Source organism: Platichthys flesus, chromosome 11 (assembly GCF_949316205.1).
Source record: "Platichthys flesus chromosome 11, fPlaFle2.1, whole genome shotgun sequence".
Classification (NCBI taxonomy): domain Eukaryota; kingdom Metazoa; phylum Chordata; class Actinopteri; order Pleuronectiformes; family Pleuronectidae; genus Platichthys; species Platichthys flesus.
The window spans coordinates 14358379-14464342 of record NC_084955.1 but is presented as its reverse complement, the minus strand read 5'-3'; the positions used below and the strand labels follow the sequence as shown (position 1 = coordinate 14464342).

Below are 105964 nucleotides of genomic sequence, written 5' to 3'. Positions count from 1 at the left end.
ACATAACTGAATTTTTCAAAGCAAACTCCAAGGACCAGGAAGACAAACACTGAGCAAACTCTGTACTCGAGCAAGTGGACTCAAGAAGGGAAAACAATGCAAATGCCTCCAAAGAGCACAGATACTGTAGAGGAGAAAAATCATTACCTTCACTCTGAAAACAAATACAAACACATGCACGCACACACACACACACACACGGACAAGCCAACACACTACTGCATGCACATTCACTCACACATGGATACACAGCCACACAGCAATGCCACCATGCTGTGCTTGGGAGTGGCTGCAGCGTTCCTGACCTCTTGTCTTTCATCTCGGCTCCAGTAACCAAACAGATTTTTCAGCCCAGCCTCCTCAATAACACAGCGACTAACAAGCTCTGGCTTCCTCGTTTTACAAAACATGCAAGAAATCACCAGCACAGAAACAAACACTGTTACTGCTATGCAACCTCCTCAAAGCTGTCAGTTTTTCTTTTTCCTTTACCGATGCTACAAGCAAACCCCTTGTGTGAAAAATCCAAAGATGAAATGGAGTTGACGTGGAAGCTTCCCTCTGAACAAAAAATGGAGATTCCTACCTTCAAATGAGGAAAATAATAAGAGAGCGAAAGAAAAGAGCTCCAGGCGTCATCTTTTTTTGTTTTCGGTCCCCTCTCTCATAAAATATGCAATTCAGTGATGTTATACTTCTTACACCCAAAAGTCAAGAGTAAAGCCTCCTTTTCCAGATGACTGACATGTTCTGCTCTAAAGAGAACAGAGAACGTGATGTAGCTTTCAAGTGTCCCTTTTTGGAAAAACCTTAAATGTTGTCAGCAGCTTGGCTGATATAAAGCCACTAAAAGCTGAGGGAGAATTTAGATTAGGCTCCGAGGTTGTCACCTCAAAGGGGGTCAAATATTCTGTTTTTGGAAACAGATGGGCTGGTAAACCTTTCACACCTTTATAGCCACAAAGACCTTTACGAGGGCTCCGCTCTTAGATATCCCGCCGGTGTGTCCAATCTCTGTGTAATTCTTGGATCCGTTTGTTCTGCACATTTCACGCCAACTGGGGAGGGGTTGCGGCCATGACCTCCTGCAGCCCCATAACTCACAGGATGGACTGACAGAGGTGGCAGATACGCCCAGATGAAAGGTAACAACAAAGAGATGTTTAGCATGACGCACGGCAGCGCAGTCCCGGGCCCCAGAGGATAATGGGATGGCAAGGAGTGACAACCAATGGGCCTCTGAAGTTTGTCTGTTTCTGCCATCAGGGGGAAACGGCCCCACCTCCTCCACAGTTAAGTGACAATCTGCCCGTCAGACCTGGGCATACCAAGACCTCTGAAGCACAGCTCGTTTATCACCTTCACTGATCACACCATGCAGATTTGACAGGCCAGGCGGGGAGGGCAGGGGCGCTCTCCATGACGCTGGTCAGTGGGCGTACTGACAGACAGATCAGCAGATGGACAGAAGTAAATATGCAAGAAAACAACATTTTTTGAAAAATAAAATGGAAGGCATGAATCTTGCTTTAGCGAAAACACAAAATAGTGGTACACTGACAAAAAGCATAGAACACTAATCTATCTTAAATACTCCAGGCAAGAACTTTAACTCTTCCCATTTTTCATCCACACAAGAGGCCTCTCAGAGACGTGAATGATTCATCTCTCCAACTCCATTTGGACAGGAAGTGAAAACAAATGGAAGCAGCCCCCTCGCCGCCCCCAGAGAGCCCGGGTCTACACTGGGGCTGGATGAACAACACCGAGAACACCAGGCTGAACCGACCGAGCTCAGCTGCAACAGGAGCCTGATTCTCCCTCTGGGCCACTGCCCTCCTCCCACTATCTATACAGAGAGAAAACATTTCCTCACACACACACACACACACACACACACACACACCACTACCTACTCCTCTTTTCAGCAACAGCACCAACTCTGCAGCAACACCTCTGACTTTCCAACCGGCAGATGTTTGGAGTTAAAAATAGGATGCATTGTATGCGATGCATCATCGGTGTGGTTGAAGGTCTGATTAAAGAGTTTTTCTGTGCACGCAATCCAGTTGGACTGAATAGAATTGATGTTAATGCCTCACAACGCCAAGAAATAAACAGAAACAGAAACAACAAACACTGAGGGTGTGAGAGAGGAAAAACTTAGGTCTGTAAGAGAACAGGGTTCTGGCACCTGGTTGTCGCTGACATTGTCTGCAGAACGTCTACAGCCCCTCTACCACATAGGGCAGCAACAGCCAGAAACAGGAAAAATAAATAAAGGTGTGAACACGACTTTCCATTTCTTTATTTTGTGACACCACACTGAGATAAAGGCCAGGACTGAGCTCCACATGCTTCTGTTTAACCTCAAAACATGTAAAGCATACGCAGAGGAGCATAATCAAAAACAGAACTCAGGGGCAAAACAAATGATGAAGTTATATTACATCACCTGATGCAGATTGGCGTCATCGGTCCGCAGCTGCTTAGCGATGACTCCAAGACAAATGAAGTGATCTTCCCTGGCTGACAACACCTGTGAACATGTTGTGCCCCTGCCAGATCCATGAGTCCCCCCCAGGGATGTTCACTATAGACACCAAGCTACTGTTAGATCGGAATTTGTCAAAACCTGTTATTGTCACTTTCAAATGTGTTATTTTTTACGGTTGCTAACGCTATATTTTGAAACACATATTCTTACAGCGGAGGAAAATGATGCATGTACAAAGTTTTATCCTGTGACAGTTCCTGGCGACCTGTGCAGAATACAGCAATGTTTACCTGACAGCCTTTTACGTAAACGCCTGGGCTTCATTTCAACACATGTAAATTGCCAGATTCGTCATTTAAGCTCCCTGCACTGTGAATATGAAGAGAACAAAACAACGCGAAACAGAGACCAGCAACTTCCTCTGAGCATCAACAACAGCCCTCCTCCCACCCAAAAAAAACTCACTGACCCAAACCCATTTTTTTCCAGTCTAAGAGAAACGTCCAGTCCAGACCTAGAACTTGTGTCTTTGAAGGAAACATAGCCTCCAAATATAGCCCGCTGGCCTCCATGCCGCCTGACATACATCAGGCTCTACGGGTTCTGCTAACAGTGGTCGATTTTGGCCGAACGCCATGCAGTCACTTACTATTAAACATCATAACTGTACAAAGAAAAATGATAACCAAGCAGTGGAGTGTACACTGTTGCCTGGTAACCTAATGCCATGTCGGGAATCCATCTTGCTATGGAACAGAGAACACTTAGAGCCAGAGCCAATAATAGATCCTAGACCTCACAAAAAATAGTTTCAGGGTGTCAACAAGCACGGCCAACACACACGGAGCTGAGAAACAGATCATGAGATGCATGTTGAAGAATCAAATCTCACTCCTCTGTGCGCCTCTACACACATTTTTGTAAGTGTTGCTGTATTTGCAGCCACTTGTGAAATTATATAACTATTATTCATCTGTCATTTTTGCAAGTGAAATGATGGATAGAATGAGGGCTTGTTTCCCAGTGTTTAATTCAACTAAAGATCACATTATGTCGGCAGGCAGTGGATGCTGGGAACTAATCACCAAAACTATTTCTTTTCAATGTTTTGGATCATTAGGAAATACACAGATAGCTCCTTCCCAAGAAATATATGCATCTTGACAAAATCTAATTATATATACAATTTTACCAATCACAGCATGGAGTACAATGCTGCATGCTCATGGATGGTTTGCTCTAAATGGCTGTATGAAGTGCTTTACAGTACAGGTTTTCACGCAATGCATCTATGAGCAGCACTTGCTTTAATATGTTTTGGGGCAATTTAGTAACTGTATCTTACCCAAAGAATCAAACACAGAATGGGAGAGACTGGGATGGATATTCCAACCTTCTGTCAGACCCGCTCTACCCCCTGAGCCACAGCCACCATAGCCTTTGTGCTTCCAACAAAAGAAGCTAGACATCATCACTGTATCAGAAACTGCCACTTTCTATAATGCATTAGTTATAATTAATATAGTTACTCTGCACATTCACTATATTTTCAACCCACTGTGCATGTGGTCCTATAGAATGTACTGCACAACTGCTTTAAGTTCCGCTCATCCACTCATTAAATTATAAGCAGTATCAGACAATCAGTTATAAAAAGGGTCATGTCATCAAACTTCCAGCGTTCACTGTGAATTGTAAAGGTTGGTACAACATAATATCAACATAATAATGATTACAACATTATTGAACCTCTGTTTAATACGTCACTCGTAAAAAAAAAACATAACCTGGTCACAGTGAGCTCATAAATGTAGTTTGTATCTCTGCTGTGCGTTTATGTGCTTTGCGTGTGGTATACTCAAATATAGAAGCTTCAAGTGTTAAAGCAGCCTGTCCATGTCAGAGTCATTACACAATATTAATGTGCCATGACATTCCTTGTCATAAATGTCAAATAAAATTGAAGGCAGTTTTATTTTGGCACAGCATCAGATCGGCTGTGGAGGCTCCTTAATGAGCGCTCAATTCATTTACAAGTCATATTCAGAATAATGAAAAACCAGCTGTCGCCCATCCAAGTACCGCAGGTGTGCTACAATGACATAACTGTGCACAAACTCCCACATATCGTACAACTCCACACACGCATGCATACACAGGCTTACAATTGTGTTTGCTCGACAATAGCCCGATTGAGGCTTAAGATTGGCTCAGTCATTTCGGCGCGTCATACTTTTCCATCATCCGCCACAGCGTTCTCTTTCTCTGCTGTTTCATGTCATGAAGGCAGCCATCACACTGTCACAGTCAGTGGAGGACGGCGCACAAACACAGGATATAAATCCACAGTGACAAAGACTAATTCATCACTTCAGCTGTGAACTAAAGAAAAAAGAAAAGCCATTGTATACTCTCCTCTTTGATTAACAAGCTCACTCTCTCTTCTTATGTCATCTCTGCTGGTCGCTGACTGGAGACTCGGTGGTGTCTTTACAGCCTTTTCACTATTACAAATCTGCCACACACCAACTTTAGGACAATGAAAAGTCACCACTCATTGCACAGCATGGATGAGCCCCTCTGCTTCTGCGAATGCTGCATGCCAGTTCCATAGCTGAATATGCTAACTTATCAGATCCAGTGAATAATTCACAGATGCCTGCCAAGATTTGTTCTGTCGAAAAAACATTTTGTCTCATTAACACATTCCCTGGTACTATGAAATTATGTGTGAGGCTAAGTGTAGGGTGCTGTTGAAATGACTTTCTCTCCATGACACAGCTCAGATGGTACCTGCCCCCTCATGCCATCTGAGCAGTGCAGACATCTGTGAGCAGCAACCTGCCAAGAACAAGTCTAATGTAAAAATATGATAAATATTCAGAAATGGAAAGACGGCTGAAGGGTCATTTGGAGTGGCTGTGAGAGGCTTTCGTGTCAAGTACGAGCAGTGTTTTTCTTGTGTCTAAGTGAAAATGTCATGTATACACTGGAGGGTTTGTGGTTCTTGTGTTTTCCTATTACCTTGCTCAAAGAAGATTGAAATGCCCTCATGGTGTGACAACTGTGGAAAGCTAACCAGCCACTGAGACATCTGCTACATGTTTTTGCTGGAGTGACAGGGCGTTCGGCAAAACAACCGAGGACCAAACTGACATTATGATAAATCCCTCAACTACAACAGTGGAAAAAAAAACAGACTCTTACTTTTGACTGTTCCTCGACACATCCACGTCTTTGTGTGTTTGTGGTGACAGCACCGGTTCTACATTGTCTGTAAAAGATTATAAATGTAGAAAAGAAGATGAATATTACAAGTTGTCTTTATCACACACTGTACATTAGAGACCAACTGCTATTATGGGGGGCAGAGTCTGATACCACCATCAGGGAGTAAAACTATTCAGATACAACCCATGTGCCAATATATATATTTAAAAAAATAACTTGGCCATGGTCCCTAAGCTGTCATTATCAAACCCTTATGAACAAGACATATATAAGAGAGACTGTTTTTACAGTTTAACCATAAACGTAGAAAAAATAACTAGACATGAAGAGAAAACACAAATACAAGCAATTATGTAGAGCTTGACTTAGATAACAATCTTTTTTCAGAGTAAATTGTAAACATAAATGAACATCATTATTCGCAATGTTTATTCTGTACATAAAACGTTTTCATATCAGCACATATCGTCAAACATATACACAGACACCGATATGCCTGTTATGATAAGTCTCATATTGGCTTAATTCTTATCGGCCAACTAATAAAAAAGAAGTCGGGTTAGACTGTGTTTAAATGTACACGATACAGTCTGCAGTAAAATGCTTCTCTTCACAGATTGTGGATATGTAAGTACATACAAAAGATATATAAACCTTGGAAAAACCAATTGAAAAACATTAAGGAGTAAAATGGGAAGTAACACGTCCATAAGAATGTACTGTACTTACTATGTGGACAGGGAACATGGGCTGTAAATATTCATCAATACAGGATACAGCAAAGCAGAACAAACCATGATTGTAAAGGATAGAAAAATAGCTACGTTTGACAACAGAGTATATTTACTGTTACGGGTTGGTTTATAGCCTACAATTTGTGATGGTGTATTGACAGTATATTGTGCAGAACATGCTTCAGTAAATGATGTGACTACTTCTTCCACCACTAGATATAAAGTGATGTAGAGCCGCTCTGAGGATTATGTAAGTCAGTGGGTAGTAGTGGGGATGCACATCACACAGCTCACAATCCCAGGAGACCGTTATGTCCTGTTCAGTTCATTATTTAACAGCTATTTTCAAATATTAATCAACTCAAGTCATGGGTGTAGCGACAGGATGCGATGAGGCTGATTAACTGACGGGTTTTTGAATGAGGACTTTTTACACATCATCCCGGTTTGGTGAGATCATTATAAACAAGTGTATTTATAGAAAGCGGTTTACACTATAACACCCTACATCTCAAACACAATAACAGTAAATACGGGTTATACACTACCGTTCTGGGATCTACTTTTAGAAATCGATTATAAAATTACCACCTGTGTATTAATGCATTCAATGACGCATTCAAAACCGTTGTAAAATCTTTTTTTAACTTTAAGCTAAATATAATTGACCACTGTTTCGCCCATAACCATGTGGTTTTATAAAAAATAACCATGTTACTTAAAATAATGAATTCTAAGCGTGAACAGTAAAACCTTTCTCTGAAACATACAATAAATTAACAAACACATCACATCCAATTTGAGCTACAGTGGAAACCTTCGGTGTAGCTACCTTGAGGACTGGGCTGAGGGTATTGGCGGCTGTGCAACTCGACTGGGAGGACGTGCTGGACCTGACGGCACAGCGACTGAACGAGCTATAAATACTCTTGTTTTGTCGAGAGGGGGGACGATGTACAATCCGAGCCGAGGCACTGACAGCCTGAGCGACCTGTCTGCCCCATTCTCCTGTGATAATCTCTGTGATGGAGAGACGAGGTCAGCTTCGGCCGCCGTCTGTCCTCAGCATGTGAACCAGACTGACCAGCAAATTCATCAATCACATCCCTGGTGATAAATGCAATATCCTGTTCATGTTATAGAGGCTTGCATGTAAATAATAAGTGCAGTGTACTCAAACCATACAGTGTTTTATTCATTTTATTTTAAACTGCTGTACTGTTTATCTCCCCCTCACATAACAATAATAATAATGTATGCACCAGGAATTGTGATAATAGGGTTATGAGAGCTCACTGCGTGTAAAGAGGTTGTTATTTGCTTGTTATTGCATAACATAAAAATCCTAAATGTGAATGCTATGACAGCTGCATCCACAGATTACAGTCTGCAATGGTGCACCTCCTAAAAATAGTACCTGTGGCTCCACAGGCCCAAGGAAATATCATCAAAATGGAAACAGTGTCATCTACTGGTCATACTACATATAGTCATGAGCTTGGACTATCCTGGGAACTTTGGGAAAACATGTTTGGCCTTGTGGCATCAGTTGCTGTTGTGCAAACTGCAATAATATTTATGAATTACAAATTGATTGGTTAATTCCATCCTATATGTTGCTCAGTGGTTGATCAGACAGCTTTGTAGATTCATCATTTTTGAACTTGAGAGGTAGCAATGAGCTGCGAAGATGCCACCTGAGAACGTTCCCACTCTTCAGGTTATAGAAATACCAACTGGTGGGAACTTTTGTTCCCGACCAAAAAGCAAGGCCTGACTGAGTGTGTGATTAGCAGAGATTATATGCAGATTTGTCATCGTCATAAATCTACCGCTGTCCACGGTCTCACATTTTTATTTGTCACTTCAAAGCATTCTTAAACCGCTCTCCTTCGTTTACTGTTTAGCCCAGTAGACAAATGTCTTCCCGCTAGAAGAGGAACAAAGCACCGCTCTTTTTGCTCTGTTCACCTGTTTCCCACATCACTGCCCATCACATGTCACAATAGAGTTTGGATGTTTGGATACAGCGTCATGATTATTTGCCTTGAAATATTCTGTTCTTGCCTTATTATACATTTAGACCTTTAACAAGCATGAACAAATCACATGAATTGTGATTTATCTGCTGATTAGGAGGTCTCTGGCTCTACGGGAACACTCCAGCAGCGGTGGTGGGAAAATTAAATTCTCTCTCTCCTCATCTTGCCACTGTCCTACAGCAGCTGGGACGGACCCAGTGGGTGCACCACTCTCATTCCAGGACCCCGACGGCCCAGCTGTTTGCTATCCCTCATCCTGACGGCTGGTCATACAGGGGCACAGGCGAACATCAGCAAATCTGACGTGTGATCCTGCATGCCTGTCACTGGGGCTGACTCATTGCCATGCAGGACCTCACAGCTGGCACCTACACGCTAAGGACCATGTCATTTCTGAGCAGCAGATGAGACTGTCACGATAAATCCTCACAAATATATAACCATCATATCGCCGAGATATTAAATTGTAAATTTGCAGTAACCGTGGCAACATAAAGCAACTTTATCAAGTGATAAAGTAAACCTGTTGTCCCCCAAAAACGTTCTGTATGATGTTTTCATCAGTGTTACTTCTCTGTGGTTAGGTTGTCTGATGACACTCACCTTTTATTTAAACCTCTATACTGGGAGAACTGGAAGGACATCTTCCATTGGCTAACTGTGAAAAAGAGAGAGATGCCGATGAGGAATTGTCTCACTTCTGCTGTGATACACTGACGAGCAACCATTAAGAGAAAGCAGGTGTAGTTTAGGAAACATGGTGACGACAAGAAATCAATTGTCGGAGTTGTAGTTTCATTGTATTGCTAGTTTGGCCCAGTTGTACCTCAATTATTACTTTCAGGAGATCTCCAGGAAGTTTTTTGCGAGAGATCCTTTTATAGCCTAAAAAGGCATTTATGAAATGTCTGCATGGTTTGTTAAGCACTTTAAATGAATACTGACTACTGCTCAGTCAACACAGGTCCTGCACTATCTTGTCCACTCTTTTCCCTTTCTTTCCTTTTCTCAGCACCCACTTGATCTATCTGCTGCACAACAGCGCCGACTAGCTGCAAATCTGATAAAAGCATATCAGGTGAAATATATGAAAATAGAATCTTAAATTAAGTTGACCATATCAACAGAATATCACCATTTCTTTTAACACTAAATAAGTGTAAACAAGATGATGAATGTCAATACAGTGAAAAAAATATATACTAAATATACTAAACTAATGTCTGAACAATTACGATGTGTTAACCCACAATTATATTCCCCTATCACAATGTCATTCCTACACATTAAAAGTCTGGTGGTGCTAATTAAATGCACTCCCTCACTTGCACAGTGAAATATGACTAATTATATAAAAAATATATTATTTCAACACAAAAACATTAATGACCATCCACCTTGTCACGTTCATAAAGAGCACTCAACCTGGTAATTACTTTTCATTTTTTTCTAATGATTTTAAGTGAATCCAATTAGTTGATATAACCTTTCTTTCTTTCTCTGTAACTTTCTCCCTCTCTCACACACACACACACTCATAAAGAGGGCTTTGTAAACATGGAGGGTGTAAACACAGGGGGTCAGAGTGCAGATTTAAAGAGGGGCAGAGATTGGGGAGGTATGTGCATAAGCATCTGTTTTCTTCATTTATGCATTTACTCCTTTGTCTGTAGCTTCTCTTTGGTTTAATTTGGTTCGTGGGAAGCGCTCTCCCAAAATTGGCCTCCCCAGTAAGAAACTATTCCTGGGGTTACTGTGGCCTTCAGGGGGCTTAGGGACAGATCCCGAAGGATTACCCCCAGCAAAGGCAACTAACATGCACCCAAAATGATCAGCAGAGCTGCAACAACAGTTTCCCTCTCCCCTTTCTTTGTTTCCAGTCCCTTGAAATGTGAGACTACCCTGAAAAGTTGCCTGGTGAGCCAAATTTACATTCTTACACACGGACCCCTACCTCCTTCACTCTCAGTCACTACACTACTTTTTCTTTACTGCTTTACTTAATCTTTACCTCTTCTCCCTGCATTACAGCCTGAAATAGATATGTGGTAGAACTATAAAAGCTGAATAAAATATGCAGGGATGCAAACATTTAATAACATGCCACAATATGAGGTGACTGTACAGTACTTTATATACTCTCTTCCACTGGTAATACAGAGGAGCATTAGTGCTCTATAAACTTCTTATTTGAAATGTTCTGTGACAGAACCACTGGAACACAAACAAATTGTACTCTAAACAGAGTGTTTTGTGTCCAAGCCTTTTTGCACTCATACAAAATCTCATCACTGCCAGTTCTGTCTGTGGTCTTTATACAGTACACAGGACATGTCTGACCCACATCATCTGCTGCTGTAACATTACTTAACTGATTTTAACATTGAACTGCAGACACCCTTATATTCAAAATGATTTCTGCACAACTTGCTCATCAGATATAAAATGTTGTCTCGATCTACAACCACTAACACTGCATATTTTTTTCCCCTATATTGTTTAAGTTATCGCATGTTTTATAAATGTTGCAAATGCAAACACGCAAAAAAAAGATAGTCTAAGGTCTACAATGTACACAAATGTAGCTGAATGTATTAATTTAAAAACAAAAATAAGCACCTACACTCTGAGCTCACAAGTTGACATATATTTGTGTCTTTTGAGCTTGATGCCCATTATCTACTTTGGAAGCCTGCATGTAGTAGGAGGGGATTTTCACTAGAGGGTGATGTTTCACTACATATTGATGTCAGGTCACAGGAGCTGAAACACACTCAGCATTTGATTTTAAATCACCTCCATGAAAGTTACAGTATATAGATCAAAGTTTGTCCTGATTTCATGAAGGGTCACATACTTCTCCATTAGACTCATTTACACTTTACAGTGAAGCAACAAGACATGTGTGTGTTTATCAATCATATATACACTTGTGTTTAAAAGTATATAGTTTATATGTGTTGCACAGGATAATTATTTTGTGTGGAAATGATGAGATGCGTGTGCATTGAAATCTTCTTCAACAGCAGCTCTTTTTAAAGTGAAAATGGAAGAAAACGTGTGATTATAACAACTAGTGCATTTAGTACTGGGACTATACAAAGATGTATGTGTGTCTAGGCCAGGAGGCAAAACTCGTGGAGAGGAAAGTTACATATATATATGTGTGTGTGTGTACTGCAGGAAATATATCCTGAATGTACAGGCTACTGACTCACTGTGTACTGTGTGTACTGGTTATTAACTGAACAATAAATCAGCTATTTAAAGATATTGCCTTTTTCTCTTAATTCATTAAGTTGACAGAGGCTTGGAAGAGTGTGACAGGTGTTTTTAAGGAAAGGCCTACGTCTGCTGAATCTTGTCATATTAGCACAACATGACAGGTCTGCTTCATCAGCCTCCATGGGGCCCATTAATCATGCAGGCTGGTTTTTGTGTCAGCAGCGTGGCTACCTCCGGGAAGATAAGTCAGGGGCCTGGTGGTGGTGGTTTTCTGTCCGGTGAAGCCTCCTCTTCCTGGGGGAACAGAGTTGCCTCCTCTGCGGCGTTGCTCTCGGGTTTTAGTGCAACTTCCAGATGAGTCACACTGTGTAAATAGAACAATACGCAGCTGTAGCTTAGCCACATAGCTCCGTGCGAGTATCGAAATGTCGCAGTAAGCGTGTTCTGTAACATAAGTTCACTTCACGTCTTTTAAATTTACCAACACTGTCACTCACAGATATTTATTCTGACGCGAACGTTGTCAGCGACGCGACATCCAGCACGAGCGCGTCTGTCACAGAGCGCTGTTTGGCAACGGCCAATCAGGAGCCTGGTTACTGGCTCGTCCGGCGCGTTTGACCAACGGGATCGCGTCTCTTTGCCGGGTGAAGTATGGTGGCGGCAATGTTGTGGAGTTTCCGCTACTCGTCTGCTGTTCATGCCATAGGTTAGAGAGCTAGCACAAGTAAGCTAGGTTAGCGTCGCGCCAGGCCTCCAGCGAAACAGCGGGAGAGCGACCGAGATCAGACCCAGCTATTCGGGAAGGAGACGACCACCCCATTTATGTGTCTGCATGAGAACAGTTAAAATCCCAGAAATATGGTGGTTCTCAAAATTCGAGACCAGGTAAGCGGTTGTTGTCGCAGGCGGACTGAAGTTTCAGCTAATGCTGGCCGGCTAACGTTTAGCTAGCTGGCCCCCCGATTTCAACACTCGCCAGCGGAATGTAATTGGAGTCTGTCGGGCTATTGACCGAAACGGAAGCGTTTCCTCAAGCGCTAAATAATAAATAGTGACTCGTGAGGTGAAAGGTAGACATTGGGCTTCGGGCTAAATCATACATGGAGTCATGTTCTTGGTCGATGATTGGTGGCATCACATTTACACCGAGACACATGCTCAAGCGGTGACTGAGTTGTAGCCAGCTAATGGTCCCATGTTTTATCACCAGCAATTAGCCGGAGCCGGTGCTAGATGTGAAAACAAAAATAACAACGCCAAACTGGGCTTGAGCTGTTGCTTCCAAGTGATTCAGTGTTTTAACAATAGCCACCATCATGTTGTATGAGGTGACTACCCTGACAACCAAAGCGATCTGTTGATTGTATAAAAATATATATGTTTCTTAGTTGAGTTTACATCAATTAAATAATATCTTCGATCACAAGAATATCATATATATCCCCTTATTAATATGTTAAACAACTCAGCCAGATATTGCAGCAGTCTAAGTTGAAGCTCTTGACCAAAATGCATGTATATCTACTGTGTAAGTAGTATGCATGCAGGTAAACTGCTGTGTAATGGTTATAAACGCGTGAGGAGACTGGTACTGTCACAGTTTATCAGACGTGTGTCCCCTAACGACATTAACCACTTGTCACCTACGTGTGAAAACGAGAATAGCTGCGTGTTGTCATTCGGAGACCTGTTTTGTACATGCCTGCTTTTCTTGTAGCCTATGTACGTGCATGGGTCTTTCATTGTGTGTGTGTGCTTGAATGATCGTGTGCCTGCCTGGGCTCCTGTGAGCCAGTGGAGTTGCCAAAGAGCTGTCTCCATGGTGATGGTATTAACTAGGCTGGCCTGTACTAGGAGAGGAGGTGCACACTGCACAGTCGTGCAGCCAAGGAAGCATAGGAAATCTCCTACACCAGTCGTGCAGGACTGAAGCGCTGAAAACAACAAAATGCAGATTTGTCCCTGTCACTATGGGGGGGATATTACAGAGATCGTCAAAATGGAACTGAGTACGAAGCACAAGTGGCTGCTTGTTTCTCTGAATTCATCCCCAGTCACTCTTAACCTTTTATTGCACCCGGCAAATATTAATGGGCATTATAATAAGTGAATGAAAGGATTGTCTTATGTTTAAAGTGAGTGTAAGCTACTTACTCCCTTGGATGGTAATGGTGGTCTTTGTCTTCTTAATTCGTAATACTTACTGAGCATCGGTCTGCTGAAATTAATCATGTGGCTCAATTAGTACCAGTGCAAAACATATTGTGTCATATTAGTGCCAACACAATTCTGTCAAGAAAATTATCCTTCCTATTTCACGTATATATAAACCTAGAATGGCTGCTTGAAATAAATTATTCACATTTTCTTACATTTGTGTAAAGCCAAAGACCAAAGGCTGCAAAATAGTTGAATTTACAACATGCAGAGCAGACAGTACATATAACAGTAGTAAAGTATTGCTCTCAGCCGAAGGGGAAAGGGTTTGACTTGAGTACCATGTGAATGGCCCTGGATATTAATGTGGTTGTGAGCCGCTGAAACACATTGAGAAGCAGCTCAGACAAAATGAATTGCATCCAAACATAATTGGTTTTACTTCATGGCATTTGCCAAGCATGTGGCTTGAACTGTGCTATATGAACTAGATGTCTTCTGCACATGAGGTATTATAAACTATACTGCTGCACATTAGCTAATTAGCTTGCCGGGCAGCTTTGTGGGTTAAATGAGATATGAGATCTTGATGGCCAAATGTACTCTGCAGCTCTTTCAAACAAAGGTGTAGTATAGACTTTCACTAAAAGGCAATACAAGTTTTCATTCTAGCTGAATATTGCAGCAGGTGATTTTAGACCCTGCTGACTTTTGGCACTTGGTAACTGGAACCTCCTGCTTGGTTAGCTCACGTTTTATTTTGGATACTTGGGTGCAAATTGCTCATTCTGAGCTTGTAATTGCTCCCATGTAATTGAAGTGCTGGATAATGGCTCATCTGACACACGACATTTAAGTAACACCTAAATTCACAGCTGTTACTTCTGCAGCTTTAAACTTATCGTGATAGCTTAATTCGTTTTTTGTAATAGACATTTAACTATAGTCAGGAAAGGGTTAAGTTTTTGTGCGAGCCGGGAATGTTCCATCTGGGTCTTTCATGGGTTACCAGTTGCAGACTCTGGAAGGGATCCCCTGCCCTCACTGTTCTCCCCATCCATGCCAGCCTCCTCCCACAGGGAGTGGAAAACTGCCTGGTCGTACACTCTGCTGGTGTTATAGTGGATCTGATAGGGGAGCACAACAATAAGCACAAACATAATCGAAACACAAACTGTTTTACTGTTGATAAGGGCATTGATTTCAGCATTATTTTGAAATACTAGATAAGTAAGAGATGTAACATTGTTTAATGAGGGGGGAATGCTAGAAGCTCCTAAGTAGTGATAATCTGATCTGCAGCCAGTTTGGTGTTCTATGAAGGACCAGGGCGTCCAGAATTGATGATAATCATGCTGAATTGTCTCTGGGGCCCCAGACCATTTGTTTATGATTGATGTGCCAAAATGATTCTTTACCAACAGGTTAATAACAAAACTATGCTCTCTCTGTCTGTGGGTTCTCGGTTCCAATTCAGTCTTAAGGGACCTTGCGGTTGTTGAGAGAGAGCCTCCTCTTACAGGAAGTCTTGGCAAAAGGCTGCAACACTGTCACAATGAATCACTTAAGTTACCCACACATGGATAAATATTGCTTTAAATGTTTATGGTTATTATTACATGTCTCAAAAATCACAGTTAATCTTGGCAGTCTTATTTTTAGTTTTTAATTAAACACACAAGAATGTTTTTTGCGAAATCAAAATGAGTAAAATGATCAAAATATATAAAGATACAAAGCAGCATTTTCCCTATGTACACTCCCTAAGAAAGGTGGAGCCAGCGAAAGCACTTTGTAAGAAGCCAGAGCAGGAACGGCATGGTCCTTCGTCAGACTTCACAAAGAGAACAACTTTCTCCTCTACCTCAGATTGGTTTCGAAGCCTTGTTTGACTTTCATCATTTTTGCCACTTGTTGAAATGGGGAAGAGGATCAGCTGTGGATAGTTTTTCCCCAGAGGCCGGTCATGTCAAAGTCAGTCATATGGAGCACATGGTTTCTGGACCTACATTCTGAAGATCGTTTTACTTCTCTCTGTGCTGCGGTGTGGATGTGGTTTTCTCGCCGGCCGACCACGCAGTACAGAATTAGAAAGTGTCTGCTCAGCGTTTTGTCAGAATCGATCCTGACAGTCGGCCTCCATCGTCGTCTGATTCGTGGAGTCATCGTTTTATTGAAAGACCTCAGTCTCTGCCCCTTTATCAGGGTTTTAAAACACAAATATTAAGGGACTTATTTAACAGCCTACACATGATTGTGTAATCTCGGAGCAAATGAGTCGTGTGTGTATTGTGGTGCTTGATGACGAGGATCCAGGAGTCTCTTTACGGTCTAAGGTCTCCGAGGTCTGACTAATGGTTATTGTTTTCTCAAATTTTAGACTGTTGGAGTTTTAGGTCTGACTCAGTTTCTTTCCTTTACAGCCTGCTTTGCTGAAAGCTATTTTCAATGTGGACCCAGATGAAGTACGCTCACTCATATTCAAAAAAGAGGATGTGAATGCACAGGTAATCCCAACAGTCTCTACTCTACATCCGTTTCCTCTTATTATTGTTATACGTTTAAAACATCCTAACAACACTGATTTTTAAACCTCTCATGCATCATGCAGCTCTTTAAATTAATAGCCACAGGGTACTTTCTGCTCATTTTATTGCATTCCTTCAAAGTTACTGTTTGGTAAGACCAGATGTTTGTTTCAAAGTATGGCTGGTTTGTACTTGTTTTACTGGAAGTCTATTCTAGTTACTGAATTTATTTTTCACACTTTTTTTTATGACGAAGTTCAACTGTTGACAGTAAATTCCAATTTCTCCTCAATAGCATTGTTATGTTACCAACCGCAAAGAAAAGGTGCGGTCATGTTCCAAAAGATCCGGACCGTGTTCCCTTGTATAAAGTAGAGAAAGACTTTAAAGTTAAGATGTAATTGCAAGCTGTTTTCACACTTTAATCACAGTCTCTTCTGTTCACATTCCTACAGGACAATGAGAAGCGAACTCCACTGCATGCTGCTGCCTATCTCGGAGATGCAGAAATTATAGAGCTGCTGATTCTTTCAGGTATGGGGTTTGAAACAGAGGCTTTGAGTTAGAATTAAATTCTATTACATTATTGAAATGGTGTATTTGGTTTCTCACATTGAGCTTGTCTAAATATCCGTTTATAAATACCAGACAGATGTGACTAAATCATACCAATTTTAGAAGTGTGGTTCTTCGTGATATTTTGCCCACTTAAACATTAGAGAACATCTTAGAGCAATGTCCTGATCACCTGTTATACTCAGTACCATGCACAGAGGCCCTGACATACTTGTTTTTCTTTTCTCAACTTGTCTTAGAGCATGAATGCATATTTCGATGTGGCAATCAGCAGAATATTGTTGTGGCCAGATGGTGCATCTGTATTCAATATAGTGTAATATCTCTATGCGTACCCTGTGTAGTCTGCTCTCTCTTACAGGTGGAGATGTTACAAAAACAGTCAAAAGGCTTTAATCATTGTTGAAATATAGCTCTAGATGTAGTTTAACTTTATGACCTTCAAACAGTCTCACAACCAATGTCCTGTGACTTGTAGGTGCCAGAGTAAATGCCAAAGATAACAAGTGGCTCACTCCTCTGCATCGGGCTGTGGCCTCCTGCAGTGAGGTATGTGAAATGCCTCTCTTATTCTCTTATCACATCCACGTGTTACACAATCAAACAGCGCACACCTAAATGTGTTGACTTCCTGCAGGAGGCTGTCCAGGTTTTGCTGAAACACTCGGCCGACGTAAACGCCAGAGACAAGAACTGGCAGACGCCGCTTCACATCGCCGCGGCCAATAAGGCTGTACGCTGCGCCGAGGCCCTCGTCCCGCTGCTCAGCAATGTGAATGTGTCGGACAGAGCAGGCCGGACTGCGCTGCACCATGCAGCCTTCAGCGGCCATCTGGAGGTAACTTTAAGCCCTAAAGCAGGCGTCTTCAACTCATATTCTGTGAAAAAATCTCCTTAAGCAGTAGTCCCGTACATTGATTCACAAAGAGGGATCGACTGCAGGAATTATTAATAATAAATTACTCTAATGATGAATAAGTGCTACTTAAAAACATTTATATACATTGCAGCATAGCTTTTTCACGATATAAAATGAAAAGTGTGGCTTGATTATCCCGTCCGGTTCCCATCTTCTTCTTTGAACAGCTTTAAATCCTTTCCCCATTTAAATCCCACTCACCCCCCCCCCCCCTTCCCTCTAGGATCTTACTCACTGCCCCTTATCTCGGTCTATGTATTAGTGACCTCACTCTTGTCGGATTCATTTCTGGGCTGTACTCTAAGAGGTGCTTAAATACCTTTTTAGTATGTATTTATTTTAATCTTAATGGATACAAAAGTTACATTGATTACCTTCAGAGACAAAAGCTGCACAGTCAGCACTATAAGGACCGTTGCTGACAGCGTCCTTTATCGTGTTTAAAAGCTTAAGTCATTTCAGTGTTCATATCGACGGATGAAGTATTATCCTTCCCTCTTGAGAACATGTACCACTTACATTATTGTCGAACCATCACAACAGGCTTGACGTTGAGTGTGTTACCTTGCTTTCTGACAGGAAGTGTTTCTGTGTGCCTTACGAATGTGTAAACACAGTGGGCATTGTACCGTGCAGGACAAATGAACAATGGCTTCATGTTTGCTCATTTAACATTGGTGAGATGAAACAACCGACTTCCCCATATAGCTCTTCCTCTGTTACTCATCACACACAGAGCGGTTAGTTTTAGAAGCATGAAGTTAGCTGTTCCTTTCCCTGTACCAATGATAGGCTTTCTTTTTTATGTTTAAGTTCTCTAGTTTTACGTTCCATGTCAAGAGAGCAATTTTAACAGCCAATAAAGCTATTTGTACCCACAGTATCTGCTGTCCGCTGTGTGGTCTTACTGGTTTTACATTCCGTTTTCACAAAATATCTGAGCTTTAGCCTCTGCTGCATTAGTGTATAGTTAAACCTTGATTAGGTCCGGTGACAATAATAATCCCATTTGATCCGTGAGTCCTTAGCACAAATCCAAAACCAGGTCAAACTGGAGAAAACACAACTCAACAAGCGGTGTACCCGCTCCAATGAACCAGTCAGAATTTGTTTAGAAAATAACAAATTTGCAGATAATAGCTTTTCCCCACATGGTTGCAAACTGATACTTCAGGCAGTCAAGACATAGTCGAGGACACTATGTTCACAAACAGCGCTTGCCCAATCACGTGCCTGCATGCAAATAAATCATTGCCTTCATATACTTGCAGGCAAAGTATTTGTCTTGAGGGTTTAAATGTCTTGTCTGATCATATGTTAATGCAAATCAGTGCATAAAAAAGTTCACAGAGTTTATTTTGTTTTAAATACAAATACGGAGATGAGGACATGCAGCTGTAACCTGAGTTCAGTGGCATAACATATGCTGAAACATTAGTACCCTGTGGAAATGTATTGCTTAATCTCTTGTGGATTCCTGTGTATTCAGTATATTCAAGTTTATTGACCAACATTTGCTCTGCTATTTAAAAAAGAAATTAAACCCATGTGGAAGCTCATCTTATTCATCAGATCAGACTGCACTGAAGGTAGCTGTACTCTTGTATGTGGTGTAGACCAGAGGATCAATCTGTTTACTCCAGTATTTAGTATTTAGGTATTTAGGCATTAAACACCATATCTACACAGTGATAGAAAACGCATCTGGTAATGTTCAGGTTGTAACCTTCCATGACATGTTTCCTGATTCTTCCCTTTTTATTCTAATTGCTGCTTTTAGATGGTGAGGCTGTTGCTCTCCAGAGGAGCAAACATCAATGCCTTTGACAAGAAGGATCGGCGGGCAATCCACTGGGCAGCCTACATGGGTAATAAATGCTGTTTTTTTTTTTTTTACTTTGCACTCTTTATTTTCTATAGGAGCTCATCTCATCTTTTATTCAATAAAAGTGTCCACAATGTAATCAGTGAAGGAATTGTTTCTACGTTCCCCCCCTACAATTTCACTTGGAAATCTTAAGTTATATACCTTGTTTATATACATATAATTATTCTGTTTTTAGATCTGATTCATTGAACACATATCAGAACACATTCTTTTTAATGGTTGCATCAATGTCGGCATTTAGAAAAAACATTTAACACTTGAAACTGTCATTGTGTTTATTTGTCTGTACAGTAAAAATCCAGTCTTCAGCAAGAACGTTGCCCGGCGCAGTCGAATATGACTGGATGAAATACATAATAAACTCTTGATTACATGTTCATGTAACTAAAATCCTTCTCTCTTCTTCTTCAGGGCACATAGAAGTGGTGAAGCTGCTGGCATCTCACGGAGCCGAGGTGGCCTGCAAAGATAAGAAATCGTACACCCCCCTACATGCTGCAGCCTCCAGTGGAATGATTAGTGTTGTCAAATACCTCCTGGACTTGGGGGTGGATGTAAGTTCCACCCACATGCTCGCTGTCATTACACTGCGGACACCGCAGGATCTTATGATCTGATCAGGAGGGATGTGCTCTGAATAGCACCTCAAACGTTTTCTGTATTATGTGCTATAAGAGTCAATTTCAGTGCTCTAACTCTCCGTTAATCTTGCCGTCTAGATCAATGAGCCCAATGCATACGGCAACACGCCGCTCCACGTGGCCTGCTACAACGGGCAGGATGTGGTGGTGAACGAGCTCATTGAAAGTGGAGCCAACGTCAACCAGGTGAACGAGAAGGGCTTTGCACCTCTGCATTTCACCGCCGCCTCGCGCCACGGGGCACTTTGTCTTGAACTGCTCGTCTGCAACGGGGCTGACGTCAACATCAAGGTGAGTGAAAACCAGAAAGTCTCCTCATGATAACTGGCAGAGGGCCTCATTGTGGTCTAGGAAAGTTAACCGAATTTTCATTTAGTATTTATTTATAATCAAGAAGCAGTGATTAAACATTCACATGTTGCTTGTGTGTGATTTTAAGTTTTTGTCTGTGTCTTAAAGTTAATGGGGTAAAATGTAACTGTACCTTTTTCTATTGTTCAATAATATGTTCTACATTTAAAAGCCGTAGTATTGACCAACGCTGTGACACCACCCTGTTTTTCTTTGACTCTAGAGTAAAGACGGCAAGACTCCCCTCCACATGACAGCCATCCACGGGAGGTTTTCTAGATCCCAAGCAATCATTGAGAATGGTGAGCTCCTCGACAAATTCGTCCTCGCTGGACAATGAACCTAAAACTACTTCTTGCTAAGTGCTTTGTTTGTTTCCTCCTGAAGGTGCTGAGATTGACTGTGAAGATAAAAACGGAAACACACCACTGCACATTGCAGCCCGCTACGGACACGAGCTCCTCATAAACACCCTCATCACCAACAGAGCTGACACGGCTAGGTAAGTGAGCCCGGGCCTGCACCATTTTCAGCAACGGCTTCAACATTGTGAAAGAGCTGCACGTTTAAATCTCTCCAAAGCTGACAGGCATCGACCGTTATGTAACTGACACACCAGATTCTGTACGATCTATAGAAAGTTCCGGCCTTGAGTTTAACACCAGGGCTATTTTAGTGATACTGGCTAAATCGACATGATTGTGCATTCTTTTTATTTAGACGAGGGGTTCACGGTATGTTCCCACTGCATTTGGCTGCTCTCAGTGGATTCTCTGACTGCTGCCGAAAGCTCCTGTCTTCAGGTGAGCAAATCTTTACTGTATATCACAGACAGTTAACAGTGGATGTAGAGTCTTGTTCCTAATATTTCACCCTGCGCAGGCTTTGATATTGATACTCCCGATGACTTTGGAAGGACCTGTTTACATGCTGCAGCTGCTGGAGGGTTAGTACACCCGACAAGTAGGTTTAATATTAACTGTAAGTGTTAAGATAAAGTTTATAATATCATTGTGTACATCTCTTACCCCCTGTAGAAACTTGGAATGTCTCAATCTCCTCCTCAACACGGGTGCAGACTTTAATAGGAAGGACAGCTTCGGCAGGTTCGTACTATTTCTCAGTCAAGAGTCTGTTTCAGTCTCTCAGTGAAATTTGAACAGTGAACTGAGCCATGTTTGCTTTTCCAGGACCCCGCTGCACTACGCCGCTGCCAACTGTAACTACCAGTGCCTGTTTGCACTGGTGGGCTCAGGGGCCAGCGTCAATGACCTCGACGAACGTGGCTGCACTCCCCTCCACTACGCCGCCGCCTCGGACACAGATGGAAAGTCAGTATACTTATTAAACTCTGTGTATTAGGGGGGTGTTGGCTGAGTGGGAGGCGGGTTAGGTTTGAAGGTTTGATGGATGAAAGCTGCACTTTGCATCATTGGTTATGCTAAGTAACAGTTCAAAGATGATCTTGTTTCCTTGACAACAGCCTCTTTGTTGTGCGTGCAGGTGCCTGGAGTACTTACTGCGGAATGATGCAAATCCAGGGATCCGGGACAATCAGGGCTACAACGCTGTGCACTACGCCTCGGCGTACGGACATCGCCTCTGTCTGGAGCTGGTGAGAACTTCACTCCACAGTTCATGACATAAAAACAATCAGCATCACAATATGTGTCTTTTCATCCCTGCTTCTCCCACTCTTTTACAGATTGCAAGTGAAACACCTCTAGATGTGGTGAGTAGAATTTGTACTTTTTGGGGATGAAAACTACCAGAGGGCCAAGTTGTGATCATGTTCTTCCAATACTAGGATTCTGTAACCCTATCACTCAATTACTGCCACGGCTCAATTACTGCAGGTCACTTTAGAAGTTCCGGAAAAATAGCTGCAACCAGAAGCCAAACAAACACCTCATGCCAACAGTCAGGTTTAGAAAGAGCACTGCATTAGTATCTATTAATCTGAAGAAAAAGATAATCAATTAAGAAATTTTGTGCAACTGAGTCTCGAAAAGCATAATTTCATAATGGTAAAAATGTTAACACAGACACTAAATGCAAGTTATATCAATGTCTTTAGTGCATTTCTCTTCGTCCATTACATGTATCAAATATCATTTATTTCAGAAGCTATTGACCCTCACCCACAGCTGGATCAGTATAAAGTCTGAATGAGAAACTCCTGACCTCTCCACCTGTCGCACAATAGTCTAAATGTCTATGCAGCAGATTCCACAGTAAATATATTTGACGCAGGTTGTAACTTGTGTCATTGTTCAGCTAATGGAAACCTCAGGGACAGACATCCTGAATGAATCTGATGTCAGAGCTCCTGTCAGCCCCTTGCACCTTGCTGTGAGTATGAAGTATTGTCATTGTATCGGCATTATCCTCACTCTCAGTTCCCTTGTGTTAACTTATTCATTAAAATGAATCTGTCAGGCGTACCATGGTCACCACCAAGCTATGGAGGTGTTGGTGCAGTCTCTGCTGGATCTTGATGTAAGAAACATCCAGGGACGTACACCCTTAGACCTGGCTGCTTTCAAGGGTCACGTCGAGTGTGTGGATGTTCTAATCAATCAAGGAGCCTCCATCCTCGTCAAAGACTTCACCCTGAAGCGAACCCCCATCCATGCTGCAGGTGGGGACTTCATCAATTTGTCTACGTCAGACTATTCACATCTGAACACAGTACGATAAGAGATGCTAACGGGCTCTTTTTCTTTGCAGCTACCAACGGTCATTCAGAATGTTTGCGTTTGCTGATTGGAAATTCTGATCTTCAAAGTGCAGTAGATATTCAAGATGGGAACGGACAGTAAGTGAAGTTTGTTTGTGATTCAGTTTTTTCTCTTTATCTTCTAAATTAATTGTTAACGTAACTTTCTCCTGTTTTTGTTCAGAACACCTCTGATGCTGTCGGTCCTGAGTGGACACACAGATTGTGTTTATTCTCTGTTGAATAAGGGAGCGAGTGTAGAAGCCAAAGACAAGTGGGGGCGGACGGCCCTGCATAGAGGAGTAAGGACATGTCCCTATTCCTACATACTATACATAGAATTTGCTATTGTGGTAGTTCTTAACGTTAAAACTTTGCAATGCTTTCAAATTTTTAGCTGGGTCCAAAGCACAAACTTCCTTTCTATTTCTTTAGGAATAACTAACAAAAATATGTTCACCTCTCCTCTTTCACTCAAATCATCATTCAGTGTTTAACATCAATCGTGAGTAAACTCTGCCTCCTGTCCCCAGGCCGTGACCGGTCACGAGGAATGTGTGGAGGCCTTGCTTCAGCACAGCGCCAACTTCCTGGTGCGAGACTGCAAAGGGCGCACACCGGTCCACCTGGCAGCAGCCTGTGGACACACTGGGGTACTAGGAGGACTGCTGCATGCTGCCCAAACAGTGGAAACTCTCCCCGTCTTAACAGACAACCATGGCTACACCCCACTGCACTGGGCCTGCTACAATGGTACACAGATGAGGCTTAGAAGACCTCTAAAGATCAGTTTAGATATGGGCCTGTTAAGCACTTATATACAGAGATACTGTTGTTAAGTGACTATTTAAATTTGAGCACTAATTTTTGTTGCTATTTCTCAATGCACCCATTTTTCAAGGCTTTATGAAGCACCTGGAGATAAAGGCCAATGCATTGAGTGCTTTCTGTTTATTTTCCTGCAGGTCACGATACATGTGTGGAGGTTTTGTTGGAGCAAGAAGTTTTTCACAAGGCCGACGGGAATTCTTTCAGCCCCCTCCACTGTTCTGTGTAAGATCCTCTTCGGACCTCGGTTTCCATCAACCTACGTGAGGAAAGAATCTTAAACAGACTAAATAAATGTCTCTTATCTCTTCTTTAGGATCCACGATAACGAAGGTGCAGCTGAGATGCTGATAGACACTCTGGGCCCTGCCATTGTCAATGCCAAAGACAGTAAAAACAGGTATATGTGGTCATTTATGGCAAAGTATTTGTATATTTGCAGCCATAAGGTATTTGTGACACCGGATTGTTTGATTTAATATGAGCCTTGTTCTTGTGTTCTTTGTGCAGAACACCCCTGCATGCAGCAGCCTTCACTGACCATGTGGAGTGTCTCCAGCTGCTGCTGAGCCACAACGCTCAGGTCAACAGTATCGACACCACAGGGAAGACGTCACTCATGATGGCTGCTGAGAATGGCCAGACCAATGCTGTCGGTAAGAAAGCTTTTCACCTTTAACCAGCACCCTGGGGAAATCTCACTGCGGGATGTAATAGTTGGTGCAGTAATGAATAGGTAAACACTGCTGCAGTGAATAACTTTTACTTTGCTGGGCTTTTCCTGTGTTGTTGCTGTTAGAACTTCTGGTAAGCAGTGCGAAAGCAGATCTCACTCTGCAGGATGCTGTGAAGAACACTGCACTTCACCTGGCCTGCAGTAAGGTGTGTATGGCCACATGGTGGCACCGTACTCACATTCTACAGCAGTAAACTCATCTGAGTATTTTCTGAGCTACTGTTTATGGTTGTTTTAACATGTATTGCTCTGTACCTGTTTTCTACAGGGACATGAAACCAGTGCCTTGTTGATATTGGAAAAGATTTCAGACAGAAACCTCATAAATGCCACTAATGCCGCCTTACAGACGTATGTATCACCTGTATTACATCAGTGTCTTGTCTTGTGCTGCATCTGAGTGGTGTGTGATGGAGTTAAAGTGTTATTCAATAATGTAAAGATTTGAATTATTGATACAAACATAATAACCAAATGGAAAAATATTGACTTGACTTCTTTTTTTAAGGCCTCTACATGTGGCTGCAAGAAACGGTCTGACTGTGGTGGTGCAAGAGCTGCTTGCAAAAGGAGCCAGTGTACTTGCAGTGGATGAAAACGGTAAATTCAATAGTTTATATAATATATATGATATACTATATAACCTACATATGCTACACAACAGTGAGAAGTGAGCACAACAGAACGTTTTATCCTGTTAACCAGACAGTTGCTACTTTATCATTTAAGAGAAGTAGTAACACTGTTGGAAACTGAAGCTGTGTGTGACCGTAATAAAATGTGCAACGTCATTGTTTCAGGTTACACACCCGCCTTGGCTTGTGCCCCCAACAAAGATGTTGCAGACTGCCTCGCCCTCATCCTGGCCACCATGATGCCTGTGTCCCCCTGCGCCCCGGCACCCACCCTCCCTTTCAGTGCCATTAACCACTACACCACCAGCCCCTCCAAGAGCGTCACCTTCGACAGTCTGCCCGTGCTGCGCGGCGAGCACAGCTCCTACTGCAGCTTCAACAACGTCAGCCATCACGAGGGCTTCTACAAGGACGAGGAGCTCAACGACTCGGATTCAGAGACGTACTGAGGGACAGGAGGAGGAGATAGAAACATAAACACACACACACACACTGTGTCTTAATAAATCACCCACCGCCAGCTTTGGAGGGCAGAAGAAGAGAAAAGCCCCCACAGGAGCCTTAAAGAGTCCCCCCCCCCCCCCCCCACCACCCCACTTAGAAAAGAGAGGAAGCGAGGGAGGAGGTGCAGCAGGCTGGCCCACACTCATCCCGACCTCATCCAGCACCAGGTGTCCTTCCAGCTGATACAGGACCTTAGTAACCGCTGCTTTACCGACACTGACTTGCTGAGTGCTTGTTGGGCAGACAGCGACATTTGTACGGCAATAACATGCTGAAGAGGGATGGTAGCACTTCACCGAGAGCTAGACTGACAGGGACCAGAAGACGTGGATGCATTTTAACCCAGTTTTAATTGTGTACATGAGATTAAGAAGTTAATGGGTATATCGGTTCGTCTGGGAAGAGAGATTTCCTTTTTGAAATTTTGTTGGGGAGGAGGTTAAATACCGCACACTACGTTTGAATGCGCTTGTATTTCAAATCTGTAAGTCATACAGGGGGAAAGTCATTTATTTTTTGAGATCCAAATTTTAATATTCCCATGTTCATGTCTTAAACTCCTTATCCTCTAGGGAAAAAAAATCTGAATTTCTGACCTGAGTAATTTAAAAACATTTGATATGTGCAACAGGTTATTTTTAAGTTGATCGACCGTACCTTTGTGTATTGACTTGTCCACTGCGGTTTAGTCTTTCAAGAATAAATTATTTGTGTACGTTTGGTTCCTATTTATGTGTTTATTTTGTGCCTTCATTAGTTACTGAGAGCAGATGGGTGTGTAGAGGCAGCTGTGATGCTCACTAGGTAAGTAATGAAACGACTGTAAGAAGCACTGATCCAACACTGAGCTACCTAACGCTCGGCTTTGTGAGGAGAAACACTGTAAACCAATGACAGGGCAGCGTTTGATTTTCTTCTGTTTGAATGAATTTTTCTTTTGCTCCTATATTAGTCAATGTTTGTTGACAGGTTTTGCTTGCTTTAAATTCAGAAAAAAGAAACCACTCGATTCTACCGTGATTCAAAAATCCCGTTTCTGTCTGTTGAGAAATAATTTTAACTGGAAATATGTACAATACATTTGCTAGCTTCATTTGAATGGAAAAGATATTTGTTTCTTTTCCTGGCTTTTTCTTGAAGAAGGATGAAACTAGCATGTATATAGAAATTGTGACTGTGAATTCAAAGCTCCAGTGAATTCTTTCATTACTGAGATTGCTGTATATTTTATGAGTAATAAAGAAATGAGTTATTTAATAATGACCATGAGTCTTTATGGGGTATTGGCTTTACCTGTATTAGGTTTATTTCACATGTGAAGCAGCTCAAGTCTTTTCCCAATTGACATTTTTATCACAGGTGTGAAGGTAATCAATGACGGGTGAATTCAATTCAACCACCTCCAGTGTTGTGCAAGTTCACACCTCTCATGAACTAGTTCAAAGTTCAGTTCATACATAAACATGAATAGTTCACGTTCATAGTTCATATAAATTCTGAACTAGTTCATAGTTTTAAGGTGGAATGTGAGAATGAAAGACTTAACCTGTTAAAGAAAACCTTTATAGATATATAAAGGCTTTGTATATATCTATGTCAGTACTCCTTGCCTTTACTGTCGGGAGTCTTTATCAGACAGTATGTAAAAATCCCTTTCTCTTGCTGTCTGTTATATGAGACCGAGAGGTGTTGTGTTGCAGGTATGGCCTGCCCCTTTAAGGAAAGTTTGTAGTGTGTGACGTAGTGCACCTGGGTATTGTGGGAAAAAACGCGTGAAAAAAGTGTGTGTATAACGAGAAGTGACGGAGCACCTACAGGTGACGCGACTGTTGCTCCTGCTGTATATCCGAGAAATAGAGCGGCCGCATTCCAAGTAAAGAAACATCTCCTCCTCCTTATTCACGGAGCGGTCCGGACGGCTGGTTACCGACCAGACAGCGAGCCAAGATAACCAGTGACAGGGGCGGCTCCTGGTACAGGCGACATAAGAGACGGATTTATCATGACGTGACACATGCAATGTAAACCAATACATTAAGTCAAACCATCATTCTCTTAACCCCGGGGACGCACCGGAGGTAGAAGCGCTGCGAAAAGCGGTCCGCCTCCTTTCCTCGCTCATGTTGAATACTTGGGCTGTTCGCACCGGCAGCGTAGTGTCGGGAAGAACCGGGAAGCTCCGGTCACACACACACACACACACATAATCTCCTGTGAAGAAGCATCATTTACCCCTGAACCAGCACGGAGAAAAGATGATGATGAAAAATTCAATATAAAAAAATTAAATATAAAATTAAATATAAAAATGTAATTAAATTAAATTAAAAAAAAATTTTTAAAAAAACTGCGCGCGCACATGCTGCGCAGAAGCCCACTGCGCACATGCTGCGCAGAAGCCCAATGCGCACATCTGCGCAGAAGCCCACTGCGCACATCTGCGCAGAAGCTGATTGCGCAGAAGTTGCACGCGCAGTTTTGTTTTGTTTTTTTCAATGAAATTTTTACCCTTTTTTTAAATATTTATATATAACTTTATATTTATATTTTGCAATTAATAAGTGAAATCTCACCAATTTTAAGACATCAATATATTTCCAACTTAAAGAAGGGGAGTGGGATTCAACCCAGGCCTTAGTATAGGAAAACGGATACCCTACCAACTACGCCACACCACTTGATGACTGTTGGGAGGAACTAAGCACAATAACAAGATGGACATATTATTATGCGCGTGTGTCCGTGTCATTTTATGCTGCTTTTGATAAACACTTCAGAGAAAATATTTTGTACTTTACTACATACGACAGCCTTGCTTAAAAGTTACTTTTATATTTTTGCCTTTTAGATACTGGATGATTGTTAGAGAATAACCCAGTACGTTTTCCAACCTTGTCTTTGAACCTCTTACATGAATCGCAGTCTGCTGTGATGTCCTGAGGCTGCCCCCTGCTGGCTGCTGGGTTATTCTGCTAATCTCGCTTGGTTTGTGCAGCTTGTGATTGACTAAAGTTGTCAATAAAAGAAAATCTTTAATATCCTTCAAGGGCAATTTGATGTACAACCAGCAATCAGTGCACGACAAAAATATAATATATATAATAAATATATAATTTCCTGTTGTGTTTCTAATAATTATTAATGTTGGTGACATTTCCTTGATAAATGGGTGGAGGTTTTATTACCTCTGCTAAGGAGGTTATGTTTTCATCTCTGATTTGCCAGTCAACAGGTTTATGTAATAAACTACTGGACCAATAACCACACAACTTGGTAGAAGGAAGCTGCATGGATCAGAGATGTAAATGCACAACACTTCCACCTCAGGCTCCTGGTCGTGTCTGTAGTGATTCACTGTCACATTGTGAAAACAAGACACCTGGGCCTAGGAAGCCAAGTCTGACTATCTACTGCTTTACAGGCCGATCAATACAATGTCGGCCTGGTTGTACTGCTCACTATCAGGTGTCAATATTAGGTTTTCTTTTTTTATGTATAGTTTCAATTCAGGGCAAGCCTGAAAAGGAGATTTTTGTTATACTAGTTATCACTATTAATTACCATTAAGACAGTAGTGGAATTTATGACAACCCGACTCTTAGGATTCAGTTTGTCGTTATTGTAACTCATGTTGAAGAAATGTGATGATTTGGCAAAAACTATAAACTTCCTGGCCGAGGGAATAATTCATGGATCTTAATGGATATAATTTGGCCTATTTGACTGAGTATGACATTGTGCATGGCTTGACTGAATTTCAAAGTGCCTTGGCAAATGTATGAACTCCAATGAGTCACTGGCTTGTTTGTATTAGTTAATTTAATATTTCCTGTATTTGGGGACACAATTAATTAATAGGAATCAATTGATTAATGGATTTCCATAAAGATAATCAAAACATTTTGATAATTGTCAAAAAATACTGAAAGATTATGTGGTGTACAGCTAATTCCCACGGAAGAATATAGATCTCTTGAGCCTCTTTAAATATTAAAGTTATTCTTCTCATTTCTCAAAGTAAACTGAATATTTAGCAAATAATTCACTGTTATGAACAATCTTCATTAGTAATTTAACAGATTATATAACCGATTAATTATAATAAACAAACTGGGAGATAGACAATATAAAATAAGCAGTAGTATTTGTTATTACTATGCGTAAAGGTCGCTTTTTGACGCTACACGCCGTCGCTCCTTGATTGGTTGGGAAGTAGGAAGTGAAAGAAAGGGGGCGGACTCAGAGGTTGTGATTGAGTTGGTGTTTCTGTGAGTTCTGGGAAAGTTGCAGCCACAGATCCAGCTTGTGAGGAGTCATGGAGAACGTGACAGGAGCTCAGCTGGTGGCGGAGTCTCTGAAAGCTCAGGTAAGAGAACCCATTAAACATCGCAGAAGAAACAACCCACACGTGACGAATCATCTGTTGTGAAAAGTGTGTCAAAGTTCACGTGCCGCGCTGTCGAGTATAATAAACCATGAGATACAGACGAGTTCTTGTTAGAACCACACATCCTCCTCATGAAAGTGTTCTATCTGAGTCAGACGATGTTCTGTGTCCCTGCAGAAGGTGGAGTTCATGTTCGGGATCGTCGGGGTTCCGATCATCGAAGTGGCCATGGCGGCTCAGGCTGCAGGCATCAGATATGTGGGGATGCGCAACGAACAAGCGGTAAAAACACGTGTCATTATCTTACGCTGCTGTTCACCTGCAGCTACTAACTGGTTACTAAAGCCTGAAACATGCTTCTGCGACTGCGTCTGCGTCTTTTCACGCCGCTGTGGCGCAAGACTCGTTTTCATTCATGCTTCCCCAACCGTTGCGCGTCTTACAAAGCAATTCCGCGCCAGAACACTAGGCGGAGTAATGCTTTTTGTCGAGACGACCTTAGAGACGCCTTCTTTCTTCTTCGTCGATTGTTTATTTACATAGCCACTGCGGCTCCTCGTAGCCTTTTTCTGGCGGACAAATCCGCCAGTCAGTGACAGGTTATACAAGTGATCATACTATCGGATATCTTCTGCCAAGTGCTCTTCTATTTGGTCCATATTCGTTCTTCTAAATCTTCCGTGATTTCTGCCGGTATTATGGGGCATGAAACCGGAAATGCAGCTCCAGAAGGGATGTAGCGCAGACCAATCACAGCCTTGCGGGCTGAGTGAGCTTGCGGAGCTTTGCCGTAAATTTTAGAAAAGGGGGTCGACACCCGTCAGCACGTAAGGAGGGATACATAAGCACGTAAGGGACCCGGAAGGGCTCTTGCGCTTACGGGCCCGTGAAAACGCCTGAAACATGCTTCTGCGACTGCGTCTGCGTCTTTTCACGCCGCTGTGGCGCAAGACTCGTTTTCATTCATGCTTCCCCAACCGTTGCGCGTCTTACAAAGCAATTCCGCGCCAGAACACTAGGCGGAGTAATGCTTTTTGTCGAGACGACCTTAGAGACGCCTTCTTTCTTCTTCGTCGATTGTTTATTTACATAGCCACTGCGGCTCCTCGTAGCCTTTTACTGGCGGACAAATCCGCCAGTCAGTGACAGGTTATACAAGTGATCATACTATCGGATATCTTCTGCCAAGTGCTCTTCTATATGGTCCATATTCGTTCTTCTAAATCTTCCGTGATTTCTGCCGGTATTATGGGGCATGAAACCGGAAATGCAGCTCCAGAAGGGATGTAGAGCAGACCAATCACAGCCTTGTGGGCTGAGTGAGCTTGCGGAGCTTTGCCGTAAATTTTAGAAAAGGGGGTCGACACCCGTCAGCACGTAAGGAGGGATACATAAGCACGTAAGGGACCCGGAAGGGCTCTTGCGCTTACGGGCCCGTGAAAACATGTTTCAGGTTTCAGGCTTTAGTCACATGTCTGTCTGTCCGTCCCACCACAGGCGTGCTACGCTGCCTCCGCCATTGGCTACCTGACGGGCAGGTGAGGGTCAGAGCAGCAGGACGATCAGAGCAGAGATCTGTGTGTCTGTGTTTATCTGACACGTTGTTGTTCTGTCGCTTTCTGTTCCCAGACCTGGGGCCTGCTTGGTGGTGTCTGGACCTGGACTCATCCATGCACTGGGTGGAATGGCCAATGCCAACGTGAACTGCTGGTGTGGCTCCATAAACAGTCACGTCAATCATAATAACCATTAATATCCCATAAGCATGTCTTTCAAGGTCAAAGACTGAGTGAAGGCTTTAGGTTTTAAACTCTTCTATGGGCAGAGTATGAGAAACACACAAACAAAGTGGTTACACAATGCATAAGCATTATATCGATAGAAATTGGTGTTTTGTTGTATATATTTTTATCAGGGTATCTCAGTTACCCAGCCCCAACATAAAAATCGCATGTTTATTTATGTATATTAAACATTGCGTCTGTGTGCTCTGGATAAAAAGACTAGATAAGATAACTTCACTGACCCCATGTCTCCTGCTGTGCACAGGCCTGTGGTTGTCATTGGAGGCTCCTCAGACAGAGGCCAGGAGACAGCAGGAGCCTTTCAGGAGTTCCCTCAGGTAGAACACAGCTTCATGTGGATTTGAGCCTGTTGACTCTTCATCGAGTTGACGCCGGTTTTGTCATTGGTCATTAGGTGGAGGCCTGTCGCCTCTATAGCAAGTTCTCTGCCAGACCCAGCACTCTGGAAGCCATCCCCTCAGTGATAGAGAAGGTAACGTCTCAAACGGATGTTACACCATCTTGATTCAATACATCTCAGTTATGTAGTCCACATAAGGAGACATTTTGTGTATTTCCATTGTTCTTCTGTAGGCAGTCCGCACGAGCATGTACGGGCGTCCAGGGGCTTGTTACGTGGACATTGCGGGGGATATGGTCAATGCTCAAGTGGAAAGGAGCAAAGTCAGGTATGTTTCATAAATACATTTTAAACATTTCATCCTTGTGATGAGTGTGAAGACACTGAGAGAGCTGTGTTCCTCCTGCAGAGTGGTGTCCTGTTGCCCTCCTCCCCCGGTGAGTTTGGCTGACCACGGTGCGATCGCTGAGGCCGTTTCTGTCCTGAAAGCAGCTAAAAGACCCTTAGTCATCATCGGCAAAGGTAACATCTAAACAAGGCGTTTTCTTACTGCTATAAGCTATAATCACAATCTAGACTCCACCACTGGTATCAGAGTACCATTAAATAAGTCTTGATATGATTGGAGTATTGTTGTGCCAAACAGGAGCAGCTTACGGTCGAGCAGAACTTGCTCTGAAGGAGTTTGTGGAGACGAGCAGGTTGCCGTTCCTGCCCACCCCCATGGGGAAGGGAGTGCTGCCCGATGATCACCCCAACTGTGTGGCTGCTGCCCGCTCAAGGTGAGACGCCCTTTCACTACCAGAATGTGCAGGATTCTGTATTTTCCATTATTTAGGCTGATACTTTTGTTCAAAGTAACTAATAATAATTATGTCCGACTGTCCATCTGTAATGATTTCCTTTCTGGAGCAGAACATTTTGGAGTTTTTCCACAAAACTGAACAATTATGTTGCTCAAGATGTCAAGTGGGGCTTTTTGATATTTATGGTTTGCTGAGGATAGGCCATCTCCAAATGCAGTGAATACACAAATATATAAATCTACAATACTTTACTAATTACATTGAGTGTATTTACTGCATGTGGAGATGGCCTATCACCAGCAAACCATAAATATCAAAAAGTAACTCAATGTATAAGATATTTTATACTTATAACTGTGAGTACAATACAACATATACATCCTTGTTTACACGGTCTTCACTCGATCATTTCCTCCTGTTTCATCCACAAAGAGCTCTCCTCCAGGCGGATGTTGTTCTCCTGCTCGGAGCCAGACTCAACTGGATGCTCCATTTTGGTCTTCCACCCAGATTTGACCCCAACGTCAAAGTCATCCAGGTCTGTAAACACCTCCCCAGAGAAAGCGAATGGTGTTGACTCAGGATTTGTGCAAATACTGTGAATATCGTCATGATCTCCTTCGTTGTTTCTCTGCAGGAGAAAAAGTCGTTAGATAATAGTATAACATTGTGGTGCTGTGTCTTCAGGTTGACCTGTGTGCGGAGGAGATGGGGAACAACGTGAGTCCGGCTGTTGCTCTCCTGGGAGACGTCAACGCTATCGTCACTCAGGTACATTCCCTACAACCAGGCTGTCACTCAAACATCTGACTATCCTCAACTAAGACACAGACATGTTTGAAAGATGTTTATAAGAAAACAGAAAGGTCTTTGATTCATGTTTTTCTCCCCTCAGCTCCTGACGTGTGTCCGTAGTGATGTTTGGAAGTATCCCTCCGACACAGAGTGGTGGGGCACTCTGAAGGAGAAAATTGCTGCTAATGCAAAAATCTCCAAGGTGGGTTTAGAGCTGATGACATCGATGTAGCAGGATTATGAACCTCATGTTTTCTTTTGAGATGTAGTTTATTGTATTGTTATTATTTATATGCGGTTTGAAAATATGTTTGCCCTCTCTCTCTGTCTAGGCTCTTGCTCTGACATCCACATTACCCATGAACTACTACACAGTGTTTCACCACGTCTCCCAGCTGCTGCCGCACGACTGCGTCATTGTCAGCGAGGGTGCGAACACCATGGACATAGGACGCACCATGTTGAACAACTACCTCCCTCGACACAGGTAACAGGGTCAGACACAGGGAAGCTCTGGAGCAACAAATGATTGAGTGTCTCTTTAACGACCAAATTGGCACATTTCAACTAAAGCCCAAGTGATTAAAACCTGCTGATGTAATCCTCTCACAGGCCAAATCTGCCAAAATGACTCTTATTTGACAGAACAAGCAATACAGAAGAGCTGCATTTATGTTAACATTTTACATGTAAATATAATTGGTTGTATTTACAGTTTTTTGTAGTCATGTTTATAGTGAAACTGTAAAATATCAAGCCCCAATGACATTTCTTATATATTGTTATCAGAATTTGTTTAGCCCCTAATCACCGTCGACCCCCGAAAATCCTCATTGGTCAGGTTCTGACTCCTTCTAACTCCTGTGGTTGACTCGTCCTGATGCTGTGCAGGTTGGACGCAGGCACATTCGGGACGATGGGGGTGGGCCTTGGTTTCGCGATAGCCGCAGCTGCTTTGGAGCGGAGCGAGGGCAAAGGCAAAAGGGTCGTGTGTGTGGAAGGAGACAGTGCCTTTGGATTTTCCGGCATGGAGGTTGAAACCATGTGCAGGTAGGTTTGTGTCCTTCCTTTCTTTGCTGTATATTTGGATTAACTTCCTATCAAAGCTCGATTTCACAACTTAATTCCACCATCTTTTTGTTTTTTAATAGGTACAACCTACCTGTGGTCATTATTGTGGTAAACAATAATGGAATATACAGCGGCGTGGATCCGGAGACGTGGAAAGAAATGGCAAAAATGGGAGATCTGACTTCTATGTGAGCCAAGTGATCATAATAGAGTACATTTCCTACAGGTGTTCTCCTGTGATGTACTGAAATCCCATGTGGTGTGGTGTACTTGTCAGAGCCCCTCCTGTGACCCTCCTGCCCGAGGCGCGCTACGATGAGATCATGACGGCGTTTGGAGGTCGAGGCTTCCTGGTGAGGACGGTGGAGGAGCTGCGCGCCGCCTTGGAGCTGAGCTTGAGTGACTGGGAGAGGCCGAGTCTCCTCAACGTGCTGATCGACCCCTCCTCTGACAGGAAGCAGCAGGTAACCGTCCCCTCAAGGGAATGGGTTCAGTGTTCAGTCTCGAGGTCGAAAATCAAGGAATCATCAGGAGTTTTGTTGTGAAGCAAAATTTAGATTTTTCAATGTAAATAGCATGGATCCTGTAGAATTGTCACTCCCCCTGGTGGTTGAGGATGTAATTGATGCTGAATGCCACTCTCACCTGCTAATAACTCTGTTTTAACGTCCTCATTCTCTTTAAACCAAAATGACTTAATAACTTCACAATTCCACCATCCCCTCTACACCACCCCCCTCCCCTATAAGAGAGAGAGAGCTGCATGTGCAGATGGAGAATCGGTGTGTGCACGTGAGCATCCTACATTTAGTGCTGTTAAACTAAATCGTGAGATCCTTATTTTATTTTAAAATGCTATTGAAAAGAACAGGAGGATAGCGCTCGTTGCTTTTCAAATGCTATTGAAAAGAACAGGAGGATAGCGCTCCTTGCTTTTCAAATGCTATTGAAAAGAACAGGAGGATAGCGCTCCTTGCTTCGCTCTCCTTCATGTATGAGTGGTCGGACTCCACCCATGAAGTTTTTACTGTCTTTGAAAAGGCAGGGTTAACATCAGCAGTCATCTGTAGACTTCTCATCACAATTGGCAAAATATGAATATGAGATATAACTTAAACTGACTATTTAATGGTTAGTCCTCTTTCTAGTTGGCCCAATGTACATTGTGTAGGAGTTGATATGGTAATCATTTCATTTAATTTAATTTGGAACACAGCCTGCTGCACAATATTGAAAGATTTATTTATAATTTTGATACACATAATAAAATAAAAACAGTACATTTAGATGGGAGAGAAGGACGATCGCTGGATAAAAATAATTGATTATTTCGAACTCATTCATTTAAGAAATTAAATGAATGATGGTACACAAATCAGCAAACGCCTTCAGGAAGAGACGTGTGGTGACTTGAGTGACAAAGACAGTCGCAGCGGTAACAGTGAGTGTACTTGTTTACTTGTCTCTTGCCGTGTCCTCGCAGGCCTACGTGACTGACATGTCTTACTGAGCCGTAATCCAGACCCTCCAGGTGGTCCGCAGAACTGTTGTACTCCGCTCACAATCCCACACTTGCGTGACCTTTCTATTTCGGGGTCCCCATAATTAGAAAGCGCGGCCCTCTGTGTTTATGTTGAATGTATCCACGCAACCCCTTCGCCGACATGTTTGAAGGTTGTATTCGGGACTGTAGCCATGGTGCTGAACTCCGTGGCCGTGCTCTTTGAGGCCGTCGGAAAAAGACTTTTGAGTTTAGCTGCCATCATTGTCTCTCTCCTGAATGTCTGGATTAGAGCTGAGTCTTTGATAACGGGCGAAGACAAACTATTCTCTGTTCCCTGCACAGCCACATTTCTGAGTGTGAAGGTCAAATGGGCTTCAGCATCCATGAAGGACACAAAAGGCCCTTTAAATAAAATGTCCTGATCGTGTCTGGAGGTCTAATGTCTGTGTTGTCTGTACTTGCAGGATTTTCCATGGCTCACACGCTCAAACTTATAGACTTGAAGAGAGATCTCCCTCCTCCTCCTTCATCCAGAGCTTCAGAACAGCAGTGATCATTTCCAGAGACAAAGTTGGAAAATATATGGCTGTTCTTGTTTTTTGTAATTGTTTCCATGAAATGACTATTTAATATTCTAACACAGTTGTGTTAAATTTTACTAAATAATTCCAGAATAAAAAATGTACACAATACACAATGGACTTATTTATTTATAGCAAAATATGTTATTTTTCCCCCGCCTACATTCAGCTGCAACGAGTATTCACTCTGATGATAATTTCTCGATTTGTTTTTTTTCCAATACAATTTTTTTTTTTTTTACTTTTCAAAACTTCCTAAAGCCCAATTTGAAAAATTAAATAGTTTGTGTTATCTGACAAAATGTCTATAACCCAAAATATTTAGTTTTTTCAAGGTTATAAAGGAAAATCATTACATCTGAGACCTTAAAATCACAGTGTGTTTGGCAATAAATCAATTTTTTAAATAGTTGTTAGTTGATGCAATTTATGCGGATACACTTATTGATTAATCAATAATTCTCTTCTCTATGCTCTCACATTGGCTTATTGATTCATCCAAAAGGATCGAGGGCAAACATTGCAAATTCTGGGAAAATATAATTTTATGGTCCATTTGATTCTGAGGTCCTTTTCCTGCAGGGACATTGCTTATTAGCCTACTTTTTATATCAGTGCAGTGGAATCTGATCTCAATCATTGAATACATGTTTGTGTCTGAGTTTATTTCAACTATTAATCAAGTTGAAGGACTTTCTCATTCTTTCAGTCTTTTGCGAACCTAAAGTATAGAGTTTCTCCATTTTTGCTTGTGCGGTGTAATTAAAAACAGAGACTGATATTTGACTGATATGATTAAAACAGAAGTGCTTGTCCAGAATTCACATCCCCCAAGAGTGTCCTTGGAAAATGCAGACACTCCCACTTACTAACTGTCCTTCACTAAATTGATTCCATGATGCACAGTGGGATGCACTGACTGAGCACTGCATGAAATAAATGCTTAAGTGCATCTGTGTGTGTGTGTCTGTCTGCATAGATTTGTGCAAGTTGTCCCAAACATCTACATTAAAAATCACCTTTTATACCTCAATAGAACCCCCCCCCCCCCCCCCCCTCCCCCACCACCACCACCACCCCCAATGCAAACAACAAAGGCCCCCCCCGCGGTTGTACAGCTCAGATGTTGGCACACGAAGCAGCTGGCGGGCAGTCTCCTGTAATTTTAGCGCACCCTGATGCCGAGGAAGGATTTAATGGGCATTGGTCAGCGCACCTTCTCGTGAGGGCGTAGAGGAGCCCGGGCGGAGGGAAGGAGAGAGGGAGGGCAGCAGAGGGGAGCGAGGAGCGAGGGAGAGCGGAAGGCAGCGTGCGCGTGAGGGCTGCTGCTGTGGTCTCACAAGTCAAAGTCTGGCAACTGGACCTGGAGCAGCATGACTCCCCTAACACTGGGATTGTACCTTCCGCTGTGGTTCTGCTGTGGCCTGACCCAGTCCTCCTTCCTGGAGGGCATTGTTTCATTCCCAGCAGGTAAGAGAATTGTTTGTGTTTGTGTTTGTTTGTGTTTGTGTACTGTACACACAGTTCCGTGCATGCACAGGTGACCAGGTGGTGGAGCTGTGAACGCATGGACCCTACACGTCTTATCTCTGGGACTAGGTTTGAGCTCTTTACGTTTGAGGGATACACTTGTTTTTATTTCTTCTTGTCATGCATGAGCTCGCTTGGAAATGCCTCTATAAATAGCAAGAGCAGCCCCGGCCCTTCAGCGAGAGCCCCCTTCATATCCGTGTCCAGCTTTAGGAACTCCGCTGACGGGCTGTCATGATAGTTTGCACCTGTCCGCCTGTCCCTGCTGCTGCCCCTGCATGTCCTAACCTCCAAAATGTGTCCCGGTGCTTCTCCTGCATGTGGGGGATATGTGTCCGTGCACAGTGGTCACCCGTGCACGTCCATGCGTACAGGGGAGGGGGGGGGGGGGGGGGGGTTCAGGATTCCCGCTCGGGTTGTACCGTTTCACGTGTTGCGTCGGTGCAACTTCTGACTGCATGCACCACCTTGCACAGCTCTCAGGTCCCAGGAGCAGCAGCAGAAGAGATTCAGCCCATGCTGTTTGCTGAGTCCACCTCCACCCCCACTCTTCCCTCCACCCCCTTCACATTGGCGCCGACACGCTCATGTGAGTCCAAAAGTCATGTGACTTGCTATTGTGGAATATCTGACTGTTGATATGTCCTTGGGTGAAATCCAGATCGACCCACTGATGTAGGGCTTCCATCAGAAAGCTCAGCAGGTGGGACATGTTTGCAGGAAGCGAATGGGTTAATAATGACGATGAGGATGTGATTCTAATATTTAGCTTTTTAGGTAAACCTCCCATCGTCCAAGAGTTATTCTACTGACTTGCCTCTGTCCACTTAGCATGTTGTCAAAGCTTTAAAAGAAATTTTTATTTATATTTTCTATTTCACAGAAGGAAGGCATGCCAAACAATGGCCCTCAGAATGAGCCGAGCAACCAGGGCAAAGGTTCTGCCTGCCTCCGAGGTCTCCCAGGGCCTGCTGGTCCTCCAGGGCCCCAGGTAGGACCCAGACTCTTCCCGATCCTCGTGATCTGAGAATCAAATATGTGCTGTCAAACAATACCAATAGACAGTTCAAATACACCTCACACAAAAACACAAACACACAAACCAAGGACTTCACCTGCACCTTCATCAGTTTGGCGAATCCCGACTGTCTCTCTTTCACGTTTGGGGTCCGCCTATAGATTAAAGGTGTCAAGACTCAGCACTGCAGCAAAGTATTGCCCCTCATCTCCCCTCCAGCTTGAGAGTCCCTGTCAGGGAATGGGGGGATTTCTCTGGCCCAGGAAAAACAGCAGCCCATTAACGCTCTACATTTAGCCGAGACACAAATAGCCTTTTTCCACAGCCTGCCAGTGCGCCACGCATCATTCTCAGAAACTGTCCGAAGTGCCGTCTGCCTGGAAAGGCATACTGTGTCGCGTAAATTCCAGGGATTACCACCACAAGCATGTGTCCGTGTGTTTGTGTACTCTAGTGATGAGAGATACGGACATTTTGGTTCAATAGACCTCGTCCGCTGTTAGCCCAGCGTTTCATTAGTGAAGAGCCGATTTGCCAGATGATTGGTAAAGCTTTTGCCGTGTTCACTGCTCTCAGGCTGCTCCAGCGTTTCAGTATATCAAGAGAGACCCACAAGGCACTTTTTAAATCAATAGTGGCCACTCAGCCTTAAGTTAATTGAAACTGCAGCCCTGGGCCTGCAGAAGCAGTCAGGCCTTTGTGGTGGGACATTGTGGACAATAAAACTAATGTAGATGGCTATCTCTGGGATTTATGGGTAAATGCTGTGTATTTATTTAATTTATGCTCATTAGGGTCCCGCCGGATTACCTGGGATAGAAGGACCTAAGGGAGAAAGGGTAAGTAGGTTTACTTCCCCTTGTTCCTGTTGCATGTTGTAAAAATTTCACAAGCTATTCATTATATTCTGATCTGAAGTGGAGCTGCTGCGCATGTCTGAAAGATGCTTGCTGGAAATGTATTAAATGGCCAATGTCCTTGTCCCCTCCTCTACATCCTGTTGTCAGGGAGAAATTGGAAGACCTGGGCAAAAGGTGAGAGTCCCCATTAATCACTTCATATTCTCCGCTAAGTGGATTTACTGAAAAATGAGAGAGTGCCTCCGCCTGCTCGCCTGCTCGCTGTAAATGGGGACGCTGCCTGAGCCTGGTTACAAGTACAACTCTGACAGGAGACAGAACAGACACGTTGACAGGATCCCAGGGACTCGGGGCTGCTGAGATGGGCTGTTTTGAGAGCAGAGGGAGTTGACACGCTGTCGGCCTCCTCTCACGGGGGGGGGGGGGGGGGGGGGGGGGGGCAACGACAACACACATCGCCTCCCAATCGACCCCTCAAAGACATCCAGCCTTGCGCCTCCCTGTCAGACAGCCCTATCTGTCTCAGCGACAGGATGAGCCCACGCAGCTTTATTGAAACAGAGTTTGATCACCGCAGGCGGGGGGGGAGCAGCGGCCTGCTCGATGATCGCTCGCTGTGGTCGGGCGGTCGAGGTGGCCCAGTGGGAGAGCTTCACCGTCTGGTGGCCTGACAGAGCGGCTTTGCGGCACTGCGGCGCAATTTGGCTTAGTGCTTTAGCCAGGTCATAAATCATTTTATTCTCCTGTTCTCCTGACTCCTGTTCTATATACAGCCCATCATTTAATTAAACAGAGCAATGTGACAGGGCTTGTTAAGTCATTTCCCCCCTGCATGTGCAGCGCTGTCCGATAAATACTACAGCAAGCAGGCTGTCAGTTTACACAGTGAAAGTTGCACTTAGATTTCTTCTTACCTCTGAGGCAGACAGGTGTAAGTGGCTGTGATTTCGTTAACAACTTGTTCAGCTGTGGCAGCAGTAGTTTTATTCGTCTCTTGTAAGGAATGTCTCCGTCAAATCAGATGCTAAAGTCGATTTGTCTTGTGTTAGGGTCGGACAGGTACTCAAGGACTCCCTGGGAAGCAGGGTTCAGCTGGATGGCCAGGACCAAGTGGGCCCAAAGTGAGTAAGTCAGACCTCCTAACATAGATGACACAGTATATGACCTATATACGAGTCATGTATGACCAGGTCAGTAAATGACTTCAGACCACTAAGTGACAATACCTACACTACACAGAAGGATGGTGGTTCGATTCCCAGCATTCTGAAGTTTCCTTGTGCAAGCTACTGAACCCAACACAAACCCAATACAACAAATTCCTTACTACACCGTAAATCCCTTTTTATGTGGGCGATAAGACTAGCAAATCGATAAATACAGTCCCTTTACATAGTATTGTAAATATTATACACACAATACTCTACATAACGTCCTTATAGATGCTTGGTTGAAATAGTCCCAGTCTTCACTCATTACGTCGTCTTTGGGTTTGGGTAATATTTTGACATGACTCTTTGATAAATGATGCCAATCCACTTTTGTCTTATTCCTTGTGTTGTCCTCTGTGACAGGGTGAGAAAGGTGACTCAGGGCTGATGGGATTGCCTGGAGCCAGAGGACCAATCGGGCCAAGGGTAAGATCTACATACAACCTAACATGAAGACACACATGATGATGATCTCCTTCTTCTTTCTTTCACACTGGATATCTTCTATATTATACCTTATATGTATGTTTGATCTTTCCTCTAGGGTTTAGCAGGGTATAAAGGAGAGAAGGTGTGTGACCATGTCATTAAATATCATTCTCACAGAATTTTATGGAACATGTTTCCTTTTTAATTGAATCTATAAATATTTTATAACACTGTATTCTGCTCCATCAGGGCTCTCGAGGGGATCGTGGTACGGGTGGAGTGAAAGGTGACAAGGTGGGCAGAGTTTATCATTAGAGTCCATCTACATACTGTGTGTGCATATACAATATCTACAATGCTATTATCATTTACTTCTCTGTATCCACAGGGTGGAATGGGTTTCCCAGGAATGCTTGGACAGAAAGTGAGTGACACTTAGAAAAGTTCATTATTTTTTACCTTGAACTTCTAGAAATTCATACATTTGACCGAACTGGTTGTTGAGATGGGATGTGGTTTGTCACACAGGGTGAACTGGGTCCAAAAGGAGAACCTGGAACCTCAGGAAACAGAGGACCCACTGGTCGACCAGGGAAAAGAGGCAAGCAGGTGAAGTGCTTGTGGGCATGTGACATTATGGTTGCACTTTTTTATTGAAGGAACACAGTATATTGAGTTATAATGTATCTGTGCCTCCATTCTAGAAAGTGAACAGAGCTACTGAGAGAGACACCGAGCAAATGTCCAATTATTTGGGACTGCATTTGACATTTTGATCTCTGAAATATTCTGTGAAGAAACGTTTTAAATCTGACCGGCTTGTGTTTCAGGGAGGGAAAGGAGACACAGGCAGCGTTGGTCCTATGGGACCTGCAGGCCCACATGGACCTCAGGGCCACCCTGGCCCTCCTGGTTCTCCTGCCACAGGTGAGCTCCTTCTGGAGGAAGTTGGTTTGTGGGTGGCTCAGCACCTTCTCTGTTCTTTGAGAGCCTGTGAAGAGCTGTGCGAAGACAAAAAACACCCGTATCAGCAAAAGGAAGCAGACTCTAGACCAGTGTGCGAGGTAACGCCAGTAGTCTTATTTAGCACCGGAGAAACATAATCTCCTGAGGTGAAACCGGACGCTCCCGTCATGACATCATGCAGCTAAAACGGATCCGCAGATGACGAGCCGCCCCACGGTTCTACATCTACAATGTCACCACATAATTAAAGTGACATTTGTTATCTTCATCAGGTTTCTGCTTGAATTCAGTGGATTGTGTTTGCCTCTTGATAGATGAATCAAAGATATTTCACACGCTGCTTCATGACACCAGCTCGGTATCCATGTACTCTCCCCACTTTGCCTACAGCTCACTGAGCCGGCAGCAGTCTGTCAACTGGCAGTAAACATGTGGTCTCTTTTTTGTTTGTTGTCAATGATGATTTTTCTCTCCGCGAGTGTTTAGGTGTGTACATGGTTGCAACAAAGGGAGCACGGGGTCTGCCCGGGCCTCCTGGGAAGTGTAGCTGCGGCTCCATCAGCGGGATTGATGATTCTTCTACCAAAGGAAACTATCCCAAAGTGCCAGCGGTGAGAATGAATGGTCTTGAATGTAAAAAGCCATGTGAAGTATATTGTCAGGTTAATTAAAGGTTCTACACAAATCTAATATTCCTCTCGTCGATGTTATTTTCTCGTAAATCTTTAGAAACGTTTGGGTTATTTCTTTTCATTTTGTGTTTTTCAAATTTTATTTCAATTTCTTGACTTGACAGTAATTCTTTCTCTCTTCACCTTTTATTCAGATCTTCGTCGTAAGCAACGAGGAAGAACTGGAGCGCCTTCAGGTCGATAATGCTCTCGCATTCCGCAAAGATCAGAGATCTCTCTATTTCAAAGACGTTGATGGCTGGCTGCCCATCCAGGTAGCACAGCAAGCAGCTGAGCTTGGCTTTCTTCTTTGTTGCTGTATGTGCACCCTCAGTTTTCTCATGACTAACCAGGTTTTTTAACCTCTGTAAAATACTTTTCCATTCCAGCTGACACCGTTCCAATCCATGGAGAACGCACCTGATGATGAAGGTTACTGTGGAGACGGGGTAGTGCAGATTTCCAGCGGGGAGGAGTGCGACGACAGAAATCGAGTCGTCACTGACGGCTGCGTCAGTAAGTCATGCGTCCATGATAAGTTCTTGGTTGTACTTTGCTGTGCACATACAATGTGACCCCTCCACCTCTGTCGTCTCCCCTTACCACAGAATGTAAACACGCCTACTGTGGAGACGGGTATCGCTATGAGGGGGCCGAGGAGTGTGATGGAAAAGACTTCGGATACCAGACATGTAACTCATATCTTCCAGGGTGAGCACAGTGTACAACTGTATGCTACAATAAAAAGGCCAAGTGTTTTGTTGACATGTCAAACTGAGCACAGGGCGTCTCTCCTCTGGATTTCAGGTCGTATGGTCAGCTCAAGTGCACACCACATTGTGTCATTGACTCCACAAATTGCAAGTACTTCACTTGAGGAGGAAGCTGGACGGCGCAGCGGGATCCTCGGTGTGATGTTTCCTTCACACACACACAACAGGAAATATTTACACGCAAAACAAAAAAAAGAACAAGTATCGCTCCAAGCAAGAGACTCTGAAGACAGAGGAAGCCAACGATTCTACGACAAAAGAAAAACAAACATATACGTATATACATGTTTAACTCCTCTGTACTGCTGCTGAGATGCCACGTAGCTCCCTGGAGTTATAGAGCCGGTCAGGGGAGGAGGAAGCCTTCACTTACACATCTGAACCGCACAGGACGACTGCAATCTGCCGTAACAGGCAGGATTTAAGACTGGCCTCCTCCTCACCACGCCTGATTGAACCGGACTCGGCCTCTGGATGGGACAGTTGTGCGACAGCCATGCAGAGACCTAACTAAGTGCCAGGTGGAGATGTTGCAGATGAGCAGTAACGGGGCCTGAGTCGTGTTACTCTTGACCCAGTTGCTGTTGAGAAAGAGAGGCAGTAGAACATCCAGGGCCACGGCCCCAGGTTTTCTACTGCAGCGTGAGTGACGGTGCACAGCATTTGCGGCTGTCACTATCCAAGCATGTAACCTATCAGTTTGTTCTTAATTACCACATCAAGGTTCAATCTGTGTACTGTCAGTATCACATCACCCATTTCAGTCATCAAGGTAAAAGCAGGCATATGCTAAGATCAATACTTTTAGTTAGACATGGAGATCCATGTGATTAAAGTGCATGAAGTACGTACTTGTAATATTTCAGACTGTTACACCAGGAGGCTGCACATTACAACCTTGTGATGCTACTGTACTTTACACAGACACGGTTTCATAAATTCAAAAGTAACCTCTCAGGAACCAACAGGTAATGTAGCTCCACATGGCACCGCTCACAGGCGTCCTCCTCCACTCTCTTTGTAAATCCAAAAAGGCAGTGACTGTACGCCGAGGCACACGGGTCGATCGACAAGCGCTCCGACCGATAGGCAGCGCGCGGGCCGGAGGATACAATCAAGCTCCTTCCCCCGTGCTGCGACGAGAAGCGAAATATATTGTATGTGAAGGCTTGAAACTGTTATGTTCTTAATAATCACTCACTGCACAGGGAAGGCTGGAATAGTCTGTAGCTGCTACAAGGGGGGAGGAACTTCAATTCCCCTCTCTTCTATGGTCATTACTGTATTTACTCTATTACCTCTTTATCCAGTCTTTCTGTCTTATGGTATATGCATCAACAGAGAAGCTCGATGGTAAACTTAACCATGGAGATTATGTAGTCTTGCTGTGTGCTGGGCACCAATAGTGAAAAATGACTTTGCCGATATAAGCTGACATTGTTCCATGAGCTACTGTCTCAGTCACAGTGCCAAGGGAGAGCTCTTGTTTCTCAGCCATACTCTGATGTAGTCCGGTGTTACAAAGTGAATCCGCTGTAAAAACAAAAGTAAAAGATTAAGACTGTTACTGTTATTGTGTCTGCATGCTTGTGATGCCATTCTAATCATCGCCACTCATTGTTCTGTCAATCGCCCTTATTCATCAGCATAGCAGGTGTCTTAAGAAGTGTCAGTTGTGCTCCAGCCAGAGTGTAGTGTCAGTACTGTATGTGTGAGGCACCTCTATATGATAGTTATGCACAAAGTACTGTTTGGACATTGTGTTGAATGTTGTGCCTGTGGCCCGTGCTGCTGTATCTGTGTATATGCACAGCACTGTTGAAACATAACATGCATGTGGTAAAGTACTGTATAAGGCTTTATGAAATATATTATTCCTGGTGACTGGGTTAGTGATCAAGTTCATTTTTGTTTCATTATTGTGATATGATTTATACAGTAGCTGTTTAAAAAGAAGTGAAAATAAAAAGGGGTCATTTAAGTCCTTTGCTCATTGTCACACGTGCATCTTGAATTGTTGTTCATCAGGCTGTGCAAACACAACAGAGATGGAGGGGCAGTCGATGTTCCCTCACAGGAAAAAAACAAACTGATGTTTATCAAGTGCAAAGAAAAAGGATGTTGTCAGCGGCTCCTTGCAAAGTGCTGCGATAGACTAAATGCTAAACAGACCACAGTGAAGTCAGGAGGTTTCTCAGCTTTCTGTTCTGCCCTGATGAAACCCCTCAGAGCCTGAGTCTGGAGAGGAGCTGAGACGGGTCTGAGGACGGGCAGCCAGCCAGTGGTGCAGCAGAGATGTTTGAGGCTGGCTGCAGCCGTGTAACCCTATTAGCATGCTGCATTTATTTCCCAAATCACATCAAGACAATTTGTCTGCTGAGACATCTGAGTAAAAGCTTACCTCTGTGTATTTATCCCATGGTGTGCATTCCCTTAATGAATCACTTCTTATAATCCGGTAATATAACATTCATTATTGTGAAATAGGCCATTATCCGCAATGAGCTAATTCAATTTTTGGTTCTCAAGGTTTATTTTTTTTCTTAAACTTTACTGAAGTAGAATTTTGAATACATGAGTACTTTCATGTTGTGGTGCTGCTACAGGACATTTTCAGGAAAATTCTGACTGTAGTTTAAAGCTCAGGAAGAAGACAGTAATTGGACCTTGAGTTAAGACTGGATGAAAAATATAGATACCTAAATACAATATTAGAGAATTGTGAAAATGAAAAATGAAATAATGAACAAATGAATTGATTTTCTCTTCCAGTTTACTATTATAACAGTAGTGGAGATGTTGTCTTCACCAGCTTGAGCAGAGGATTCAGCCGAGGCATTCTCATCTGTTTATGTCTTGGCCTTGTCCTTGCTGGGGTCCATGTTTGCCTGCTCTGCTGTGGTGACAGGAGGTGGGGCCACACACACTGACAGAATGCTGGGCACCAGACAAAGACCCTCATTCCCCAGGACCACCGCAGGCTCAGCCGGGGCAGTCACAGGAGCTGGTGGAGGCAATGCCTCGGCAGTCTGGTCATGTGATGGGCGCCATGAGTGGGGGTCCGTCAGGAGAGGTTACATTCTTTGCAATAAGCTTTCCCCTCCTTTAAGACCCTGTTCACAAAGTTTAAAGTTGTGGGGATCAAGCTCTATTTTCAGCTCTCGCAGGCGTTTCGATAATGAAGTGAAATCAAACACTTTTTCCAACTCTGGGGTTATTTTAGTGCAGGTTGGCAGGTGTCGCTTTATGTGGCACATGGGCTGTTGACAAAGGAGGGCACAGGGACAGGAAGCAGTCAGAGCCCTAGCTCTTGACCTATAGGCAGGAATTATCAGCATGCAGGGTGTTGTGGTCTAGGCAGAGGACACACTACTGCTGCACATGCTAAACACTAAATGTACACACACAGCAGAGGAGATCTGAGGCTCAACGCCAACGCAGATTAACTCTGTGTTGCTTACTCTTGGTTCACAAGTACAAGGTTGAGTGGTTGATAAATGGAAATATAGTTATTCTACCAGTGTATGAGACGATATAAGACATAATTTTGACTGCAACAGGACAAACACTAAGACAATGTAACCATTTATTAAGTAAAAATTCAAATAGCATCTTATATACATTCATAGAAAAACAAAACAAATGTAATATTAAAATTACAATAGCATATTTTCAGCATTAACTTTGGATCTCATCTGCAAAGAAAATTGGCCCATTGCACATCTGCAAAGTAAACCTGCTGCAAATGACTTATTAGTTCAACAATAGTGTCATTGTATGCATTCCTGAAAATCAAACAAACAAACAAAGGTTAAGTAAAATACTATGTGGTATGTCTCAGTAAAAAAGCCCTGGGAGGATGTTCCTACTTTGTTCCAAGAGCTCAGTAAATCTACTGCCATGCTTTAACCCAGCCCCCCCCCCCCTTTTAATTTGTTTTAGTTTTGATGTGACATCATAAAGTATTATTTACAGCTGGTGACGACACTGAAGTGCAGGTAGAGCTGTGTGTGTGTGGATGAGAAGGTGGAAATATTAAGAGCAAACCTCTAGATGGTTATTGTTCATTATTGATAAAGAAATTCAGAAGCTATATATTCTAACGCTCACAATCTATCCCCTTTCGATTATTATTACAAATTTACTTGGTTACCTCAAGACCATGGCCTATATTCAGTTTCCATTGGCACGTAGGTTCTTTAATAAATAAAACCATGCAATCAATAAACATGCCTCCTGGATACATTCACAGAAAAGCCAGACTGAAACCATCTCCATGACTTCAATGTGAACTTATAACTTAACACACAATAAATAGACGCTGTGGAAATGCATAGGTTTGTGCAGAGGATGTCCACATAAATACTCAGCAGTTATCAGTACTTCAACAGATGCCACTGTATCATTTCATCTGTGTGTTTGTGTGTGTGTGTTTGTGTTGTGGAACTGTAGGCAGCAGAGGCTAAAGCCATTCAGATGACAGCTCCTTATTGGTCCCATGGAAAGTCTCTGAAGCAAATGGAATTATACGTTACTAAATATGAGGATTTGAGTTAAAATAGTGGGAAAGAAACTACATAAACATTGATTATAATCTCCACTTAACATCAACGGTCAGTGCAGGGAAAGTTCACAATACACTAAAAGTTAGCCTAGTATGTGAGTTCATCACATACATAAGGCAAATATGGGCATTGTAACAATCTGACATTGTTTCTGTCAGAATGGAGCTTCATGATTGTAGCGAGTGTCACCTTGTTTCATGATGGTTAAGAATTTCTTTTCATTTTCATCTGTTCAGTACCAAATACATTGTGGTCATGTACCTTAAAACATGGTACAGTACAAAATCAGCCACGAAACATCGACAAAATGTGCACCAGAAACAAATGTCACCATGAATAATTATGGTTGGAGTCTGCATAACGTGGCCATACGTCCCTTCAATGGTCTTTTGAACAAGACCTGGAATCTACATTTTGTCAAGCCCAATGCTTTTTCCCTTGTGGACTCCTACAAACATTAATACCATCGTCAACTCTAGCCGCTCTGCTGTCGTAGAGCTCAAGAACCACCGGAGACGCCTCACACTGACACACAGGACATGCTCACATTATTTTGTACACAAGATACACTTGGCACCTTCCTTCGGCAGTTAAAACACTACTCTGCCCCTCTGTTCTGTCAGGATCTGTCCTGCTGTGCTTCACACAACCTCGTCAGACTCCAGGTTGTATTCTTCATACAGGGCATCCAGGAGGCCCAGCTGCTTCTGCATGGCCGGCAGGTACACACCCAGGTCCCTGTCCATGCCAGTGGTGAAGCCGCTCTTCAGCTCGTCGCCCTCTCTTGACACTAAGGCAGCGGTGAAACTTGGATAACTCGGGGCAGCTCTCAGGGCCAACTAGGAAAGAAATAAAAACCATTAGGCTGTAGTTCAACTCTGAACAAAAAGGAGATGAAAAAAAGAAACCGTGAAAACAATGGTGCAAGTAAGGAAAACCTACAGCAAACACCCCCCGCACAACCCATCCATGGTGCTGTCGGAGGGTCTTTCCATACGCGTTATCTGGGGGAAAGCAGAGCAAGACAATGAGACTCAACAGGGAACAAGCATTCGATTTCACGTGTTTGTGTCCGACTGGGCTCACTTAGCGCTCCGTGGATGTCTCGTTCTCCTGCATTGACCTCCGACAGGAACTCTTTGAGGAACTTCAGGCCTCGTCGGAGCCACAGCAGAGCCTCGGTGGCCGAGTTCCGCACCTGGGACACGTTCGTCTGGATTTCCTGCAGCACGATGGACTGTAGTGTAGGGAAGCTCTCAGGGTCCGACATCCACTTCTGGTTTATTTTCTACAGGGCGACGAGACAGGGTTATAAAGTGACACAAATAGAATACCACGTGTTTCTTATTCAGATTTTGATAATGTAAATGTATACATATATAAATATGATTTATTCCATGCAAATTGACTTAGAAAGAGTTATGTCATCCTTTTAAAGAGCTTACAGGGTTCTGATGCAGTTTGTCATGCACATTATCTAGAGCAACTTTCACAAGGTTGACCTTATAATTATTCATTTTATTAATCTTATCAAAACTGTGAACTTACCTTGATATTTCCAACAAAATCCATTTTAACTGGTGCAAAGACTGTGGACCCCAGTTTGTCTGAGAAGAGAGAGTCTATGATCATTTCTTTGTTTTGCTTTCAGTCCTGTTTTGAAAGAACGTGTGATGATGCGAGTCAGAGATGAAAACCTAGAGTTTCTCAGGTTATTTAAGCAACAGTAAAAAAAAAAAAAAAAGCAGCCAAACCCAGTGCAGAAGGGAAAGGAGAGAATGGTCTTTTACAGAGGATTTTAAGTCACAGGTATGAGAAGTTGAAGACCTAAGATCCTTAGTAAATCCATTGATAAGCTCAATATTCCATATCGAGGTAAGCAAGGCTTATCCAAGAGACATGGCCGGTCTCTGGATCCATGTCAGGATTTGATGGGAGAGATAATGTCGATGTAGGGCTGTGAATACACTCCGGAGGTGAAAGGGTTGCATTTTTTAAGAAGAGTGTAAACATAACTTTACAGTCATTAACAGAGGTTTACAATGTTTTATAGAGAGGACTGTTGTTGTTAATAAGACACCTTGCTCAAACCATTCAACCTTTTGATAAAGTACTTCACATCTCAGCTCACTCTCTGAGGTTGGTTAATATGAAACAGGCGATCATTACCCAAGCCATATTGAGTTTGTGAAAAGTGAAAGATAAGTCTTGATGATCTCAACCCTTCTGCTCCCAACTCTCCTCGAAAATATTGAGCCATGTCCAAAAGGTTGATAGGAGGTCTATCTGAGCTCCTATCAACCTTTTCCTGACAGTTATTACTAATATTAGCAAAACACAGGCATTCAAAGCCTGCACTTCTTTATTTGGTACTGCTACTGTGAGTGACCACATTTACCTAGAAAGACAAACAGCCACCAGCGACACATATGAGCAAATGAACATTGTAAACCTTGTCATGCAATACATTGTCAAATTATAATATTTAAATAAAAACCACTGATAGACATTCAGGTGCAGAAGAAATGAGGAGGGCATGAGAGAAAATTAAAATAAAGTCACCGCCGCATCGATGTGAATGACATGCAGCGACGACAGGACAAGAAGAAGTTGTGGGGTTTTCTTAGTAAGTGCAAAAATAAGCACATGTAAAAGAGCATCATGAGAAAGAGAAGCGCAGCAGAATGAGATGGAGGAGAGACTGAAAGTGACGGGCCTACCTAATACAGGCACTATTGCATAGCATGAGTCCAAAAACTCTTGTGTAGGGATACCATTGTCGTCGTCCAGTCTTATATCACTAAATCTAAAAAAACAAAAGTAGAACAGATTCAAACAGGAGAAAACATTAGAGGTAAATAAGCAATTTCAATTTTTATTTGATCAAGTCAAACAGAAAGAGAAAAGGGTACAAACGTCAAAACCAAGCCAGAGAAATGATTCACACAGTGTCATGCAATCCTAGGCCTGACGATACCTGAGACTACTCGGCTACCTTGTCTACAACTTCACAGAGTTGTTTCTCTTTGTTGTTACCATCGAAAAACTGTCTCATTAACTTGAATAACCAACTTCAAAGTGCATATACTGTAGTTAGTAGTTGAACACTGGATGAATGTGACAATGATTTCCATCACTATATGCAATGTTTGCCTCAGAACTTAATATGACAGAAAGGACAGATCACACTGAGCAGCTGTTCAGTAACACTCTTCCAAGTCTTAAAGAAAAAAGAAAGCCAAATATGTCGGAATTGAAATACAGCGTGAAATGTTAACAAAAGATTTTACAAACCCAAATATCAGATGAGGGCCTCTCTGTGTCATGTGATCAAGAGAGAACACACTAATATAAAACACTTATCGTCACATCTTGACCTTCCATTATTAATTCATTCTGTCAAACACAGGAATACAATCAATATATATACACCAGGTGTGCAGTGCCTCAATGACAAACTACAGATAGCTTAATTGGTTTATCCTAATACTGTAAAAGTGAAATATCACAGACAGTTATACAGTAACTAGTGTGTCTCAGAGGATGTGACCTTGCTGAGTAGCATGTTCATACCTGTGACTCATTGTGCTGAAGAAAGTTTCCACCTGCTCTGTGTCTTCAGGCTCTTGTGCATCTCCGGAAGGCTCGTCCTCCTTTAGAGGCTCCTCTTGCTCGACGGCTTCATGTTGCTGCTGCTGCTCTTGGACGGCGGTTGCTTCCGTGTTGTTGTTGTCGTACTCTTGACTTTGGTCCACTTTGTGGTTCTGCTCCCCTTCCGTCTCCTGTTGATCATCGGCTTCGTGTTCCTCGTCTCCCTCCGGGGGCTCCTCGTAGTGTTCGATCTCAGAGGTATTCTGGATGGTGTGTGCAGTAGGATCGACTTGCTCCTCGTGAACTGAGCTGTTGTTGCTTTCATCAATATCTGTGCAATGCAGCAAAGCAACAAACACGTAATATTGTACGTTAGCAGAAGGGGTGGAAAACCAAGACTCATATATAGTATGGTAACAGGGAAATATCACAAGTTTAGAGGCCGGTTTTCATCAGACTGAGGGTGGCAGTGATGAGAGTTTGCGAACGATGAAGTTATTTTCATTAGCTCTTAAATAAACACAAAGGTAGATGTTCCTTTTATGATTGTGCTAAAATTCTGTTGCCCACCTTGCCACACCACTCGTTGACACATTAACATTGAAAACACAAAATTTTTGTCACTGAGAAAGTCAAGCGGGAGCAGAGACGTCTTCCCCCTCATTAATTTCATTAATATGGCAACATCTTGTGCTATGGTTTGTCTAAGAGAACGGCTCTGGGAAAAGAGCGGAGCCATAAGATCCGGATTCTTTCATAGAGCTGAAATCCCATCACTAGGGTGTTGCAAGTTGTGAAAACAGCACTTAGGTTACTTAAACAATCATTCTCTTTAACCACTGACAGGCTACACTGAACAACCCTAACATTCATCATCTTTAAAAGTGTTGTAGTGAAATTGTGTGACAAACGCCGAGAGCAGATCCATACTAAAGTACAGAGCATAGATTTTGCATCACTGAGCCCTATGGGCTGAGAGGTTCAAGCATGATACCTACCAAACATCAGTCAGGGTGTGGCAACATGCTACTGGTATCAGTTGTGGTAACACCCTGCATTGATTTTTTATATTTACTGTGAGTATAGGTATTACAGACAACCCCAAAATAATACATTTGAAAACTCAGGTCTTATTTTCCCATCACCCTCAGTGGAGGGGAAGCCTTTGTTACTGCTCAGGGAAATGCAATAAAGCACCTTGGCATCCATCACTGTCTGCTCACTAAGAGGCAATAATCTATCCACATCAACTCTGATGTAATACACACAGCAACCACGCTCCGTTTGTGCTGGGTTTTACTCTCTTAATGGAATGCAGTGGTTTCCAGTCGAGGAAACTCCACAGCGAGTTCAGCGAGTGACTTACCTGATGAGGGAAGATGATGTTCTGGTCGACCTGGTTCATCTGGTCCCTCTGCTACAGAGTCAAGGCTCTGGTTGTCATGTGCAATTGCTTCTCCTGAGGTTTCACCCAAATCTATCCATCTGGAATTCATTTGAGAGCACTTCGTTATTTTTGTCTAATATCTAATCAGCAATTGTACCAAGTGCCACAGAAATGCAAGACGTATTATCTCATCATCATCCTGGCAAAATCTGAAAGTGTATTTAATGCACGTTAATAGAAAAATAACCTACTTTTCTCCATGGTTCTGATTTAAATGGTTGATAGGTTTAATCTGTTGAGTAAAAAAAAAAACACAAGGGAGTTACACACACAAATCTTTTGAGAACAATCCATGACTTGTTACATTACATTGTTATTGACTGGTCACAATGGTAATAAAACTGTACCTTCTGGGGTTTGATGGCTGCTACTGGAGGAGATCCTGGGGGACTCTGTAATGGCGCATCTGAACTAAAAGTGTGATTTGCTATCTGCATGCATTCCTCTAGAGTCTTAAGGAAAGTGGTGCATGTAGACTTTACCATGTTTCCAGTGTCTATGCCCGTCTGAAAAATAAAAACACAACAATATACACATTAACCAAAACTGTCCTGAGAGGTGAGTATATTGTTTGGTAATAACAACCCAACAAAATATTATGAGATCTATGAAACAAAAGGTCGAAACTGACTTCTCTGGTAAATAAGTAAACATAAGCACACAGCAGGTGGATGTGTTGCTAGTGACAAATGGGAGCAAAGCCACAAAACAACTACAGCTTCTCTTATTTCACTGAACCATCACCGTACCTCCTCCAAGTCTCCGAGCTCATCATTGTCCTTGATCTTTTTTACTTGTTGGAGAAGGAGGTCACAGTACAATCTGAGTTCTGACATCTTAGTTTTCAATGCCTCCGAGTTCTCCTGAAGCTCTGAAACAGTAAAGGGCGTTTACAATACATTTACATAACAGCGCAAGTAATTATTCCAGCGCGACCAGTAGTGTGTCAGATCTGGGTGTGGAGGCATTCTAAATACCCTTTTCTCTCTTTGTTCGGTTGTCTGTAAGGCAGGCTTTGGAGGTTCCCAACGCCACCAGCCATTTCTGCCTCTCTGCTGCGTTGATGGCTCTGAGGTAAAAGTACTGCTCTCCCGGTATGGTCAGGTCCACTCGGGTGGAGTCAGAGGAATGGACTGTAACACAGCAGCAAACAGGGAGACATGCTTGTTCAATCATCATCAATAAAATTATATTTGTATAGCCCATATTCACAACTCACAATTTGTCTCACATGGCTTTATCAAGGTGTGACATCCTCTGTCCTTAACCCTCAACAAGAGTAAGGAAAAACTACAACAACATCACAAACTTTAAACAGGGGAAAAGCCCTACATCCAAAGAGGTAGTAAAAGTTATTTTAAAACACACCAGACACTGACAGACAGGAAATAAGTCATACTGACCTTGGATCTCACAGACTGAGATTTTGATGCTGCCCTTACATCCTTTCCATGCATCCTCCTGGGAGTCATAGTAGGACAAAGTTCCTCCATCGAGCACAAACCAGCGAGGCTGCCAACCTGCAACAAAGATGCATCTCACATTCAAAATCAATACTGTTTAATAACACGTGTATAAAGTTTTCAACCCGGGACGTCTCCTCGCCACAGCAGAACTATTTCACCTTCCTAAACTTGGACAGAGTTCGCTGTGACGCTGCGTTAGCAACTAATCAGTTAAGTCAGATTACAATGACAGATGGTGGAACCTGCGAAGTGAGCTAACTCTCCCTGTTCGTAAACAATGCTAACTTCTCCGTCGTTTAGCAGCCAACAACCCCTGCGAGGTAAACAAGGTAAAAACAGTTCATTCATAAGCTGTCGGAGGCTGCTCGCTAACACCAGCGGCTCCCAGTGCTCCCACACTCAAGTCCAGTCGGCTAGGACGTTGTCATGCTAGCTAGCTGCGTTGAAACCAGCTCTACCAGCACAAAGCCAACTCACCACTTATATAATTGGTCCACTTGTAAAGCATCCCCTCCATTGTTCAATGTCTGGTTCTCGCCGTTCATTACTTGTTTATCGTAACGAGAAACGACGCGCAGCTGATTGCACCGACTCCATCGGGGGCCCTGTGGGCTTTTTTTTTTGCGGAGTGACCACCTCGGCTTTACATTGCAGCTACGCAGAGAATGAGGCGTAAACTCTTTCATGAATGCGGCTTACGTCCCTTCCTACCGGTATACGTCATAGGGATTTTAGTGTTGGGGGCGGGGATGTGAGCGTCTGACGCACGCACAAGCCAATCAAAGAAGAGGATGCAGATATAGGGCGGGGATATGGAGTGATTTCATCCAATCGTGGAGGAGGGAGGGGTTAACAGCTGAAGTTGGCTGCCACGTATTTAACATTCTTGCCATGCATCTATCTTAAGACCAGTGTTTATTTTGTTTTTTTAGAAACGCTGCGAGTCGCTTTTTTGTTGCATTTATGAGTCAATAAGTTGTACAGTATGAAAATGATTCTCCTCTCCATGTTGTCCACGCTGACCTCACTGTGGGTGTGTGTCTGTGGAGGGAAGCTGCCCGAGCCAGAGGTCAAAACTGAAGTTGTGCACAAACCGTTAATGTGCTACCGCAAGACGAAGTATGGAGACATGCTCCTGGTTCACTACGAGGGATTCCTGGAGAGTAACGGCACCATGTTCCATTCCAGGTGAGATAAGATAAGATCAGATAAGAGACAAGACAAGTTAAGAAAAGATACAAAAAGTTAAGTTTCAAGACAAGGTACGTTAAGAAAACCCATATTACAGCAGCAAGAGTCAAAAATAGGCATTAGTAAGTAATAATAAGTAACATGCAATGTAATGCATGCAAGAATAATACAGTGTGGCAAATGACGATGCCACAGGGCTCTCCCACACAGCCAGAGACAAAGGTGTCTCTTTAAACTTATAAACTCTTAAACTCAGAACAAACCAGCACTTCCTGCTGGAGTGGCAGCTTTGCAGCTTTGCAGCTTTGCAGCTCAGTGTCTCCCATGTCTCTGTCTCTCGTGTCTTTCTGAGGCAGCTCTTCTGCTGCCTTTTGTACCAGAGGGTCAGCTAGGAGCTCTCACCTTTGCTGATTGATTGATTTCTTCTCATACAATGATGCATGTGTTTCTGTGTGCAATTAAACCACACTCAAGGCTTAATGCAGGAAAGTCACACCATAGGGTCACTGGTTGTTAAAGCTTTTTGAATATAGTGTTTAACTTATTGAAAAAATCATAATCACATCTGTCACTATCTGTGTCAATAAGCTCTGATGCCCTAGGTATGTGTAATGTTGCTTGCAAGCAATCAAACCAACTAACAAATGGTTAGAGGGTGAGGTAAAAAGATAAAGAGCAGACTCACACAACATTTTTACTTGTAAATTGGACTGTGCTTTCTCTGATTAATCTACAACGATGTGTTTCCTTCCTGGCAGCTGGAAAGAAGGGGATAGAAATCCAGTCTGGTTCACTCTTGGGATCAAAGAAGTAATCAAAGGCTGGGATAAGGGTCTAAAGGACATGTGTGTAGGAGAGCGCAGGAAGCTGACCGTCCCTCCATCTCTGGCATATGGCAAGGAAGGAAAAGGTACAGCAACATTCACAAATGTATCGTAAAAGCTGTGGTAGGTTAATCGACCATATGGTTTTTAATTCATGTTTTTATTTGTTTACAGGCAAGATCCCTTCAGGCAGCACTCTAATTTTTGACATTGAGCTCATGGAGATTCGAAATGGTCCCAGGTCACACGACTCTTTTCGGGAGATGGATCTCAACGATGACTGGAAGCTCTCGAGAAGCGAGGTGGGAAACTCCTCTGTACTGCTTTTCCTTGTGTGTTGAGACTGCCGATATATTTGACTGCTAACAGTGAACGTCATTTTTCTTTCTGTCTGCACCTCAGGTGAAAGAGTACCTGCAGAAGGAGTTTGAGAAACACGGATACTCCGCTAACGACACGCATCATGAGGTGATGGTAGACGACATCTTCAAAAACGAGGATGAGGATGAAGATGGTTTCATATCTTCGAGGGAGTTCACCTACCAACACGACGAGCTCTGATGTCATCTCCCTTTTTTACACTAACATTATTAAATTCCTCCTAAAAAAAAAGTCACATGAACGGAGGATTTGTGAATTAAGTTCAGGGCTGTTGTACATGAACATTTTCCAGGCCTTGTGTTTTTACACCTTTGAACAGTATTGTCTTAGTTTTGTTTGTCCTTGAATGCATCTGCTCTGTTTTTGTCAGTGTGTGTAAAGTGACATCCATGATATATTTATTTCCGTTGCATCTGCTCTGTTTTTGTCAGTGTGTGTAAAGTGACATCCATGATATATTTATTTCCGTTGTGCCTGCACTGATGGTGTCACCTCTAAGTTACTTAAATCGCAGTGTCTTTTCATTTCATCAAATAAAAATAACTTGATAGTTGTCTGAACAATCCATCGGCTGAACAATTTGTGTGTGCTTTTTGAGATGGGTTGATATTTTCTGTGCATACCTCCTTTCGTCACTAGTGGGCACTGTTGTTCTTTGCTTTTGTTTCATATTTACAGATCCTCCATTGCCCAAAAACAGAGTCAATATGCTGTGAGTGGTCCTCGTCTTTGAGCTTGTTAAGGTCTCAGTGTCTATGGCAGACCAAATTATCAAAATGAAAGCACAGCCACATAAACTGTTAGTTTTTATGAAAAATAAATCATGAAGTTGTAAATTGGACAGTATTTGCCCGTAGAAAAAGGTCCAGTCAGTTGCAATGAGTAATATTAATAAATATCAAATTCCACATACAAGGTATCCAAATGTAAAACTGTCTCAACGAAGCCAGAGTAGGAAACAAAGTAAAGATGTAATACAGAAATTAGTGACCATGTTTTTTCAACTGCATGTCAAACATTACGCGAGTCCACAAAGCCAGTATTGGTTTGTCAGGATTTTAACTTGAGTTATACAAAGTGCCAAGATCTCAGAATTAGAAATAAACAACTGGAAACTATCTATTCTGCTGGCAGTCATATACGTCTCATTCACTATAAGCTATAGAGAAGTAACCTGTTGCTCAGTGGTTTAACACCCAGTGGATAGGCTACCTGATAGAATGCTATGACACTGCTGGTTACTGTACTTTATGACTTTAAACTACACCCTAACCCAAATCAAATGACACACTTCTATAAGTGATGACAGACGAGTAGGAAATAATAAATCATTGTTTTCCAGTAATTTCCAGCTCATTTATTCTTATCAAGACTGATTCACACCACTATCATTCTCAAGAATGAGGAACAGATTGGCGAGTATACTGTGTGAGCACCGGTGCAACTATTTCTCCTTAAGAGCGCCACAGTTGCAGGTAGAACTGGACAAGTAGGAAGGTTACAAAGCAAGAGACAGACTGGATGAGGTATTCTGGTTAAAACACAGAACAGGGATAAGACAATAGTTGTCACAAGATTTAAAAGAATGAGACAAGCACATACCTGTGATTCAGTGAGCTGCAGGCTACAACCAGTCAACACCTTCTCAGGGCCGGGCCTTTGGTCTGACGGAAACTCTTCTACAGTATCACAGTAGAGTCAGCTCATGTGCCGCCACAGTTACATGCTGCAGCTGAATACCTTACACCTCACCCTCCCCTTCCAAGCATGAAAGAAAACCAGTGGCAGCCTTCATTTGTCGTTAAAACTCAAAAGGTGTTCCAATCTGCACATCTCCATCTCCACCAAGGCCTGACAGCCCCCTTAGATAAAACCAATCTGCACCAGACTTCATACACTCATAAATATCAGGTCACTCAATGTCCCAGATAGTTTTTTCACTAAGACCAATGAATTATTCTATGGGATCATCTTTTAAAATTGTGATAAACTCCTTGCAATGTTAATGCAGAGATTTAGCATTTTTAGTTTGAGTGTAATCTGGTTTACAGTCAAACACACGGACAGGGGTGAACACAGGGAGGTAATGAAAACGATGGTTACGTTCTCTTCTTTTGTATTTTTATGACATCAATTCAACAAACATCATTCTCGACAGTATATATTATTGTGACAGAACATGATGCAGAGTAAAAGACAAAAATAAACATCTTTACAAAATAAATCTTTACACTTGTTGCAAAAAAGTGCTTCATGAGCTCCCGGGTGTCTCATCTGTCGTTTTTCTTATAAGCACACACAGGTGACACATTGATCATCACATGATCCTATTTAATGTCCAATGAAAGGGTCCACGCCGTTTGATTGAAGTTTGGAGCAGCGCCCCCCCCCCATAAAACCTGGATGTGCACACACGTCATGTGGAAACGTGAGCTGCTGCTGTGAAGCTTGGTTTACACAGCAACGGCTCGAGACACTGATAAGACAATGTGCCCGGGGGGGCGGACTTCACACAGCGCTGTCAGCACGACTGAGTCTACACCAGGTAGGGACAGGGAACAGCACTGGAGTCAGTTCAAAACACTGGATCATTCCCGAGTATAAAAAGTGATGGTCTAGGCTGCGCATGGAGACCGACAGGAACAAGACGATGTCGACACTAAACCCACTTCAACTAAAACAGTCATGCGAAAACGAAGCGTCTCGAGTCCAACCTGATTACAAACTATTCTGAAACTTCATTAGTATCAAGGGGGCTTGAATTCCCTCCATGACAGAATAAATGATTGTCCTTCGTTTCTGTTCCTGCGAGCGCCACATGCCTCGCTCGTCAGAATAAGACGTCTTCATGCTCTATCATGAGCTGCACCACCAGCTTCTGCTGCCTCATGTGATTCAGGGTCGTCAAGGCGTTCTGCTCCGGTGGCTGCATGAGCGTTGGACCGAAGACGATGCCCAGGTTCTCAGAATTCATTAAGTTGTCCTTTTCGAACATTGTCACCCTGTAAAAATAGAAAAAGAAAGATTTATTTTCTGATTCAAGAAAAGTCAAAAACAGAAAGAAAGATTAGAACGCGTTTTTTTCCTTTTTCAAATCTTGTGGTAATACTGTTTTAACTAGTTGGCGCGTTCCTGTGGCTTTTATCTCACATGACACATATCCTCAAAAGCAGGTTTCAAACATTTCTTGAAATAAGCAGAATAATTTCCAAATTCATTTACTCAAGGGGACGAGGAGGAGACTAATCACCATCACATTTTTTGGGGGATTTGCCCCAAAATACAGACATTCTGGGCAAGTGCAGCATGTTCTTTGAAACCATGCAAGAGACTGTATCTGGGTCATCTACCAGAAGGAATAACATGAAATGACAGATACCTCCTGAAAATTTGAACTGTGGTAGTGAAAAAAAGCAAACACTGGTAAGTGGTTACAAAGCGACGCTCCGACAGTTAGCGTAAGGATTGAAGATAGACATGGCACTAACATTGAAAGAGAGACTAAATGGGTTGGCAAGAATAATAATGTTGGCTGGTGGCCTTCCTCCTAGTACTCACTGCCTTAAGGTGTCTTTTAAAATGTCATTCACTTTCCGTTTCCTAAATGCATTTTTGTTGTAGCTCTAACTTTTTAGAGCTGGTTACAAATAAAGCCTTAATTCCATAATATATATGTGTGTTAGATATAAGTCAATGGATGACTTAGTGAGTGTTGCTGCTGCTGTACTGCACTGGTGTTTTCTTTTTTGAATAAGATCAAAGATTGAATAAGTTGATTTTTGTAACTTTTGCTTCTCAGCCACAGATTATTAAACAGTCAGTGCTCATGTGAGAAAGCGGGATTTATACAAAATTCATATCTATAAACAGATTCTTTGAGTAAACAGAATCAGGAGACGAGGGACTACGTTTTGGGGCATTCATATGCAGATAGCTGTAATTAGAGTTGAGCCCAAATGTTGCCTGGAGCTACAAAAAGTATTGCTGTTTGAATTTTGTGTGGAGAACGATTGGGGTTGTGTGATCAAATAAACTTGTCGGTGAACGGTGAACAGAAGAGTCATGGCCCAAATATTCACTGACTACATTGGAGGCCCCAAAATATTGGAACGTTGCCCCCAGAGGTTAATTCTTCATTAGACGATGGGCTCAGAGGCTTACGTGTTTTCAATAAGGTCAACAATCTATGACACGGTGGTTAGTAGCTGGATCAATTCCTTTTCAACATATTTTACAGACACCATGACAGAAATGGAGGATTTGAGTGTGATCCCACCTCTTGAGATGAGCCATCAGGTATCGCAGGGTCTCGTAGTGAGCTGGCGGGAGCTGCAGCAGACCCTCGTGAACGGCCTCCAGTCTGGAGTCAGCGTTCGGAATTTCTACATCACATTAGCAGAATGATTACTATCAGAGCTGAGCGGAGGAGCACCGACGCAGTAATGCCATGAAATTGCAGCGAGAGCAGCTCTTACTTGCAGCCTGAATAAATTTGGAGTACAAGTCAAATGTGATGACTGGAATGGGGAGGTCTCTCAAGTAGAGCTTCAAAGCACCGGCAATGATGTTGATGTCTGCGTAGGCATCGGCGCTGATGTCCGCCTTGTCCCCGTCTGTTGATGGGAAAGAAATCATTTGCGACTGACACGTCATTTTTTTATATTTGGATACAATTTGAAATAAGAGCTGCGTGTGAGTGTGTGCTGTGTGTTACAGACACAACAAACGGCTCTTTCTCACGCTGGTCTGCAGACGAAACAAGCTCCTCATTTAAAAGTATGAACCCGTGAACCTGAAACCACAGAGACCCATATCCCAGGGCTGAGAAATGGGACATTTACAAACCTCGGTCGAAGGAGAGTCTCACGTCCTCCACGTGCTCAGAGAAGCCAGACACTCGGTACAGACCTTCAGAGGTCATACCTGGGGAGGAAAAGTGGGAAACGTGTCTCAGTTAGTTTTTTTTCTAACACCCCCCCTCTCTACATCTCATGCTTCAAAATTCTTCTTTTCACACAAAGATATCACATTTCTACTGCTCAAATTGTTATCTCCAGCAAGGAAATTATGTTTTCATCCATGTCCATTTGTTTGTTAGCATGATTCAAAAAGCTAGTGGACGGATTGCCATGAAACTTGGTAAGACCCTGAACTGGGAACGTTGCGGTTTGGCTCAGGGAAGAACCCATTGTATTTTGGTTAGGATCTGGATCAGAGGGCCGATCCAGTCAAATGTTTTCTCTTTCTTTAACATTGTGAGATGAGACATGCTTTTTTTTTCACATTTTCACTGATTTCCCAGGGAATAATTCAGGGATCCTGACTGAAGAGAACATGCCGTATTAAGGGAACTGTTATCTATGAGCGTGTGTGATTTGGTGCAGCTCGACTGAACTCCAGGGAACGGTTGTGCCCCGGGGGAGGTATGCACTCCACTCAGGATTCAACAAATCAAGCTTTATGCTCTCCTTTCCTCTCTGTGATGTGATTAATGGAGTTTAAAGTGATTCCCTGCATTGTACCTCTCAGCTCTATCTCCTGAATACACATGTCCACCACCATGGGTCGCGTCGTGTTGTGAGCTTTGACAAGCGTGGTCAGGTCACAGCTGAACACCTTCTTTATCCTGCGCAGGTCCGGCTGGCAGTCGCTGGGAACCAGTTTGGAGCATTGTTTGTGTACGTTCAGGCCGCAGTCTAGCGGAGCGAGGGATAAACAGACAGAGAGAGAGAGAGAGAGTGAGATCATCCTCTGGCTGATGATAACACGATCATCACAACAGGCTAAACACAGCAGCTTGAACCTGTTTCCCAGAGTCTGCGTTAGACTGCACTGCCACGGCTAAGCTGTCACGGTGCACTGCGCCAAAGGTAGATAACAGCAAACATGGCAGCATGGGCGTGGGTTGTATGTGTGTAGTTGTAGTCACATGGAGCGAGCCGGAAAGCTGTCAGGAGCCGGGTGTGTGTAAGTGTGTGTGTGCGTTGTGTGGCAGCACAGACAGCCTGCAATGTAGAATTTGCGGATTGCGACACAGGTAGACACACGGTAAGACCCACTGTTCATCACAGAGGAGATGTTTTTACCGGCGGTCTGCTGATCGGGCTCCTCGCCCTCAGCCGGCGCTCGAAGTGAGGGAGGCGGAGGTGAGCGAGGACAAAAAAGAAGTGTTTTCCTGTTTCCCATAGCACATGAGGTGTCTGATGATAGCAGTGTTTGCCTCTGGCTTGTCAGCATGGCAAATGTCTCAACAACAAGCACTCTGTTCGGGGGGGAAGCGACCAAGTCCAGCCAAGTGCACGTTGACTTCAGGACTGGGGCTGTGCAGCAGATGCATCTTGTGACCAGGTTCTGTTGCTATATCTCTTTAAATATTAAGGCTCATGTTACCTGTGATCGACCTGCGCATGTTAGAACATGCACTTTGACGTAAATGCTGTCAGTGGACGGCATCACTTCCTTTCTTTGCGCAGTAGAGAGTCGGTTTAAACATCTCGATGCCCTTCACTATGGTACGACTATGATTAGTGTCTGGAGGGAAACAAGGAGTGATATAACAGGGGCTGATAGCAGTTGTCCCTCTGTATCGATGAGTCACTGACACCAGAATCTCAACTTGTTTGTCACAAAAAGGAAGAAAAGGAAAATACACACAAACAGGGACAAATAAGCGAAGCTCCATTTCAAATGGAAGAAGATATCTCAACATGCGTGACAGGACAGTGTTAGCCACGGATCATACACCGCTTATGTAATCCATGACTTCCGCGACTATCTTTGCGTGATCTGTGCCAGGGTGTTTGGATGGTGGGAGTGGGGGGGTTACCTGAGCAGCGGACACCCTGGGCGATGAGGCCCCACATGAAGTTGGCACAGTACTCGCACCAGTGCGGCCCCCGAAAGGTGTGTACCTGGAGATAAAGAGACAGCACAGGTTATTATGGGTGATACCAAGTATTACAAGTCACTGCTGTGTCCGCTCCTGAGCTGGAAGAACCACCCTTCTGATGAACTGGAGAGAGATTAGGTCCTGATCTCGTGCTGCAGTGGATGGGACCCCTGGCCAAATGAGAGCATTTGTATATACAAGGCAGATTAAAGGATTTACTATAATGTGTCTGGCATCTGCTCCTGGGCGATCGAATACATACAGGCAAGCCTGCGAGTCAAAACAACAGATGCCCAGTGTGACCCCTAAAACTACAGATAAGATGGCAAAGGGGGGCCCCACCTGCACACGCACACACCTTCACTGGGACTTTGAATAGGTAGCAGTGGAGTGATGAGTGACGAGGGCATATGGCAGCTGGTGGGTGGAGGGTTTTTGTTCTTTTTTCAAAGGGGAAGCATGAAAAAAGCTGGGGGGTCATAATAGCCTCTGCTTGTTAACTGAAACCCAAGATACAATTACAAGAATGTTGAGGCGCTCACAGGCAAAGAATCCCTAAATTCTCTTGTGTATATTTAAAGCCCAATAGGGCTCTTATTGTGTGAGTCACTATGTGCTATGCACTTAACCATTTTTTTCAAAATCAGCCATCAAAAACAAAAAGCTTTAAAATCGATGCTAATCAATGTGCTCCGCTGTTAATGGATTGTTCCCCTCAGTGCATATGGGTGTCAGCTGCATGTGTTCTCATCACAACAAACTGTGGTCAATAATGGGACAAACACACAACTGAAACAAAAACTCTAATGCATCTTTCTAAAAGGTTTCTTTACCCAGAGATAACAGAAACCTGCTGAAAAGTAAATTTGTCATAAGTCATCCAAGTTTTCTAAATAAAAATCTGCTCACCTTGAAGTTGTGGATCTTCTCGTAGAAGCACTGCTTCTCCGGTGTGTCTTTCAAGGCGCTCCTTCTTACCAGCGGTGAGGAGATCTGAGGACAGGAGGCCAACAGTTTAATAGGCTTCCACAGAAAAGTTCCCTTGCTCCCCAGTTTGACTCCCAGAGCCAAAGCCAGCAGCTCCTGTCGCTTCCGATCATGTTGTTTCGCCTTGTGGGTGATCAGGTCCGCCGCTGGACCTCCTCTGTTATCGTCAGCCTCCATGCTGGACTGGTCTGGGTCCAACAGACTCTCGAGCTCCTCTGGGGAGAGACGCAGGGGGGAGACGTGGGTGCTGTGCAGCAGACGCTGCCGGCAACAGCCCAGCGCAGAGGCAGCGGCTCCACTCCACTCCCCTCTGACCCGGGAGGGCGACTGATGACAGCCAGCACGAGGTTGACTCTGCATCTGGTGCGAATCCTAGAGGCAGCGGAGAGCAAGAAGAGCAGGGGGAACAGGATCGACTGCGGGCGGCCAGAGGGCAGGAGTGTGCCTGGAACAATGGCCCTCTTTCACACACCCAGAGGGGAAGAGAGAGAGGACAGGGTCTGTGATGAGGAGGGGCCAGGAGGTTGAGAGTGAGGGCGGTCGGGTGCTGTCAGGACCACTTCACACAGCTCAACGGCTCTGAAAAGCAGGATCAATAGTGCAGACGCCCTCTTTGTAGCAAAGAGCACACTCCCATTAGCACACCGCCTTCTGGACAAACTCCACTCCTCTTAACTGGAGATAATGCTCCACTCCCAGCAGTGATCACTGGGTCTTCTAACCAGTTCGCTCAGCTGCTCTAAGGTGTAAGAGTCTGACAGAGCCGAGGCTGTGTCTTCGTTATTAAAACAACCTCCAGTCGGCTGGTGGAATTTCCAGGACTGCCACGCAGGCTGGACCTTCCAGACTCTCCGACTGCAGCCTCCTCACGCCAATCACAGCCATTCGTCTCAGAGGACCAGCCCAACCAGACCATCAACTGGGATTGGGGTGGGATTACTGCCATAATCCCCACACAGGGAGTAATCCCACAGTGCCCAAATCCAAGTAAAATCCAATTGGAAGCTCATTTGTAGGTCTGCAGCCACAGTCATTTGACAGCGGGGGGGGTTGCAGTTGCTATGTTCATGCTGAATTTGTAAACAACCAGTTAACTGCACCATAAGGTTTGATGCTCTTCTAATTAATCACAAAGCTCTGTAACAACACACAGATTACACATCATACTACAAGATGAGTTACAAAAAACTAGTGAGGTTTTGTCTCAAAGGCGGTTATACACAAGAGCCAAACTTGAACATGCAAAGAATCACAAGAATATAGATTGAACAGATTTATTTAACAGGCAGGAGAGGTCAGGAAGCCGGAGAGCGCTGGATTTGTGACGATAAAGAGCTGGAGCTGAGGCCGAGTGGGGAGGCGAGGAGCGAAAGACCCCGAGGGCACCAACAAAGCTGAGATGAAATAAAAGGATTGGCAGCTTCCTGACACAGAAGCAGAGTAAAATACTGCCGTGAGCCTTGTGTGTGTACCGGCCGCTTCTATTTGTCTCCGACGTCTGAAGGCAGCAGTGAAGCACAGGCCGACGGCATATAGAGTGACGGGACAGGTGAAGATATTTGTCATTGTGGTGGACATTCTTTGAAAAGACCTACACATACCATGCAATTCTGCTCCACGGCTACGTCTGAGGGGACAGACGAGGAACAGACCACTCTGTCTGTCCGAGATATTTTAGACATGCATGTCGGAGGGAGGGAGACGAGGGACACGAAGGCTACGCGCTTTGTCTGCGGGGCAGATGGCTTCTTGTCTCTTAAAGAAGACAGTGGAAGAAAGGACACAAAAGGTGGTCACACAACAAGCCCTGCTTTCCTTTCAGTGGCTTCGACTCTTTTATTCCCCCCCCCCGAGGCTTTGTGAGCGCACAGCTGAGCGGACTTGGTTGTGAACGAGTGCTCGGAATCTTGGGAAAACTGCACAGTGGGCCCTGACACAGAGGGACAGCAGGGTACAACTATACCACATCCCAAACAATCGGGCCTTACAGCATCTCGAACAAATGGAAAAATAGACAAACAGTGACGGCCACGGCAGGAGAAGATATCCATTGCTCAAAAGAACGGAGGAAATTGTGCGAAAAGAACTCTGAAGATAAATACCCCCAATTTAAATGTCAGGAAAAGTGCACTAACAGCGCTGCGTGATGAGCAGTTGAAAATGTTATATCTGAGGATCTTAAAAAGCAGTTTCTGCCTTTTTATAGCCTGAAACTCTGAAGAGAGGACAGGTCATTATCTTAACAAACAGCAGGACAAACTTTCTTTGGAAACCTTTTCAGGGCCAGGCGAGTGAACCTGTTCGTCGAGAGCCCCGCTCACGTCGAGACTCAGATTGAACCAGAGTGCGAGTGTCAGGAGGAATGTGGCGGAGGGTTCTTTCTGGCCACCGGAGCAAATTCCAGCACACACAAGGAAAAAAGGAAACTCAGGAAGTTGATCTACAGGTCGCGTCAAGTCCTCCCTCTCACCTTCTGGGAGTATTTTAATTACACAAAAATGTGCAGTCATGGCAATGCGGAGGTATCAACCCGGCACCGAGTAAACACGTGTGAACGCTCGCGATACAGTGAAGCCACTGTGCCTGTAATGGCTGCGGGCGCGGCTGTGTAATCGGTAAACATGGAGTTCAAACAGCAGCCGCATCGAGGTCGGGTCTCTGCTTCTTCTCTTCACCTGGGCAGAAAAACAGTTTTTTACTCCCCCTCTTTTCAACAGTGACTCGCAGGTGGGGAGTCGGCCATCATCACATCCGTCACTGACTCGGATCCTCGTGTGTGATAATTTGGCAGGAGGAATAGTTAAAAAAAAAGGCCCCAGATAAGTCGCAATGTGACATTTAGAGAAAAGCTGATTTATTTGCCAAACGCTCTGAAGTTTGTTTCAGGATGGATTATCATGAATGTGACAGAAGGACGCGGTGCTGGTCGGGGGGGAAACTCACAACATTTAGCTGTGGATCTGGATCAGGTAGCAGATCACTTTTTTAAATATTGCTTTTACAATAATCTATACAAATGTATGTTTGAATCTTTATTTTTTATTTTTTTTATATTTAGAACATATTTGGTTTGGGTTGCTATCGATGAGTATGAGCAGATCCAAATTGAAAATCTGGGTGTTTATTATTTAATTTGATTTAATAGTAGGATTGTTATCAGATGTTGACCGACAATCAATGTGGAGCTGAGAAACGTCATGTGACCGAACAAGACTTGCTTTAAGTCAAGGGGACTATTGAATGTGGGCGAGTGACTTTCTAGTTTCGAAACACAGCAACACTACTTGACACTGTTCAACAGAGCGCTGTGTGTTAAGCAGACCTGGGTTAGGTCTGTTGGTCCTCGAAGGGAAGCTCTCTGCTCCAGAGGCTTCCTCGTGGTCGGCAGCAGCATCTCTAACACTGAGCTTATTTAAAACCCCAAAGAGTCGATGGACGGCTGACAGACGAACGACCATCAGGTCAAAAGTGCTGCATTAACGGCTCATGTCTGGAGTTAGAGGGGCCAAACTGAAGGCTGATGATATAAATACTGCAACCGATGCTGCTGCTGCTGCTGACAGCTCTGTCATGTGTCTGTCACTGGCTGACTGACAAACTACAGGGAGACATTTTGAAGACAAAGAATTCCTTGAGAGATAAATCTCGTCATCAAGCCGAGAGACGCGTTAAAGCCACAGCTCAGGAAGCAGGAAAGAACGAGAAAATATTGGTGTCAGTCGGTAAGAAGAGCTCAGCAGTGATTCTTAGAGCCAGGAGCCAAGTTAAGATTGCCACCTAGTGGAGGGATACTTCAAGTTTCTCTCCCTTGTTCCTCGTGACATTTCCTTGTTCCTCGTCCATGAATCATTCACAGGCTCTAATCCGACAACAGCTCACGAGTGAGAATGAATACAATGAGCTGCGTGTCTCACCTATAAGACCAGTGTGTCTGATATGCATGGCAGGCCGAGCAAAGTCCCAGTCCCCTCGGTCATCATTACCTTTCAGAGGAGGCAATGAAGCATGGCGGCAGTGAACACACCCCGAGGCAACAGCGATAATGTACGTCTCGCTCTCAGGACAAAGTGTCCTCTCAGAGACGCTGTCATCCAACTGGAAGTGGAATGGAAATGATCAGCAGCAAGGCAGTAGATCAAAACCCTGGTATTAGTGTCTGTGGAGAGGCCTGGAAGATAATGAGCACTCGCTAAGATAATGAAAAACTCAAAGACCTAAACCTCATTTCTGCTTCCATTATGCTCTGTTTCTTATAGTCTCATCTTAAAAATCATTGCATTACATTACAATTGATTTAAGTTCTACAAGTTTAATATTCGATCGATGACAGAACCGATTTTTCTGACTTCTTCTTTCAGCTTGAACAGAGAGCGGGTCTGTGATGCCCGGTCTTGCTCAAGCAGCAGAAAGTTGCAACATGACAAACAGTCACCTGGCAGGCGTTTCATGGGCAAACAGAAGCAGGTGTGGGTGCGAGGAGACGAGCTGAAGCTGGAAACTGAGGAATCTAAGCACAAGCAGGGTATGTTTGAGACTGAGCGTAGGGTTTTTGAGTGAGAGGAAAAAATGGGAACGTAAAATCAAGTCTGCTCTCAAACTGAAAATCCACTCTCTGGAAAAAAGATTGAAAAAACTAAATGTATCCCATATCCTTTCATTACCTTAGTGCAAAAATACATAAAATCAATGTAAAATAAAAATTGTGAGAATCTATATATTTGTATTTAGGTCATAAGGCTCACCCTCTCGTCTTTCTGGAAGGTGACCCTGCGTGGCTCCGTGCGCCCGCGGCTCAGCCTGTGCACCGTCTTGTCCTTGAGTAGCGAGGTGTAGCCGAGGTGCTCGTAGATGGGGTTGGTGGTCATTTTGGCGATGTACTCCGCCGCCTTGGTCTCGATGTAGAGGGTGATGAGGGCGTCGGTCACCAGGTCGTGGACCGACTCGAACCTCTTCTCCCCGACAAAGTGCTTCCCGTCGTAGAACAGGCGGTAGTTGAGGGTCTGGTGCCCGAACCTGCGGGATGTGAGACACATGGGTGACGAGGTGATTGAGCGCAGAGGGAAAGCTAAAGGAGGTGGAGACGGAGCGAGCTGTGGGCTGCTGATGGAGGCGACCTTTCAGGGAACCCTGTGCTGCATGCTGATGTGTCCGTACCTCAAGGCCAAGGTGTGCGTCCCCGGCTGTCTCTGGCTCTCCCTGATGAGGTAAGCCCCCTCGACTCCCACCAGCAGCTCATCTGCATACTCCCGAGAGATAATGCCATGAAATCTGTGCAAAAAAAAAAGAATACATAGAGGGTATAACTCTTCCTCCAGTGTGAATTTGTCCTCACAAAGACAAAGAAGTACATAGTGGATGTTAAGCTCAGGCTCTAATTCAGAGTATCGAGACAAAGCAGACACATAAAACACACGTCTGCCAAATTTAACCTCAACCACATCTGATGCAAGGCAATAACGCTGGATAACATCCGCCACTGCACAGCCATATTTGAAAAGAAGTCACGAGAAACGATGACGGTGATGAAGTTACTACTCACTCTCTGCCATAGTATTTGGGTCGGGTCTCCATCTGCAAACCAGAAGAAGAAGAAGAAATATTGGCTGGAACCTCGGAGATATGAAAGCTCAATTAAACGGCTTCGCCAAACTGTTATTACAGCCCTGTCTTTTGAAAGATAGAGGAGTCGACACCACAGAGCAGATTATCTGCAGCCATGCCCCCACGTCTATTCGCGGCTACCAAACCATGAAGCCAACTCCAAGAGGGCACAGATGAATAAGAGGCGACGTGAGATAGAAATAAAAATCGCTGATGGATGGCCAGCTGCAAACAATTCATATTTAGTGTGTTAGTGTGTCACGCCGGGGTGCGTGCAGCGTGTCTGTGTTGCAAATCTTTGGCGCGGCATATGGCGAACAAACATTTCTCATTTCCAACACGACGTAAAACAACATCAGGCGGCATTAAGATTCTGACGTGAGAATAATGGACTATAAACAATTTAATTATCTATACTCCCTCTTTGCTGTTCACAAAGTCAGTGTGTGAAACCACCACAGAGGTCCCGCGTAAAATCTCGTAGAAGTCACAGCTATGATCATCGTGGTTTTTACGGGGGGGAACACTTCGGTGATATGTCAAACATCATTTTGTACTTTGAATTAATGAGAAGCTAATCTCACTCAGCCAGCGCACCGCTTTCACTCCGCTCATCAAAGCGTGGCGGGACTGGAAATGGGATGAGGCATGGATCATTTCTGGTCAACTATACAATGGAAGACCGGCAGCGAGGGCACCAACCAGTAGAGGAACTGGTTCCAGTAGCTTTATATTCACAGAGCCGGGGGAACTTGCTTAATAGGGCATATGCCAAGATAAGAATGTTCACATTATATGTCACATTATTATTCCAGTGGTGGGATGTAAGGAGGTACATTTACTTCATAACTGTACTTGAGTACATTTTTCATGTATCTGTACTTTACTTAAGAAGATTTCTTCTTCTCATCTTACACTTAGCATTTGACTCAACTACACATCAGCGAACATCTGTACTCTCTACTCTTACAATGTGCTGATACATGTTCACATAGTTATTTTTTAAGTAATCTCTGGCTCACTGATCCGGCATCACTGGTGAAGAAACACCTCAACTGGATTAAGAGGAGGCCAAGATGATGTAATCAGATGCATTAGGCAATAGGCTACACTCTGCAGGTACTTGTACTAATTTCACTACTACACTTATTTTACTCAAGTAGAATAGTGAATGTGACACTTTTACTGCACTCAAGTGCAATTTTGACTGAATATTTGTACTTTTATTAAAGTACAATTTTTGAGTTCTTCTTCTACCACTGAATATTTATTTTAAGTTTAAAGACTGAGTGAAAGTTTTAAACTCTTATTTATGCGCACAGAATGACAAACACTTGATAAACATAAGCATTATATGAATATAAATTTTACTTTTGTTATATTGCTACTGATGAAAAATACCAGCTTAAATAAACAACTAACCACTGATCTTTTTTGAGAAAGACTAAAACATGTTCTGCACTTTTCACTACAACGTCCTCCTTAATATATAAAGCGGTCTAAAGCACGCTGCCATGCCTTGACTTTCTAACACTAGGACTGGATTTAAACAATTGTTCCTGAGGTGTGGGAGGTCCGAGCTGCAGCGAGTCACTCCCTGAAGGTTCCTGACCGGTCTGGCTTCCAGCTGCCAGGCTCAATCATTTCCTGGTGAATGTTTTTTGCAGGCTCAAACCTGAGAGGGAGAACTGCAAGCTGTAGTCTGGCTGTAGTCTGGCCGACTGCGTTTTAAAAAAGGCAAAGGGTGAGAAACCTTTGTCGTTAAAAGGAAATAAATGAGTCCAGCAGGTGGTTCAGTTTGTTAAAGTGCCTGCTGGTTGAAATAATCGTAAAAAACCTTCACAGGCTGGTGCTTGAAACTTCATTGTTACATGAGTTCTTGTGTGTTTGTCTAATTAATTCAAATCATTAACAGTCACTGGTGGAAAAAACTGATCAATGAGTACTTTAACATCTGGTAGAATATGGGACAAAGGCAGCTTCCATCCTACTGAATATTAAATTTAACAAAATCGGAAAGCAATCATTTCAGCCTCATACAGGGTTTCTATTGTGTGAAGCTTTATAAATGCACTGACCTCCTGAGGACACGTGATCCTCTTTGGTCTCGGGGCTTCCTGCTGGAGCTGGTACACTGGTAGAGAAATATACACACGTGTTATTTAAGGCCTTCCTCCCCTCTGAGGTGCATACACAGTTTAGTGCAAGTTGTAATTATACACATAACAGGCTCAACACACACTTACAGATGGAGGAGACTCACTGCTGCAGTGCACAGGACTCTACTGGACACTTAACAGCTTAAGTCCAGCTCCTGAATGCAGCTTTTTCAGGCAACATGGTAGAAATGGAGCTATTGGCTCGGATATGCAAGACTCAGCAGTCAGTGGTTTACATGACAGAAGCCGTGAAGTACATCTGTTATCCGTCTGAGTGAATTAAGATCTCCTTTTAGCACTGTAACAAAAGTCCTTCCACTTACATATACATGAATGTTGTATTTCTGTGTCTTTGCTCTACTTAAAGTAATGAAGTAGCTGCAGGCGTAGTGATCCACACAAACACCTCACTAGCCTCACGGAATTAGTACGTTACAATTAGTGATTAAAAAGGGAGCGAAGCCAAAACACTACTGCTGTTTCTGCTGTTTCCCCGAGAAACTGGAGGTCTGTAGGAAATACAGAAACACGACCACAACAGAGGAGTCAGTGGCCGACTCCCAGTGTGGTTTCCTTCTTCAGAGCCAATTTTTCATCCTATGTGTGTCCAGAGCTGGAGATTCTCTTACGGTCACAATTGTAAACCAGACTCTGTGTAAATATCCAGCAATTATAACAGTTTTATGGCATAATGCACTTCCTGCTAGATGTTTGGTGTTTGATGCCTTGTGTCCTTTTCACCAACAACAGCCCGTCCCACTGTAAAGAAATCACTGTGAGCGGTTGAGCTGTGTGTTTTCGATTCAGATTCTGCAAGCAGGAGGAACGAGGACCCTGACTGTGTACAACGTCCCGGATCCTGACATTCTCACGTTCTGTCAGGCTGGCTCGAGCTGAGCAGAGCGAGATCTGGACATCGCCCATTCCTGTGACACAGTGAGCGCTAAAAATACCTCGGCAGAGAAGTCAGGAGAAGATGGGCCTCGAGAAATGTTGCTGCAGAAAAAGTGCGTAAAAATATAAAAGCTATGAAGTGCGACCGGTTTGAACAAAACGCTATCGCTCCGAGGACAGAGGCAGCTTTTTTGTGCTTCACCGAAAATGCATCACATATATTGTGAAGTGTCTCCATGCTTCCTCCCACATTGCGAAAACCCAGTATAATGAGGTGGGTGTTGTGAGGACTGAGCCGCTTTGCAGGCAGAAAATCTTGTTTTCCTGCATGATGGTAACCTATTTTACTCAGAGAGCAGGGATCTGCTGCTTTACCTTTGTGCATTCTGTGAATGTGATGAGCGGGGGCGGATGTGTTTGAGCCTTTGCCTTTTGTGCGTGTGTGTGTGTGTCGCCGTTTGGATCCGTGCAGTGTGTCTAATTGCACTATGCACACAACGAAACCCTAAGTATAGAAACATTTTTTATTTATAGGCCATAAACAAATGTGCTGTTAATAAAAGAAACTACACTGCAGGCCAACGCCAGGTTAAAACATTCACAATCAGCAGATAAAAGGAATGAATTACTCACGGTAGGACTTCCATATGGGCGGCTGGTAATCCTCAGGGTCTGTAAAACACAAAAATAGAGCAGGTCTGTGTTATGAACTCACAGTGGTGTTAAATAGACTGTGTCCTGCTTTCTCTCATTATAATCTCAATTTCTATCTCTGCTCCCACTGGACATGTGAGCCCCTCAACGTGCTTGTGTCACCGTTGTTTATCCCGCTTATAATTATGCCTGTGTCTTCACAATGGGCGGCTGCCACTTAAGTTGCACCACTGAATACATCTCTAATCCGTGTCTCTGCTTCAAGGACAATCAATGCAAGCGTCCACTTGTTTCGCTGAGCTTCATCTCGGCACTCACCTGATCTATATCACCTGCCGGCAGCAGGAACCCGAATAACACAACATCCCCATCCTGGTTCCCGGATAAGAATACTAATTCACCAATTACAATTAAGGGAAGTAAACACAATTTACATCCCGGCACTAACAGCAAGACGCTTCCTCTGGGAAATATAGCGGCTGATTTATGATTATGTTAACACATTCCTGGAATACATGATGGAGCGTGCTTCTACAGTATATTAGCTTAAAAAGAGAAGGAGAGGTGATAAGGTAAATGTTCTGTGGCTGCAGGATAATTTACTCCATCACCTCCTCGGTGGAGTAATGACTTGTAATAAAATGTGTCACTAAATGAGTCAAAAATATGGCAAAATGTGCCGCTGCGCTACACCGCCAGGGATGTCATAAAACAAGCGGTCCTTAATATGACACAAAGGGTGAAACGTGTTTTTACTCACAATATAATAATGACGGTGATGCTGAAAGTTTTTCCACACAAGGTCCAACTTGATCGTTCTTTCCATAAACTGTACATAAAGATGGACGACATGAGGATGTGTCATAAACCCGCCTCCTCCATGTTAGTGAATGGGACACGGACTAAACTAAAAAGACAAAGAACACCTCAAGTAAATTTGTTTCTAAATGCAACTTTGGTTTTACACATTTCAATGTATATTTGATGCTATAAAACGACTGACTTGTGATCAGCCTAGTGAGACCTCGACACCGCGGCTCTATTCCTCTAGTCTATTCTAAGCTAGTGAGATTATAGTGGGAGGAGGTGGAGACGTGTTTTTATGTACAGTGTTTGTTTTTTTCCAAAGCTTTTATTCACATCTCACTCCCTGTATTGAAGAAGGGCCACGAGATGCAGTTTAAAGCTTTGGACAGGACAAATAAATTGGACCATGTGTTTTTTAGTCTTCGGTTTCCAAGGTCAAGAATGAAGCTATGAAGATAATGAGCTAAACAAACTGGTTTCACACGGTGAAAATGATTTGGTGGTATTATCTGTATTCAGCAGTTTCATAGCAGGTCTTGGCCCATTTACACACAGCTTTTCATTGCGTGTTTAAAGGTTACTGCATGTGCTGCATGCTCAGTATGTCAGCATGATAATGGCGCTGTGCAGCTACAACCGGCCCGATGATGCCTTGGGCCAAATGCACGAAATAGCTGCAATGATAATTAATGCTTCATCTGCCTCTCAGATCTTAACCGTGATTATCCATCTTTCATCACACTCCCTCCGCCGCTGCTGAAAGATCCAGCTGACTGTGTGACTGATGAATCATGTTGATCCAGAAGATTCATTTTAAACATTCCTTTGCACTCAGCGGTTCATTGGCACCACACCCCTCTGGCCATAAAACACACCTGAGCACAGAGAGGGAAGGATTTAATGGGAACTAGTGAGAACTTACTGCATGTGGGCACTGACGTACAGGCAGAGACAACTGGGAAAGGAGCTCAGAGAGAGTATTAAACCTGTAACATTAAAATAACTCTTGTATATTCTTGTTCTTTTTCCATTTGTTTATGTAATGACACTTTAAGTGCAGGCAGAGTATTTGCTTCACGCAGTTGTTTCAGCTCACTACAGAGTTTGAGTGGAGGCTGTTTGGAAAATTATTAAAACTAGGTCACGGCCAATGTGGGTTTTGAGGAGGGCTACACCGGTTTGAATGGCTCTCAGTAGAAATCAGCCCCCCCTCCCAGGCCCAACAGTCTCCTCCAATTCAAACAAGCCTCACCGAACTGCACAATCTCATAGAAGTCAGTCCCCCGTTGTACCTGATGATGAATAATTCCCTGTCAAACAGGGAAAATGTTGAAAAACTTGCAACGCTGAAGAAAGCGTAAAACAGAATCCTGGATCTGCCCCCTGATCGAAATCCAAATTTAACGGGTTCTTGGGGATGATTGCCGACTATGAAACAGACAAACGAAGGCCAATGAAAACAAGTAAAATAGCAATGATTCCCAAGATGTCATCATCAAACCCTTACGACAAAGGATTGTAACTGAGGCTTGACATTTTACAGTTTAAGCAGAAACCTTATAATAAATATAGTATATTATAAGAAAACACACATACAAACAGATATATAGAGCTTGAAAGAGGAAAATAAAACATTTTTTCACGTAACATGTAATTAATGCACATCTTCTCTGAATTCTTCATTCTTTGAAATATAAGTTTTCTTATCAGCAGAAATAAAGCTTGGTTTGTCTATGAAAGGTTCACTTCTGACAATTTGCATTGTCCCGTCAATCAATCGGGTTTTAATTCAAAAAGACAAGCTAGGTGCATATATAATCATAAGCTGAATAATTATGCAAATGCTGAAAAAGGTAGCTGAACTGAGACATGGAGTTTTTAAAAGGGTAAATATTTGCTCTGCAGCCCTCCACAGAACGTCTACCTTCAAACTCAACTTTATATCCCCCAGGCTGATTGCTGATGTGTGGCCAAGCTGCCCTGGAAAATGTATTGTCTTAATGCTCAGGCTTTGTCACTGTGTGTTGCAGTGGCAACAGTCTGAGATATTTATTGCACTGCAGCTTGTTTAAAGAAAGTGAATTCATCTGGTCGGCTGCCAAATATTCTCTTTTCAATCTGATTCTTTTTAATGATGAATGGTATTTCAGTCTGGAACTCTGCATCGGCTTATAGCGGCACACGCTCGCACAAACACACACACACACACACACACACACATTGAGCTACACTGTGTACACCCACACTCCAACGAACACACATATACACATGTAGGAATCCAAGGAACATCAAAAAGAATTTCTAAGTAGCTCAGAGTTTTGTGTGGAGCCTGATGATCAGGAGGCATTTGAAATTCTGGAGCAGCCAGGAGGCTCTTCCCCCCCCCGGAAGAAAGTGCTATTAATTGTGTTGCCCTCCATTATGCACCAGTCAGAGACATTCAATAAAATAATTACCGGGGGCTGTTTGCTTTGGTGACAAAGGGAATAGGAGATGAATGAAAATGAAGACTTTTATCCCCTGAGATAACGTCTGCATCCACAGTCTGGGCACGAGCAAAAAATAAAAGGATTCCACTCCAGCTTGTAACACATGAGCGCGGATGTGTGTAACGCGTGCACGGCTGACGCCAGCTCAACTGGCTCAGAGCGTTTCATGCAGAAAGGGAGAACAGGTATTTTAAAACCAGGCTGTTTTCACTGTGTCACCTTGTTCAACTTAAAGGTTTATAAGAGTGGAAACGTGCCAGCGTCTCCTCATGAAAGAATCAGTGAGGTCGTGTGGGCCATGTTTCCACCTTGTGTTTGTGTGCACCTGCTCCTCTATGTCGGAGTCGGGGGGTGGATGAGTTCATCACTCAGGCTGAGGGTGAGGGAGTTTGTGTTCTTTGTCTCTGCTCTTCTGGTGACACGGATCCTGAGGGTCAATCTCATCAACACCATGACAAAGTAATAAAGAGGAAGATAATGTAGGTGACTAAATTGGTTGTTATGTGCTGCACCCCACCCAGGCATTTATATCCATTATCTATATCCCCGGATAAACACGTCACCAGCGGATTGCAGGGTCAACATGCGGAGACAAACCACGATCACAGTTTAGATCAATTTAGTGTTTCCAAATAAACAAACCCCGATCTGCATGTCCTTGTTCTGTGGGAGGAAGCCGCAGGAAGCCGGAGAAAACAAACACACCCTTCACCTCCTGATTTTTTACCTTGTTAGTAAATCTTGTTCTCTGTTCTTTTCCAAACCGAAGTAATTCACAAGGGTGAAGAAATACTGATTTCACAGTCCAGTGAGAAGCATTTTAACGTGACCTCACCTCACAGCACCTTCATGGTTTAGAGGAGTCGACACTGATTTGTGTGTAAATGCCAGTACTTTACTGTTGTTTTCCCATTTCCAATATCTTCCCTCCACAGCTCATCCCAGCCCAAAGAGACCCTCCCTCCATCATCTGTACCACTAATCTTTTGAAGGACGCATGGGGGCTGGAGCTGATCCCAGCCGACATCGGGGGAGATGCAGGGTGCACCCTGAAGAGGTCACCAGCCCATCACAGAGCCAACATACAGAGACACACAATATCCACACTCACAATATGGTCATTTTACAGACTTCACTGGATCCATTTCCTATCTGTATGACTGGGCTGTGCAGAGAAAACCCAGCCAGACACGGGGAGAACATGCAAACTCACACTCACAGTGAAAGGCCCCGGCTGAACCAGGATCCGAACCGGGACGCCCCTCATCCTGGTCCAAATAATGGGAGTTGTCTAATGTCTATACATGATTTGGCAGTAAAAATGAAACTACACACTCACTTATATAATTCACATGCAGAAATAACACATTCTGGAGTAGAGCCACTGATACATGTATCACAAACACACCCTCACAAACACACAGACACAGTGGGATGCAGCAGAGCTGCAACAGAGAGACCATCTGTGTATTACACCAGTCCAAAACAAGCGGGCTGACAGAGTACTGGTACTGACAAGATAATATGTGACAGGTATGAGGGCGACTCTGTGGAGTGCACTATATGTGCTGCACGGCTGGGCTGTACACACCCAGTGAAACTGCAGGTTCTGCTGTTTACAAAAAACTGTGGGTGAGTTCTGACATTTCCTTGTGTCACTGCAGGAGCCTGTTGTTGTAATTAATGGGCTGGTTTACTTCGGGGACTAAGTGGCTCCCTCTCTGCTGCTGTAAAACAAGCAGATAATTTTAGTAAGCCATCGTACATGACACAAATCCCTGCCTACATGATTTACACTGGTGAGGACATGAAAGTAATGGAAGGAATTTGAGGTGAAATGCAGCATTTTGCCAGAAACATGTGCAGGATGGTGTCGAGCCGACCGCCCCTCTCTCTGTAATTCTGGCCAATTTCGTCATTTAAGGCCCGGAGCAGAAGGCATACTTTCATGCTCTATCCCACAATTTATTTTCAAAGCTTTATTTCCTGGAGCCGTTTAGAAAATGGTAGGCTGCTGCTGGTACAGTCCCATGCCCAGCCGTGCCAGGAATTTGTAGGAATCTCCCTGATCTATATGAACGGCCAGAAAAATATCTTTCCAGAGAAAAGAAGAGTTTGCAAAACACAATGTAAGCTGTAATCATGTTGCAATCTTCTCAATTTGTCTATCATTTCTGCCTTAAACATAAATTAGAGTTCTTCAGAGCACGTGTTCAATGCAGGTCACACGCTATATAAAGCAGTTTGGGAACATAGCATTTTGGAAAATTCACAGGGAGGACAGGAACACCACCTTTATTGCAACAAACAGAAAAGTTAAATGAACTTTAATTACACACTGTCGCCTGAAAAGCCCCAAAACCTAGAAAACTGCATAGACTTCTGATGAGAAGCAGCAGAAAGAGCTTCACCGTGAGCCCCGGGTTTTCAGCCAGAGCAGACGACCTAATACGGAGCAGAAATTGAGCCTTGATGCATTTTTTTGAGTCAAATGCCTCATAGACAAGATTATTCAAATGTTGCGTCTGACTGCCAAAGAGCTTCGGCATGAAAATAATAATACCCTTGTGACAACCACTCCATCCCTGGCAGCAGCGCAGCTTGCAACCTCTGATAATTATATTGAGAGCCCCACGGTAATGACAGCCCTCCGGTGCCACAGAGAGAAAAGACTTTCCTCTTAAAGCATCAGCGGTCAAACAGTAAAACCCTGCTGCCTTCTGCAATGCACACATGAGATAATGCTTTGTGAGGCATGCGGTCACCACGGGTTATATCAGCTTGGAATCGACTGTCCGTCCCTCCCATTGGGCCGTACCTTGGGAAATGGGACTCTGCTGCGTGGGATGCATGGAGAGAACGAAAGTCAAACAAACATTCTGTAATCCTATAAAAGGTCCCACATCCTCAACGTGCTGGGATCAATTTTAACTGTTGTTGGGTCACATTGTGCATATTCTGTGGATGTCATTTTCTGGGGTAGAAAGTGAAATATTGGTGGAAATGTAAAAAAAATCTCAAGTGCTGAGCTTGGTGTTATAAATCACACACGCAAAGACACAACACATTAAGCATTTGTCAGCCCCTTACCAAAACCTAAACCCTCACAACTTAATGCCTAACTTTAACCTTAACCCTAACCCTTAACCCTTAACCTAATTATAACCTTAAGAGCAAGTCTGAACCCTCAAAAAACCCTTTGAAAAAAATGAGGAGCGGTAAAAATGTACTCTCTTTCCCAAAATGTCCTCGGGTCAATGCTCGAAATGGTCCTCACAAATATACAAGTACAAGTACACGCTGTATCTCACACACCCATGCCTCTGGTGGCTGGGGGGGCTTCAAACAGAGCAGTGATGGAGGAGTTCGTACTTTAGACCCTGGCAAACATGAGCTGAGCGTTCCACTCACACAGGATGGGATGTTCACAGACACAGGGTTGCTCTTTCAGTCTGGGCTTGTTTGAACAGCTGCTAACCCACTTTCTGTTCCCATGCTGGGGAAATACAAACCTGGAAATGAAGTTTTAACAGCCAAATTCAATACTAATCAATTAACTATACCTCATTTTGTGCAAAGGGTATCAGATTTGGAGTCTCATGCACACTGTGTTACATCACTGGACCATGGCCCAATATCATCCTCCCCCAGTCCGTTGCTGCTGCTGCGTGTTTTGGGGAAATAAATGGTAGACTACTCAGGCCAAAGATAATCCTTAAAGCCAGCCAAGTGCAAAGTCAATAAGGGAATTATGGAGATGATTGGCCATCTAATGATAATATCCAAAAACCCAACGTCAGGCTAAGTGCATCCCACAACCTTATAATCCAGCTCCAAAGACGTCCTTTCCCTCCACACGTTTCCATCACTCAGTCAAAGCACATGGGAATGTATTCATACCCATAATCCTACAGCACAGCAGTCACATGGAGCCACTCTAATGTCTTTTTAATGGCACATGTGACATGCAGATGGAGACATGTAAAGATGCCACATAACCTGGTGCGTATTATTATTATTATTAGTATGATTATTAGGATTAGTATGATTAGTATGATTATTATGATTATTATTATTGTGTCTCAGTCTAGCCTGGATGTGGGTCATGTGAACTCTCACCAGAGGACACAGATGAACCCGAGAGGCTGGAGTTGCTGGATGCTGCCATCACCCCCGGTTTCACGGCTCGGTCACTCCGGTGTGGCCGCGGTGCGCTCGCAGCTCCTCGTCCCCGCCGGCGCCTCCATGTCCCTCGCGTCCCAACGTGCCTTCACCCCCCGACGGCTGGCGCACCGCTGAACCAGACCTATATCGCCCGGAATCCCGAACCGTCTTCAATCTGCTCCCGTTCCGCTCCTCGCCGTGCGCCCTGGCGAGGCGCTCACGCTGCCGCATGCACCGCACTGTAGCCCCGGGATAAAAAACAGTCTTGACAGGCTGCGGGGATGTGGTGCGTGAATCAGGGTCTCCAACGCGTTTCACTCACATTGGGTGTGTGGGTCTGGAGAAGTGTGCCATGGAGACACCAGCTATGGTTTCCATGTGCCACTTTCAGGGTTGTAATAAACACACCACACTGCAGCGTAGACGCGCCTTCTTAAAGTGAAAGTTTGGAGCAGGGTTGACAGACGTCAGCAAAATAAGATACCCAATCAAACCGATTTTGGTTCAGTGAGTGAAATCCAACTCAGACGTCATGTTTCTCTTGGAAGCCGCAGTCAGATCAGATTCATGTAAAATCTCAACCGGATAAACCACATTGCTGCAGCTTGGGCATATTTTCAGATATCCTATGTCATGTTGGTGGAGGGAGTCAGAATCCATCTTTGCGTGTATGTTTGCGCCATCTGCTGGGCTTCCCTGTCCCCCGTGTGACTCCAGCCTAAAGAAAAACATGCATGTGGTGTCTGCAAGTTTTGTATTTACTCATTTATCAGATGCTTTTAACGAAAGCAACTTACACCTGCGTTACAAACAAGGCTTCAGCAAAAGGAGACCTTGAAGTAAGTGCTATGTGCTAGATCTGTTCAATAAGGCGATCAAGTAAGGAGTGCACCACAAGTCTGGACTGCTATTGCCTTTGTGTCCTGGGGATGGATATGCCTGACGTCGTTCCTCGGAGAAGCAGTGTAACCGTGAAGGAACATAAGGCTGCTTACAGACCTGAAGAAACCTTGTTGATGAGAGGTGACACATCATCAAGAGACACAAGCAAGTCCAGTTGCTTATGTGCACTTGTACAACTTCTAAAGATCCCACGACCTGGATGACTGAGAATTTTCAAAGATATAAGGCTACATGTTTAAGATCGAGTGCGGGTGCAGATTCAGATGTTGGCAAACGTTGGAGACTTGAATTTGATCCTTGGTAGCCAGGTTGATGAGCAAGATATGAGGTTGTCCATAATTCCGAATGTATCCCGTCCTGCTTCATGGTATATCTTTGTAATGGTTCTCTAAAGAAATTCAAGGAGGGATTGTGGAGACAACACTGAGGAAAAACGTTGGTTTCTTTCATCTTGAGGTCACTAGTAAGCAAAAGGTTGTCTGTGGCAGAATAAATCAGATCAGTGTAGCTAAGGAGGTGTCCTTCAATACACCAGTTCAGATGTTCCCTGACCAGCAGATGAGACCACGTGGTTGTGGTGGACAGCTTCCACATCAGAATGTGTGCTGATTTGTGACAAGCCTGCAGAATTGTGTGGTCGTCTGAGACAGCTGTCAATCAAAGTCAAAATACTTGCGAATATACCTGTCCTCCAGCCTTATTGACTTATTGACTGTGATTGATTGAAAGCTTTTATCATAGGTCTGTCACTTTTCCATAAATCAGGTTTGAACAAATTTGACATGAGACTCAATTCGTTCCAATATATTCAAGCAGATACTTGGGTGTGGGGATTGTATGCTTAGAACATCGTTGCTTGCTCATGTCCTCCATTGTCGGAGCAAAACAGCTTAACAATTATACATCACAAGTCAAGAGGGCATAGGTCAAGCTGACAGTAAACACCCTCGACTGGATCACGAGGAAAACTACCTCACACAGTCTAATGTGTATCTAGACTGTATATTTTGACGTTGAACCCTTTCATTATAGTTTGAATATGAACTTTCCCTCCATGTTTGAAAGAGCCCTTGTGTATCAACAGGATATCGATGCAAAGCTACGCTGCAAAAATCACTAAATGGAAATGGTCTGTACTAATATGTCACTTTTGTAGCCTTGATGACCACTTTATTTTACAGTTTTATCATCCGCACATACACATTCATACAACAGATCTATGTGCAGCAGTCTGTTTATCATGTATCAGGCACACATACAATTTGGGGTTCAGTCTCATCCCCAAGGTATCTTAGGCAGGCGGAATGTGGGAGACTGGAATAAAACCGTGACCCTCTTGTTAGTGGATGACCTGGTCCTGCTCCACAGCCGCCCTACTGAACAGCCTCAGGCCCCAACTGGAGTCACCAGCACCAGAGTGCAGCACGAGCTATTAGGGCTTCATATTTGTACAATGTGAGGAAGAAGTGATTCATTCTCCATCTTAATATGCAGTCTGTGATAAGAAACTAACAGTCTGATTCAAAGCTGAATAATAAACTTACATTTGTCCACGTGAATTGGTGAATAAAATATCAAGTATGTCGTGCATGAAACAACTTCCCTGCTCGTTAAAGGTTCAGTGTGTAGTGACATCTAGCGGTGAAGCTGCATGTTGTTTGGTTCGTCCAGTTTGGGCCACAGTAAAAAAAGCATCCTCCGTAGAGAGGACCTGCTACTGATGAGGTATTTAAATCTAAAGGGCTCATTCAAGGGTGAAGAAAACAACAATTTGTACAATTTAGATGAAACACACTAGTTAAAACAACACTTGGATTGTGTTATTATTTCTGCCAATAGATTTGATTCACCTAAATGTTACACACTGGACCTTTAAGTATAAACTCTATAACCCCTTTGTCCTCACAATAAACCAAACACCCACTGAGGTTTGCGTGAGAACACGTGACTCACCACGTCAGACTCAAACAATTTGAATCGAGGCTGTAGGAGCCATATATATATAGTGTAGGAGCAACCGGGATTTTCCTGTCAGTCCTCGCGGAGGGTACAAACTCCCCTCGCACCCCGGAAATATCCCCAAAACCACGTGATCCACTGAGAGCCGGTCATGTGACTTCAGCCTGACTGGATCGCACTTCTCATCCAGGGACCAGCGGAGGAACGAAGTGAGAACACGTCCACCGAACATGGGGTGAGTGGAACACCTTCAAATGCGTCTTTCTCCTCCTGATCACAGCGCCGCCCCGCGTCAGACCGAGGTGACACCTGAGTGCGATGCGGGTCACTGCTCGGGCCCTTGTGTCTGCTCACAGTTTGTGTTGTTGTTGTGAATGTCGCCAGGCTCCTGAAGGAAAGTGTGGGTTTGCTGTTGCTGTGCCTTTGTCTGGACGCGGTGCTCTCCCGCGGCTGCTCCTCCTTCTTCTGCCGGAGATCGCACCGTGTCAGCGGCCTGCGCGGAGCCGACCCCGGGGCCCCGCTGTTCCTCACCCCGTACCTGGAGAAAGGAGCCATAGATGAAGGTGGGAGAAGGAGAAGCTGCCTCACTGGTTCACATTGATCAGATTCTCAGAGGCTGCAGGGTCTGATCCACCAATCAGCTGCAGGCATTGTGTTTGTGTAATGTCGTGAATTTGTGTTGACGTCTTGATTTCCGCAGCCAGGAAGCTGAGTCTGGTGGGAGATCTGCCAGGGGCCAATGTGAAGAGCTATGCTGGCTACCTGACCGTCAACAAGAAGTTCAACAGCAACCTCTACTTCTGGTTCTTCCCCGCTCTCATGGTAGGATCCCACTCAGGCGTCAGGTTCTATTAGTCATGTACAAGTAAACACAAGGTCATCAGTAACATTGACCTCTGTTGACCTTTATTTATCATGTGCAAAATTAAATAAAGCAGTCGCTGGCAATGGAATTGTTGGTTCACAGGCTTCCTCTAACTATGCTCGGAAATATTGAGAAAGAAAACAACCAATAGAATTTAGAATCCAAAGTAAAGTATATAAGATAGTACATAAATATTAAATGAAAGGTAAGTAAGTAATACTAATTACTGGACAGTAGTTTAACGAATAAAAAAGTAAGGTAGAAGGATCTTTCTATAAATAAGTCAAATACAAAAACTAAAACTATGTACATTCAAAGGTGCAGTGGGACATTCGTTGCAAATTAAGTATTAGCTTTAATTATGTAGTGTGTAGTTAATACGTGTGTGTGTGTGTATCAGTTTCACATTAACACCCGGAGCTTCTCCTCTATACTCGGTTACATTAGTGTCTCTGCAGATTGTTTAATAACCACAGCAAGCGGGAGAGTATATATGTATTATACAATCTGTCATGGCAGACTTTGCCATGTGTTTTCAACCCAGCTCTGACAGGAAGAGTGAGCAGTATCCAAGCTGTTGTTCAGAACTTTGGTTTTATTTGAACCTGTAAACCAGTTTCGTACATCTGTTTTTTCAGAAGGTGTAGTAAAGCAAAACATAATTTCCTTCACACGAACATTGTAGCTTGCATTTCAGATGAGCAGCAGCTTGGGGTGTTTCAGGTGCAGTGTTTTCTGTCAGGGACAGGAAGTCCCTTTACTTCCCCATTATGCCCTCGGGCTTCGAAAAATACTTTTTAACTCTGCAGAACCTGAACAGTTATATATGCATGCTTTTATACAAATTAAAAAAAAATCTGATAACAGTTTCGGTTCCTTTTCTTTTTTATTGTGTACATTGTCAGTGCTGATGCTTCCCTGTGTGTTTTATCCTAAAAGTGACCCTATTTCTATCCTTATTTCTATCAGTTGTGTGATAACAGGTCTTTTAAAGTGCAAATAAAGTTGATAAATTAAATTCTTTGGACCTTTCTCAGTGAACTAAATCCACCACAAGGTGGCGCTGCGATCTCAACTCTATTCTCTGCCCCTCCTGACAGCCCAGCACTCCGAATGCTCCGGTCCTGCTCTGGCTGCAGGGCGGCCCCGGGGGCACGTCCATGTTCGGCCTTTTTGTGGAGCACGGCCCGTACGTGGTTTATAAGAACATGACGGGTAAGAGCTGATGTGGTCCCACGTGTAAACGCTGTGATCCAGATTTCATAGGATCACCTGGAGATGTTCAAAGTCTGTGACGGATCATTCTTTATGAATTCTGAGCCGTGTGTGTTTTCTGTCCTCGCAGTCGGCTTGAGGGACTACGCTTGGACCACCAGATACTCGGTCTTGTACATTGACAATCCAGTATGTACACACACCTTTCATTCAAGGTTCCTCGGGTCCCCTGACCGTTATTCATACAGGAGTCTTCCCTGACAGACCTTGAAGACTGTTCTTTTCTCTCCAGGTGGGAACAGGTTTCAGCTTCACCGACGACGACAGGGGTTTTGCTCAGAATCAGGACGACGTCGGCAGAGATCTGTACAGGTGAAGAAACCCCCCCACCTCAGACCGGGTCATTTTATAACTTCAGTGTTGTCGGTTACTGACTCTGACCGTTTCTGTCTCCTCCTCACCAGTGCTCTGACGCAGTTCTTCCAGATCTTTCCCGAGTATCAGTCCAATGAGTTCTATGCAACCGGAGAGGTAATGTTTCTTTTCCGAGGATTGCGAGCCACTGTCGTCTTAACGTTTTAAAGCATTTTACTAGTAGCTTTTTAACTTTTAAGATGAGCATTACTTCACTCCCTGGTTTATGCCAATGAGAGAAAGCCCTAAATCAGCCCAGTGACCATACAATGTCACATTTTGACCCAAATAAACACCAGGCAACATTTTTACATTGAAATATCCACTTCAACATTTAGTTTGATTTTACACTGACTTCACTCTTCACCCTGAACGTCTGGTGTTGCTAGATGTGACTTGGGAGCGGTGTTAGATTGACCAAGAGCTCAAATATCCAGAATCGGGCTCGGCAAGTTCAAGAGTATTGTTGAACTGCAGATCTGTTCAAAATACTAGTAATTTAAAAACCAGTGTTTATTTCCAATATTCAACAAGGAAACTTAAATTCTGAACAGAGTTTGGCATATTTCTTACAGGTAACATTCACTGTTCAGTTGTTGCTCATTGAAAGTTACATAGTGTTGCTTTAACGAAAAACATCTGACACATTGTGGTCACTTCAAAAACCTTCTCTCTGTCTCTGCACAGTCTTATGCAGGAAAGTACGTTCCTGCCATTTCCTACTACATCCACAAAAACAACCCCAGCGCCAAAGTGAAAATCAACTTTAAGGGGATGGCGATCGGCGATGGGCTCTGTGATCCAGAACTGGTGCGTAGCTGACGTCAGATCGTCCTCCTCAATCTGCATCTGGACTCCCCAGGTTCCTTGTTGAATTTCTAATCTTTGAGACTTCCATTCCAGATGCTCGGTGGTTATGGTGAGTTCCTGTACCAAACGGGAATGATCGACGAGCAGCAGAAGCAGTATGTGGTCCAGCAGACGGACCTGGGAGTGCAGTTCATCCAGCAGGAGAAGTGGGTGGAGGCTTTTAAGGTATGAGCTGTGCACTCGCACGTTACTCCACAATACAAGGTGACGCTGTTTCTGATCTTTTATGTAGAATTTGTACCATTTTTTTCAAAATATGATTCTGATTGAGAAAAAAACAACCATCTTATTGTGAGGTTTCCTTCTTCAGGTTTTCGATAGCTTGCTGAACGGTGACGTGGAGCCCTATCCGTCCTTCTTCCAAAATGCTACAGGCTGCACCAACTACTTCAACTACATGACATGTCAGGTGCTTGACCACGCAGTGTGACGTCTCGGACTGAGGCCTTCTCTAAACCTCTTTTAACTTTTGTCTTATGTTTATTATTTGTGTGCGTCCACAGGAGCCTGAGGACCAGGAGTACTTCTCCCAGTTCGTGACGCTGCCGGCAGTGCGACGAGCCATCCATGTGGGGAACCTGACGTTTCACGACGGCTCGCTGGTGGAGAAGCATCTGCTGCAGGACGTCATGAAGAGCATCAAACCGTGGCTGGGGGAGCTGATGGACAACTACAGGGTGAGGGAGGGAGAACCAGCAACTGGAGTTGGTCTATAATGCAGAATTTCATCATGTGTCATCATATTTTGAACTTTCCATCATTGACATCATAGATATTGATGTACTAAGCTTTCTCTCACACACCTTTTAAGTAACGTATGCCCATAGTATGTCCTCCTTAAAGCCGTGTCCCCTCCGTCCAGGTCCTGATCTACAGCGGTCAGCTGGATGTCATCGTAGCTGCTCCTCTGACCGAGCGGTTCCTGCCCACCGTCAACTGGACCGGGGCCGCCGAGTTCAAAACAGCGACACGCTACCACTGGAAGGTTCAGCCCTCTGACACGGAGGTGGCAGGTTATGTGAGACAAGTGAAGGAGTTTTATCAGGTGGGCAGATTCTCACGGCCGTCCTCACGGTGAAAAAGGATCCACACGTGTGTTTCTTTTTTTAATGAAATAATATTGATCTTCTCACTCCAGGTCATTATCCGCGGAGGGGGACACATTCTGCCCTACGACCAACCAGCGAGGACCTTTGACATGATTGACAGGTTCCTTTCCACACAAGGCTGGATATGAGACGTGTTGACATGGAGCTGATTCAGCAGCTCCTCCACAAAGAGCATTTCATTGATCAGAGATTGTTGATTTAAAAGACTGTTGATTGTCTAATTCAATCTAAATCAGCACATTTGTAGATTCTTTGCATTTTAGCAGAGGGCTGCTTCTTAATGAAACGTCTGTGCCTGGAGCAGATCTTTAGGTTTGCTGGCCACATTTCAGAACATCACAAAGAAATTCTTGATTTTCAGGCCTTAACTGATTGGACATCGTGTCATGTTTATTTTTCTTGGGGTTGTCTTCAGGGGAAATTATATTTTATTTTGCTATCAGTCCGTGCAGGCAGGAAGATGACATGTAAAGAAACAGAGAATCAACTTGAAATAAAATGTTTTTATTTTAAAAATTCAGTTTTAATGATCAGAGACGAACTGACTTCTGAAACGCTCCTGTGGTTAATTAAAAAAAAATACACTAGGGGGCACTGTTCTCCAAAGGAATTCCATCACAAATCCAGAGACTTAAACACACTGAAACTGCTGTGGTCATTTAATATAGTTTATTATGATAATAATATTAAATTCTATAACATACTATCTCGAGGAGATAGCATGTGTCCTAAAAACGAATAACATGATTTTAAATATTTGACGAAAGTCTAGGGACTACTTTTCATGTGGTCAGAGAAACATAGAAAACTTTTTAATACACACTGTGTGTTTCACATTGTGTTTATCTGTAAAGCTGAATTTACAGTGATAAGCAGTAAGGTCTCTGTAGTGATTTGGCGTTTTGACAGAACACCACAAATACTTTTGTGTTCTTAAGTTAACTGTCATGTTATCTCATCAGGCAACTATCAAGCTGTCTAGACGGTTCAATAATGAATGAGTATTCTAAACCTTTAAAGCATCTAAGTATTTAATGAGCAGTTATGTCTCAGGGACGAGCGTCGATAAAAAAGCTGCTGATCATTCACTTCCACATCACTTCCATCCCTCGTGTCTCTCAGCTCATTCTTTCTTTCAGTGACCGCTGACATCAAATCACATCATCTAGTTTGTATGTTACCGAACAAGTGCTTTATTTTCATACCGTAATGTAACTGCAGTGATAACTTTCACATCTGTACAAATGCAAAACAAAACAAAAAAAAAAAACAGAGACAATGTCATTACAGACACACAAAAAAAAAATGTACAAAGTTATGCAGGTAAGAAGGTAAGATTTGTCATTTCATTACATATAAACACTTTATTTAAGCGTTGAAATGAGCCTCGACATACGACAAAAAAAAAGGCAACAAGTGCTATGCAGACCGTATTTACACATGTACCACACGTTTACTCCCTTCAAAAAGAAAGGTGGTTGCATTACATGTACAGGATTACAGAAATGAATGACAGTATGTACAGTATTTATAGTTTGAAATTTAAAATAATACAGTTATAAGATAATTGACATGTGGTAAATTGTTCTCCACCGCTCGCACAAACCCACACTCACACTGCACTTCCACCTGTCCTGCTCGTCTGCCCGTACAGTGACAAATGTCTTTCCCCCGGACCTGGATCCACTGTGAAAAATGAAAGCAGAGACAGAAATGTCCTCCTGATGATTCCAGTTGAAAGAGTCTTATGGTCGTTGCCATATTTTCACATGCGAGAGGTTAATTTGGAATGGTCTAATAATCAATACATGGTCTATAAAACCGTTGAGATAAGGCAGGCGTAGTCAGTTCAAAGGGTCGGTACAACAAAGCCCTTTCCTTGAGAATTTCTCTGCCTATTCACACACACACACAAACACACACACACACACACATATACTCCTGCACACACAGACGGGGTATAAACAGTCTGAATGCTCGAGTGAGACGAGAGAAAAAGACTCTTCTCCATTCACATCCTTCATCTTTGACAAAACTGGAGCTGGATTTAGTTTCCAGAGTAAAAATGGCTCAAACCGAACGCTGCAGGCTCCCTGACCGAGTGTCATCCTACAGCGCGAGCTCTGGGCTCCCTTCTTTATCTACAGACGTGTGATGCACGCCAGGCACAGTCTCTCCAAACACAGTTACGTTTCTCGCTGGTGTGTGAACAGAGTCGGGGGGGAGGGGGGGGATCACTGAGAATTACTCGGACCTTAATATGGCTATTCTAGCCTCTGGCACAACAGAGGACAAAGTGCATAGACGGCTCTGCGATGATGTTTTTTCATCCATCCGACTGTGAAACACAGTGCATGGAGGTCATCAGGCCCGTGAATCGACATTCCTGGTAACGGGGGAAGAAGAAAGAAGAGAGAAGAGGTTGTGGTCGACATGAGAAGGCATTAAGTTTCAAGGCGAGCAGGGAGATAGAAGAAAAAAAAGGTTGGGCCGGTATCACTGTCAGTACATCCAACGCCAAACTGAAATACAGACGAGGCCTGAGAGAGAGACAGGAGCAGGAGGAACAGGAGAAATTGATGAAGAGGTCAGAGGTCAAATCGAACGGGTTCTTCTTCCTCCTGGTCAGCTGGTTTTGCTCTGCAGCAACGAGCAGCAGACGCAACAACAGGGTAAATAGATGATGAGTTCTTGATTGTATTGACAATAACTGATGATTAAAAAAAAAGAAGGTTCTGTTGCCAAACAAAAGATTTGAAGAAAACTTCAGGCACATTGTGACATTTTGGAAATCACCGGCATAAAGAAAGGAAAATAAACGGTCATAGTCACTCTCTCTCTCTCTTTGTTTCTCTTTCTTTACTGGCGCGCCTCCTGGCGAACTTGGTTCGGCAGAGGAACTGACACAAAACAAAATTCACATGCACACACAAAACTATGCAGACGTCCGCAATTAAATGTTGTATCCATTTGGAATTTGAATCTAAAACTGTGGATCCAGATACACACACAAACACACACTCACACACAAACACAGGCAAACACACACACACACACACACACACACAAAGAAGAGGCCTCAATAATTAAAGCTTGAGTTGGTCCTGGAGAGCGGAGGAGTGTGTTTGGACTCCCGAGCTGCCTCACTGGTATCACAGTGTACAGTTCTGTGGCTGTAACAGCACCGCATGTCCCCGGGGACCAGGGTGGCTTGGCCATGCTGGTCCCCCACGTGGACACACAGTAGAGAAGAGGATCAATTCTTTTTGATCGAACATTACTTTCACTGTCATGCTGTATTTTGCATTGCGCTCTTTGAGACGACATCTGACAGGGAGAAGTTTAACAGTCATATACATTTCTAGAAAAGGGGAAAAGGGGTCGTTACACCTGCTTGCATATTCCTGTAGTCAAACCATCATGGCGACGGTTTGACTTGGTTTCAGGAGACGACTTAAAGGCGGCAACTGCCCGCTCGCTTGTTCTGAGGCTTCAGTATACGATTACACATGCTACATACACTCGCCACACTATCCACGCTTGACACATAGAGTATGATGAGACTCATGGTTCAGTCCAATAGACCCGCAGGGACGTAATCTCTGCATCTGGAGATGATGTCTTATGTCTCTGTCCTCTGGTTCCACGACCACCGTGGTCCATTTTGTACCATAACACAAAGGGGAAAAAAAGTCACTTGACTGCTGCATGAGATTAGCAAAACTCCCTCTCTGCTAAGCACAAAGAAGCAGATTAAAAAAGAGGCAACAGACACTAGAACATTTATGCGTTAATAGGGTTGGGTCTATAAAAATACATACTGTAGCTACTGTATAAAGAACAGCCTCACAGGCCTTTGAGGTTTTTCTTGATGGAGGGAGGATGAGGGTGTGGGGGGGTGGGGTGGGGTGGGGGGGGCAGCCTGTGCAGCTGGTGACCCTCATAAAACAGGGGAGCAAACAGGGGGGAGTTTGGGCCTACAGCCGGGGGGGTTATAGTCTCTCTGGTCCCTAGTGGATAGGGTTAATGTCTGTGCGGTGGTTGGCTTGCCCGTGCACACTGCTGCCCCCTACAGTCGTGGTGGAGGTGGTGATGGTGTTGTGCTGAATGACCTGCTGCTGCGAGCACACCGGCGCTGGACTCCCCGCTGGACTGCTCTCTGGACCTGAGGAGACAGCAGAGACATGACTGAGGATGGACAACACGTGCAGAGAATCTGTGTGTCTGTGTCTGTGTCTGTGTCTGTGTCTGTGTCTGTGTCTGTGTGCAAGTGCAAGTGCAAACCCTAAGACCTTCCGAGGGTAAAGATGCTTCAAAACCTAATGTGATATTAAAAATGACCAAATAAAGACAGAAAGAGAATTCTTTTTTTATAAAAAAACAACGGCTTTATTCGCAGAAATAGATTAAGTCCAAACAAATGACACTAAATTCACACCTGACTCATCAGCTGTCATCCTGAAGGGGCCATAAATGGATAAGACAAAAATGGAAAAGTGAATCACTGGAACTCCGTAAACACGGCTGATGAATTCTGGACACACTGAAGGTGACATCTGTACACAAGCTAGACTCATCGATGAACGTCTCTCCCAGCCCAGTCTGGGAGTCGGCTCTCTCCTGAATAAAAGAACCATTCAGCCAAAGGGGATGTGAGACTTATTTTCCTGTGCTAAAGCCACACAGGGAGGTGCCTTATCCTAATTACATGGAAATGTCACTGGTATCCGTATCAAAGGGTGGGGCTCTGATGTCATGCACGGCCGAGGCACGGTCCAATAATCAGAGAGATCCCGGGACGTCCATGGGAGCTTGGATGGCTCTCACGTCGCTTCAAGGCCGGCTCTGTGCACTGAGGCGCTGTCAGATGGAAAACCAGGCCTCATGTGGGAATCAGACTACCAACTCCCAGGCCCGGGCTCGGCTACCACAGTGCGCAACACCCATATGTCAAAGGAAGAGTCCTGCAGAGAGCGTGGGAGCTGGATACCAGCACGTAGGAGCAAAGAGCTTTGGCAGGTGCTGCGTGTCCATCCCAGTTTGGTCTGTGGAGTTCATACCTCTCCTCTGGCGAAACCATTACAGAGCCTTTCCACAGCAGTGCTGGCTGCGCCGTAGCACTAAGGCACACCGGTGAAGGTGCACTTTTTGGCCAATTTCCCCAAAGTGTGTGTGTGTTGATGTTTGAGCTACTCACTGAGGTAACCTTGGGGATCTTTCTGCATAGTGGTGATGTGACAGTCCTTGTGTGTGAGGAGAAGCTGCTTGAGCTGGGTCACCTCGCTCTTTAGCATCGTCACTTCGTTCTGAAATTCAAGGGAAATATGGAGCCGATTATTCTTTTTCATTCTTTCATTCTGGGGATTCCACAATCAAACAGGCAATACTATATTACAAAAGGTATTTTTATGATGTTATTTTCCATGTATTAATAACTAGCAATGTATTTCTCTCCAACGGGGACCTGTCAGCTGGGATTGGCTCCAGCTCAGGATGGATGGATGGAGATTTAAGTGTTCATTTAAAGGTGTATTTCATAGTTTGGATTGTGCTTGAAACTTCAGAATCTTAACTGAGAATTTGTTGCTACAATTTTGGGACATTCACTTGAAATATGGGAATTGTAGGACCCAATGTTTTTGGAGCTTGACCCACACTAGGGATTAAAAGTCAGGATATCTTGATGTCTGCTGCTTTGATAAACCCATTGGAATCATATCAATCAAACCCATCATCATTACCATGAGCACAAAACAAGATAATGTCATGAGGTTTTTATTGAGGAGTAGAGACTGAGTTTGTACCTGAAGCTGCATGTTGGTCTGAGTGAGCTCTTCAGCCTTCTTCTCCAACGACACCACCCACACTTTCCTCTTCTGTCTGCATCTCGTGGCCGCCGCTCGGTTCCGCTCTAGAAACTTCCGCCGACGTTCGTCCGGGTCCTCGTCCATTACCCGCCGGCGCCGCCCGCCGCTGGGGGGCGGAGACTGCAGCGTCTGCGAGGGCTGCATCTGCTGGGTCGCAGGTGACATCTGAAACACACCGGGGGGAAAGAGCCGATCAGCATCAGCAACAGAGCTCTTTTGATGAGGCGGTGTGTGTCGGCCACCGTCCACACAGACACGTCACTGCTCTGACACACCTGTCTGACAGTTGTCAGCACTCCACTGACCTCAAAGCCTCCTGCCTGGAAACAAGCATCTATACATTAGCTCCTGCATCTATTCCACGTCTGGCAACTTCCCCCCAAAAACAACATCTGGCTGTGCCACATGCTCTGGGCTGTGAGGGCGTCGGGACTGACTGGGTGAGTGAGTGACTGGGCTGATTCACCAGCATGCCCACCTTGTTAAAGAGGTGTCAGGAGGCAGTTTTCCAACGCCCACTTCCACTCAGAATAACACCAGCAGACGCGGCCAAAAAAAAAGACCTGTTTCCAAAACTGTACGTGCACTGACAGATCTTGACATATCCTTGGCAAGGTCAAGTGTTTTCAGTCTTCAGGTCATTAGCATTTTTATTAGAACCATGGAAAATACAAGCTGCTTTAATGGCCGCTGTGCATACAGAGAGTGTTGTTTCAGTGCCTTAATGGTACGTTTGGAACATAAAGTGATTTGCATTCGTGGATGCCGCACTGTCCTTCACTCAGAACGCTCCGTGTTGCAGAGGGCGTCAGACAATGCAGGGACAAAGTGTCTCACGTCATATTCTTTTTTTATTGCCGTGAGCGATACTTTCTAACTTTCAACCCAATATATTCACAGCTAAGATTTGTTCCAGGACCATTAGCCAAGGTTGTCTGTTCGCCATCAGGACCAGCGTTTATAAAAATGTCTTCTGCACCTGGAGAACGCTGTGGCCACATAATGGCAGCTCGGCGGTGGAGGAGGGCGTGGGGCAAAGTTTCCAGAAGACACTCCTGAACATCTTTTATAATAGCACTTTTATGGCCTCTTCGTGACCCCCTTCCCTCCATGACGGGCGTCTGACACTGACCTGCCGCTGACCAATCTTAAAGGAAAACATAAGCTTTAAGACGGTTGCCAGGAAACTACTTGGGGTTATTGCTGCTGCAGGAGAAAAAGTGTTGTCTGCTAACTCCCTGTGATGATTACAGCTCTACCTCTACACCAAACCACTAATAGCTGAAATGCTCGGAGGATTACTAAGGCTCGCTTCCTTTTCGTCATGGCGCATATACAGAGGCCTCCTAGCTATACGAGAGATTTGACTGTGTAGTTAATGTGTTATTGAACCTGTGGCTTCGCCTTCGGGCCATCTAAAAGCCTCTGCTCTGCTGGGAACGCTCTTACCTGTGAAGCAGAGTGCATCGCGGGGTGCGGCGAGGTCTGGTGTGGGTGACCGGGATGGAGGTGGGGATTGTGGGAGTTGTGATGCGGGTTGTGTCCCTGCGGGTGGTGGTGGCCGCCCTGGCCCTGGCCGTGGCCCTGGTTGTTGTGGTGGTGGTGGCCGTGGTGCTGGTAGGCGTGGGGAGGAGCCTGCAGGTGCTGGTGCGGGTGCGAGTGCATGTGGTGGTGGGCGCTTTGCTCCTGCCGCGATGACATCATCTCCATCATGTGGCCCATGGAGTTCATGTTGCCGTTGGCGATGGTGCCGGGGTGGTGTGAAAGTGCAGCCTTCAGCCTCTGCGTTGGCAAAATGAGAAGCAAACGTTACCATGGAGATTATTCTCCGTGAGTATTCTTTGTGTGCGCTCTCATTTATCAGTGTGCTGATGATCAATAGCTACAGAGTGGGTTTATGTGCTGACTGTGAGATGACGAATGGCTTCATAAATCCATATGTCAGGAGAACGAATCAAAGCCACTTAGAGTGTCCTCTGTCTCTCCTTCAGTCCTGTCATTCTCCCTCTCTACCTTCCATGATTGCCGTCCCTCCTCTTCATATTCCTAATAGCCTCTCTCTCTGCTGGGCACGTTTGTGTGTGTGTGTGTGTGTGTGTGTGTGTGTGTGTGTGTGTGTGTGTGCGTGCGTGTGTGTGTCTTCTATGAGATGATTTCCCTGGTAAGGTGTGAACCTCAGACTGCTCCCTCACTGTTGATCCAGCAGGGGGTTTGTTGCTTTAACCGTGTGGTCTACTTAGCCCAGACTGACTGTGAGCGGCCTGGCAGCGAGACCAGAGAGTGGCTCACTGAAGGTGCACTTGTGTTGTCGGTGTTTACTGAATGCACCTCTTGTCAAGGGTCTGTTTTTCTGGGCATCACATAAAGAAAACCGCGAGACCAGAAGAAAATCAGAACCCAAACATACTCAAAATGTGTCCTCAGACTTCACCTCTTCTCGACAAAACTTGAAAAAAATAAACACACATCTTCCCGCTGACATGGCTTATTTAGATTTTCACCAGGTGATGAATAAACCTACGAGAGTTGAACTTGTTGATTCATCTTCTGTTAAAAAAAAGTAAGCAGCAAAACTGAAACAAAGCTTTCTTTTCAAGGCCACTGTTGTGAATTCCACAAAGTTCTGTATTCTCTTTCCCAGTGCTCTCTTTCCTCTCTCTGCTCCCTTCCCCCTTCGCCCAGCTGCTGTCAGTAAGTCCGCGCTGTGTCCAAGGCTCCATATCTTTTAACAACCTTTACATTCATGATTCCCATAGGGAAATGGCATCCAGCTGGTCTGGATCACAACGCTCGCACAGCCAGAGCACAACATCGGCCCCGCACTCCTCCTCTCTCACACACTGTCCATGAGTGGAAAGCTTTTTACCAGACGAGAGGAGACAGGGTCAAATAAATCACTTTAGAAATGGGACGGTTACAAAAATAGCATACTCTACTGGTTTGCATTATATTTACAGATATCATATGTTTTTGGATCAGGGTTTACAGGCAGTGGTGCCTTTACTTCTTTTTCAACAATAAAATGCACACGAAACCAGCACAGGGAAATCATGATCTTGTCAAGCCTGTTTTGGCTGAGTACAGTTTCTGCTTAGATGCCTGACATAGTGACACCTCACTGCATTACCGGAGCTTCGCTATTTCTGTTTTCATATCTCGTCCCTATTTCTAAAATTTGCTCTGTCAATAGCGTATCCCCATCTGATTAAAACCTGCAAGCTGCCTTCACCGCAGCCTCAGCAGCACAACTCTCAGGGGCCACAGCCCTTCCTCTTTGTGACCAGTGAGACAGGAGTTAAAATACCACAGGGTCAAAACTAACAAACAGCGGGCGGCCTCAGGCCTGCAGCTGTCCACAGCATCACAGTTATACTGAGACTTCCTGAGTGTAACAAGCAGCGGCAAGAAGGCAACAGTGTACACTACAGCTTTTGTGATCTACCTAAACAAGGTATAAAAATGCCACAAATAATGTAAACACACACCGCTGGCTGACATTCAATTGAAAAAGAAAATGGATTAAAATGAGCTTACAAAAACACATCATCGCCAGCAGAGTTGACAAGGACATACTCCGACTATCACAGGATGAAATCTGAGTCTGACAGCTCTCACTGAACACCTTCCCTTCAGCCTTCTGCTTGTCAGTCAGCACCCGAGAGGTGAGGCCCACCCCTCTTGTTAAAGTGGAGGCCAATCAGAGTTTGACAATCTCCTGCCACTCAGTCGCATAACAGGCAATCGCTTGAATGAACACAAGCCGGGGGAATCCGCCGTCTGCCTGTTTGCCTCTGCACTCTGTTTTTGTGACCCCTGTAAAGTTGTCTGTGTGTGGTTAAGATGCTCATCTGGGGCGGCTGGTGCTGCATGAATTCCTGTCAGCCACCGAGGCACACGGGAGGGGGGAGAAGGACAGAGAGGGTAAAGGAAGGTGAAGGGTGGTAGTGAGAGGGAGCGAGAGAGAGAAAGAGAGAGGGAGATAAGATGGCTTCTCTTGTCTCCTCCCCACCCAAACACACCATCAGCCCAATACGGCGAGTGCTCGTTTATCAGTGTCTGTGAGAGACGTCCAGCTGGCAGAGCAGGGCTATCCGTTTATTAATTGAATTAGCCTGCATCCGAAGAGGCCCGAGAGTGTCGGAGTACAGAGGCAGGTCACAGAGCTGAGGGGCCTCGACACAAGCCCTATAGTACTGATCTCTATAACAGGATAGAGGGGAAAAAAGACAAAACAAAAGGGCCGTGCACGATGAGAGGACTGAAATAAACGACGAGCTAAGATACAATTATGGATTTATCTAAGAAAATTTGATGAAACACAATTTGATATTTAAATTGTAGAACCAAGATAAAATATCTGTAGTAAAAGCAACTGAACGTCACAAACAGGAGGGAATGGCACGAAGATACAACACAACTACTTTAATAATATCAGGTATAATATCAGCTCACACAAATTAAACGATAGAGTTTAAAGAATGAGCTACAGAACACGTTACCTTGATAAAAGCTTATTCCCGATAGCTATCTGCACAGGTCCCTGCTCCTGCTCCATCTGGAGTGGAGACACAGCTCAGCCCAACCAAGTGTGGCCAAAACTTAAGTCTTTGTATCCAGAACCACAGTGACGCAACTGGGGGACGTTAGCAAAGTGATGATGAGCAGGCTGTGATTCTCAAACACCTTCATCAGCTCCCTAATGACTCTAAAACACATGGTTGTATTTTCCCAGACTGTGCTGAGCACATGGACTTAACCACCATGTGCAGTTTTACTCTAATAACACACACACATACGTATACATTTCTCCTGAAGCAACATGGCCACCACAGAAAACAGTCATTAAATCCACACAGGTGTTGGCCTTTGGCAGCGCAGGGCGCCCAGAGATGGGATGGCACTCTGCCTGATCTACCACTGTTGACCCTGCTGTTGATGAAAAAACCCTCCTTTAGGGTAAATCTATTAACGTCCAGCCGATATATCTGTAATCACAAGCCACTGACACCACATTTCATGCATTCTGACAGTGTACTGGAAGTAGTGGAGCTATTGATTTCCCATTGTTAACACACCGTTCCTGATTTGGCCATATTTTGCCAAGAGGGGAGATATCTCCTCTCAAGACCTTTGCCCTGTGACCCATCCACTCCCACTCCAGTTTTAGGTGGTTTCAGGGATACCAGGTAATCACCCATTAATGATATTTATTAATGGCCACTTCCTCTCTGACACGGGGGCCTATGAGTGATGTCCCAGTGAGTGCTCTGGGCACCTCCTGAAAACACACTCAGGTTTCTCCTCGCCATATGACTTCATGTCTATTAACCCTGGGAGGAGAAAGCGAGAGCACGGAGCAGGTACAAAGGGAAGAGACCACGCCCGCTTCAGGATGGGTAAATCAAACCCGGCGAGGTCAGGGTGAGCACTTTTATTTCCCCTTAAAAGTGGAGCAGTGTTCTATCAGGGGACCTGTGTCCCTCTGGCGCCTTGCAGCAGGTTTGAAAGATTTAACCAGTCTGCGGAGTCGACATTTAAGTGCAAAAAGATCACAGTTTCCAGTGGAGATCTTCTGCTTCACATTAAAGAGTCCGCAGAGAAACATTAGAGCCCCTGTCTGTCTCGGTCAGCCTTTTGTTTTGCACTGTACCAACGCAGTAGACTGTTAACTGATCACGTGTATGTGGACTTATATCTAATTGCATAATATACTGTATTATGGTAACTTTCCTGGCAGAGGGTTTTGTAGGCCCAGGTCCCCGGACTAAAACTCTAAACCCGACATGGGTTCACCATCTGCAGATGAAAGCAGGAGTTTGACTCAGAGGATCTAATTCCATCCTCCTCATCTCCTCAACCACCGCTACCCACCAGTGCCTGCCTGCAAAACCCACTCTCTGTCCCCTAAAACTCCACACCCCCCATTAGTTCAATTTTATTAGATTCCCACTCGCCCAGAGAGCCAGTAACCCCCCACCCAGCCGCCCACCCCTCATCCCGCTCGCTCTCTCTCACACACCTCTTCCCTGTTCCTCCACCCCCTCTCCCTCTTGCTTGCCAAGAGCTGGGGACTGTTAAACTGATTTCCTCGGGGAACAGCGAGGCAGACAGTCTGATGGGAGCTCTGGCCTTTAATGTCGCCCCCTCTCTCCTCGCTCCAGCTCTGGTCCAAGCGGATCGGAGCCGGTGCCGAAACAGAGCCTCCCTGTGGTTCCAGACACAGACGGGGGGGGAGATGGACATAGACTGGCTGTTCTGCCAGGGCCAGACGCTCCGGTGGTGCGCGGAGGAACCGTGGCGGCATGGGCGCAGCAAGACACACGCCCACCGAGGAGCATGCTCCAAAAGCATGCGCTCATACTCTTGGCAGCTTCTCCACCCTGTCAAGTTAATGGATGGGCCTCTGACTCCAGTCTGGATATCCCCACTGTTCCCTTTCTTGTAAAGTCCTGCTCTGGTGCAGTCGACATGGTTATCGCTGCAGCCACTGTCACAGTGTTGAAGACTGAGAATTTCTCTGAGTGACACCGACCAAGCATGAAAGCAATAACGACCACTAACATGTGTCTTCATCTGTGGACCAGTAACTAATTATAAATGTTCATATTGAATAGAAGTAACTGGAAACGTGATGACTTCAATATAACATTATTTCAAAGACGCTTAATATTAATATTCATTCGAACCTTGTCCCGAGATCAATTCTCACATTTCTTATATTTCTTGTAGCACATTCAAGATATTTCTCTTAACAGCTCGAGTAACACAACACAGCTCAAAAAAACCATTCAAGGAGAACGACAACAGAAGTAGTTTCATCGTGTGAGCATGAACTGGTATGAAGTCGATGTTGACTCAAATGTATCAGCCCGACTCTCTGACCCATCAGACTTTTTCCAAACACGTCTCTGAGTGGTTGTTTTGGAGTTCAGTCTCGTTCCAGGCACCCGGGGGTCTAAAAGTGGCTGCACCACTCCTGTCTGGCCCGTGCAGGGATGGCAGCTGGTTTACCCAAGCTTTGCTCTGCCGGAGCCCCGTCCCATTCACAGGCCCTGAACCATGACCAAATGGTCTTCACATAAACCTCCCATCAGCACCGCTAAAACAACACGCGGTCATCCAAAGACAAACAGATGTGACACTCTGCGACCACAACTGCCGCCCTCAACCATAACCCCACTGCACAGCTCAAGCTTACACGCACACACACTTCAAACTTAAATATAAATGTGTTTTATCAGCAATACAATGATAGCTTTGCTTTTTCAGCTGCGGCTCAAGCATTAGTGTTCCCTCATTTCAATCAGGAAGTTGTCAAATGAAGGGGGACTCAATCCTTGTTCACGTTTTTAATATATATGTGTGAATTTCATATGCATTTCTGCCTGTCACTATAATATAATGTCTGATTGATGCAGTGACACAGAATAACAGTTATAGATGATTCTCTGAATGGGTCAACGTGAAGTAAGTATAGCTACTTAACAAATTAGAAGAGAAATCTCATAAATTATGATGCATTTTCTTTATCTTCTGCCAGGTTGACACATTAATGTGAACTTGCGACTATCTCGCCGATTGTGTGTAGCAGTACTCTCAGTTATGAACGCCTACCTATCAAACTAATGGAACAGCATCAAAATAAACCCTCCTTCATGACGGTTATAATGTTTAGTTTTGTTGTTTTAGAAAGGGTTAATTCAACAACATGATCTTTTGTGGAGACTGTTGAATTGTATTGCATCATCGTGTCAGATGTTTCCATAATTAAGCGTAGACAAAAAAACTGAAACACCTCTCGTGACGCAGTGTTATGTGAGGAGCTAACGCTGCAGACTCCACTTTTGTGTGAATGGAAGAAAAAGACCTATACCACAGTGTGTGTAAATGTTTTAGTTGTGGTTGATTGTGGTTGAACGCTGTTAATTACGGCAACAAACAATCCCTACTGGGGATTGATGAAATCTGCAGAATGAGAGCCAAACTAAAAACCATACAGCGTGACCATTTCGTTTGAACTCGCCGTACTGTATACAAAATGAATCTGGTCCTGACAAAGCAAACACTTAAGCGATGGCAGCACCGTGGAGGCAGTGAGAGAAAGGGGCCCCTCTCTGGTCTGTGTCCAACACTGATAAACCAGCGGACACACATTGATCCTGCAGCTCCTCGATCCTGCACTCGCCTCCATGGCAATAGAGAGAAACAACATGTGTTTATCATCTACAAAACCGTCTTTGCATCTGTCACACAGACATTTAACCTTGTGAATGTGACTTTCCAGTCGGCGTATCTTGCCATGTGTCCAGCGTCCCTCTCTGACCGCTGTTTACCCCGCATCCGCATGTTTACCAAACTAACCAGGCACATGCACATAACAGATCTGAATCAAAAACTCAACGTGCAAACTCTAAGTTCATGGTTTGTTTTAGCCCACTTAGTCCACAGATGTGTTTTGACTCTCAGAACAATGACCGCCAGAACGTGGCAATGCTCTGAAAAAGAGTAATTTGCATACACAACCGTGAGCATGCACACAAACGTACAGTACAGACTTCTGCACACGTATTCTAGAGCTCAGCGCAGCCTGCACATTCAGCTGTGCTCTTAGCTCACCGTCTCTCTCCGATGACATCATACCCTGACAATGCCACCATTCATGCAGATGTTGCTTACAAAACCTGGAGTTAGAATTCCTATTGTGTGTGCTCTGCTCCTCCTCACAAAGGAAGCTTTAGCCAGAGGTGCTTCCCTACTACTGTGGAAGAAACTGAATGGAACACGTAACAGGGTAACCACGTACGCTAATGGCTTAACTGCTTACAAATTACTTCATAGTGAACTAATCGCTCAATCAATCACAGTGAAGCCGGGTTGAAAACTGGCACATCTGTGGCTGCTTCGCTGCATTTCTGCACAGAATGTGTTCAGAACTCTCGTTTTCTCACTTGTTCACTGTTCAGGGCCAAACTTAATCTTTACGTCCATTGAGTCAAACGCCTGTTTGGGATTCTTTTACCAGACTGAAACATAAAAACGCTAATGGTCGCGTAAATGAAATGTGAAAAGGTGAATTAGCGTGTTCGAAACACTTTGATTATTGGTCCTCCTGTGTCCTATGAAATGTTTCTTTAAGAGGCGCTCGGTTTTTTTCCCCTCCTCAAGTAAAAAGGAGCACATTTAGAGCATGCCAGGGATTATGTCATCCACCCATCCAGTGCCAGCTCCACAGCCAAGAGAGCTGCAAATGAAGGAACATATAGTATTGTTTACCTCATAAAAAACTCAGCACCTAGCCCGATGCTTAGTGACACATTTATTGTCCTTAGTAACAATGTAAACAACAGATATCGGGAGATAATAAATAACACATTTCCGTGCACCAGTACCAAACTGTTTCAAGGCAGCCTCTGCCTGACATTAGTAGTGCAGCATGGCTGTGTGGAAAGCATGGAGCTCATTTTAAGAGAGACACAAAGGCCGAAATCAAAGTGCACCACGTTTTGAAATGAGCTCCACTGACACGTGCTGACTCATAAACGATAGTTGGTACTCGCAGATGTTATTTACAACCAGCTTGATAAGGGTCTGTTTGGGCCTTTCCTGGTTACAGATGAGAAACAATAGTGAAAGTCTTTTATCACACAAACAAACGTATCAATCCATCTGAGGAGGACAGGAAGGTTTTTCGA

At 44.0% G+C, this 105964-nt stretch overlaps 9 protein-coding genes across 11 annotated transcripts in view; 5 read left to right on the top strand and 4 right to left on the bottom strand.

The window, feature by feature from the left end:
- hdac9b (histone deacetylase 9b) overlaps positions 1 to 5728 on the bottom strand; it is a 34015-nt gene extending 28287 nt beyond the window's left edge. Inside the window, exon 1 of the mRNA XM_062399608.1 lies at positions 5705 to 5728. Coding sequence (XP_062255592.1) covers positions 5705 to 5726 — 22 coding nt within the window. The 5' untranslated portion in view covers positions 5727 to 5728. The remainder of the gene's footprint in view (positions 1 to 5704) is intronic.
- Positions 5729 to 12414: 6686 nt separating this feature from the next.
- On the top strand, positions 12415 to 27477 carry ankrd28b (ankyrin repeat domain 28b). The gene is made up of 28 exons (XM_062399184.1): positions 12415 to 12617; positions 16313 to 16396; positions 16873 to 16951; positions 17472 to 17542; positions 17631 to 17831; positions 19693 to 19780; positions 20212 to 20354; positions 20520 to 20732; positions 21016 to 21094; positions 21180 to 21294; positions 21513 to 21595; positions 21675 to 21738; positions 21830 to 21898; positions 21983 to 22123; positions 22296 to 22407; positions 22498 to 22524; positions 23070 to 23144; positions 23232 to 23433; positions 23523 to 23610; positions 23696 to 23813; positions 24045 to 24264; positions 24477 to 24564; positions 24656 to 24739; positions 24850 to 24995; positions 25139 to 25221; positions 25344 to 25426; positions 25584 to 25675; positions 25876 to 27477. Exons 1-28 carry the CDS (start codon positions 12591 to 12593, stop codon positions 26157 to 26159), a joined length of 3159 nt encoding a protein of 1052 aa, XP_062255168.1. The 5' UTR covers positions 12415 to 12590; the 3' UTR covers positions 26160 to 27477.
- Positions 27478 to 30434: 2957 nt separating this feature from the next.
- hacl1 (2-hydroxyacyl-CoA lyase 1) lies at positions 30435 to 37619 on the top strand. Its single transcript, XM_062399554.1, has 17 exons — positions 30435 to 30580; positions 30779 to 30883; positions 32099 to 32139; positions 32231 to 32311; positions 32651 to 32723; positions 32801 to 32878; positions 32980 to 33074; positions 33156 to 33268; positions 33393 to 33528; positions 33985 to 34090; positions 34240 to 34323; positions 34448 to 34549; positions 34680 to 34834; positions 35239 to 35397; positions 35499 to 35606; positions 35696 to 35882; positions 37387 to 37619. The coding sequence occupies exons 1-17, from the start codon at positions 30530 to 30532 to the stop codon at positions 37417 to 37419; spliced, it is 1707 nt and encodes a 568-aa protein (XP_062255538.1). The 5' UTR covers positions 30435 to 30529; the 3' UTR covers positions 37420 to 37619.
- Positions 37620 to 38694: 1075 nt separating this feature from the next.
- colq (collagen-like tail subunit (single strand of homotrimer) of asymmetric acetylcholinesterase) lies at positions 38695 to 46942 on the top strand. Of its 2 annotated transcripts, XM_062399824.1 has the most exons (17): positions 38695 to 38973; positions 39510 to 39622; positions 39917 to 40024; positions 40846 to 40890; positions 41059 to 41085; positions 41961 to 42032; positions 42486 to 42548; positions 42667 to 42693; positions 42801 to 42845; positions 42940 to 42975; positions 43080 to 43160; positions 43382 to 43478; positions 44004 to 44128; positions 44344 to 44463; positions 44578 to 44704; positions 44797 to 44899; positions 44996 to 46942. In XM_062399824.1, exons 1-17 carry the CDS (start codon positions 38877 to 38879, stop codon positions 45063 to 45065), a joined length of 1356 nt encoding a protein of 451 aa, XP_062255808.1. In that variant the 5' UTR covers positions 38695 to 38876; the 3' UTR covers positions 45066 to 46942. The 2 variants fall into 2 exon arrangements, with proteins under 2 accessions (XP_062255808.1, XP_062255809.1); XM_062399825.1 differs by lacking the exon at positions 39510 to 39622 and having other exon boundaries at positions 38882 to 38973.
- Positions 46943 to 48533: 1591 nt separating this feature from the next.
- plekha8 (pleckstrin homology domain containing, family A (phosphoinositide binding specific) member 8) lies at positions 48534 to 56669 on the bottom strand. The gene is made up of 13 exons (XM_062399468.1): positions 56508 to 56669; positions 55968 to 56084; positions 55542 to 55697; positions 55314 to 55435; positions 54912 to 55070; positions 54756 to 54796; positions 54484 to 54602; positions 53100 to 53448; positions 52247 to 52332; positions 51075 to 51133; positions 50613 to 50814; positions 50469 to 50530; positions 48534 to 50365 (listed from the first exon to the last, which is right to left on the bottom strand). The coding sequence occupies exons 1-13, from the start codon at positions 56545 to 56547 to the stop codon at positions 50168 to 50170; spliced, it is 1710 nt and encodes a 569-aa protein (XP_062255452.1). The 5' UTR covers positions 56548 to 56669; the 3' UTR covers positions 48534 to 50167.
- Positions 56670 to 56880: 211 nt separating this feature from the next.
- fkbp14 (FKBP prolyl isomerase 14) lies at positions 56881 to 58991 on the top strand. Its single transcript, XM_062399272.1, has 4 exons — positions 56881 to 57218; positions 57980 to 58131; positions 58220 to 58347; positions 58448 to 58991. The coding sequence occupies exons 1-4, from the start codon at positions 57016 to 57018 to the stop codon at positions 58604 to 58606; spliced, it is 642 nt and encodes a 213-aa protein (XP_062255256.1). The 5' UTR covers positions 56881 to 57015; the 3' UTR covers positions 58607 to 58991.
- A 1539-nt stretch (positions 58992 to 60530) lies between these two features.
- Positions 60531 to 83638, bottom strand: chn2 (chimerin 2). Its single transcript, XM_062399312.1, has 13 exons — positions 83026 to 83638; positions 75590 to 75628; positions 73982 to 74037; positions 71842 to 71873; positions 71457 to 71570; positions 71045 to 71315; positions 66225 to 66308; positions 65253 to 65337; positions 63949 to 64122; positions 63272 to 63349; positions 62902 to 63039; positions 62703 to 62808; positions 60531 to 61428 (listed from the first exon to the last, which is right to left on the bottom strand). Exons 1-13 carry the CDS (start codon positions 83072 to 83074, stop codon positions 61257 to 61259), a joined length of 1398 nt encoding a protein of 465 aa, XP_062255296.1. The 5' UTR covers positions 83075 to 83638; the 3' UTR covers positions 60531 to 61256.
- Positions 83639 to 86022: 2384 nt separating this feature from the next.
- cpvl (carboxypeptidase vitellogenic like) lies at positions 86023 to 90925 on the top strand. Its single transcript, XM_062399188.1, has 13 exons — positions 86023 to 86167; positions 86317 to 86495; positions 86633 to 86754; positions 87898 to 88012; positions 88143 to 88201; positions 88305 to 88384; positions 88477 to 88543; positions 89114 to 89236; positions 89330 to 89461; positions 89607 to 89705; positions 89800 to 89973; positions 90159 to 90341; positions 90435 to 90925. Exons 1-13 carry the CDS (start codon positions 86163 to 86165, stop codon positions 90531 to 90533), a joined length of 1437 nt encoding a protein of 478 aa, XP_062255172.1. The 5' UTR covers positions 86023 to 86162; the 3' UTR covers positions 90534 to 90925.
- Positions 90926 to 94292: 3367 nt separating this feature from the next.
- Positions 94293 to 105964, bottom strand: part of creb5b (cAMP responsive element binding protein 5b) — a 39597-nt gene continuing 27925 nt past the window's right edge. Inside the window, exons 8-11 of one of the 2 annotated variants that reach the window (XM_062399186.1) lie at positions 97722 to 98054; positions 96210 to 96437; positions 95603 to 95711; positions 94293 to 94570 (exon numbers count right to left, since the gene is read on the bottom strand). In XM_062399186.1, the coding sequence (XP_062255170.1) occupies positions 94416 to 94570; positions 95603 to 95711; positions 96210 to 96437; positions 97722 to 98054 (825 nt within the window). In that variant the 3' untranslated portion in view covers positions 94293 to 94415. The remainder of the gene's footprint in view (positions 94571 to 95602; positions 95712 to 96209; positions 96438 to 97721; positions 98055 to 105964) is intronic. The other variant, XM_062399185.1, reaches the window with a different exon arrangement.

Excerpts from the sequence above, each read along its gene's own strand:
- ankrd28b (XM_062399184.1), top strand. The coding sequence starts at position 12,591 with ATGGTGGTTCTCAAAATTCGAGACCAG. Across the intron at positions 20,355-20,519 it reads TCCTGGACTTGGGGGTGGAT|ATCAATGAGCCCAATGCATA; the intron begins GTAAGTTCCACC and ends CTTGCCGTCTAG. Across the intron at positions 24,740-24,849 it reads GCCAAAGACAGTAAAAACAG|AACACCCCTGCATGCAGCAG; the intron begins GTATATGTGGTC and ends TTCTTTGTGCAG.
- hacl1 (XM_062399554.1), top strand. The coding sequence starts at position 30,530 with ATGGAGAACGTGACAGGAGCTCAGCTGGTGGCGGAGTCTCTGAAAGCT. Across the intron at positions 32,312-32,650 it reads AATGCCAACGTGAACTGCTG|GCCTGTGGTTGTCATTGGAG; the intron begins GTGTGGCTCCAT and ends TGCTGTGCACAG. Across the intron at positions 32,879-32,979 it reads TCCCCTCAGTGATAGAGAAG|GCAGTCCGCACGAGCATGTA; the intron begins GTAACGTCTCAA and ends GTTCTTCTGTAG.
- colq (XM_062399824.1), top strand. The coding sequence starts at position 38,877 with ATGACTCCCCTAACACTGGGATTGTACCTTCCGCTGTGGTTCTGCTGT. Across the intron at positions 42,694-42,800 it reads CAGGGTATAAAGGAGAGAAG|GGCTCTCGAGGGGATCGTGG; the intron begins GTGTGTGACCAT and ends CTGCTCCATCAG. Across the intron at positions 44,464-44,577 it reads ATGGCTGGCTGCCCATCCAG|CTGACACCGTTCCAATCCAT; the intron begins GTAGCACAGCAA and ends TTTCCATTCCAG.
- plekha8 (XM_062399468.1), bottom strand. The coding sequence starts at position 56,547 with ATGGAGGGGATGCTTTACAAGTGGACCAATTATATAAGTG. Across the intron at positions 54,797-54,911 it reads CAGCCATCAAACCCCAGAAG|ATTAAACCTATCAACCATTT; the intron begins GTACAGTTTTAT and ends TTTACTCAACAG. Across the intron at positions 50,815-51,074 it reads ATTTTGTTGGAAATATCAAG|AAAATAAACCAGAAGTGGAT; the intron begins GTAAGTTCACAG and ends GTCGCCCTGTAG.
- fkbp14 (XM_062399272.1), top strand. The coding sequence starts at position 57,016 with ATGAAAATGATTCTCCTCTCCATGTTGTCCACGCTGACCTCACTGTGG. Across the intron at positions 57,219-57,979 it reads GGCACCATGTTCCATTCCAG|CTGGAAAGAAGGGGATAGAA; the intron begins GTGAGATAAGAT and ends CCTTCCTGGCAG. Across the intron at positions 58,132-58,219 it reads ATATGGCAAGGAAGGAAAAG|GCAAGATCCCTTCAGGCAGC; the intron begins GTACAGCAACAT and ends ATTTGTTTACAG.
- chn2 (XM_062399312.1), bottom strand. The coding sequence starts at position 83,074 with ATGGCAGCATCCAGCAACTCCAGCCTCTCGGGTTCATCTGTGTCCTCT. Across the intron at positions 74,038-75,589 it reads GCCCATATGGAAGTCCTACC|TGTACCAGCTCCAGCAGGAA; the intron begins GTGAGTAATTCA and ends TTTCTCTACCAG. Across the intron at positions 71,874-73,981 it reads GGATCACGTGTCCTCAGGAG|ATGGAGACCCGACCCAAATA; the intron begins GTCAGTGCATTT and ends TCTGGTTTGCAG.
- cpvl (XM_062399188.1), top strand. Across the intron at positions 88,013-88,142 it reads GGTTTATAAGAACATGACGG|TCGGCTTGAGGGACTACGCT; the intron begins GTAAGAGCTGAT and ends CTGTCCTCGCAG. Across the intron at positions 90,342-90,434 it reads AAGTGAAGGAGTTTTATCAG|GTCATTATCCGCGGAGGGGG; the intron begins GTGGGCAGATTC and ends TTCTCACTCCAG.